This window comes from Panthera onca, chromosome C1, assembly GCF_046562875.1.
Source record: "Panthera onca isolate mPanOnc1 chromosome C1, mPanOnc1 haplotype 2, whole genome shotgun sequence".
Classification (NCBI taxonomy): domain Eukaryota; kingdom Metazoa; phylum Chordata; class Mammalia; order Carnivora; family Felidae; genus Panthera; species Panthera onca.
Genome location: NC_138346.1, coordinates 94,264,062 through 94,385,957, shown reverse-complemented (window position 1 = coordinate 94,385,957; position 121,896 = coordinate 94,264,062). Strand labels below are relative to the sequence as shown.

At 37.5% G+C, this 121,896-nt stretch overlaps 1 protein-coding gene and 1 long non-coding RNA gene across 4 annotated transcripts; one reads left to right on the top strand and one right to left on the bottom strand.

Moving 5' to 3' along the window:
- Nucleotides 1-917: 917 nt before the first annotated feature.
- DARS1 (aspartyl-tRNA synthetase 1) lies at nt 918-65,009 on the bottom strand. 3 transcript variants are annotated; one of them, XM_078451339.2, is made up of 16 exons: nt 64,704-65,009; nt 62,521-62,578; nt 59,149-59,241; nt 48,450-48,552; nt 22,468-22,570; nt 19,148-19,228; nt 18,104-18,163; nt 16,512-16,623; nt 15,521-15,655; nt 12,855-13,002; nt 9,348-9,494; nt 7,805-7,847; nt 6,150-6,230; nt 4,954-5,065; nt 4,681-4,752; nt 918-1,578 (listed from the first exon to the last, which is right to left on the bottom strand). In XM_078451339.2, the coding sequence occupies exons 1-16, from the start codon at nt 64,920-64,922 to the stop codon at nt 1,487-1,489; spliced, it is 1,659 nt and encodes a 552-aa protein (XP_078307465.1). In that variant the 5' UTR covers nt 64,923-65,009; the 3' UTR covers nt 918-1,486. The 3 variants fall into 3 exon arrangements, with proteins under 3 accessions (XP_078307465.1, XP_078307466.1, XP_078307467.1); XM_078451340.1 differs by having other exon boundaries at nt 64,775-64,949; XM_078451341.2 differs by lacking the exon at nt 64,704-65,009 and adding an exon at nt 64,341-64,645.
- Nucleotides 65,010-65,042: 33 nt separating this feature from the next.
- Nucleotides 65,043-103,598, top strand: LOC132673388 (uncharacterized). The gene is made up of 3 exons (XR_009608040.3): nt 65,043-65,446; nt 79,504-79,683; nt 103,420-103,598. It is a non-coding gene; the product is annotated as an uncharacterized LOC132673388 (long non-coding RNA).
- Nucleotides 103,599-121,896: the final 18,298 nt, after the last annotated feature.

Genomic DNA, 121,896 nt, shown 5'->3' with positions numbered 1-121,896 from the left:
ATTATTAGTTTAGGGCCTGGGAATTAATATAGAAAAAGATGGTTAGTAGTCCATTTGTTCTTGGTGTGGCTTAAATTTCTTGAATACTTTCGGAGTGCCAACTGTACTCAAGATAGTCTAGTAGAATATGAAGGAAAGACATAAAAATTGAGTCTGTACTTTCACAGAGGCTTATAATCTAGGTGGTAAAATAAATGAACTTTCAACAGTAACAGGCAGATGTTTATGTTCCAGGAGTAATGTCCTAACTTTCTGACCTCCCTCTTTTTCTGTATTGGTTTTTCTCTTCCTGTAGGAAAATATTTGTTTTGTTCCTGCCCATTAATGTGGTTCACTGTAGAATTAACATTAACAACATATTTAATAGAGAGAAAGTGTTCTAATTGTAATTCTTACACAAAAATTTATTTTTGGTAGGAAAAATGAGAGTGCATTAATTTAGTGACATCCACTAAATATTAGTACCAGTTAAAAATGAAATAGAGGGGTGTCTGGGTGGCTCAGTAGTTAAGCATCTGACTCTTGAAGTGGGCACCGAGCTGTGCGTCAGGCTCTGTGCTGATGGTGTGGAGACTGCTTGCGATTCTCTCTCTTCCTCTGCTCCTCCCCTGTTCATGCTCTCTCTCACAAATAAACTTAAAAAAAAAAAAAAAAAAAAAGGAAAATTTGGCAATACTTTTTAATCTATATGAAATAGGCTATTAAGCAACCCAAGCTTTCAGCTTTAAGAATGCTATCCTCCTATAATCCATCTGAACTTGTATCTTGATATGAATACATGTTGCGAATATATCAGCATTCATTTGTTTTTAGGTATTTACATAAATCAGTTGTGTACTTTTTCTTTTCCCAAATTACAAATGCCAAGAACCAGTTACAAAATCAGACTGCCATGAAATCACACAGACAAATGTAACGAGTTTTAAAATTTTATTGAAATTCAATTTAGAATTTAACAATTTAATACAGCATTATTTTGAATATTTTCTAACCAGTATTTTCACCTGCTTTACATGATTTCTGGGAACAACTTTAAAGAACTGACACTTTCTGCTTAATTTTCCATAATATGTCAATTATACATTCATTAAAATCTCAGTTCCCTGAAACTGTTATTTCAATGTCAGAATTTAAAAAAATAAGCCCAAATATTGAAAATTTAAGACATTAATATAGCCACTGTAAAATAGAAAAGAAAAAAAAAACCTTACACAATCTGAACTGTTTAAAATTGTTAACATTTATTGTAGTAATGCAATATGAATTTTTTAACATAACCATATGAATTTTTCATTAAAATGTTCAACCATTTCCTACTGAAGCATGTCCAAAGTTATAAAAATCTTCTCTTTTAAAGTAACCTATATTGAATTAATCCAAAGTAACTGTGGCACTTTAGATAAAACATATACTCCATTGTAGTAGCTTAAGGAATAGCCTGATCAATAGCAGGTTACTGGAAAGAATAAAAACAGCACAGCTTTCTTTAAGGAGTGAGTCGTTTGGGATCACGGGGGAACATTGAGGTCTGGCGAACATTGTGCAATCCCAAAAAAAGCATAGTGACTCGTTCCAATCCTAGGGAAAAAAGTAATCATTAATTCCTTTTCTGAAAACCTTTCAGGGTCTTACTTATTGAAACTACCAACATAGTATCGTCGATCAACAAAATACTTCTATTATTTTGAGTTTATTTAAAATGAACTGTTTTGGGTCTGATACAGAAATAGAAATGATGCTGTATGTGGGAAGGACTAAATGAGATATCCTTAAGTTGTATGGATTCTGTGAACTACAAAAATCTTGTAAATATACAAAACTTATGATTTAAGCAAACACAAAAAAGTCATTTTATAAGCCTGTATGTTTTCAAATGGGACCAGAATCTTAATTATGTAGTCTAGACCATCAGTATAAGACGAGAGCCATAAACTTCTTCAGGGAAGTTTATTAATGGAAGCACCAGAAATTTACTGTAATTCAATAGATGTGTAATGTAGTGGTTCCTAGTATAAGACTCTAGGATACATTATTGTAAATGTTCTGAGTGCAGAAGAGACTGATTTTGATATGTGACTTAAATACTGTATCACTGTCAGAATTAAGACCAAGTACCACCTAAGAAACCGAAAAGAACTAGCAAATGAAACTCTGTGTGTGTAATTTATTTCACCAAAGTTGTAGAAGACATTACAGAAAAAATGCAAAGAATATTTTTATACAGCAATAACTTTTAATTTTAAAGGGATGTATTTAACTTCTTTTTTTTCTTTAAGTTTTTATTTAAGTAATCTCCACACCCAATGTGGGGCTCAAACTCATGACCCCAAGGTCTAGAGTCGCAGGCTCTTCCAACTGAGCTACCCAGGTGCCCCAGGAATGTATTTAACTTCTAAAACAGAAATATAAATAAGAGAATTGACATTTTAAAAATGTTTACTTATTTTTGAAAGAGGAAGAGAGCACATGAGTGAGTGGGAGGAGGGCAAAGAGGAGAGAATCCCAAGGAGGCTCTATGCTGCCAGTGCAGAGCCTGATGAGATCATGACTTGAGCTGAAATCAGAGTCAGACACTTAACCAACTGAGCCACCAGGCGCCCCTGAGAATTAACATTTTTATTGCTATTCCTTACCAAAAAATCTGCAGCTGTAAATTCGAACTTTGTATTAATCTAATACCAATCTAAAAACCCGACTATATCACATCTTCCCTTTAATCATTAATTACCAAAAAATGAGTGGTATTTGATAACAATTCAAATGTCCACAAGTTTGATTAAAATTTACATTGTCAATCAGTCACAAAAATATGTGAATTAAACAAAATGCACATTACTGCATACTCTGAGAGAAAATAGTTGTGCATTTCCCATTTAAACTTAAATTCTAGGGGCGCCTGGGTGGCTCAGTTGGTTAAGCATCTGACTTGAGCTCAGGTCAAGATCTCATGGTTTTGTGAGTCTGAGCCCCATGTTGGGCTCTGTGCTGACAGCTCACAGACTGGAGCCTGCTTCAAATTCTGGGTCTCCCTCTTTCCCTGCCCCTACCCTGCTCACACTCTCTCTCTCAAAGATAAATAAACATTAAAACAAACGAACAAAAACAACTAAATTCTGTATCCAGTGGAGCACTGTTTGTAGTAACAAAAGGCTGGTATCAACCTACATGTCTATCAAATTTTGATGTACCCTTTCAATGGATTGATTCTATGTAGTGTTAAAAAAATACTGAAAATGTCTAAGTACTGATAAGGAACAAATGAGAAAATACAGTAAGTGACAAATGCAAGGTACTGGATGATTTATATTGTATGCTACAATTTGTGTAAAAATGTATTTTTAAAAGTGTCTACTTTTGCATATGCAAAGATTATCTTTGCAAAGGTAAAAATAAAACTAGCAACAATAGTTTCTTACAGGGAGATGAATACATACTCTTCTATACCCTTTTAATTTGAAAAATTTTACAGTACTATATTATTCATTCACCAACCCTCCCACCCAAACAAACATCAAACAAAAATTTCAAGGAAACTATACATTCAGAATTCTTTTAAGAGTCTCTGATAGGGACATCTAGGGGGTGCCTGGGTAGCTCAGTTGGTTGAGATCTGACTCTTGATTTCAGCTCATGATCTCACAATACATGAGCTAGAGCCCTGGGTCGGTCTCTGTGCTGACAGTGTGGATCCTGCTTGGGATTCTATCTCTCTCTCAAAATAAATAAATATTTTAAGAAAAGTTCTGATAGGGACACCTAAAAATTGAGCTAAATTTTTACTTACTCATTTACTTTTAAAAGGTTTATTTTTTATAAATTTATTTTTTTTAAGTTTATTTATTCATTTTGAGAGAGAGAGAGAGAGACAGAGAGCATGTGTTCTCATGGGAAGGAGGGGCAGAGAGAGAGGGAGACAGAATCCCAAGCAGGCTCTGGCACTGTCAGCACAAAGCCTGATGTGGGGCTGGAACTCAAGAACCGTGAGATCATGATCTGAGCCGAAGAGTCGGACATTTAACTGACTGAGCCACCCAAGTGCCCAGATTTCTTTATTTTTTATAAGTAATTTCTACACCCAACGTTGGGCTTGAATTCACAACCCTGAAATCAAGAGTTGCATGCTTCTGTGACTGAGCCAGCCAGGTGCCCCTTACCCTTTGTAAATCACAGAGTGGTCTCTTACATTTACTCTAGAAGTGGTCCTAAAAGCCAATGAACCATTACATTACAACAAAATATTTAGCAACAATCCAAGCTAACTCGAGGAAAATATTTAGCAACAATCCAAGCTAACTCGAGGGAGAGCTTCAATTTGGGCTACAGTGAATGAACTCATGGATGCATAGAGAAAACAGGATACTCAATTTAAAAGACATTTTGCTTCTCAACTCTTCAGAGAAAAAAATGGCTAGAAATTTATTACAATATTTTACACACAAATTAGCTATTCATTTTGTTCCTTGGAAGTCACATTTTCATTTAGTCATAACTCGCAAAATTTGTTATAATTCAAATTTGTACCATACTTAGCACTTATGGACCTATTTGTAAACAATAACAATATATAAAATTTACTTTTTGAAGTCTCATGTTGAAGAAATTTAGTTAGAAATGAATGAACACTTTGCCAAATGAAATCTGAATTGGAACTATATTGTCATAATATTAAAATAATATTACCAATGCCTCCACCAGCATGAGGAGGGGCTCCAAAGCGGAAGGAATCAATGTATGCCTTAATTTTCTCCAAATCTAGGAAAAAAAACAAACAAACTCAAAAGCCCAACATAATTTATCATTTTATTTAGTAACTCAAAAAAAAGTACTAAGCAATAATTATTGTTCAGTAAAGATTAAAACAAATAACTATGTTTCTGAGAAGTCTTTAAAAGGTTTAAAATGTGCTTTTTTCACAATATACATTACTTTCCCAAATATATTTAAGTTGTTTACCAATTCCATGATGTAAGGCTCTCTCTGTTAGCAGCTGAGGATCATGTATTCTCTGAGCTCCTGACAGTATTTCTTCTCCCCTCATGAACATATCGTAAGAGTTGGACTGCTTCTGCAGGGCAAAGCAAACACACAAGAAAACACCACTCTTCTAGTGGCTATCATTCTATTTCCATTACTCATATGAGAGAAAAAAAAATCTCTGTTGTTCAAAGAGCAAGGCCATTTCCCCCTAAAATTAATGATGCAATCTGCTTCAATGAACACAATTTGTTTCTCCAAAACAAGATTAAACTAGTGAGAGCAGAATAACTTCTTCCTTCCATCAGATTTTATAGCCCCCTCCTCTAACATGTTCCAATAACAAATCAGAGCACCATATCTAACTTGTAAGAAGTAGTGCCGATTCTCATTTCACTTTATCATCTGAAATGTTTTTAAGTATGATACAATTTTGAGACATTTTTGGAACTTCAAATTATCAACAGGTGTAGTCTTTTTAATTTAGATTTTTAAAAATTTTAACAAAAGTAAATTGAACATCAGTTTACCATAGCTTAACTTCTCTTATCATGTTTTAACTTACTTTCCCTGTCTTCCAGTAAACCAATGGTTCTCAAAGTATGATTCCTGGATCAGGAGCCTCAGTATTACCCAGAACTTGTTAGAAATACAAATTATTAAGCTCCTTCAAGACTAACTAATCAGAAAGTCTGGCGATGGGGCCCAGTCATCTGTGTTTTAAAAAGCCCCCCAAGTGATTCTGATGCACACTGAAGTTTGGGAAGCACTGTAATGGAAAAACAGTAAAAGGTCAAAAGACAATACCAATTAAATGAACTTCCAGGACAAAATGTTGTTTTTTTAGTTCAAAGTCAATGATAATAATATGCACTATAGTCTGCAAATCTAATGATCCTATTTATTATTTATATGGCATTTCTTCTTCATAAATCTTCAAAAAATGAACCATGAAAATGATTTTTAATGTAGGCTTTGGGACTAATTTTCTGGAATATTCAAATTTCATAATATCATTCTGACCTGAATTGGCAGAAACTAGTAGTAATTATATAGTGGCCCATCAAAATTGCAAATTACTGATGAAAACCATTATTCCCATTGTACAATTTAACAAAGTCACAATAAAGCTTCCCTCCCCCCCCCCCCCCATTATTTAAAATAAAATTACTTACGGGATTTCTTGGGTCAGGCATGGTATAGAAAGGTCTGACAGCCAATGGATATTTATCAAGAATATAAAAATCTGTATCATACTATAAAAAAATGATTAAAATAAATTAAAAAAATTTTTAACCAAAGTAAAAATAAGGCTAACATTTTGGTAATTGTCTTTTTAAAAATAAGTTTTGTCTTCAAAATTACTATAATTACACTGTATATACAATAAATATTCTGCTTCTTTCAAGGAACATCTGTATCCTATGGTATTTTGCCATCATGTTATAAATTCCTCTAATAATTAATTTTTGGGAGCTTTTATTATTCAATAATAGTTCAAATATTGTTTTCTTTCTTTTTTTTTTTTGGATATGTAATCTCTTTGTAATTTCTTCCCCATTAAAAATTATGCTGCAATAAAGTGATTTTCATTCCTTTCCTTTGTTAATCTAATTTCAGATACAATTTAACTTTTGTTAAATTATTCTGAATCTCTTTGGGTTTTACAAAAACTATATTAAATCTATAAATTATATTAGGAAAAACTGGCATCTTTTACAATATTCATCTTCAAAAAAACCTCGATTATTTTCCCAATAATTTAAAATTTTGTACAGACATCTAAAAGAAATCTGGTAGTTTTCTTCAAATGAAAACTATAATTGAAATAAATCAGTAACATTAACATGAAGTTATGACATTTTTGTTAGAAAGAATAATTATTATATGATCCAGATTTAATGAAAAACAATCACATTTCAACGGTTTTGATGCTAACCATTTTGCTACAACTCAAGCACAGAGGGAAAGTCAATAGAGCTGACAAACTGGAACCAGCTCTGCTGAAACAGCACTTTAAAGGTGTAAACTCAATACTGCAGTTTCAGAAAGAAGTGAGCTCCCCAGTCAGTCTTGAGTACAACCAGCAGGAGGAGCTCAAGGTCTGTCTTCATTCACACACAATTCTTTGTATTTCTTGGAAGATCACACTAAATTCAGCTTTTATCTTCTTTCAAGTTTTTTTTTTTTTTTTTTTTTTTTTAATTTTTTTTTTTTTCAACGTTTTGTATTTATTTTTGGGACAGAGAGAGACAGAGCATGAACGGGGGAGGGGCAGAGAGAGAGGGAGACACAGAATTGGAAACAGGCTCCAGGCTCCGAGCCATCAGCCCAGAGCCTGACGCGGGGCTCGAACTCACGGACCGCGAGATCGTGACCTGGCTGAAGTCGGACGCTTAACCGACTGCGCCACCCAGGCGCCCCTCTTCTTTCAAGTTTTAAAAAATGAGATAGGAAAGCAGCAGAGGCAGAAAAGAAAACTCATTCACCTTCAAGTCCCATTAATCAGTGAGGGTACTCAGAAAAGATTGTTTCTAAATAATTTCAAATCATCTTGAGGTCCTTTCTGACTAACCTGACAGTCTGATACAGATACTACTTTTAGGGATACCTCAGTACAACTTAGTACAAAAATCAAATAATGAGCTAATCAAACTTACTCAGCAAAGCTTGTCGGAATATTTTTTATTTCTCCAAGAATTAAAAAAAATCTATCAGCCTCCTTGGTTTTTTAATTTATTCTGGAATCTTAACATTCTGGAAGACTGTCCTCCCTGCAACTGTTCTTTAGTACCAGATTTAGAAAAAGAAATCCAGCATGTAGTCCTACCTTTTCCTTCACCAAACGACCCAACAGTTTTTCATTTGGTGTACTGAAGAAAAAAACAAAACCAAAAAAACTCCATGAAATTAGATATTTGAAGATCAAATAGCAACTTTAAATAGTTTTAAGTTAATAAGGCACCTCTTCTATTTGAGGTTCTCAAAGGATAAAAAATGTGGACAAAATACATAATTGTCTATCCCGCTCTTTTTTAAAAAGGCAATTACAGTGACTTAACATTTAGTAGGTGTTACTCAAAAATATTTAAATAAAATGATAAACAGATTTAGTAATTCACAGATTCAGAAATAACATGGATGAATAATTTCCCACAATTATACATAATAAAAGTTCACTATAGCAACATAGGCTACATTCTTGCCATTAAGTAGTTCTACTTTAAAATCATCTCTTTTTTGTTACTCTTTAAGTTTATTTGTTTTGAGAGAGAGAAGGGGCAGGGAGAGAGCAGGGAAGCAGGGAAGGGGCAGAGAGAGGAGAGCGAATCCCAAGCATGCTACATGCTCAGTGCAGAGTGACGTGGGGCTCGATCTCACAACCGTGAGATCATGACCTGAGCTGAAATCAAGGTCAGATGCTTAACTGAATGAGCTGCCCAGGTGCCTCTAAGTTACTCTTTATCAAAGGTTTATAAAACAAAAATCAGTATTTCCAAGTCTTTAAAATTTAATAGTGTTATATAAACCTATTAAATTTCTATACCTAAGAGGCTGTTACTTTAGCTTCTATCCTATGTAAGAACAATTGCCAAAATAATCAAGAAAATATTGCTCAGCTTAAAATAATTACAGAATTTATAGTTTGCTTTAAAATGCAATCTAGCAACAAAGGAGATGCTTAAAGCCATAAGTGCGTATTACTGTTAAAGAAACAAAAATAAAGAGTTTTGAGCAAAATACGCTTAAAAAAAGCCCTAAAAAAGACAACCACCACCCCTTGCACTCCTACATCCGTACAAATTATTGTGAGGGGTTAAATATTTTAACTTAAGAACTTTTGAACAAAATATAAGTACCATAGATAGTAACTGCTTTATTAAACCACATAATTTGCTTCAAAATTATAAGATATATGATGTGAATTTAGATAGCATAATACCATATACCAAATAAAGAACAGATATTTTTATAAGTTTGGAGATCGTAATTTTACGCCCTAATCCTGTGTGGTGATGGATTTAGACTGCTGTCTACCCTCTCTAACACAATGACTTAGAAAGAGAACTAACATATTAGATGACAAAATCATAGGCAGTAGTCACTATCTTTAAAGTGTTACAAATATGGGGTAGGTGGGGACAAAAAAATGGTCTTTATAAACAAAACTATCGAAGCTCAGGCAGACCACATCAAACAACATTTTATTTCAGATCACACATTAAACAAACCAGGATCATGCTCTATACCAAAGTTAATAAAACTGAGGTTTATTACCTGGGTGAAAAAAAGATCATCACTCATTAATATACTCATTCTTTCATACCTTAAATCTAATTTACTAAAAATTTTAAAAAATCACAAAGTCAAACCTCAGATCTTCTTCATCTCCCATTTCGATTCCAGCTTCCCTAAGCATAGCCAATGCTTCACAATACTCCAGTCTTAAAGTTGGCTCCAAAAATTTGAATGGCTCACAGGGGAATTGTTTATTCACTGTCCGAATTTCAGTTTGAAACCTATTTGTACAATGATGCAGTTAATAAAAAAATATATGAAGTGTTTTCTCCACAAGAGGTCACTGTGGCAACACATAAAAATTTTACTGATACTGATGAAATAAGGAGCATATAGTTCTATTCTTCTACACACTTGATATATATATTTTTTAAAACAAAGAAACATTTTTAACATTTCACAGGAGTCATTATATGTGCAACAATGAGGAAAGGGCAATCTGAGTAGGTTCAGTGGTGGTAGCAGTAGCAGCTCCATGGTCAGCCAAGTGCCTTCTTCAGGTGAACCACTCAGCCCCACAGACGCTTCTAGCTGTCTGGGGAGCCCATTCCCTAATGGCCGGCTGATGTAGACCCAAGAGTCTACTGCACGTACTCTTAGTTCTATGTGTTCTACTGATAACAAATTTTTAAATTCAGAGGTAACTCAAAAGAAAATGCTTTTAGAGTAATGTTGTTTTGTGTAACATCCGCCTCAATACAAAAATTGCCTTGGGGGCTTTTAGGTTCTTCTGTAGTAGTGGCAACAGCTAAGAAAAAAACACCTGGTAGGTGTTAAGTACCTATGTCATACAAAATCATTCTTTGAATCAGTGTATGCACCAGGAAACAGTGTTATCAACAAATTCTTTACGTTAAAGACAAAATTTAAATACTCAAAATATTTAACACCTTTCTCAGTCTCATCTTGTTTTGCCACCCCAGTGGTATTAAAGGATTAAAAACCATAACTTACACCAGTTAACACTGTTAGTAATATAAAATACCCATTTTATGAGGCATTAAAAGGAGCTTTTTAATCCTTTAACACTTGTTATCATCAAGGTAGACCAAATTAATGAATACTTATCTTCCCCCACCCCCATTATACTGTAAGTTTGTAAGTGCCAATTTCCCATTTTAATAACCACTACAGTATAGTGTCTAGCCTTTAAACAACAGGCACAAGACAAATATTTACTGCAATTAATTGTGGAAGATCCTATTTTAGTAAGATTTAAAAAGCATATCTTTGCTATTTATGGATGAAATGATAGCTGGGATTTGCTTCAAAATAATAGGGGGTGGGAGAAATGGGTAAACAAAATTGGCCATGGGTTAACAATAGTTGAAACTGGGTGATGAGTACATGGGGGTTCATTAGGCCAATCTTTCTATTTTGTATGTGTCTTGAAATTTTATGTAACTAATAGGATTGAAAAGTATGTTTATATTCCATGAAAGCAGTAGAAATTAAAACATTATCATCTCCTGATTAGTCTTAAAGACTTTCATGGGAGCAATAAAGCTTAGCCATTGATTTATTAAAATCTTTTTTTTTTTTAATGTTTTATTTATTTTTGAGAGAGAAAGAGAGTACAAGCTGGAGAGAGGCAGAGAGACAGGGAGACACAGAATCCAAGGCAGGCTCGGAGCTGTCAGCACAGAGCCCGATGTGGGGTTCGAACTTGTGAACTGCGATCATGACCTGAGCCAAAGTCGGACGCTTAACTGACTGAAGCCACCTGTGCACCCGATTTATTCAAATCGTGATGTAATAAGAAGGGTTAAGAAGATCCCAATAATTGATCTTTAATTTTTAAAAAAAATTTTTATTTTTGAGAGAGAGAGAGAGCACAAGTGGAGAAGGAGCAGAGAGAGATGGAAACACAGAATCTGAAGCAGGCTCCAAGCTCTGAGCTGTCAGGACAGAGCCTGATGTGGGGCTTGAACTCATGAACTGTGAGATCATGACCTGAGCCGAAGTCCGATGCTTAACCAACTGAGCTACCCAGGTGCCTCCCCAAAATTGATTTTTAAATTGCCTTTCTTTGCCTTGGATATTAATCCCCATTCGTTTCTATTAATGGTAATACAAAAATATAACTACCAATATTTTAAAATACATTTGTATATTATTCTATGAGAAATAAGTACTAAGGATAAACATGAGAGGGACATGACACAAGCTAGGTAATCCAACTTAAAACTGACACAGAAACTTAAAATTACTAAATGACTTAATATAAAAAGGCTTTTCTTTCTAGGTTGCCACCTTAAGTCTACTTGAAAAAGTCTAGTGATGATGGTGTCTGAGTCTCTAATTTGTAAACAAAGATTTGATTAAACCCAAGGGCCCAATTCATGCTTGATCTGTTATTACAAAAACCAAAGTGGAAATTTTATATTCTAGTATTAAAGAGAGAAGATATCAAAACCCAAAATAAACAGACGTCAGAAACTTTCTTGAGTTATAAATGTGAAAAGAAAATGAGAAAAGCTCTGTTCCTTCACTGTAGTTTCAAATGGTATTTTATTTTATAAGGAAACATTAGTTGTCCCATAGATTATCTGAATGAAAATTGCTTTAAATAAACTGTACTGAAATGTTTCAGACAACTAAGGTTAAAAAAAAAAGGCTGTCTACAATTACGTAGTCATCAAAGTAACAATGCAATGCAGAGAACACCTGGAAAATATTGGTGCTTATGCTACAAGATTTTTGTAAGATCAATGATTAATTTAGACTTGCAATGGAGTAAATAAGACTCACAGTATTTTCTGAATCCCTTTTAAGTATCAATGACGCATATCCAAATACATCAACAATTAACAGTTAAATCAGTACTCTTCAAATAAAAACTTCAAATATAGTCCTTTGTCAGTTATCAAAGCATTAGATAAGTCTACTCTAGCCTAATATTTAAGTACTGTTTCAAATATGGAGAAAGGAAAAAAAAGACTCTTGATCTTACTAAACTTATTTTCCATTTTCTTTTCCTATTTTCTCGGTGTTAAACATCATCACAAGTAAACATCTTTCAATGACCTTTAAGGGAGAAACTATTTGCCACTTTAGAGGGTATACCTAATGTGAACATTTTACATAATTCAATTTTTTGAACATCCTGAACATGTTTATTAACTTTCTATAAGATTCTTATCAGCACATTGTTATTATTACCACTACCAGTTTGTTAATAAACTGTTATAAAGGTAATATAGGCTGCATTTCTTTCAGACATTCAGGATGTAACATAAAGGGAAAAATATAGTTAGGTTGGTTCACAATCTGGTAAACTTCCCCACCAAAATGAGGTTAACTAGCTGAAGTCCAAGCTGACTTGGATCTAGAAGTACTAGTTTGAAGTATACATTTTTTCACTAATTAACTACTGATCATCTAAGTGGCAAGTGCTCTCCTCCGTGTATGTGTATATATATATATATGTGTATATATATATATATATATATACACACATATATATATATATATATTTATATATATAGCTTTACACGTTTCAATTCATGAATTGCTTTATTTTGAAGAACTCAAACTGATTAGACATTAAGTCCACATAGGGATATAAAATATGTTTTTACCTTTCTTGGAGTCCTTTGAATATTTGTACTAAGGTGTCAGCAATTTCTTCCACAACTTCATGGTAATGGTAATTAAAAGCCATTTCAATGTCCAAACCAACAAATTCAGTTAGATGTCTGTGGGTATTTGAGTCTTCAGCTCTGAATACTGTAACATTAATAAAAGAAACAAACAGTAAATGGAAATTTTGGGAATTTGGAAATTTTGGGACTTAAACATAAAATTTTATTTACTAGTACTCAAATGGTATGATTTTCATTATCATTATAGGGTTTTGGAAAGACTTGATAAGCCATCTGTTTCAGCATTCTCTTGGACAGCAAGTTCATTATCAACTCTTAAAATCATGTAGTAAAAGCTGTAACAAATGTAAATTAATAAATGAGGCTCAGGAGAATCCCGAGGGAGTGCAAGATCCTGAAGAGCCTTCTCAGTAATTAAAAATAGGTCCAACAGTGAGTTCTTCTCAATTTTATTAAAACTTGACTCAAGCTAAATGAAATTTGTAAAAATGAAATAACATTATATATATTCTAGCCATTACCTCAGTCCAGCTCTTATTGTCCACACTGTACTGTCCTCCTTTCCCAGTCTTCCTGACTCTAGCTCTGCTCCATCTTTTCTACAAATATTCCTATAACACATCCTTGCTCAGTAATTAACTAATTAACTACTGATCATCAATGGTTCCCAAATGGTGACTGAATGACAAAAAATCTAAAACCTTTATGTTTTTATAATTTAATCTTACCCTATATTTTCCATTTCTTCTTAACACTAACTAGTCTTATTTTTTATTTTCTCCCATGCTCTTTACTCATTCTGCTTCTGCTAACTAGAAAATGTAGTCTGTCCTTAAAGCCCACTTCAGTTTGCATTCTCTTTTCTGGTAACTCTAGCAAATTCCATCTTCTCCCTCTTTTTACACTATCTATACTACATAATTAACACCAATCTGCTGATTGTACACAGCACAATCTGATTATTCACTGTGAAAATCAGTTGATTATTCCCTGAGACTGCAATATGTATGCATGTCTTATTCTGTCTGGGGAGCAGGGACAATGTTTATTCCCTTGTCACTCAAAACATGGTCTGCAAATCAGCAGCATCAGCAGTACCTGGGAGCTTGTGAGAACTGCAGAATCTCAAGCCTCCCTCTAGACCTAACGGTCAGAATCTGTATTTTAACAAGATCTTCAAGTGATTCATGTGCACATTAACATTTGAGAAGTGCTGGTTGATTTTTCTTTTATGTACATGTTATCTAGCACAAGGCTATGTATGCAGCATACATTTAAAAAATTAGTTAATAAATCCAGAAAATTAACACAATTAATGCTCTTGCCAGTTTCTAACAGCAGGTATTTAATTTTTATTTAGCTACCAAAAAACTTATATATATAAAATAACTTGGTAAGTTTTACAGAATGAAGCAAAGCTGGTTTTTGCTTATAATCCACTTTATTAAATAATCTGCCACATGGTTATGTGTCCATGCTTAACTTTAAGCCAATATTTCTTAAAAACCATGTCAACATAACCAAGTAAATATCAGATATTTCTTGTTAATAAATTCTAATGGACTTTATAGCACTCAATACTAAGAACAGTACAAACAATAATACTAAAATAGAACAGCTCTGAAATAAAATTGGTAGCAGAGTATACAGAGGTACATTTGTAAGCTTACAACACTAGTAAGGGGTTATCAAGGACAACAAATTACATTTTTCAAAAGATCGCAACTACTTGTTCTTTAGTGTTCATGGAGAGTTGAGAGTCCAAACAGGAGCTAATTACACCTAAATAATAATAAATAACATACTCAGGTATATTTCAGAGGGCATATATTATCAAAGCATGCATTTTTAAAATGAGATCTTCCTAGGCAAACATTTTCTTCAGCAAACTTCTGTAGGGATATCAAATGGTTATGCATCTATTCACATAAGCGATGTTCAACTACTTAAAGAACTATTGAGCATACAATTTTGTGGGGGGGGGGAATTTCTACCTAAGCACATTGTCTTTTTTCCCTAAAAGTCTAGTGGCTCCCCCCTCCAAAAAAAATTGTTTTAAAGTTTATTTCTTTCGAGAGAGAACAAGATAGAGTGAGTGTGAGAGAGCTCACCAGCAAGCATGGGGGAGAGACATGAGACAAGAGACAGAAACAAAGAATCCCCAGCAAGTTCTGGCTGGCTGTGAAGCCCAACCTGGGGACTCAAACTCAGGAACTATGAGATCATGACCTGAGCCATAATCAAGAGTCAGATGCTTAACCCACTAAGTTACCCAGATGCCCCAAGTTTTTAAAGTCTAGTGTTTACATAGCCAACATATAAAAGGATTTAAGCTTTCAAAATGTCTGTACCTAGAGGCACCTGAGTGGCTTAGTCGGTTGAGTGTCCAACTTCGGCTCAGGTCATGAGCTGATGGTTTGTGGGTTTGAGCCCTGCATCGGGCTCACGGCCATCTGTGCAAAGCCTGCTTCAGATCTTCTTTCCCCCTCCCTCCCCATCCCCTGCTTGCATGCTCTCTCAAAAATAAAATAAATATTAAAAAACAACAATAATAAAATATCTGTATGTAAAATGTGTTCCTAAAACCATAACTACAGTACAATTAATAAATTTTGAGAAAACCATAACCACCAACACCTTACCCGGTCCAATACAGAAAACCTTCTCAAAATCAGCACAAATACACATTTGCTTGTACAGCTGTGGGGACTGGGCCAGGTATGCATTATTTTTAAAATAGGACACAGTAAATACATTGGCTCCTCCTTCACTGGCAGCTGAAATGTAAACATTTTTTGTTATTATAAATAACTGTGAGCTTATCAATGCAAAGTTCTAGTAAAAACAGTTTACATACTTTTGGTTTAAGTATTTCACTTAAAAAAAAAACAAACTGGAAAATCAAAAATTGCAGAGAAACCATAGTCTATGTAAGTCTTATACCTGGTTCTAAACAGTTCATATTTAGATCAGATTTACTTCTTTGGCTATCCCTTCATTTTACTTTTTTGGATATATACACTCCCTTTCTGCATCAATTTCAAATCTATTAAAGCTACTGTAGAAGGCCAAAATATTTTTTAAAAAAGGAGAAGGTATTCTTAATGATTCTATCTTAATGATTGTATTCTATCAAGAATACAATGTTCAATTCTTGATTTATAACTGCCATTTGTAATACACTTTTTAGTGTTATTTAAGCAACTTAAAAAGAGTTAAATGATTAAAATAAAGTTCTCATATAAGAATGAAAATTAATGAGATTTTCTAACTTGTAGTATTTAGTAGTATTACAATGCAGTTTATACAAAACAAAATTGCAATACCAATTTAGAAAGAAACCTACATAATGAAAGTAGTTTCTAGTGCAACGTATGTAACAACAATCTTGTTTCATGTGCTACTGCCTAATTTTATAATCACTACCACATAATGACTTCTGAAAGGAGATGTTGTATTATTGGTGTCAGTGATATGTGACTGCTGCTATATAGCAGTCTTCAAAATAAAAAGTCTCATAGCAATAAACCTTAAGGGATAGTCGGGATTCTCAAATTAAAAAAAATTAATATTAAGCACCTTGGGGAGAGCAAATTTATTTTTAAAAATTAAGAGAAATCTCTTAAAGCATACCTGAGATAATTTTAGGAGTCTGGATCTCCACAAAACCCTTGTTAATTAAAGTTTCTCGGAAAAGCTGGCAGATACCAGACTGGAGACGGAAGACTGCCTGACTAGTTGATGTCTAAAAGACAACAATAAAATCTAATGAAATCAATTCCACACATTAACTGAGATGGAGTTATTTTCTAATCAGGCCACCTGCCTGGAAAGTTCACAGAGGAAACACTTCATTGTATGAGAGAAAAGTTAGGTCAGATGACAATTAGTATAAGGATATATTTTTCATATTACAGGAGAATGGCAATTTTGCCTTTTAAAATCTCCAATGTCTCCAACTCGACTTTGCTGAGAGTCTATAAGAGATTAGAGAGTAGTTTAGACATAAACTAAGACGCTCAAAAGATTTCAAGTACACAATACTTTCCAAAATGTGAAGTCAAAGTAGGGGTTAAAAATGTGAATGCTTACAAGGGCCAGACAAATAACATAAATGGAATAAATGAATGACACTTCCTGAGTGGTACAGGGCATAGTAGAGGACATAATGCCCTGTCTGGAGTGCTAGGTAATGTTGCCATGCCACAGTATTGCCAGATTTACTTCCCACTTTTTAAGAAAAGCCATCTTCATTTAATGTGCAAATCCCTACTTTAAAACAGTAGCAGTGAATTTAAATGAAAAAAAAAAAAAAAAAGATACCCAAGAAAAATACTACTGGGGCCAAATTCTATAGGCACAACCAAAAACTTGTGGGAATACATAGCATGGACAAATAGAGTATGATGTCTAACTACTGTGGCCAAAATTATGAAAAACCTGAGGTTTCTAGGCAGTATCAAGGACTTTTGATTATTGTTACAGCCTCTTCTATAGAGACTACAGATGAAAATAAAAAAGGAAGTGGGACAAAAAAGCAAATACTCAGGGGAAATGTTAAGAGTGTACAATAAAGGTAGACCCATATGATTGCAGAAAAGTTGGAAAGAACTCTTAAGGTGACAAAGAATTTAAGCTTTAGGTAGAATATTTAAGGAGGAAGATGTGGTCAAAACATACAGAAAGATGACACTGTTTTTACTACAATAATGAAACCATTGAACTCTTTCACTTGCAACCAAACCAGAAAGGGAAACAGAAGACCTATGAGATTACTAAATAAACCACAAGGGCCAACTACTTCTTTTATTAATTCTGTGCTCAGATCAAATTCAAAGGATTGAGGCATTAATTACTAATCTCTACCTGGTCATTCTAAAATGTGCATACAATTTCTTGCACAATTTTGTAGTGATATTAATGGTTATGTTCTTACTTACTAACTTGTCAAAAACAGGTATCACTTGGGAGCAAACCCATTTATTGGCTTCATGTTCCTTTGTCATTTTAAAATAATGCAAGTCAATATCCCATGAATTACTGCTCCACGGTCCTTGTGCCTGCAATTCTTTTTAGGGGAAGGGTCAGTCAGTCAGTAAGGTACATTGCTTTCTGTATTGTCATATGTATAGGCAATGAGTTTTATAAACTTGAGACATGTATGGTATCCCTGCCCACCTTGATTTTGGCACAATCATGTCACTTAATAAATAAATGAGGCATACCCTGAGATCAATAACTCTGTTGTCTAATCTTGTATCCTGGTTAACAGTAGCTCTTCCTTCCTAAAAAAAGATGAAAAAACAGATTTTACTAATTTTTTTAATAACACAACAACACTTTAAGAAGCCATGCTTACTTTTAAGTGAGAATAGGTGTGCTTATGTGTGTTAATATTATACCCCCAAATCAGAATTCTGAGAAACAAGAAGCAGGGCCAGAGAGAAGCTACTGTTAAAAGAGACACGGAAAGAAGAGAAATGTGAATGAACAGAGGTCAATGCTTTCTTTACATCTCGCATTGCCTCAAAGCCTTGCCTCATTACTGGGACATGAGAAGAACTAACCACCTGTGCCTTTATTGATTCCTGGATATTACCTGCTAAAGACTGAAGGAACAGATAAAAGCTGATGGAGTAATGGGTCTCAAAGTACGTTCTGGGCACCACTAAATGTCCCAAAGACACTTTCAGGAGTCCATGAAATCAAACCTATTTTTCACAATGACACATTTTCACTCTGTACTGAGTTTTTCTAAAGTTTCATGATGTGTGCTTTCACAACAGAATAAATGCAGAGGCAGGTAAGAGAATTTAATTGTTGCCTATTAAGTCAGACATTATAAAGATGTGTAGACACGTAAGACAATGTCACTCTTGCCACAAAATTATTTTTTGTTTTTGAAAATATTTTTCAAAAAAGTTATTTTTGTCATTCATATAAGATTATTATACATAAATACATGATATTACTGTTATTTTTAAAGAATTAATACTGAAAAATTTCCTGTTTTAACTTCTAATACTGCAAAATATTGACAGATATACCTACAAATATAAAAGTTTGTGGGGGCAATTATTTTTAGGAGTGTAAAGGGATCTTGAGATTAAGAAGTTTGAGAATTGTTGATGTAAAAGTAAATTTAGATAAAAAATGAAGCTCAAATCAAATCACAGATATCTTCACACAAAAGTAGTACATCAAGTTTTCAATGTTTTGTAAACTAAACATACAGAGGAAGCACAGTATTTCAAAAATATAGTTTTAACCTCTTCTCCTTCCACCTCAGGCCGAACAGCATCATCCAGCTGCAAGGGCAGGCGGGGTTCAGCCAAACTGATCACATAAATCTGAAAGTGAGAGATTACCAAAAATATCATGAAGCACACAAAACCTGTTATCTTTGCTTTAAAAAAATCTGCAGTTGACTTAAATATGAAGGTATGTTTGCATACATCTTAACTGAAACTACTTGCTAAAAATCAAACAAAGATGTACATGTTTTTTCACCTATAAAATGGGCATATTTCTTGTTAACATCCCTATGTTGTTGGAACAATGAGATAACACATATATTAACACTTTGTAAACACTAATATGCCTACCAATATGACAAATAAGTACTAACTGGAGTCAAGGGGCCTCAACTTAAGGCTTTGCTTTGTCACATAAAAGCTGTTGTTAGGCAAATCATTTAACCTCAGAGCTTCAATATCCTACTCTGTAAAATAAGGTCTGCAATGAGAATCAAATGAAGTAATGAATATGAAAACATTCTGCTCTTTTGTGGGAGCCATTAAACAAATGTGTTATTATCACTGTTAATAGCATTTGGCATTTCTACCACTAGGACCAAAGTCAACCCAACCCTGCTGTACATCTCCTCCCTTTTCTCATTCTTTTCCCAAATATCCCTTCCTTACTTTATATCTCATTTCTTGCTGCTCTTCTGGGTTGGAAGCCACCACAGAAGGTATTCTTTTATGGTGTTAAAATTCCTTTTTATTTGTTAAATTCATTCACATTAATTGTACATTTTAGCACTAAAAAGCAGTTAGGTCATAAAGAATGAGCTAGGGTTTTTTTGGCTACTCTTAAAAACATGTTACCCTATTAGTTACTCCCAACTAAGCCTGGAAAACCTGTTAAAGCACAAAAGGGAAAGAGACCTTATTTAGTTAATTCAGGAAAGGAAATCATATTCTTCCAGTCAGTAGATTGCATTTAGCACTCAGCTCAGACTCTTCAAGAAAAAGTGTCAGAAGGATACTCCAGTCCTCCTTATAGTAAAATAGATTTGTCACCACCTCTATACTCAAGTTACAGTGTTTCCCTTTGATGAGTTAACAGAAACGTGATTTCCCAAGCAAAGCTGGAGAATGGAACAGCTACTCCTTCTACTTTTATAACTAGTAGAAATTCACTTCATCAGGTTGTGAGTACTATGATCCCCATAACTTCACAGTGCTGGAAGAAAGTATGTACTCACTAACTGCTGGCTGAATAAATAAATAAATTATAGGAAAGAATCAGTGCTTCTTATAAGATCCTTCTTAGGATATGATACTTTATACTTTGTGAGATACTTTATAATTATTTCCATTAAAACAAAATTTGTAAGCTTTTTAGGCTTTATATTTCTCATTAACATTTATTAAGTATTGAATGCTAAATATTAGAGTATTTTAGTGTTTTGAGTTTATATTTTGAGAGAGTGAGTGCATGCATACACACAAGTAGGAGAGGGAGAGAGAGAATCCCAAGCAGGCTGTGTGCTGTCAGCACAGAGCCTGATGCAGGGTTCAATCCCACAAATCCCATGATCCCTCAGATCATGACCTGAGCTGAAATCAAGAGTCAGAAGCTTAACCAGCTGAGCCACCCAGGAACCCCAGGTAACTAGAATATTTTGGAAGTACATTTACTTGCTGTATTCACTAAAAATTTTTAATTAAAGTATTGAAAAAGAAGTGTTACTTGGAAGATAGGAGGTTGTTTTACTTGGTCAGCATACCCTTAGGTTGGTTTGCTTTTACTAGGTTATCTACTTCTTGGTGGGCTTAGTATGAAATGAAGCTTACACAAAGAGAACATAGTAATCTGACAAGTCAGTAATAAATATAAGATTTTTTAAGTCTTGAAGTGTTCCCATGACGACTCCAGTTAAATACAACCTAGTACTCCCAAATTAGTGTGCATGTATGAGTCTTTCTGCATCTGTCAGTCTCCCTGACTGCTCTCTTACACATGCTCACACACATACAAACACACATACAGGGGTGAGAATGGGAAGGATCTACTCCTTAAGAAAAATTTAATGATGCATACATATTGTAGATACAAACTAGGCCTGGACCTGAGAACTGCAGGTTCAAAACTGCAAGGTTATTTCAAAAGTACTAAATATGTTTGAGTTCACTTACAGTATTTAAAAAAAAAACTTTTTTTTTTAACGTTTATTTATTTTTGAGACAGAGAGAGACAAAGCATGAACGGGGGAGGGGCAGAGAGAGAGAGACACAGAATCGAAGCAGGCTCCAGGCTCTGGGCCATCAGCCCAGAGCCCGATGCGGGGCTCGAACTCACGGACCGTGAGATAGTGACCTGAGCCGAAGTTGGACGCTCAATCGACTGAGCCACCCAGGCGTCCCTATTTTTTTTTTTTTTTTTTAATTTTTTTCACTTACAGTATTTTAGAAGTCAATGGTAATGAACACTTCTAGTTTTTTTGTCCAAGAACAAAATGAATGTGGGGTAAATCTTGTATGAAAGAAGTTATTGCTAGAATGTAAAACCAACACAGTTTTGCCTCTTTTGATTTCTCTATACTGTATATTATCAGAAATATGATGACAATAAGGAAATATAATCATTAAGAGTTAGTGTAATTAATCAACCATTAGAAGTTATTATCAGAAGAAAGTTCACAGTAAAGTAAATGCATAATAGCTTTTCAGACATGTTTTATATATTTTATATTTTTTAATATTTTTCCCCATGTGACTGTGGCAGATTGCAAAAATGGCTCCAATAATTCCTCAGGCTCCTGATTACATACCTTTTTTCAAAGATCCTGCCTTTCTTCCCATCAAGAGGTGGCATCTACTTCTCCATCCCTTAAATCTAAGTTTTTTCATGTGACTTGCTTTGACCAATGACATATTTAGCAAATGTGATACAAGGAGAGGCTTGAAAAGTGCTTACACACTAGGGCTTTCCTCTCTTGCTGCTGGGAACCCTTCTGGCACCATGCCAAGAAGACTGGGCTAGTCTGCTGGATGAAAAAAGGCCACAGGAAGAGATGTCCCAGAAATATCAGTAGGCCCCGTTGTCATGCAGAGCAGATGAGCCATCTCAGATCGATGACCCTAACTGCCAGACATACGGAATCATGAGCAAATAAATACTTTTAAGTCCCTAAATACTGGGATGTGGTTTGTCATAATAAAAGCTAACTGATTCAGTAATCAATTTATAAAACTCAGTATTTTACACATCAACTCTAATTAAGAACATATAGATTTGACATGATTGTAAGAACCATTTAAATCTATTTCTGTACACAATTTTATATTTTGAAAAAAGTTACCTTTTGAACATGTAACTCTACATCTTGCTGTGTACAGCTTCCAATTTTTTGATTCACTTTTCTCACAACACCTTCTATGTCTACGATACTCTCTTTGTTGATGCTGTCAAAAGAAAAAATTTTCAACTTTAATCATCTCATCAGAGGTGTCAGAATTCATTTGGTGTTTCAACAGTAAAGCCGAATATATTAAACTCTTCTTTAATACAGTAAGCCACTTGAGATAAAGTCAGTCTATTTAACCTACTTACAATAAGCTATTATGTGGCACACCTTGTGAGATTCCTTGAAGAGATGATTTTCTAGATGCCATAATTTAGTTACCATTCGTAAAATACTCTGAACATAAATGGCAACAGGACTAGCACTGAATTGTGAAAAGTAGAAAAAAGTCTTTCAATTATTCATTAAAGAACATTTTCCTTCCTATAGTTGAAATTTACAAACATCAGCATTTCCTATAAGGAGAGGCATGGGCTTCAATTAATGCAATTATTGGTATGTAATGGAATTAAATAATAAAAGAAGGTAAACTGAAAATATTTCAAGGTAATAAAAAGAAGTTAGGTTGCAGCAATTAAGCCCTCATTGCCTATAGTTTCTGCGTACACACTGTCATTGGAATTATGGCAGACAGCATATAGGATTGTGCAATCCCATTTAAGGATGTCTATATGAAGCTCAATATACATTAAATGGGTCTCCTATGCAGTTTAATTTTATAACAAACTTGAATTCTGAACATAAGACACTCAAATTCTGAAATATAAAATAGATGAGGTAGATTATTGAACTCACCAATTGATTATTTTTTGATCTCTAGTACATAACAAAGGGAGAAAGAGTATAATCCCAAATGGTGGTTCCTGTACAAAATGTACCAGTTTTACTTTTGTGTATATTATTGTGCTGACAGAATGTATCATAATATATTTGTGGAAAAGGATTAAGATTTAACTTTCAGTTCTTGGAGAGTGATGTGGAGAACATCATGGCGGCTCAACTGGCCAAAACTATCAATGTAAAACTACCAATTAAAACTCTTTGGGGGGGTAACTGGAGCTGCTGAAGTAAGGTGAAAAGAGAAGGAAGGAAGAAAAATGTTAGATAACTGGGAGAGAGTGGAGTTCCTGACACAGCTGGCATAATACAAAGGGCAAACATGTATCAGGAAAATCTGTTCTGGACTCAACTGTTTATCTGCTATGTTATAAGCCCCAGTTACCTTTTATATTAACCTTTCATGGCTCAAGTTCCAACCTAGAATCCTGCAGAACAAATGACAAGAATCTAAACAAAACAAAAGAAAAAAAAAAAAGAGAGAGAAAGAAAAAAAAAAAAAAGACAAGATTTAACTTTCACAAGAAAACTCTATTTATCCTGATAAGGAATTGGGTCCTTAGTAGTTGTAGTGCCATTTGACAAGATTTCAGAAATCCAACAATCCTTATTTTACCCACGAGAACACCACAATCCGTTTCAATGAACGTTTGCTCAGGGTTGGAAAGGATCAAAATGAGGATAATAGGAGCAAAGTGGTGAAGAAAGGAAGAAAAATTTTCCTTTTTTCACTTTACCGTACTGCTTAGAATCCTATTGTGTCTGATACCAACTTTAAAAAAACAAACCAACAGCATACATATTTATTACACTCTCTTAAGTCTCCTGCACTAGAACTAGTACCTAATACTAGCTAAAATCTTGTGCATTGAAGAAACTCAGAACTTATTGTGGCATACTGTTAAAGGGTTTTCTAACACTGGCAATCTAGGGTCACTGAATCTTCCCTTCAGTGTGATTTCCACCTACCAGTCACTTCTGTTTGCATGAGTAAACTTGATACAGGCTTCGTGAGAATTCTGTTGCTTATCTTACACGTCTCCATGAGGAAGGCTTTTCGTTACTGATCACATTGTGCTTCACTGAGTAATCTGTCCAGCCCCAACTAGAGCTCCACTCTGCCACATTCCTGTTATGATCCTGGCCCTTTTGGGTCATCCCCTTGACTCCTTAGTCAGAAAATCTTCTTCAAGCTTACTCAAGTTAAACTACTCTCAAGATTGAGCACTAAGCTAATATCCTTTCAGAAAAAAAGCTGGGGTGTGATCAGACACTCTGCCCTACCTAATGGTCCAATTAAAGAAAACAAAATTTTCTTTCTCTCTCAAAAGTACCAGATGGCTTCTTCTATCCAGGACCTGAGACTTGTAACTAAGTCTAAGTCTACCTTTAGTACTTTATTTAATTCAGCAATATTATATGATAAAATACTTGAAGAGCTAGAGAAAAAAATAACCACCATTTTAAGCATCATTTCTAGTACCAAACAACTCACAAAAAGGACTTCTGAAAACCTAACTTAATTCTTAAACTAGGGCCAAAGATAAACTTCTATCACAAATTAGTCTACTGAACCAATCAGAAAGAAGGTAGAATTAACCAGATACAGAGGATGCTTATAATTTTTTTTTTGCCTTTCCAATCTCAGTATTTTCTTATTATACCTAGCAGCTATACGCTGTTAACAGATACTCTTTAAATACTCTTTATTATTACTCTTTTGATACTAGTAACACCATTCCATGATTTTTTAAAACCTTGGATAATTTAGCCCTACTACAGCTACATCCATATCTATATCCATCTAACCTTATTTATTTGTAGACACGAATGAACTCAGTGTAAAATACATTAAGACAAAACAAAGAGTCAAATTTGTAGAGAACAATCAGACCAGAACTTTCTAGTCAGCATTAATAAAGGGTTATAGAGGGTTTTACGTGTATGTATGTATATAACTAGAGTCAATGGAAGAGGGATAGGAATCTTTGAATAAGCTACTGCTAGTAGAAGGAGTATATTCTACTTTTAGAAAAAGTCTAATTTATATGATTTTAACTGATATTGTATGTTAAGATGGCTTAATACTTTATAGTATATACAGTATAGTTTGCTGTCATATAGAGACCCTATTAAGGTTCCAGCTTTACATTTTGAAACTAATATACCACTGTATCTTATTTTGAAAGAGGAGTATGTCTAACAGACAACTAAAAGCCTTGGGTTTTTAGAGGATATGGCAGGAAAAAAATCCACGGTGGAAAGCAGAGGAACTCCTGGGAACTATTTGATTGTAGAAGAAATGGATGAAGTAAATTAAACACATCTTTCGAAGAGCTAAGTCAGCTATTTTTATTATTATCACCACCTCCCAACACACATTACTACTGTGCTGTGTTCTGCACCTCTTCCATTTTCCAACCACCCTTCTGACCCTGCTTATAGTCACTCTACAAATAAGTTAAATTAGTTATAGCCTTGATATTAAAAATACCCTAATAAGGCTATCCTGTTCATGTTATCCACTAGAAACTGCCAACAATCAATTTAATAGTTTACTTCTTTTTAAAAAAAAATTTTTTTTTTAATGTTTTATTTTTTATATTTGAGAGAGAGACAGAGAGTGAGTAGGGGAGGGGCAGAGAGACAGAGACAGAATCTGAAGCAGGCTCCAGGCTCCAAGCTGTCCGCACAGAGCCCAATGCGGGGCTCAAACTCACAAACCGTGAGATCATGACCTGAGCTGAAGTCGGATGCTCAACCGACTGAGCCACCCAGGCACCCCTAATAGTTTACTTCTAACTTAAATTGTTTTTAGAAAATAAAATTTTAAAGAGCATCATTCTTTATATCAAGTATTTTATAAAAATATTTTGATTGGCTATCAAGTTATTTTTTTATTTTATTTTATTTTTTTTTTAAACTTTTTTTTTTAACGTTTATTTATTTTTGAGACAGGGAGAGACAGAGCATGAATGGGAGAGGGTCAGAGAGAGAGGGAGACACAGAATCCGAAACAGGCTCCAGGCTCTGAGCTGTCAGCACAGAGCCCGACGCGGGGTTCGAACTCACGGACTGTGAGATCGTGACCTGAGCCAAAGTCGGACGCTTAACCGACTGAGCCACCCAGGCGCCCCTCAAGTTTTTTTTTTTAAACAAATGATACAATGTATGAATAACTCAATTATAAAACATGCAACTTCGGAGAAAAACAAACAGTACTCAGGTATCTGAAGGAATAAAATCCCATCTTTCTACCACGACTGCCATATAGTTTACTACTTAGGGCCTCACCAATAACCTCAGGGGCACTTTTATTATCTGTAGTTGTTATCTTGAGTATCAATTTTCATAACTATATTATCTAAAAAGCAACAAACTAAAATAGATGCTCATAGTAATGGCCCTGTCATTAAAAAAAACTCAAAACTGGGGGTGCCTGGGTAGCTCAGTCAGTTAAAGGTCCGACTCTTGATTTCAGCTCAGGTGATGATCTCACAGTTCATGAGATTGAGCCCCATGTCGGGCTCTGTACTGACAGATTCTCTCTCCCTGGGCTTCTCTCTCCCTCTCTCTCTGCCCCTCCCTCCCCCAAACCTTAAAAAGAAAGAATGTGTAAAAAAAGACTTCAAAGATTCTGTTAAAAAATTGTTAGAACAGTTTCAGTACTTGAAGGAGGTAAGCTTCATAGTCTAAAATAATGTACTAATGAGTAATGCCTTATTCTTCAATGTTGCCAAAACATTTTTAAAGTTCTTAGCTTATCTCTGTAGTGCACTGAATTCTTACTCTCAAGTCTTTGCTCCCCTATGGTAAGTATTCATCCACACCTTTGCCATGGCTTCAAAGTATACAGAAAGTACTTCTTTGTCTTGTGGCTTTGGGTTTGGCCATATGAGTTGGTTTATATGTCAGTAGATATGATGCCGGTAAAGGTTTGAAATGCACTTGTGCGGCTGAACTTGCCCTTTAGCATTCCTGCTTTTCTCCATAAGATCATCCCTAAAGATCATTCCTAAAAGGAAACTGAGAAACACAAGGAGCAGACCAGGACACAAACCACAGCTTCAAAACAAGCCTAGATGAGCTGAGCTTTAGCTCAAATATAAGAGCAAGAAATCAAGGTTTATTGTTGTATGCTGCCGAGTTTTTAAAAAAGTTTTTTTTTTAATGTTTATTTTGAGAGACAGGGAGAGAGTGAGAGCATGCAAGTGAGGGAGGGGCCGGAGGGGGTGCAGAGGATCCAAAGACGGCTCTGCACTGACAGCAGAGAGCCCCAAGCGGGGCTTGAACTTGTGAACCACGAGATCATGACCTGAGTCAGAGTTGGACACTCAACTGACTGAGCCACCCAGGTGCCCCTAAAAATTTTTTTACTGTTGGTAAAGTATACAGTACATAAAACTTACCATTGTAACCACTGTTAGGTGTTTAATTCAGTGGCACCACCACCACTATCCATTTCTAGAACTTTGTTATTATCATATAACTCTGTACTCATTTAAACAATTAACTCCCCATTTACTCCACCCCTCCCCCCAAGCATAGCTACTGGTAACCTCTATTCTACTTTCTGTCTGTATGAACTTAACTACTCTAGGTACCTCAGGTATGTGGAACCATGATATCTGTCCTTTTGCGTCTGACTTATTCCAGCCAGCACAGTGTTTTCAAGGTTCATCTATGTTATAGCTTGTATCAGAACTTCATTCTTTAAGGCTGAATAAAATTTCATTATATGTACATAAAACATTTTATTCATACATTCCTGTGCTGATGGACATTTAGGTTGTTTTCCATTTGGGTTATTGTGAATAATGCTGTTATGAATAATAGCATACAAGTATCTGTTTGAGGCCTTGCTTTCAATTCTTTTGGGTATCTGTCTAGAAGTGGAATTGCTGGATCATATGATAATTTTATGCTTAACTTTTTGAGGAACCACCATAGTTTCCACAGCAGCAGTGCCATTTTACACTTCCACCAGCAATGCATGAGGGTTCCAATTTCTCTACATCCTCACCAACACTCATTATTTTTCTTTTCTTTTCTTTTCTTTTTTTGATAACAGTCTTCTCAATGGGTATGAAGTGATATCATTGTGGTTTTGGTTTGCATTTCCCTGATGACTAGTGATACTGGGCATCTTTTCATGTGCTTATTGGCCATATGTATATCTTCTTTAGAGAAATGTCTATTCAAGTCCTTTGTCCATTTTGGAACTGAGCTGTTGTTATAAGTTATTGGAGTTTTTATATATTCTGGATATTAATTCTTTATTAGATATATGATTTACAAATATTTTTTCCCATTCTGTGGGTTATCTTTTCACTCTCTTGATAGTGCCCTTGGATGCACAAAATGTTTTAATTCTGATGATGTCCAATTAATCTAGCTTTTTTGTTACCTCTGCTTTTGGTGTTATACCTAAGAAATCACTGCTAAATCCAATGTCATACAGATTTTTGGCCTATGTTTTCTCCTAAGAGTTTTCTAGTTTCAGCTCTTGTATTTAGGCAGTTGATCCATTTTGAATTATTTTTATTTCTGGTGTACAGTGTATATCCAGTTTGGCATATGGATATCCAGTTTTCTCAGCACCATTTGTTGAAAAGATGGTCTCTTTCCCATTAAGAAGTCTTGGTATACTTGATGAAAATCAATGGGCCATATATACCACGGTTGATTTATGGGGTCTCTCTTCTATACCATTGGGTTATGTGTCTAGCCTTATGTTAGTACTACAAACTTTTGATTACTATAGTTTTGTAGTAAGTTTTAAAATCAGGAAATGTAAGTCCTCCAAATTTGTTCCTTTTCAAAACTGTTTTGGCTATTCAGGGCCCTCTGAGATTCCACATGAATTTTAAGATGAATTTTTCTATTTCTGCAAACAATGTCATTGAGATTTTGACAGGGATTGCACAGAATCTGTAGATGGTTTTAGGTAGTGATATCATGCTACAAAGTTTAAGGTGGTTTGTTACATAGGAGTTTTTTTTCCAACAGCTGACTAATAATACAATCTGAAGTTTAAAAACTTATAAAATTAAAAAATATGCTTGAGGGACGCTTGGGTGGCTCAGTCAGTTAAGCGTCCGACTTTGGCCCAGGTCACGATCTCACAGTTTGTGAGTTCAAGCCCCGTGTCAGGCTCTGTGCTGACAGGTTGGAGCCTGGAGCCTCATAGAATTCAGATTCTGTGTCTCCCTCTCTCTCTGCCTTCCCCAGCTCATGCTTACAGTCTGTCTCTGTCAAAAATAAATAAACCTAAAAAAAAAAATTAAAAAAAAAATGCTTGAGTTCAAAGCTCTCATCTGATCCTAAAAAAGGGCTCTGAAGTAAGTGAAAGTTTATTTGTATTTATCACATACACACTGCAAATCTCCACTGTGTAGTATGCATTGTAAAGGGATTTAAGGGGCACCTGGATAGTTTGGTTGATTGAGCGTCTGACTCTTGATTTTGGCTCAGGTCATGATCTCGTGGTTTGTTGAGATCAAGCCCTGTGCTGGGCTCCTCACTAGTGGCATGGAGCATGCTTGGGATTCTCTCTCTCCTCCTCTCTCTGCCCCTCCCCTACTTGTGCTCTCATTCTCTCAAAATAAATAAATAAACTTAAAAAAAAAAAAGAAATTTAAAGGAAGATATACAAAATTTGACTATGAAATATTAGGGTTGATTTAATATCAAACACAGCAGAATTTATCCATTCAAGTGAATATTAAAAAAATTTGTTTTTAAATGTTAATTTTTGAGAGAGAGACAGAGTGCAAGTGGGGGAGGGACAGACAGAGAGGGAGACACAGAATTTGAAGCAGGCTCCAGGCTCTGAGCTGTCAGCACAGAGCCGGACGCAGGGCTCAAATCCACAAACCGTGAGACCATGACCTGAGCCAAAGTCGGACGCTTAACTGACTGAGCCACCCAAGTGCTCCCATTCAAGTGAATATTGAATTCTTCTTCAAAGTGACTGTTCAGGGAAAGGTTGTAGGGACTATAAACACATCTCAAAAACAGCACTGCCTACAACAATCTTAAAACAACTTATCTGGAATTACTTCTTGGTTTTGTCACATAAGTTGTTTTTTTTTTTTTGGGGGGGGGGCAATCTCATTTATACCTATTGTTTACTACCTGTCAGAAATGCCAAAGATCGTGATAGAACTCTGGATGGGGGAAATAAGGAGACAAAATAATAATAATAATAAGTAAATAAAAGAGAGTGGCATTAGAGATGCAAGGAATAACATGTTTCAAAAAGGAGAGAGTAATGTATCAACTATGGGGTTAATACAGATAGAGATTAACCTTACATACAGGATTAATACAGACAGATACAATTAATATATCAACTATTGGTTAAGTGGCTGTCTCCAAACATTTTTGGTAATTTGATGTCCTCTATCAATAAAAAAAATCTAAGGGTACATACCCCATATGTATATATTTTATCTATCTTAAAATTATATACATGTAATCCTAAATGTAGGTTATTATACTTATACAAACATAAATTCAGGGTAAGCCTCATAATTAGCTACAGTGAATGCAGATCCATACTTTACACAGTCTTCCCAATAATTCCTAATTTTGGAGCACGGACATCTTGCCCAATATAATTAGATTATCATTAAAAAAAAAAAAAAACAAACTGCAGAATGCAGCTGATACAAGGATCTCACTCTAAGAGTACATGTGTTAGCGTTAACATTTTCTCATTTGTGCTTATGTTTAAATTTTATCCTCAATCTGTGGTCTCCTTGGTTGAATGTTTTTTAAGCCACCTGTCCTTTTTCTGGGAGTCAGTCTATCATTTTAATACATATAAATAAATAAACATAATGCCCCCAAACCAAAATGAAGCACAATAAACTGCAATTGGTTACAATACGCCAAAGTGAACCAGAGTTAGGGTACCAGTGTTAGCTCCTTTTTGTTATTGGAATCCTGCAGTCTTGCTTCAGGGACCTCACATACTATATGCGACATGTGACCTTCTGAGATGCTATCCAAGTGACAGGCCCAGGGTTTATCTATAAATGAACTATTAGAAAAACTCAAATTCTTTCTTACTTTTTAGATAATAGAAGGAAGGAAGGGAAATAAATAGCAGCTTAATTATTTTCTTTCTCTCAATGGATAATCTTGAGCAAATCATACTGTGAAGACCACTGAGATAAGAGAACAAGAATCATAAACATTGAGAAAGGCTGTTGGGTAGGTGATTTACTGTCCATCAGTGAAAGTTTCATTTCTGTACAGTCCACAGGTGAAAAAGTATTTAACAGCACATGACTTTAGTTATTAAACAGCTCACCATGGTGCATTTCAACCGTAGAGAAATAGATCTGGGAAAGAAGTACTTTGTGTACCTTTTGTTGCTGGGTCCCAGTGTGAGGTGCTGACTCCAGCAAGTTGTCTTGGAAGAACAAAGAAGAATCACCTCCAATTCACACTCACCAACTGCCCCTCACCAGTGAAGGATGGGAAATGGCAGGGTTTGCTTTATGTTTTAAAGTTATTTTTGAAACGCTTTTTTATACATTGCTTCAAAAACTTTTTTATTATAAAAGAATATACTTATTTATTGTTACAAATTCAAATGTTAAATAATCATTAAAATTAAGTTTAACTTTCCCATCATATACCCAACCTCTTCTTCTTATAATCATGGTTTACTACTTGGTCTATACACCTCCAAATTTTTTTTCCTTTGCAAAAAATATGCAATGCTTCATAAATTTTGTGTTGTCCTTCTATGGTAGTTTTGTTCACTTTCCTCTGTATTTTTTTTAGTGCTGAAGAAGTAAGAGTTTCATTTTTACAGCTCAAACAAAACTGATTTATATATATATAAACACCTAAAGTATTATTATTCCCACATCACTGACCAATTTCCTTTTATGTTCCAGTTCCTGTGTGAAGTGCTTTACACATATACCACTTCACTTAAACTTCCCAAAGGTCTACAAGATAGGCATTACCACCGTTTTATAGTTGAGAAAACTTATTAGACTCTGTGAGAGGCCAAGTAAGTAGCCTAAGATCACACAACAGTAAGATCATGTACTGATTACTGCACTAGAGTATTCTGTTCTGTTACAGACTCAACGAATTACACCAAATTCTAAATACTCCGAATACATCATCAGCTCACTCTGAAATAATACATTCTCATTTGTAGAAGCTCACGAGCTGCCAGATTCCTTTATAGTTTATGTGAAGTCAACTGGAAATAACAGGCCCTTCACAAATAGTTTTCATATTGCCCAAGAATTGTACTGTCTACTTGTAACACTGATGCATCTTAATGTCCTGCTATTATTGCCAGCCTCAATAGAGGTTCATCAGAATCTTTGTATAAAACAATATGATGTTATTACTTAAAATTATATTTAACTTAGAAATTAATCCTATAAACTGAGAATTTTTGATTTTAGACCTACTTTAATTTTAAAGCACTTCATTAAAGTTTTCAAAACAAACGTTGAACTGGACAAAAACAAATGTAAAAGTTCTGTTTCTCCTTCAATAGTTAAGTATCTCAATCCAACAAAGAAGTATAAACCATCTATATGTAGTTTTTCAAAGAGTTGCAATCAGGGGTGCGTGGGTGGCTCAGTTGGTTAAGCATCCAACTCTTGGTTTCGGCTCAGGTCATAATCTCATGGTTGTGAAACTGAGCCCCATGTTGGACTATGTTCTGGGTGTGGAGCCTGCTTAAGATTCTCTCTCTCTCCCTCTTCCTCTGACCCTACCCCACGTATGCTCTCTCTCTCTCTCTCTCCAAAAATAAACAAACATAGAGTTGCAATCTACAGCAGTGTAATGACCTAGCCTACCTCCACCAACTTATCTATATAATGCTCAAGGAGTACTCACATGCCCACCTCTCTCTGGGCCTCAACTATACATGATATATTCACAAACTTCCACCACAGCACCTATAGCATGTCTCTGTATGCAGTTGTTAATCTATTTTTGCCATCTCCCCAAATTAAGTTCCTTATGTGATAATGTGCCATTGTATACCCAAGCCCAGTAGGGTGCCTGGACCAGAGGAGGTACTAAATAAGTTTTCTAAACCAGTGAGATTTCCTCTGAACATTATTTGATATTTTACAGTTACAAAAGCTAATGTAACAAACTGAAATTTCAACTTACCAACTAAATAAAATACCTATTTTTAGATGAAAGATCTAGAAAGGAAAGAAAATGCACAAACTTGTATGCAGTGAGGTGACTCACAGAATGAAAAACACACTTGTGACTCACCAGCTACGAATAAATCACTTAACCACAATGACTAATATGAAGAAAAAGAAAATAAAACACCTATATGTACAACTAGCAGTCTGAAAAAGCCTTTTTTTCAGAATCCAAATATCTCTAGGCTGGGTGGGAAGAGGGGTTTTATATAAGCACAAATACCAAAATTCAATTTTTAACTTTAACCCTGCCATTCAAAATAACCATAGCTCTTTACAGGAGTTACTATACCTTCAGCTTGAAACTTTAAACACTGTTTTACATTCACTGTAGTACTTAATAGCAGTCAATACAAAAAGGCCTCTAGGGCAACCTTTACAAACATTTTGTCTTTATAAAACTCAACCATAACTAATACAAGACTACTCTGTTCATTACTTTAAGATGGTACTAAATAAAATATAATCTTTTAAGAAAAAAAGGGATGACTTCTTGCTTCAACTTAAACACCAGCTACTAATACTAAGGTTAGAAGAGTAATGTCAACCTAAGATGGAGATCCACAAACACAGGCCTTGGATAGGTATCCCATCTTCCTGCTCCAGACAAATTCATTTAAGGAACACAAACCATTTTGGATACACAATTAAGAACCTCTTCTTAAAGATCTCTAGGGAATAAGATGTGCCAACCTTCCTATGTAGCTCATTTAGTTGCTTCATTTTTATATGCATTCAACCATGAGAAAATTGATCCTTCCAACAAATTGATTAAAATAATGTGCTGAGGAGTCCTGTGGCACTTAAATCCAATTAGTGAGTCAACTTTTCAGATTAGTATATTGATGAATTGGATATTCCTAAGAAAAGATAAGTGGGGAAAGCAACTGACCTCATATTAAGTGCCAATGTTGCTCTTAAGGAATATATTCAAAAGCTAAAAACTGCTAGTGGGATAATCTAGTTAGTAAGGGAAAGATAAGCACTTCAGATTTAATATCTAAAGTAAATGCTAAGATAGTTACCTACTTAAGATATTAAAAGTGACCTCATATTTTGCCTTTTAAATGACTGGGAAACCCCAGCTGGAACTATCTGATTTGATATTTTTAATAGTGGACTCCTTGCTTTTTTCCACCTGGTATATGGCCAGAGGGAATAGAGTTAAATGTAGGGCCTCATGGAATTAACATATAAATACCATTATTTCTGCCACTTTGTTGTGTAGGAGTTCACATGTTTTAAATGTCCAGTCTCTCAGGGTAGCACACTATTCAAAATGGAAACACCTTGAGAATAAATAAACAGTCCTTGGGCACTCCTCTAGTACTAAAGATAATTGCGAGCATTTCACATATAAGATCTGATCTAAGACAGTATGAAAATTAACCAAGGATTAGAAATGGCTTTTATCTTATGGCCGTATTTCTAAGCATGCTATTTTCCAAACCAAAGATTTTAGCAGAATGGGTGGTTGGCTGACTCACTAACTAAGCTGCTACCTTTCTAAAGTGAATGCATTAGTAAAGTAAGGATTTTTGCTTTATTTATGTAAGAGTCCACCAGAATTTATTTGTTGCTGTCCATGTGCTGTTTTTAAGCATAATACAAGGCTGACAATATATTAAGCAATGGAACTCCTAGTGTTCTCCAAATTTTTCTTTTTTCATTATACTTAGAAACCAAGGGATAAAGAGGAATAAGATACTGAAGAGTTCAACAAAACAAGGAAAACAGGCAGCCTACAAGCTTCTATTTTCATTATAAAGTAGAATACATTCCACTAGGCCCAGCTGAGGAATAAAAATCAACTGTTGTGCCACAAATACACAATCTACTCTTTAACTTTTGTGTTAGATTATGGGATCAGCAATCTATGGGGGGCAGGTCAAAAGAAACAAAGAGAAGGGGGAACAGTGGATAAGGATGCAGTGAGGGCAGTTCTGGGAATGGAAATGGCTCGCATGAGATCAGAGGAGGACAGAAGAAGTAGGAGAAAACAGGGAGACTGGTAAAATGACCAGAAGTCTTGATGAGGTCCAACAGAAGATTAAGAGACATGGGACAGGTAAAAAGATGAAAATTATGGTTAGAGAGAATGGCCACTGGAGTTTAAAATTAAGTTCTAAGGGGCAAAATCCAAGCGGCAGCCACAGAAGTGAGCTTTTGAAATAAAGCAATGATAAACTAGTGGAAGAAAAGGAATTTTAAGGCCAACGTATTCCAAACGGACACCTAAAAACATTTAGAATGAGTTGACTTAAAATGGGAGGGACAGGATACCATCAGCCAGAAAAACAAAATGGCTTTGAGTAAAACAACTTTCAGTCTTTGGACTCTTCATGAACTCAAAAGGCTGGAACTTCTCTCCAATTTACTCAACAAAGACAAACTTAGGTGATACTGCCAGCTGCCTATCCAAACCCACTCTCCTTTTCTTCATGGCAAACAGAGCCCCACCCCCATTCAGTATCTACTCTATCTGGCAAAGTGCTCTCAGAGAAGGTGAGCGCATCACAGCTCCAGAGAGTGGGTCGTATTTAGTCCCAGCCCATCCTGGGAATTTAGTCCAGATTGATGGTGTCATTTCCACATAGTGTTTCAAACTGGAAACTCTGAAGTAATTTTCCACTTCTTTCTTTTCCTCACCCCACACATCAGCAGCCATTAAACAGATAAGACCCATGTTTTTATCCATTCACTGGGCAAACATAGTTATCTCAAACTTTAAAGAGTACCATCATGTTAGCTGTAATACTTGTTTTGAAATGTGAATTAATCCCAACACAACTGATATATTAGGTATTAATTTGAGCATAATGAGAAGTCTGTGCTTGCCTATGTCAGATTTCATGAGTGAAAACAAAGATCAGTATGGACAACTGTACTCAGGTGAACTCAAAACACATACACCTCAAACATCTATGTTATAAGCCACGTTTGGTGGTATAATGTGCCTTCAGGTTTCAGACAGCCTTCCTTCTACCACTTCAAAATGATTTATAAACTGCAACTCTCTGACACCCATTTCCACAAAGAACAGTATATTTTTTGTAAGACAAAGTGCTGATAACAAGTCAGAGAAATCAAATACTATATGACTTCTCTTCTACGCAAAATCTGAAAACCAAAACAAATGAACAAACAGTAAATCAGACCTATAAATACAGGGAACACACTGATGGCTGCCAGAGGGGAGAGGGTGGAGGGATGGGTAAAATAAGTGAAGGAGAATGGGAGGTACAGGCTTCCAGTTACAGAATTAATAAGTCACAAGGATGAAAGAGCACAGGGAATAAAGTCAATGGTATTGTGACAGCATTGCATGGTGACAGACAATAGCTACACTGTGGTGAGCATAGCATAGAGGTGTCCAATTTCTATGCTGCATACCTGAACCTAATGCAACATCTGTGTGTCCACTATACTTCAATTAAAAAATACAATGTGACACTTATTATAGTATTATTTATGTACTTCTCAACTATTTGACATGTATCAAGCTATTCTACCTACATTTAAAAAAAATTAGGTTCTTTTTTTTATGTCACTGATGAAGTTTTTGACCTTTGTGCTATTAACCCATTTTCCGCAAAACCTTGAGGTTTTTATTGCATAATTTTGCAAAGCATGGTGATTTTTAGGAAAGTATCTGTTATATTAGCAGAACAGCAGAACTGAATATTAGCACTATCTTTATAAAAAGTTAACCCTGAAGGACAACCACATGCAAATGTCCCAATATCTCCCACCCGCTGACAACAGAGCAATTTTACAAGAGGATTTTTGTTCGTACAACTGTGTAATAAAGAGCCCAGTGTCTCAAGGAACAGCATCAGTTATCCAGCCAAACTTTTCCATTTCCTTCCTGTGTTCAGAATCTCAGTAAAGGATAAATTCTTATTTTAAATTCAGAATTTATCAGGGCGCCTGGGTGGCTCAGTCGGTTGAGCGACCCACTTCGGCTCAGGTCATGATCTCACAGTTTGTGAGTTTGAGCCCCGCGTTGGGCTCTGTGCAGACAACACAGAGCCTGGAGCCTGCTTCTGGTTCTGTGTCTCCCTCTCTCTCTGCCCCTCCCCCACTCATGCTCTGTCTCTGTCTCAGAAATAAATAAACATAAAAAAAAATTAAAAAAAATAAATTCAGAATTTACGGTTTTATTTTCCACATCAGTTGCACTGACCACACAGTTGCTTTGTTGAGTGACTGTTTTACTTCTCACAGTGAGAGTAAGATGCTAAGAATGTGTAAGATGCACTGTGTGGCAGTGCTGATGATAAAAAAGACAAACGATTAAGCAAAAGTAGATGCAGTTATTAAATATGCCTAGTGGATTTTAGATTTCATGTTTATAATTATAGCTATCAAATATTTTCATATTGAAATTATTCAAGAAAAATAATTCTTTGCAAACATTAAACTCTTTAGTTTCTAACTACCACCCTCCCCTGCACTGTTTTTATAACATGCTTTTTAACAATGGGGTGACTCGTTAGGAAGGCAGCTACTGCTTTATGGCAGAAGAGACAAGTTCATTAGTATTAATGATGACTAGAAAAAAATTTAATTGCTCCTTTGGAACTTTTTTTAGCATTAACTTGTGACTCAACATAAAAATACTTTTTTATTACTCAGTTATACTTTTAAAACCAAAATTATTATTTTTCACCAGTTTTGGTTTTCAATAACTCAGGGGCAGTATCTAAAAGTCACTGTCACCCTCAAGAAACAAAATAGTTCTCTATTCTTTTATTTTTTATTAAAAAAATTTTTTTTAAGTTTACGTGAGAGAGCAAGAGAGGGTGGGGGAGGGGCAGACAAAGAGGGAGAAAGAATACCAAGCAGGCTCTGCACTGTCAGCGCAGATTCGGATGTGGGGCTTGAACTCCCCAATTGTGAAATCATGACCTGAGCCAAATGCTTAACCAAATGAGCCACCCAGGGACCCTAACAGGTATCCACTCCTTGAGAATATACCAGAATAAACTGCATACTCTAGAAAAGACTGTTAAGGGGCACCTGGGTGGCTCAGTCAGTTAAGCATCCGACTTCAGCTCAGGTCATGATCTCACAGTTTGTGAGTTCGAGCCCCACATCAGGCTCTGCACTGACAGCACAGAGTCGGCTTGGGATTCTTTCTCTCCCACTGTCTCTCTGCCCCTCTCCCACACACACTCTCTCTCTCAAAATAAATAAGCTTAAAAAAAAAATAGAGAAGATACTGTTGAGGGAAAAAGCAATGCTTTGAAACACAAAGCATTTCCCAGCCATCAACACATTTCAGTGACATTAAGGTTGTATTCTAAGTGTATTAAGGTTGTATTCTAAGTGAGCTATTCTAAGCTTTAGACTGGTATCATTAGGTTATCTCCGAGAAGCATGAAGACATAGGAGGAGCGTGAGCCCTAGAGTCAAGAGACCTTAGCCAAAACACCTGGTACTTTAAATTTCAATTTCCTCAACTGTAAAAATGAACAGACATAAAGAAAAAGTGTCTATACCTCATAGTGGTGCTGTGAGGATCAAGAGACAAAGTGCAAGTATGGCATTTTGCAGCTCAGAAGATAGTAATAGTTAACTATTACTGCTGCTATTGTTATATTATAAGGAATACTATTAATATTGCTGTTATTTCCCTGTACATCAGACTCTGATGTATTGCATCCCAATGAGAATAAAAATTCACAATTGCCACCGAAAAGCTTGGCAAGAAAGGACAGTCACTATACTGAATTTTAATTACAGATTGTTTCTTAAATATTAAAAATAATATTTCACGTGCAATGAAAGTCTAGGAGTGTGTATTAGGGCCGGGGGGTGGGGGGGGCGTGGCGACTTCCTTCCATGGCCTTTCATCTAAGAAATATATGCTACCAGTTAACAGAGGTAACTGAAGAGTATACTTCTCATCATTACTCATACAATCTATTCAATATATCCAAGATAATGATGGAATGTTAACAGCATAACCTTTGTATGAACAGTGGTTTTTACCTTTTATTTCACATTATTTTAGGGACCACATATTTAACACCCTCAAAGTACTTTTATTAGGGCGCCTGGTTGGCTTAGTAGGCTAAGCATCCAACTCTTGATTTTGGCTCAGGTCATGATCTCACGGTTCTTGAGTTCCAGCCCTTCATGGGGCTCTGCTGCTGACAGCAGGGAGGCTGCTTGGGGTTCTCTCTCTTTCTCCTTCTCTCTGCTCCTCCTCTGCTTGTGCTCTCTCTCAAAATAAATAAACTTGAAAAAAAAAGTGCTTTTACCAAACCAGCCTGTCATATTAAAGGCTTAAAATATGTTAAGAATTCCTGTATCTTAATATATGCTGATTGTTACTTAATAGTAATAGGGATAAACCTGGGAGTTGGTGAGCACTAGGTGATGATCACAATTATAATTTTAGGTAGTTATCAGCTCATTTTTCAAAACTATTCTCATCTTATTCCTATTACTCCCTTCTCCTTTCCCCCCAAAATCAATAATGGTGAAAAAACCCACTATTTTAAACTTTTCTTTTTGCATATTTACATATTCTAATATCAACAAACCTAAAAATCTGAATATGAAAGGTTTATAGCAAAACTGGCAACAAATCTGTTAGCTTTTTGGTTGTCAGAAATAGTTTGTTGAATCTTACTATTATATTACTCAATGAGAAGTGTGCCCCACAAGATCTACATAACTACCCATATTCAAATTAATAATTTTTAAATCTTGGGAAAGGTGTAATAAAAGATTAGTTAAAAAAAAAAAAGGACAGGGGCGCCTGGGTGGCTCAGTCGGTTAAGCATCCGACTTCGGCTCAGGTCACGATCTCACGGTCCGCGGGTTCGAGCCCCGCGTCAGGCTCTGGGCTGATGGCTCAGAGCCTGGAGCCTGCTTCCGATCCTGTGTTTCCCTCTCTCTCTGCCCCTCCCCCGTTCATGCTGTGTCTCTCTCTGTCTGAAAAATAAATAAACGTTAAAAAAAATTAAAAAAAAAAAAAGGACATATAAAGTAGCTACACACTAGTTCTTTAAGTAATGCACCAACATAAAGTGCATCAATGATGTAAATTAAATATACAATTCACTGAGGCAAAGAATTCAAAATTCCCAAACATGAGAAACCATATATTTACTAGTTAACTCAAAATAGCACCCCCAAAGCATAAATTATCTAGGTAGTTTTAAAAATAACGAACTACCTTTTGATAATAAAAATCTGTATTCCAATTCTGGGGTAGGTACAACTTGGTTTATATGTCGAGTAACTTCAATTTTAATGAATTAGTACTATCACTCAGTCTCAGACTTTTATATTTCCCAGGCAAGTGGAAATAAAGATGTTTATTAAAGAAGGGTCTGAGCTGTAAAGAATGGACTAAGACTAGCATACAGAAAACAATTTATGAAATCATGTGGCTAGTTAGTGGGGAGCCAAGTTTCTGCACTCTCTAGCTCTCTATTACAGCCCATAGGTGCTTTGTAAAAGTTAATGGTTTAAATTATTTACTTTGTGAACACATTTGTCTTCACCAAAACCCCAAGAATAAGTTCAAAATATACATGGTAAAAAATTAAGCCACAACTCAACATGGCACAGACCAATGGTTCTCAAACTACTACATGGGCTATCTTTCATGGTATAAACAATGTCAGGGACTCACTTTAATCGCTTTTATCATATTACTTAAGAAACTTCAAATATAAAAGTAGTATGAATGCTATATGCTTATAGCCCTTAACTATTTTAAGTTTAGTTTAAATTCCAGGTAGTTAACATACAGTGTAATATTAGTTTCAGGTGTACAATATAGTAATTCAACACTTCCCTACATCATTCAGTGCTCATCACAAGTACACTCCTTAATCCCCATCATCTACTTAACACATCCCCCACCCACATCCCCTTGGGTAACTATCAGTTTTCTATAGTTAAGAGTCTGTTTCTTGTGGGGCACCTGGCTGGCTTAGTCGGTACAGGAACTCTTGATCTCAGGGTTGTGAGTTCAAGCTCCCTGTTGGGCACTGGGCCTACTTTAAAAAAAAAAAAAAAAAAAAAGTCTGTTTCTTGGTTTGCTCCCCCTTCTCCTTTGCTTATTTATTTTGTTTCTTAAATTCCACATGAGTGAAATTGTATGGTATCTGTCTTTCTCTGACTTATTTCCCTCTAGTTCCATCCATGTCATTGCAAATGGTGAGATTTCATTCTTTTTTTAATGGCTGAGTAATATTCCATTGTCTGTATATTATGTGTATGTGTGTGTATACACACATATACAATACACACACACACATACCACATCTTCTCTATCCACTCATTAATTGATGGACAATTGGGCTGCTTCCATATCTTGGCTATTGTAGATAATGCTGCTATAAACATCGGAGTACATATATCCTTTGAATTAGTATTTTGTATTCTTTGGGTAAATACCTACTAATGTGATTGCCGAATTCTAGGGTAGTTCTATTTTTAACTTTCGGATGAACCTCCACACTGTTTTCCACTGTGTATAGACCTTAACTTTATTTTTATTTATTTGCGGGGGGGGGGGGGGTACCAAATTACAGTCTTTGAAAGAATGGTACAAATGAAAAATGTTAAGTAGATGTTAAGTAAGATATACAACTTATAGGTAATCGCAACATGGATGTACTGCCTCAGTGACCAGGGAAGTCACCTTTGCAGCTATGAGATACAGCCCTTAACTTTAAATCAAAATGAACTTTAAAACAAAATGAAAACAAATACTAAAAATAACAAAATTCAGATAATATTATTAAAGTCTGCTAAAACTAAATTACTGACATTTGTTTTACTGTGTAGAGCTATAGTCTCAGATCCAGTTCTATATTTAATCTATTTCTATACTTTTACTTTATTATCAGTAATGTCAAAATGTCTGCTCACCATTACATAAAATGGTAAGTTTGAGGTTGGTTCTGGACAATTAGACCCCATAATTAACCAAAAATCTGCAAACAGGAATCCAAGAATGACAATTTAAATAAAGTATCAGTTGATAATTTTATGAAACTATCTTATTCATGTGAAAGTTAATAATGCAGCATTGTTAATTGAAATCTGAATCAAACAGGTATCTAGTATGGTAATTACCAGAACTGGAAATAGAAACATTTTTCCTTGCAATGGGAACTATTATACTATTAGTGATCTGCTGCTCCTATATAGACAAAAATAGGATTCCATAAATCTGCTTGAATGGCATAGGCTTTTTTTTTAATTTTAAGAAAGTTTTTAAATTTATTTTTGAGAGACAGAGCATGAGCAGGGGGAGGGGCAGAGAGAGAGGGAGACATAAAATCCGAAGCAGACTCCAGGCTCTGAGCTGTCAGCACAGAGCCTGATGTGGGTCTCGAACTCACAAACCATGAGATCATGACCTGAGCGGAAGTCGGACGCTTAACCAACTGAGTCACCCAGGCACCCCAAGTCCACAACAGAAAAGTTCAGGATGCCTCTTAACTATCAAGTACCACCTAGTAATCCAACTTGTTCTCAGCATATGTAGCTATTCAAAACTACAGTGAAATCATCATTAGTAAAGAACACAGATATCATCTGGCTTCAGCTGGCATGAACACAACTGTAAATATGAAAGTAAATGCTACATGAAAAGTTCTGAATTCACACAGCAGTTCTGTTATAAGTTAGCCTTTAAAATGATATGGAAAAATACCCTTACATAACTTTAAGATAATCATCAAAATTAAAAAAACTGAAGTTAAAAAAAATAAAAAATCTTCCAGCCTTCTAAGAGCATATCTATGGACCTTAAAGAAAAGAAAAACCAATCAGTGAGGACCATGAAGGACATGGGCTTAAGCTAAGTGACAAAGACGGAGGATTTAATGAATAAAAGCGAAACTGTAAAATATGAGAAAGAGAGGCCATCGCAGATACAGAGAATCTGCCCAATATGAAAAGTGTATATGGGGAAGTAGTGGGAAGTAACATTGTAGTGAGGGAATCAACAGGCAGAATTAACATAGCATATGGTTGGAAACAGGAAGTCATTTAATATTTTAGACAAAAATACCAATGGAAAATAAACCTCTGGCAAGTATAGATTTCAGGAAAGAGCAAAAAGAATTTGTATGTCTCAGTAAAAACTAGTTTAGGGGCACCTGGATGGCTCAGTCCGTTAAGCGTCCGACTTCAGCTCAGGTCATGATCTCGTGGTTCACGAGTTCGAGCTCGCGTTGGGCTCTGTGCTGACAGCTCAGAGCTTGGAGGCTGCTTTGGATTCTCTGTCTCCCTCTCTCTCTGCCCCTCCCCAGCTCGTACTCTGTCTCTTCTCTCTCTTAAAAAAATGAAATATTAAAAAATTTTTTTTAATAAAAAAATGAATTTAATAAATTATTGGACTTCTGTTCCAACCCAACTAACATGCGGCAGAAATTACAAAGAACAACACTAAAAAGATGCCAAAAAAAAAAAAGGCCAAATGCCTTGGAAAATTCATTCAGAGAGACAAAAAGAAGACTTTCCTCTCAAAACAATTTTATTTTTTGAAGTTTAGTTATTTTGAGAGAGAGACAAAAACAGGGGAGGGGCAGAGAGAGAGAGAGAGAGAGAGAGAGGGAGAGAGAGAGAGAGAGAGAGAGAATCCCAAGGAAGCTCTGCACTGTCAGCACAGAGCCCAATGTGGGGCTCGAACTCACAAACTGTGAGATCGTGACCTGAGCTGAAACCAAGAATCAGACGCTTAACCAACTAAGTCACTCAGGTGCTCCACCCTCCCAAAAAAATTTTAGTAAAATTTTGGACAGAAAGTCCACGGGACCTTAAGGTTTTTGGAGTATGGTATAACAATAATATGTGAGTATAATTAGACCACAGCAAGTTATAAAAATTATCTTATGTTAATGTCAAATAGAGTAATTTCTTTTTATTGTTATTTAATAAAAACCACACTATAGATTCTTGTTTTACAGAAGTGCCAGCTCACCAAAGATCTCAAAGATAAGTGCATGAGAGCTACCTTAATCTTTGCTTTCACAATGGAGCCAATGAATACTTATTTCATTTATTTGTATTTTTAAAAAAAGTTTATTTACTTATTTTTTTTAAAGTCTATTGCCAATTCTTTTTTTTTATTATTTTTTTTAACATTTATTTATTTTTGAGACAGAGAGAGACAGAGCATGAACAGGAGAGGGTCAGAGAGAGGGAGACACAGAATCTGAAACAGGCTCCAGGCTCTGAGCTGTCAGCACAGAGTCTGACGCGGGGCTCGAACCCACGGACCCCGAGATCATGACCTGAGCTGAAGTCGGACGCTTAACCGACCGAGCCACCCAGGCGCCCCTATTTACTTATTTTGAGAGAGACAGAGAGAGCACGAATGGGGGACGGGCAGAAAGAGAGAGAGAAAGAGAGAATCCCAAGCAGGCTCCACATTGTCAGTGCAGAGCCCAACAAGGAGCTCAAACTCATGAGCTGTGAGATCATGACCTGAGACAAAGTTGGACACTTAACCAACTGAGCCACCCAGGTGCCCCTACATACTCATTTTATTTTTTTTGAATAATCATTTCAAATGAAATAGTTTGTATAAGCCTAACAAGTACACATAATTTTTAGGAAAAGGATTTTGAAGGATGAAGAACAAAACCAACACATCTTTTTCCTAAAAAAGTTCTGAAAGTTCTTTAGAATTCATATTACAACTTCACTTGATTTATTATTCATGTAAAGAGCAGGTAATTTTCAAAGTAAAATTTTTCTATTTGTGATTTTCTTCTTTAAAAATTAGCACTTTTGATTGTAAGATCATACTGGCTCTCTGTCAGAAATGACACGTGACTTAGGGGTGCCCAGGGTGGCTCAAGTCGGTTGAACATCCGACTTCGAATCAGGTCATGATCTCATGGTCAGTGGGTTTGAGCCCAGCGTCGGGTTCTGTGCTGACAGCTTGAAGCCTGAAGCTTGCTTCGGATTCTGGGTCTCCCTCTCTCTCTGCCCCTCCCTGACTCACGTTCTGTCTCTCTTGCTCTCAAAAATAAACATTAAAAAAAATTAGAAATGACATGCTGTCTTCGACTTCTATTACTAAGAAAGATCAGAATTTCTGTACTGAGAAGCACAATCTATAGTCACATAAAAAAAGCTGACTGACCTATCAGGGACATGAAATCATGTTCCTAAAAAAAATGATCAACCACACAAATTAAAAACTTATCATTTTTACATGGATGGACCTAGAGGAGTATTATGCTAAGTGAAAAAAGTCAGGTAAAGACAAATACCATGATTGTACTTCTATGTGGAATCTAAAAAAAAAACCCAAATGAACAAATAAATGAAAAAAAGAAGCAGAAAAAGACCCATAGACACAGAGAACAAACTGGTAGCTGTCAGAGTGGGTGGAGGGATGGGAGGATGGGTAAAAAATGGTGAAGGGCAGAAGGAGATACAGGCTTCCAGTTATGGAATGAGTAAGGGATGGAGATGAAAGCCACAGTGTAAGGAATATAGTCAATGATACTGTCAGCATAGCGTTCTGTATAGAGATGTTGAGTCACCATGTTGTACACCTGAAACTAATGTAACATTGTGTGTCAACTATACTTCAATAAAAAAAAAAAAAAACAAAACTCATCATTTTTTACCACACAGAGTCTTAGTCATGAGAATTTTCCTCCTTCACGAGGTAGCAAAAGTTATTAACACATTTACTCTTAATTACTCAGGCTAGACACCTTAACATAAGAGTAGTGCCAAAAGCTAAATAATTATAACCAAAGTACCACATGTTAAGCCTATTGTATAAAATTGGCTCCATTTACTTGCCTATAACCACCCAAAGGCTTTATAATTTGCAATAGCTCTATTATGAAATCATTTTTTCCCACACATTACTAATTATATAAAGTCTATTTTTTAGGGGGCAGGAAAGTAAAAACAGATACCGTGCTTTGCTTAAAAAAAAAAAAAATCCAAGTCACAACTGAACTGTTAAGCTGAATTACATCTAGATCTTGACTGAGTTCCACTTTAGGATTATGAAATCCAGACTATGTTATCTAAATTCTTGCCTTGTCTAAAAAAAAGATCATCCTTACACTATATCATTTAAATGAAAGTCTTTCTTTAATTTATATGAGGACATAGTAGCTCTGCTAGCTATTAGGCTTTGGTTGACCTCTGATATGGTTAACTGCTGTTCGTCAAGTCCCAGAAGTTTGAAAAGATCCAAAATAATAAGAAATAACTATTCATGGACTATTTGAACATGTTTACTTCTAAAGACATCAAATGAATCCATTGTCCTTTTGTCATTATAACGTCTCTTAGTGAATACTAAGGGTAAATGGGATTTTCAAAAGATTTTCAGACTAGAATATTTTCTTCAGGAATGTAACACTAAGGTTATTAATGCAATTTAGTGGAAACACATATTCTATATAAAACTGTCAGCTCCATTTATTAGTTTTCAGAAACCAATTTAATATGTAAAAGACAAAAGCCATAAAGGTTATCTGTTGATTTTAAGTTGACTTTTTCCCAGTATTTTCCAGTGTATTAAATATAATTTAGCATATATGTCTACGGTTTGCAGGGTCTCTATTCAGAGAAGATTCTCTGTGTAAAATTCATTTCTAGGGACTAAGCTTACTTATGTCCCACTTCATAGGATACAGTCTGACCTTAAAAAGCTAGCTGAATATGTACCCCACAAGCATACACCCTTATAGTCTATGAGATGAAATCAGCAAACCTAATCACCAAAAGATACAGATAGAAGAGATGGAAGTCTCTAGGGAGCAGGACTGGGAGACAGGGTGAGGTGGGGCTACTGTACCCATACTATAAATACTACTGAGTTCCTCAGTGAATTGATGTAATTAACAGCACTGGAGTTTCTAAAGCAGACTGCTGATATTGCTGATATAATAAAATTAAATTTGATAAATAAATCGCTAAACCGACACCAGTTACTGAACATCCAGTACATGTAAAACACTATGCCAGAGGAGTCAGGGAGGGCCCAAGCATAAATTAGGATGTTAAATTAGATTGTTTTTTAGTTTCTTTCTAGTTCTCAAATTATGGATAATTCTATCTATATTCACTCATCTTTGAAAGTTTACATCTAAAGAACAGAGATAAAAAATCAATAGAAAAATATAACATTTGTGCCTATACTCTGTCACTGAAAATACTGCCCATTTTCCAAGTCTTCTTTAATCATTATCATGCAAATAAAATTCTGATTGATCAAAACATACAAACAAAACGAGCCACATTACCAGCTATTATTACTTTAGAACTATAGCATGTACAAGCCCTACACTATCTCTATATCCTGCCTCTTGCAAACTGAACAAAACAATGCATTTCTACAGGAACTGTGAGCCAGACAGCAAGAGCTGGGGGGTTGGGAGTTGGCGGGGTGTGGGTTGATTTTACTTTTTTTTTTTTAACCGTTTTGGTGTCAAAATTAAAAGTTGTAACATGTTATGACATTTGAATTACTTCCTTTGGGGGAATCATTTGCAAAACTACATTCTTTTATTTTATATGCTTTTATTTTTCAGTTAGGAAACTTGTTGCTTAATATGCAAATCTCAAACTGGGGGAGGGAGGGAGGAAAAGAAGCTCAACAAACACAACAAAATAAAGTTGCTTTGCTATGTTGAGGCTGCCAGGCTTTTTGTTACTCCACTTGAAAGTAAATGTGACTTGTCTGTAGAGAGTGCTGCTTCAGCAGTTCCAAATGAATTTCAAGCCTGTGCTCCATATTTTCTCTTTTGTAAGTTTAATGTATTCAGCAATACTGAACTGACAATTTAAATAACTACATTTTTAAACAAACGAAGCATTGATGTTAATGTATGAAAATGGTCCAAACCCCTGGGAGTCTTGGTTCCCACCATTGTTTATTCTGACAACAGGATATAATTGCTTACTTACTTGGCAGCAAATTTAACCATCTGCTTGCTTGCATGGTCTCCCACCGCCACGAGCGCCTGGACGTTAAACTGCTGCTGACGTAGGACTAAGAAACATTGCTTCCCTGAATAAGACAGAAAGAACACAAGTGTATTAAGGACATGCTACTTCAGGTTTTACAAAGAAGAAACATGTTTTACTTTAAAATTGAGCCAAAATTTACCACACACATTAGACACAAACACACATATCCGGCTTCCACAGCCAAAATACTCATACTGTTGACAAGCTTTAAAGAAACCCAAGTTCCCACTAGAGTAACAAAAATGCTTTAACATGTTTGTTATAAGAACGTAGGCAAATCACCATTTTCAAAAAAATTGTATAATTTGAAAATTACTTTATCATGGCACTGATTAAACAAATTTGAAGTAACTTCAGATCACTCAACATTCATTCAATGAGTGTATTCTACAGGCAAAGGCACTCTGCTAACCTCTATAGGATCTTCAACGATGCAGCCACAGAAGTGCTAATCAAGTGCTTAGTAAAGAGAACACAAGCACTCTGTGGGGGTGGTCCATTTTACTTCCTACCAAGCATTTAGGATGACAGGCTAGTTTCTTCCATGTTCTATTTTCCTTTATCATCTTCCTTATCCTTCATCCTTTATAAATATTTCCACATTTTCTCCACAGCAAGTAACTTACTTTGTCTATAAAAGATCATTCTCTTTATGCTCTATAACCAGTTTTATTTTCACCTATTCTGGGCTTGTGATCCCCCCTCCTTTCATAAGAAACAGCCTTTCCTTATTCTTAACTTTTTGAAAAACATTACTCATAATAGATTCAACGACTGTTTATCCTGGTGACATCTCTTTCCTCCAAAGCAGATTCTTTGATCAAGTTTTGGGAAATTACTTCCTCATAAAACAAGTCTTTTCAAGATCACTTTTCTCATCAGGTTGTTTTATAAAAACATCAGAAGAATTCAGTTTTTAAACTAAGAATGATCCTTGCAAAAAAAAAAAAAAGAAAGAAAAGCAGGCTTATAGTTATTACTTTCAACATTCAACATACTGCATTTTGAAATGCATATCAGATAGCAATCATGAGTCTAAAACAAAACAAAACAGAACTAGACAGGTTGCAAACAAAGTGCAAACATAGACATAATCTATGGGCTTCCGAGTAATATATGACTGACATGTTTTACCACTAAATAGACCCTCATTCTCCCTTTCTTTTGGAGTATGATCCAGTCATAAAGTAAAACCTTAAGAAGAAAGTTACACATACTAAACACATTCAAGAGGATTTTAAGATGCTGAATGGATAAAGATTGTTACCATAGAGAAATCTGCAGGTGGACCAAAATGACATTATCCCAGGAACTATTGGAACAGAATGTCTGTGAAATTCTGAACAGAGTATAGTGTGAAATGGAAGAGAATGTGATTTAATAAGTTTTTTAGCTGCTCTCATGGTGCAGACAGGCAGCACAGTCCTAGCTGCACTACAAAGCCAAGCTGCGATGAACTCCAATGCTACACAAAGGACCTTGAGAGAGAATAGAGCTCTACAGGACTTACAAAGAGTTAGCACATGAAAATGTCTCAGGGTAAGCACTAGGGGGTAACACTTAGTGTAAGGGCTGGTAAAGTGTAAAAGCTTGGAAATCAAAAGACCTAGGATGGTATCCTATCACTTCCTGTGAAGGGGCCTGTGGGAAAATTATTAAACTACTTTATGCCTGTTTTTCATCTGCAAAATGGAGAAAATAATATATTACTCACGGAGTTTTCTCAAGTATTCTCCTGTAATATTGAGGATTACATAAGTAATATGTTTAGAGTTGTGACACAACCAATTAATGTTAAGTATGAATAAATGTAATTAATGTTAATTATTATTACAGCACCACTGCCACTGGCTCCTTATTTGAGGATTGATTACCATTTCCTATTTTGAATCTGGATTATAATGTGTAACAACCATGCCAGGTACTGGGAACACAAAATAATTACTTGACAGACAATCATGATAGACTATCATGTAAAGAAAGTTATAAAACCATATAAAGTATAATCCCAATTTTGTTTGTCTAAGAAGTATATTAAAATCGACTGTGTAGGGAAGAAAACACCAAAATATGAAATTGATTGAATACAGAAAAAACACCAGAATGGGGCTACTAATAGATGTGAAATTGTAAGAAATTATGCTGTTCTTCATATTTTTTTTTCTGAACTTTCTACAATAAGCATGTACTACTTTTCCAATGAGAAAAAATACTTTTTAAGAGAATAATACAATCAGAGAGGTAGGTAAAAAGAAAGGTAAAGGATGAAAGGAAATCTTTAATACAAATACTTCGTAGAACCTGGGAGTTTTAGCAGGCTAAGTATAGAAGCAAATGCACTCCCTGAGATTTGACATGATTGCTAGGGAAAACAAATCAAGAAATGAATGATTATGAGTGGAGTGAAGATTGTTCACTGTCTTCTTTTAATGTTTAATGTGTTTATTGTATGTATTTCTAAAAATTAAACTTCTTATTTAAAAAGGAAACAGATGGAAAGGGGACGTGAAGTAGTAAGACCCGCACCATGAACATATTATACAAACCTACAAGTAAAAATGTACCAACACAAAAACAGCCAGATCAATGAAGCAGAACAAACCCAAAATACACCGTATTAGAGAAATTTTAATTCCAGATGGAATTGAGGAAATAAAAATAAATGAATAAACACGGAGTAAAAAATGAAATTGAATATCAAACTGTACAAAGGGGGAGGGGAAACTTTTCTAAGTTTAAAAATTACAGAATATCTATACACAAAAATTGAAACACTGGGAAAAATTATTTGCTGACTTATAGCCTAAATGAATTAACATCATTACTAAAGATCATAAAGATTTATGAGTAAAGGACATTGAAATTCCAACAAGAAAATGGGCAATAAACTAGAACAAATCATTTGAAAGAAAAAGAGAAAAACCTTAGTAAACGTGAGGAAAAAATGAAATGAAGGTAATGCAAGTGGAAGCAAACAATGACAACACATAATTTACCTCTCAAAGTAGGAGAGATTTAAAAATATGTAATATCTAATGCTTCGGAGAATTAAACGAAAACCTTTCCTTCATAATTTGCTCATGGCAAGGTAAACTTGCACATGCTTTTGGAGAACCATCTGGCAGTGGGCATTAAAAGGCTTAAAAACATCTCTTTGCTTCAAGAAATGTATTTCTTAGAATATATGATAAGAAAATTGGGTATGTAAAGGCTTGTAGTGACAAAGATGTTCATAGCAGTATTATTTCTATAAAAGCACTGAAACTCTATTATCACTCACTTCATATTTATGCAGTCTTTACTAGTGGAATGATCTACATGCAACTCTACAACCAACTATCTATGGTTTCCAGGTTTTCAGTTTTCTAAGCACCTTCAAATACTAGAACCTTGATTATCCACTCAAAAAAATTATTAAGACTCAAAAAATACTGGCTTTCTGGTAAGTAGACCTGTCTGCTCAGACTACTTCCACCAAGTACTTTTGAGAACAAGTTCTCGCCAGTGAGTAAACAAAATTGTTCCTTCTTTAGCTCTGATTGGTGACATACTACATGGCACGCTTTGCTCCACGTTTTGCAAGGCACTATCTTATAGACACTGGTGAGTGACAACAGGAGCAGCATGTGAATTGACATCCCTTTTATGTAAAGAATACACCTATGCTTATAAATGCATTTTTTCCCTGGAAGGATATACAAGAAATAACAGTGGACATTTCTGGGGGAAGAGATTGTAATGAGATGGAGAAGCTAGAATTGTGAATTCTAATTTTTTTTTTTACATCTTTCTGTACTTTTGGAATTTTAATTTTTACTATACCCATATATTACTTTTTATTCTAAGAAGCAAGTATGTGACTTCTCACTTCAGCAAAAAGTTCTAAGTTAGCATTGGAACTTTATAGGACAGGTTAATCAACTGCTAAATATTATTCACCTTTCTTCTTGGAACCCTTCAACCAAGAAACAGTTTATAGAAAGGAAAATAAAGACTATGTTCAAAATAGCTGAATGAATGCACTACTTATAGATACCTTAAATTTAGCTCCGTAACAGTTAAGAATTTGTGTTGCAATTTGATTAAGTTTTTAGAAGAGGCAGTTTATTTCTTAAGTTTACACAAATGTAAAGTTTGATATCCTTTATAGCACCAGTTGCATTTTTTAGTTCTAAGCTGAACAATAAACATGGTCACAGTCAGGACAAAAAGGCTTACTCTCATCTCCATTACAGTGATGGCTCAGTAATAGAGTGTGCTTTTTTTTATTAAGTTAAAAAATTTTTTTAATGTTTTATTTTTGAGAAAGACAGAGACCCACAGAGGGTGAGTGGGGGGAGGGACACAGAGACAGAGTTCGAAGCAGGCTCTAAGCTCCATGCTATCAGCACACAGGCCGACTCAGGACTTGAACTCACTAACTGTGAGACCATGACGTGCGCTGAAGTCAGATGTTTAGCCGACTGAGCCACCCAATAAAATGTGCTACTGTGGAAGAACTAGGTGTAAAGCAATCTTTTGTTTTCATCTCTTCCTACTGTCTTTTAGCTTGCCAAGCTCCTGAACTCATTATTTAGATAATTAACTAATACCCAACAGTAATTATTTTCCTTCATCATTTATGTCGATCTGTTACTGAATAAAACAGCAAAGACCTAAATGTTTTAAAGTACTTTCCATTTGCTATATCCTCTGAAATATTCTTGTATGAAGAGAAGCTGAGGTTCTAAACTACATAATTACCAAAATAAACTAGCTATTTTGGAAGTATAAGCAAGTTTTTAGGAAGAAAAGTATTGAAAGAGAATTATTTTGTGCTAAATGACTTAAATGTAGTATATTTAAAATTTGAAAGGAGCCACAGATACTTCAGTTACTCTTTCAAGATGCAGGCTTAAGCTCATAAGCTTTCACAATCAAAAGAAACAAATTTTTATCATATCATTAAGAGTTAAAAATTTCTCCTTGCTCCTATATAAACCACTTGATTTTAGGGATGTGATACATAAACCTACTATAAGAAATCTGATTTAACTTTTTAAAATGTATGAAACACTATCCTTAAATTTAAGGATATTTGTTGTTAACCGTTTTTGTTTTGTTGTTTTTTTGCATAACAGGATTCTAGTTGTCATACTTCTGACATTATGATTTTGACACTTCCATTTCCTTATTTGTGGTTTTACAGAGCTTTGCTCTACTTGAAACTGCCAGCATGCGTTGTTTCTCCAAGTCCAGTTTTAATGTGTTACTACTCCTGGAGTTACAGCACTTGAATGCTTCCAAGTAAAAATCATATTTACTGACAATTTTTCCTATAAAAGGAAGAAGGGAGTAGAGGCAATCAGGTTTTGCAAATTCAAAACATAAGATTTTGTTTCTTTAGATAATCTACTTTGGCAGAAATAAAAAACATTGACAATCACTACTGGCAACAATATAGAGAAAGTGGTATTGTCACACACTCGTGGGGAGTATAAGAACAGCTTTTTTGGGTGTAATCTGGTATAAGAAAATTTAAGTATGCATAAATATACCCTTCAACCCAGCAATTTCACTTCTAGATACCTATAATGGATAAATACTGCCTTATGTAGATCTATAACTAGTATCAAGGGAAGATCTTCAAGAAACACTGTTAACTGAAAACAAAAATGTTGCAAAATAACATGTAAAATACGTCTTCTGTGTAAAATAAGACAAGTTAAAAGTCACACATAAAAAAACAAATAAAAACCTGTATATATGTATGTGTACATATGTGCATTAAAAAAGATTTTTAGAAAGACGAACAATAAGAATTAATAGAAAAGGCTGGGGCAGAGGATAGCATATAGAGAAGACAAAAGGGAATATTATTGCTGTATTCTCTGAAAAATTCATGTGAAAATATGTATGTATTATTTAGGTAATTTGTAATTTAAACACAGACACACACACACACCCATATATATATACATATACTTAAAAACAAAATAATAGGGTTTTCTAATAACAAATTATGAAAACTAGATTAATGTAAAATTCCAAGGAAAAAAAACCCCACGAAAATTAACCTAGTACTATACTGAAAGAATACTACCCACACCTTTGCCAAATTCCATTTATTCCAAGAATCCAAAGATGGTTCAACATTAAGAAATCCACTACTGTAAATCATTACAATTACAAAGAACTGATTCTTGTTAATTGCGGCAGTTATGTTCTATAAAGTCACCAGGAACAATGAATTTGCAAATATTGAACCACCACTGCTCCTAGGGGAAATATAAGGTTAGGTTCCCGTGAGACTCTGGTCACAATATTTTCATCAGTCCATCAATACATAACCTTGTGTGTGTTTCTGTTTAAAGACACACTACTTAATATACACTGTTGATTCATTAATATTGAACTCACGGCCAACAGCACTATAACTCATGCTTGAATGAAGCTTCTCTAACACTTATATTTTCTCAGTAAGGCACAAGCCTTCTTGCACTTAGGAACACTGGAAAACACTTTAGCACTATGCTTGGTGGCCACTGTAAATAGCCTTATCACCAACAAAAAGCACAAAACTGTGAAGAACATGGCCTTAAATAGATTGTGAAGAGAGCTGATACAAGAAGGCAGAGCTTCACTGTTTGATCTCAGCTGGGAACATGTGCGTTGAGTGACTCAAGTTTTTTGCCTCTCTGCACATGAGTATGTCTGACATGTCTGTGAATGACAGTGAAAGTGCTCCAGGTATTGATTTTGGGGGTTACAAATACATTTTAGCAAGCAGAATTTGCAAATACACAATCCATGAATAAAGAGGATCAGCTGCATTTTAACTTTTTATTATATGGAAAATTCAAACAAATACAAAAGCAGAGAGAATATTATATGAACCTCTACATAAATACACTCAACACAATTATATTTTGAGGGAAAAAAAGATCAAAAAAGGCCTAATAAAATTTAATATGTATTCCTGGTAACAGAAAATTTGGACTAGAAGAAAATTTCTTTTAATCTAGTCTTTAAACTTTGGCATTGTTTTCTAATGACATTTTATGTAGAACACCCAAAGGCATGAAATAACTCATCAGGAGTTAAATCTCTGCTGTCTGAAAAATTCTTCATTGAGGGAATCCCCGTAGTACTGAAGAATCTACTCATCATTACAAAGAGAAACAAGAAATGAGATAAACATTTGAAAGAGAAGGACAAAAGATCATAATTTGTAAATGATACCAATGTCTACCTACAATCTCCATGTACTTCAATAATTAACAACTCAGGGCCATTCTTGTTTTAGCTTTATTCCAATCCACATATCCCTTGACTCTTGTACAGTATACTGTGAAGCAAACTATTTTGCTGTTATTTCACCTGTACAAAGTTCTTAAGTACATTATTCCTAAGAGATAAGATCTTTTTAAAAATAATATTACCATAGTACTATTATTCCAACTAAAAAAAGTTATTTAACGTCAAACATCCAGCCAATGTTCAAATTTCCAAGTCTCAAGTATCCTCCATTTTCATTTACTCATTCATTCATTCACCTTTGGATCCAAATAAGTGACTCGTTGAGAGACAAAAAACATTTTTTTAAACATTTATTTATTTTTTAGAGACGGAAAGAGACAGAGCATGAGCGGGGAGAGTAGAGAGAGAGAGGGAGACACAGAATCCGAAGCAGGGTCTAGGCTCTGAGCTATCAACAGAGATCCCACGAACTGTGAGATCATGACCTGAGCCAAAGTCGGATGCCTACTCAACTGAGCCACTCAGGTGCTCCAAGAGATAAAATTCTTAAGTCTATTTTAATCATATGTTTCTCCTTGGCGCGCCTGGGTGGCTCAGTCGGTTGGGCATACAACTTCGGCCCAGATCATGATCTCACGGTTTGTGGGTTCCAGCCCTGTGTCGGGCTCTGTGCTGACAGTGTGGAGCCTGGAGCCTGCTTAGGATTCTGTGTCTCCCTCTCTCTCTGCCCCTCCCCCAGCTCATGCTCACACTCTGTCTCTGTCAAAAATAAATAAACTTAAAAAAAAAATCGTATGTTTCTCCCTCCCTTTTCTATTTATTTGTTGAAGAGATCACATCATTTTTGCCTAGTAGTTTCCTATAATCTAGATTTTGCTGACTGCATCCTCATTGTCACTTAACATAGTCATTTGTCCTATGTTTTTCCTATAAATTGGTAGTTAGCTCTAAAGGTTACATTGAGATTCAGGTACAATTTTTTGGGCAAGACAGTAGCATTGGGTGGTGTTGGGTTCTTTCATGAAGAGACATAAAATATTTCTGATTGTCTCTCTATTGTATCATTAGCAATCACTGGTGATGAATGCCTGGATAATCTACTAGGAACAAAATGATGAAGCTCTAACACGCTTTTTTTTTCATTTTATTTACTCCAATACTTCTCCAGCAACTTTCTTCTATCTACCATTTGGTTAGCCAGGGATATAGAATTCATACAGAAACGATACTTTAATCAGTTTTCAAAATAATGAGTTTGTTTCACCAGTGACCAACTAGGTTTTGTTTGCCTGCCTTAGCGTTATTATAAATTTATGGATTTAAAAATATCTGCTGTGTTTCAATTCATTACATTTATCCTTATTGATACACATATTGTTCCATTTGGGGGATGGGTGAGAAGGGAAGTATTCTTGGTTCAGACCTACATGTAGTATGCATTCTTTTAATCTGCTAAATAACTATGTTTAAGAGACACAGTGGGGGGTGCCTGGGTGGCTCAGTCGGTTGAGCGGCCAACTTCGGCTCAGGTCATGATCTCGCGGTCTGTGAGTTCGAGTCCCGCGTCGGGCTCTGTGCTGGCAGCTCAGAGCCTGGAGCCTGTTTCGGATTCTGTGTCTCCCTCTCTCTGTCCCTCCCCCATTCATGCTCTGTCTCTCTCTGTCTCAAAAATAAATAAACGTTAAAAAAAAAAATTAAAAAAAAAAAAAAAAGAGACACAGTGGCCAGTTGGACAGAACAAAGGCTCCCAGTCTAATGTGAAAAAGACAACTAAATGAAGGAATACAAAACAATGTGATTATCTCTTGGTAGAATAAATGGCCGGAACTTTCAGAAAGGCAAATCAACATTTAAAAAAAAACTAAAACTCCACCAATATTCCTCTCAAAGTCTAATGGTATTCAGCTGTTTGGGGGGAGTATACTGGAAGAACAGACAAACTTTTAGTAGTAGTGATACTGAGAGTGAGATATAAATCTAAAATGTCAGAATTTTAAAAATAATGGGCCCACATTAATTCTATAATAAACACTGAAAAGCACTGTAAGAAATGACGTAACACAGCATGTATTAAATATTATAGAAGTAATCAGCTCCGCCAGGAGACTAAGTGTCTTAGAAAACTACCACATTCTGTTCATATTCTACCAATTACTATGAGAACTTGGGTGAGTAGCTTTCTCCTTTGAAGCCTCAGTGTTCTCATTTATAAAGCAGAATACCAAAGCCTGTTCTGCCTACTTCAAAAATTTGTAGGGATGATCAAATGTGAAAAAGTGTATGAAAAGTATAAAATTATAAACTAATGTTAAGTGTCATTAATACTTTTATACGATTCTGAACACTAGGCTAGGACAATTTTCTATAAGGAACAGGCCTGTCTAAACTACCTTAATCTTTCTTTGTTATTATTGCTAAATTCTTAGTACCATCCAATAGAACTTCCTACAATGATAAAAATATTCTGTATTTGTGCTGTATTTTGGGAGCCGCTAGCCATTGTGGCTATTAAGCACTCATAATACAGCTAGTGACTTGAACTACTAAATTTTAATTTGGTTACATGTAGCCAGTGGCCACTGTACTGGATAACCTGATCTTAGCCTTATTTCTCTATCACCTATCTTGCTATCTAAATATTAAAATATAAGAATATTAACAAATGAAAAGCTTCTCAACCACACTCTTCACTTAAAACTAAACTTTTAGGGTGCCTGGGTGGCTCAGTAGGTTAAGCATCCGACTTCAGCTCAGGTCATGATCTTGGGGTTCATGAGCTTGAGTCCTGCATTAGGCTCTGTGCTGACAGCTCAGAGCCCAGAGCCTGCTTTGGATTCTGTGTCTCCCTGTCTCTCTGCTCCCTGCCTGCTCACACTCTCTCTCTCTTTCTCAAAAATAAATAAAAATTAAAAAAAAAAATCAAACTTTTGAGAGATGCTAGAAAAGTACCTTAAAGTCTTAGATTTAATCTGAATTTTTAAGGTCAAAAATTTTTTAATTTTTTTTTTTTAACGTTTATTTATTTTTGAGACAGGGAGAGACAGCATGAACGGGGGAGGGTCAGAGAGAGAGGGAGACACAGAATCTCAAACAGGCTCCAGGCTCTAAGCTGTCAGCATAGAGCCTGACGCGGGGCTCGAACTCACGGACTGCGAGATCATGACCTGAGCCGAAGTCGGATGCTTAACCGACTGAGCCGCCCAGGCGCCCCAGGTCAAATTTTTTTTAAGGATGTCTTATAAGAACCTAAAACTAATTAACCATGGATTAATATTTCACAGTGATTTAAGAAAGAAAATAGATGTTTTGAAAGATTTACTTTGGTCTGTGAGGAATTTGCAAAACAAAAAACTTAGAATCCTTACCAAAAGGACCATAATCATTAAATCAATCTTACCTTTAGCTCTACTTGTATGAACCCTTGCACGCACCCAAACAACTTCATCAGCTCTGTGTACTGTCAAGTCACTAACCCGAACCAAAACTCGATCTGCAGCAGATAAGTGAAACAATTTTGTAATTCAGAATTTACAAAGTCATAATTATTTTGGTTTGGCAGGTAGCATAAGTACTTGGTATTATCTTAAATAATTTCCAATCTCTGATAACATCTTCTTTTCTATCACTGTCCATATGCAATCTGCTTCAAGTTTTATGAACTGTACTAAGTACATCTCTAAAATCTATCCAATTCTCATTCATCTTCATTGCCACCATCTCAAACCAAAGCACCATTTCTTTTGTCTAAACTATAGCAACAGCCTTAAACTGGTATTCCCCTGATCCCCTAACTCAGTCTACACTGGAGTCAAAGAGATAGTTTCAAAACGCAAATCTCTTGAATACTTCAATGGTTAAAAAAATACAGCTTGTCTTTACCTGCCTTTGCCTAGGTGGACATGATATTTTCCTTTGCCTGCCATGGTATACAAGTCAACTATGCACAGGGGAGGACTTTCTGCCAGGCCTGGATAGTCATAGTAACAGGACACGGAGAATGATCCAGGGAGGGCATGTAACTCAAAATAAATAAAGTCCTTCTGTGGGACTTACTATAGACAACATGGGAATGAAGGTCTCTTTCCCGAGGTTGCTGAGCTGAGATAGTGTAGGCCTGGGCTGCAGCCACCACCTTTCCCAGTACCTGAGATGTATGGACAAGAGAATGCGGCCAGTAACCTAAAGGAAGCAGAGCCAAAAAAGTGTAGACAGAAAGCCCTGCAGATGTTGCTTGAGCCTCTAGATCCAATCATGCTGTATACTATCTCATACTTTGTTTCCTATAGTTATGTGAGCCAATAAATTCCCTTTTAGGCTGTGAGTCCTCCAATGCTAATAACAAAACACTACACCCATCCAGAGTCTCCCAAACAGGAAAAATGTGACAAAACAACTATTATGTCAAGATAGTGATATAAGGCAATCATGATCCAGAAATCATTTTATTCTAAATATGCAGTAATTTGAATATTAAAGAAAAATTTAAGTATTAATTAAAAACACAGTAATAGACATGACATCATAACAACAGAGTAATGTAAGATCTGTATTCCCAAGAGTTTTATTGCCTAAGTGTAACCAAATTTGTCAATATCACATGCAGCAAAACCTAGTTACTACATTACTAAAAATACCTTTGGGAGGATATTATAATGAAATCAAATTATAAATCTATTTTACCTACTTTGCTAAATGTATTTATAACTTGCCTCTTGAAGCAAAGATGCAGCTTAGAGATAATTCAATTGACAGGAGTATACCATGGTTCTCATTGCCAGAAACAACGAGAAAGAATGACGAATTTTTAAGCCATGAGGTAGCACAAGAAATTTCTGCAAAACATTGCTGACAGACCTTATGAATTAAGCCAACTTCCAAAACTGCTGTGTAAACTCAGGCAAAATAAAGTGTGAAAGAGAAAAGACAAAGCAGCATAAAATTTTAAAAGACAATTCTGAAAATGCCAAGATTGATAAAACAAAATGACTTACTAACTAGGCAGTCAAAACTCAAAACCAAATGAAACAGAGTAACATAAATCTAAAAGAATAAAGTTCTAAATAAACAGCATGATTAGGGTAATTCTAATAGTACTTTTGAAAACAAAGAGCAACATCCCTTGTTTCATGTGGCATTCCAACTAAGTAGCATAGGGCTTCCCAACCTTCAACATATCCACACATCCTTGAAGGACATGCCACGCTCTCACTGGTTGAGACTGGTAAGACTGGTTGAGACAATGATCAGGGGCAGGAGGGTTTCAGTTTGAAAATCTACTGCCTCTTCCACACTTCTAAGTCACTAGCATTAGAATGAAGGAATTTGGAGAAATGGAAACAGATCAGAAGGAAACTTGTTGTTGAACTAGGTATTAGGATTTTAGCAGAGATAAAACCAAAGGCAGTATTCTCCTGTTATAGTAATGTAACCAGGTGACATATAGTTTATTTTTCCCTCCTGTGAGAAGAAATTTTAAGTGGAAGACAGCAGTCCGAATTTGCCAGCCAAATGGGAACAGTAATTATGGCAACAGGTGACTGGGGCTCATGTAAGAGATTGAAACACCAGTGAGATTCGTTGTTACAGCTCAATCAAGTCCAGTTTAGGAAGACACCTGAGCTGAAAAAAAGTCTCAAATCACCTCTCCTGCTTGTCCGGGCAAGAGAATGTCATCTCCTATACTATATTGCTTACATCTCATTTTATACTAAATTCTTTTATTCTATTGTTTCTTTTTTTTTTTTTTTTTTTTTCTTTCGGAAATGGTTTATTTTCAGCAAACTATTTAGGTCTTTTAATGCATACTTTGTCAACAAAGTTGGGAAAGTAAAGTGATTTTATGATGGTACAATTAATCAAATCCAAAATAACATTAAAACTGATCTGGAGATTTATTATTTCCAAAAATTAAATTTAAAGGCAGGCTTCTAAATCAGAAGTACTTAAAAAATAATTTGAGGGTAAAAAAAAAAATAATAATAATAATTTGAGGGTGTCTACCAAAAGAAAAGATTGTTAAATAGTTAAGAGTAAGATAAATCTGCTGAAATTACATGCATACAAATATACAAAAATGCAAACAAAGGAAGGCAAATGCTTATAAATAGAAAACAGAATGTGACAAGTCAATTTCAAAGAAATATAATAATGCAAGGGGGAAAAGGAGGTGGTTTCATAAACATGTAAAAAAGTTGTATTTAATGAAGGCAGTTAATATTACCCATTCTTGTTTTATCTCATAAGCCAGAACTTAATCTCAGTTAAATCTTTTACCTTATCGTTTTAACATAATTTACCATTTAAAGTATACTCATTTAACATATTTTCTTCCCTTCCTAGATTAGTAGCCTCAAACTGACAATGTTTCTGCAGGGTTATGGTGTCTGGTCGGGTTATTTATTCACTTAATCTTTTCAGAGTTATGCCTTCAGAGTTATTATGCCAAACTTTACTTAAAACTTTATGAAGTGCGGGGCGCCTGGGTGGCGCAGTTGGTTAAGCGTCCGACTTCAGCCAGGTCACGATCTCACCGTCCGTGAGTTCGAGCCCCGCGTCGGGCTCTGGGCTGATGGCTCGGAGCCTGGAGCCTGTTTCCGATTCTGTGTCTCCCTCTCTCTCTGTCCCTCCCCCGTTCATGCTCTGTCTCTCTCTGTCCCACAAATAAAAAAAATAAAAAAACGTTGAAAAAAAAAAAAAAAACTTTATGAAGTGCTTTCCTGGAATTAGAAAAAAAAAAAAAAAAAGGCTTTATTATCATATAGCTACTAACCTGGTTTTTCTTGTGACTGTATCATTGAAGATACTCCATATCTTTCTTTAGCATAATCCTACAAAGAAATGTTTTTGGATTATGACTTTTTATTTAAACGTTAATAGCATAGTATACACATAAATACAAATAACAGAATATAAAAATGAATTCATTTTAACTTTCAGAACCATTTTATTAATTAGAGAGTCAGTAGTTTTAAAGTGTGGAAATCTATCATTTACCTATATATAGAAAGTTTCTGGTTAATTTTTGAAGATCACCACTCCTGGATGGATATACCATATGCAACAGCTTTCTCAGCTAAAATTTACATACATGTATAACACATCTTAACTACCTTCTTCAAAAAGAAGATTAAATGACTTCAAAGCAGGGATATAAATTTCCTCTGTGAAGGGAGTAGGATGAAGTACAGTTTTATTAACTTCCTGTTACAGGAAGAGATGTTCAAAGAGAACCAACATTTTGGAGTAACCTTTCTGAGCACCAGATGTCCTCAGTTTTTAAAAATGGGAAATGTTGGACATAAGCTACTACAACTTTGTAAAACAGCAAAAAAATTCACCAGCTTCCTGTTTCTACAAACTACCCTCAGGGGCGCCTGGGTGGCTCAGTTGGTTAAGCGTCCAACTTCGGCTCAGGTCATGATCTCACGGTCCGGGAGTTCGAGCCCCGCGTCGGGCTCTGTGCTGACAGCTCAGAGCCTGGAGCCTGTTTCAGATTCTGTGTCTCCCTGTCTCTCTGCCCCTCCCCTGTTCATGCTCTGTCTCTCTCTGTCTAAAAAATAAAAAAAAGTTTAAAAAAAAATTTAAAAACTACCCTCAGTACACAGGGTTGTAAGCAGTTGGAAATGGCCAATATCTAATTTCTAGTTACATTTTAAAGTTAGCAACAGGAAACAGGTGATATAGGGTACAGACTATTAACAACAAACTATACTTACAGAATAGACAAGTGGTCTTTTATTTTAATCTCCCTTTACTTCTAAAATGGTACCTTAAGATCCTTCTAGCTATAAAATGACATAATAGCACCACAATGCCTACCTTATATCTAGACCTATGCAATCTGCAAGGGAGCACAGTTTATATAATTAATCAGATCAAAAATAAGCAAAAATAATTTCCCTAGGTTTTACAAGGTAATTTAAAACATATATGAAACAATTAGTTTGTCAGTCTATAGCTACTTGGTGGAATCCTCTCCTGTAGATCTGATGGATATTGCAGTTTGTGTTTATACCAAAATAAACCAGACATGTTAAGGTGCATACTGAACAAGTTTTTTTTTTTTTTTTTAAATAAAAAAAAAAATACACCTAAAGACAAAGATAACCCAGCCCTAATAGAGAAATACAGTCACACAAGATAGCATGAGGCCAGCATTTGTAGATTACATGGTGTGAGTAAAGGGTCATTTATCAGTACTGTTCATATTTAGGCAACTTTTATTCCATCTAATGTTGTTAAGATGACCTATTCCTTACGTAGCTTATCACAAATTCATAATTACTCAAGAGAAAAATTAGGAGCTGGGTAGGGATTAAGGCCCAGTTATCCTACAATGCATATAAGTTGTAGGATGTCTTCAAAATTTCATTTTTGAAAAGCATTGAAGGACCACTAGGTATTAGGAACTACCCACATGATTTTGAATCACTTCATCTCAAACGCTTGCTCTGCAAACTTCCCTACCTACCTCACTGGGTCACTAGAAGGGAGAAAATAAATAAAAATGGCAAGCGTTCTTTAAAGCTGTCACACGGTAAATGGTCATTAAACACATCGACAGATCGCTTTACTAAGTACTGTCATTACCTGTAAAAACATTAGGAACATGAGAGCTGAGAAGAGAAATCGACTATAAGTGGACATTACAATTTTACAAGACGAGGTGTAGGGGCAGATTACGTGAAGGACGTGCCTAACCCAGGCACGTGTGACCCCAGCCGCTCCTACTTCCGGGACAGTTGTTGCTCCACGTCCACCCCACCCCGGGACACGCTTCTGTTACAATAGGCCTCCAAGCGCCCCTGTGAGAAATGAGATCCGAAGTAGGTCTAGCCACGATGCTCGCGCAAGGGCCCTGGAAGCACAGAGAGCGCTCTGGGCGCCCGGACACCAGGCCTGCGGCCCGCAAGCAAAGTGCGGACAGGGAGCTGGAAGCAGGGCCCCGCTCACCCTACTCCCTCCCTCAGCGCGATGTGGCCCAGGGGTCTGTCGTCCCAGTCCCGGGGAAGGAGAACACCCACTTCCGCCGCGTCCATGATCTCCCGCGGCTTCTCCTGACTCCTGCGGCTTGCGCTGGCGCTGGGCATCGGGACAATTGGACGGGGCAGCGGTCACCACCCTCCCTCGCAGGCTTCCGTAGGGCAGGCCAAAAGGGCTTCTCCCTCCCATACAGTCTCCGCCCTCGCGACACTCAAGCCACAGCAACGCACTCGGACTCCCCTTGGTGGGTCGGCTCCGGAAAGATCGCGAGAACTGAGATTCCTGAGCGCTGTAAGGCGAGCGACCCGCGCCGCCGCCTCCTCTTGCCCCACCCCTACGGGTGTTTACCTGGAGTTTGAGGGAGTCCCTGGGAATTCGTTGTAGTCTCGCGTGACTGGCTCTGTTCAGCTACGAGTGCCGGGGCTCCGGAAGGTGTGCTGCGGAGCTCGGTCTTTGTTCACTCTTGTCCAAACTGCAGCTTGTGCTAGGTTCTCTTTTTCAGCCTTATTTACCCCTCCCGGCTTTAGCTGCAGACTATTCACTAAAAAACCCACCCAAGCACAAGCCTCGGCTTTTCCTCCCCCGGACTGTCCCGCCTTCACACTCCTCAGAGGCTTTGTGGCCGCCTGGGGTTACGGGAGACCTCTTCACAAACTCCTCTCTATGTACTGGGGACACAGGAGTGCTGGGTTAAAAGCAGTTGGCTTGCTAAGGTAGGATTGGGTACCAGTACCCGAGTGATAAGTCAAGTGTAAACACAATGGTAGAAATCCCACACAATTGCATCGGTTACCCGGACCCATAGCGTTATTACAGGATGTGCATAGTGTTGGTTGTTCAAGGGACAAATCACCTTGTTAGGCTTTAAAAAAAAAAGTGATCAATGAGCCTTTTATCGCAATTCAAAGTAATTTGGGGGGATAGATTAAATATTGTCTCCCCTGCTAGACAGCTTTGCACTCTGTCAAATTTTAACTATTTTAGTAGTGCCTTAGCCTGGCACCAAGGGCACAGTTAATACTCGTTAAAGAATGCAGTAGATCCCAATGCAAATGCAAATGCCCTGCAGGCTACCTCATTCAGGTCCTGGACTATAGTAGTGAGAACACAGACATGATCCCTGCCCTTGTGAAGCTTACCTTCTAATTGTAGGTGTGAAGTAGAGAGGTGCTATGGAAGTTTCTTTGAGGGCATTCATCTCAGGGTTCCCTGAGGAAGTGATGCTTAACTAAAATCTAAAGTAAGTGTAGGGGTCAGCCAGGTGAAGAGGGGCTTGAAAAAATGGAATATTCAAAGACAAGTGGGTAGGGAGAGAAAGATCATGGCTCAAGTTTGGAGACAGTGCATATGAGATGCTTTTGAGACATCCGAGGGGAGATGTCCAGGTAACCACTGGCCTGTGGGGCCTGGGGCATAGAAGAGAGGTTTAGGCTACAGATAAAGGTGGGTAAGACCCTGGTGGGTAGGTGGTAATTGAAGTCTTGGACTAGGAAAGAGAATGTGATAAGAAGAGAGTGTTAACATTGATTGTCAGCTGCTGCATAGACCTCAAGTAAGATGATGACTAAAACATATGTTGGATTTAGCAACACAGAGGCCATTGGTATTCTTAGTAAACATTGTTTATGGTAAAGTGATGGGATCAGAATGAGTGAGTGACAGTGAAGAAATGAAAGTACTGTAAAAGTGATTATAACAAATCTTTATATGGTGCTTACTGTGTGCCAAGCACTGTTGTCAGTGTTTTACATATACTTACTTAATTCTTAATTTTTTAAAATTTGAGGTATAGATGAAACAATATTATATTAATTTGAAGTGTACAATATAGTGATTCAATCTATATACATTTTGAAATGCTCACCACATTAACTGTACTTACCATATAATTTTATTACTCTCTCTCTCTATATATATATAGATATATACATTTACGTTTATTTATTTATTTTGAGAGAGAGAGAGACCACAAGAGTGCGGGCAGAGAGGCAGAGGGAGAGAGAGAATTCTAAGCAGGCTCTGCAGCGTAGAGCCTGATGCAGAGCTCTTTCCCATGAACTGTGAGATCATTACCTTAAGGGAAATCAAGAGTCCCACGCTCAACCAACTGAGCCTCCCAGGTGCCCCACAATATTATTGATTATATTCGTTATGCTGTACTTTATCTCCCCATGACTTAGTTTATAACTGAAATTTGTATCTTTTAATCCTCTTTACCTATTTCACTCATTCCCTCATCCCCTTCCCTCTGGCAACCACTACTTTGTTTTCTGTATTTATGACTCCGTTGTTTTGTTGCTTTCTTTTTTTAGATTTCATATGTAAGTAAAATCATATTTTGTATTTGTCTTCCTCTATCTTTACTTATTCCACTTAGTATAATGCCTTCTAGGTCCATGTATGTCCTAGATGGCAAAATTTTATTCTTTTTTATGGCTGAGTAATATTCTATCGCATGTATACCACATCTTTATCCACTCATCTATCAGTGGATACTTAGGTTGCTTCCATGTCTTGGCTGTGGTAAATAATGCTGCAATGAACATAGAGGTACATATATATTTTTAAATTAGGGTTTTCATTTTCTTTGTGTCAATATCTAAAAGTGGATTTATTGGATCATAGAGTAGTTCTATTTTTTATTTTTTGAGGAACCTCCATACTGTCTTCCATAGTGCTTGCACCAACTTACATTCCCTTTTTTCCAGTGCATGGGGGTTCCCTTTTTTCTACATCCTTGATAACACTTGTTATTTCTTGTCTTTTCAGTACTAGCCATTATGACAGGTGTTAAGATGATGCCTCTCTGTAGTTTTGATTTGCATTTCCCTGATGATTAGTGATGTTGAACATCTTTTCGTATGTCTCTTGGTCACTTGTATGTCTTTGGGAAAATGTCTGTTCAGGTCCTCTGCTGTTTTAATCAGATTTTTGGGGGGTGTTGGGTTATATAAATTTTTTATTTTGGACATTAACCCATTATCAAATATGTCATTTGCAAATATCTTCTCCTATTCAGTAGGCTGCCTTTTTATTTTGTTGATGCTTTCCTTTGCTGTTTTAAAGCTTTTTATTTTGGTGTAGTCCCAATAGTTTATTTTTGCTTTTGTTTCCCTTGTCTGAGGAGAAATATCTAGAAAATGTTAAGGCTGATATCAAAGAGATTACTGCCTATGTTTTCTTTCTTTTTAAAAAAATGTTTATTTTTGAGGTGGGGGAGGGACAGAGATAAAGGGAGACAGAATCCCAGGCAGTCTCTATGCTGTCAGTGCAGATCCTGATGTGGGGCTCAAACTCATGAACTGTGAGATCATGACCTGAACTGAAATCAAGAGTTGGACACTTAACCAATTGAGCCACCCAGGCACCCCGCCTATGGTTTTTTTTTTTAGGATTTCTGTGGTTTCAGGTCCCACATGTAGGTCTTTGATCCATTTTGAGTTTATTTTTGCGTATGGTATAAGACAGCAGTCTAGTTCCATTCTTTTTCCTGTAGCTTTCCAGTTTTCCCAGCACCATTTATTAAAGAGATTGTCTTTTCCCCCATTGAATATTGTTGCCTCCTTTGTTGTAGATTAATTGACCATATAAGTGTGGGTTTATTTCTGGGATCTCTGTTCTGTTCCCTTGATATATGTGTCTGGTTTTGTGTCAGTGCCATACTCTTTGATTACTATAGCTTTGTATTATAGTTTGAAATCTAGGAATGTGAAACCTCTAGCTTTGTTTTTCTAAGATTGCTTCAGCTATTTGGCATCTTTTGTGGTACTATACAAATTTCAGGATTATTCATTCTAGTTCTGTGAAAAGTGCTATTGGTATATTGATAGGGATTGCACTGAATCTGTAGGTTGCTTTGGATAGTATGGATATTTTAACAGTATCACTTATTCCAGTCTGTGAGCAGCTTTCCATTTATTTGTGTTATCTCCAATTTGTTTTATCTTATAGTTTTCAAAGTAAAGGTCTTTCACCTACTTGGTTAAATTTATTCCTAGGTATTTTATTTTTTTGATATAATTATAAATGGGATTTTTTCTTAATTTCTCTTTCTGCTAGTTTGTTATTGCTGTATAGAAGCACAATATGTTTCTGTATGTTAATTTTGTATCCTGCAACTTTACTGAGTCCATTTATCAGTTCTAATAGTTCTTTGGTGGAATCTTTAGGGTTTTCTATATATAGTATGGCATCTTCAGAATGAAAGTTTTACTTCTTTCTTACCAAATTGGATGCCTTCTATTTCTTTTTGTTGTGGGATTGCTGTGGCTGATTGCTTTTTGTTGTGTGATTGAATAAAAGTGGTGACCGTGGACATCCTTTTCTTGTGTCTTTTTTTTTTTTTAAATGTTTATTTTGAGAGAGAGCGAGAGTGTGTGTGTGTGAGTGGGAGAGGGGCAGAGAGAGAGAGAGAGAGGGAGTGAGAGAATCCCAAGCAGGATCCACACTGTCAGCACAGAGCCCGCCACAGGGCTCGATCTCACAAACCATGAGATCATGACCTGAGTCGAAATCAAGAATCGGACACTTAACTGACTGAGCCACTCAGGTGCCCAATCTTGTTTCCGATCTTGGAAGAAAGTGTTTAGTTTTTCACCATTGAGTATGATGTTAGCTGTGAGTTTGTCATGAACGACCTTTATTATGTTGAGGTATATTCCCTCTATGCTCAATTTGTTAAAAGTTTTATCACGAATAGATGTTCAATTTTTGTCAAGTGCTTTTTCCGTAACTACTGAGATGATCATATGATTTTTATCCTTAATTTTTTTTGATGTGGTGTATCACATTGATTGGTGGATATTGAACCATCCTTGTGTCCTTAGAGAAAATCCTACTTGATTATAGTATATAGTCTTTTAATTAAAGACTATATTGTATTATTGAATTAGGTTTGCCAATATTTGTTGAAGAGTTTTGCATCTATGTTCATCAGGGATTTGGCCTGTAAATTTTCTTGTTTCGTGGTGTCTATGTTTGGTTTTGGTGTCAAGTAATGCTGACCTCATAGAATGAATTTGGAAGTATTCTTTCCTCTTCTGTTTTTTGGAATAGTTTGAGAATAGGTATTAACTTTTAAAATATTTGGTAGAATTCACTTGTTAAGCCATCTAGTTCCGGACTTCTCTTTGTTGGGAGTTTTTGTATTGATTCAATTTCATTACTAGTAATCAGTCTGTTCAGATTTATTTCTTTATAATTCAGTCTTGGAAGATTGTGTGTTCCTAGGAATTTATTTCTTTTCAGTTGTCCAATTTGTTGGCATAATTTTCTAGTAGTCTCTTACAATTGTATTTCTGTGGTGTTGTAACTTATTTTTCATCTGATGTCTTTGATTTCTTTGAATTCTCCCTTTTATTTCTTGAGAGTCTGGCTAAAGGTTTATCAATTTTGTTTATCTTTTCAAAGAACAGCTCTTCGTTTCATTCATCTTTTCTATTGTTTTGTTTGTTTTATTTGTTTGCACTCTCATCTTTATTATTTCCTTTCTTTTACTAACTTTGGGCTTGGCTTATTCTTACCTTTCTAGTTCCTTTAGTTGTAAGGTTAGATTGTTTATTTGAGATTTTTCTTGGTTCTTGAGGTGGGCCTGAATTGATATAAACTTCCTTCTTCGAATTGCTTTTGCTGTATCCCAGAGATTTTGGACTATGTTGTTTCTATTTCATTTGTCTCAAAGTATTTTTTAATTTTCTCTTTAATTTCTTTATCAACCCATGGTGGTTTAGTAGTATGATGTTTATTCTCCGTGTTTGTGTATTCTCCATGTTTGTGGGGTTTTTTTTTTTCTAGCTTTTTTCTTGTAACTTATTTCTATCTAATTTCATACGTTTCATACCTTTCCATGGTTGGAAAGGATGTTTGATATGATTTCAGTCTTCTTAAATTGACTGAGACTTATTTAGTGGCCTAACATGTGACCTATCCTGGAGATTGTTACATGTGCATTTGAAAAGAATGTGGGGGCACCTGCGTGGCTCAGTCAGTTAAGTGTCTGACTTTAGTTCAGGTCATGATCTTGCGGTCCATAACTTTGAGCCCCGCGTGGGGCTCTGTGCTGACAGCTCAGAGCCTGGAGCCTGCTTCAGATTCTGTGTCTCCCTCTCTCTCTGCATCTCTCTCCCTCTTAAATATAAATAAACATTAAAAAAAATGTTCAAGAAAAGAATGTGTCTTGGGGCACCTGGGTGGCTCAGTCAGTTATGTGTCTGACTTTGGGTCAGGTCATGATCTTATGGTCCGTGGGTTCAAGCCCCATGTCAGACTCTGTGCTGACAGCTCAGAGCCTGGAGGCTGCTTTGGATTCTGTGTCTCACTCTTTCTGCCGCTACCCTCCTCGTGCTCTGTCTTTCTCTGTCTCAAATAATGAATAAACACTAAAAAAAAAAAATTTTTTTTTTTAAAGAAAAGAATGTGTCTTTTGCTGCTTTGGGATGAAATGTTCCGTATATATCTGTTAAATCCATCTGGATTTTCTGTTTGGACGATGTATCCATTAATATAAGTGGGGTATTAAAACTTCCTACTATTATACACAAAAATAAATTCAAAATGTATGAAAGACCTCAGTGTGAGACAGAAAACCATCAGAATCATAGAGGAGAACAGCAACCTCTTTGACCTTGGCCATAGCAACTTCTTACTAGACGTGTCTTGGGGCAAGGGAAACAAAAGCAAAAATGAACTATTGGGACTTCATCAAGGTAAAAAGCTCCTGCATAGGGAAGGAAACAATCAACAAAACTAAAAGGCAACCAATGGAATCAGAGAAGATATTTGCAAATGCCATATCAGATAAAGGGATAGTATCCAAAATTAATGAAGAACTTATCAAACTCAACACCCAAAAGCAAATAATGCATTTAAGAAATGGGCAGAAGACATGAATAGACATTTTTCCAAAGAAAACATCAGATAGCTAACAGACACATGAAAAGATGCTCAACATCACTCATCATCAAGGAAATACAAATCAAAACCACGATGAGATACCACCTCACACCTGTTAGAATGGCTAAAATTAATAACACAGGAAACAACAGCTGTTGGCAAGGATGCGGAGAAAGGGGAGCCCTTTGGCACTGTTGGTGGGAATGCAAACTGGTGCAGCTACTCTGGAAAATAGTATGGAGGTTCCTCAAAAAGTTAAAAATCAAACTACCCTACAATTCAGCATCACATTACGAGGTATTTACCCAAAGGATAAAAAAATACAGAATCAAAGGGGTATGTGCACGCTGATGTTTATAGCAGAATTATCAACAATAGCCAAACTATGGAACTATGGAAAGAGCCCAAATGTCCATTGACTGATGAATGGATAAGGCAGATGTGGCATGCATATATATACATATATACATATAATATTCTATTGTATATTCCAATATGCATTTTATTTTATTTTATTATTTTTTTAGTATTTATTTTTGAGAGAGCATGAGTGGGGGAGGGACAGAGAGGAGACACAGAATCCCAAGCAGGCTCCAGGCTCTGAGCTGTGGGGCTTGAACCCATGAACCTTGAGATCATGACCTGAGCCAAAGTTGGATGCTTAACTGACTGAGCCACACAAGTGCCCCCCAATATACATTTTATATACATATATGTACATATATTTTATGTACATTTTAATGTAATACATTATGCTAAGTGAAAAAAGTCAGAGAAAGACAAATGCCATGTGGTTTCACTTATATGTGGAATTTAAGAAAACAGATGAACATATGGGAACAGGGAAAAAGAGATAGGGAAACAAGACATAAGAGACTCTTTACAATAGAGAACAAACGGAGGATTGATGGAGGGAAGTGGGTGGGGAATGGGCTAAAAGGGTGTTGGGTATTAAGGAGGGCACATGTGATGAGCACTGGGTGTTATATGTAAGTGATTAATCTCTTAATCCTGAAAATAACACCATATGTTAACTAACTAGAATTTAAATAAAAATTTGAATAAAAAATACATTAGAATAGAAAAGAAAAACAAAAGTCTCCTACTATTACTGTATTGCTGTCAATTTCTTCCTTTAAGTCTGTCAATATTACTTTATATTTAGATGCCTTTTGTTGGGTGCATAAATATTCACAAATGTTGGATTGATCCCTTTATTATGTGATACACTTGTTTCTTGTTATAGTCTTGTTTTAAAGTCTATTTTGTCTGGGGATGCCTGGGTGGCTCAGTTGGTTGACTGCCTGACTATTGATTTTGGCTCAGGTCATGATCCCAGGGTCATGGGATCAAGCCCAGCATCAGGCTCCACACTATGCATAGAGCCTGCTTAAGATTCTCTCTTTCTTTCTCTCCCTCCCTCTGCTCTTCTCTCTCACTCACATGTGTGCTCTCTCTCTCTTAAAAGAAAAAAAGTTTAAGGTATATTTTATGTGATTTAAGTATTGCTATCCCAGTTTTTTCTTCACTAATGTTTATATGGAATATCTATTTCCATTTCTTCACTTTTGGTCTGTGACTTGAGGTCTAAAGTAGATCTCTTATAGGCAGCATATAGATGGGTCTTGTTCTTTATTTAGTCACCCTTGTCTTTTGATTGGACTATTTAGTCCCTTTTAGTCCAATTAAAGTTATTGTTAGGTGTATACTTAAAGCCATTTTGTCAAATGTCTAGTTGTTTTTGTAGTTCTTCTCTGTTCCTTTCTTCTTCTCTTGCTCTCTTCCCTGGTCATTTAATGAATTTCTTTAGTGTTGTGCTTGGAGTACTTTTTCTTTATTTTTTGTGTATCTGTTATAGATTTTTGATTTGTGGTTACCATGTGGTTCACATATATCACCCTACGTATATTGGAGTCTATTTTAAGTTGATTGTTGCTTAAGTTCAAATACATTCTTTTTTTAATTTTTTTTTTAACGTTTATTTATTTTTGAGACAGAGACAGAGCATGAATGGGGGAGGGGCAGAGAGAGAGAGGGAGACACAGAATCGGAAGCAGGCTCCAGGCTCTGAGCCATCAGCCCAGAGCCCGATGTGGGGCTCGAACTCACGGACCGCGAGATCGTGACCTGAGCTGAAGTCAGACACTTAACTGACTGAGCCACCCAGGTGCCCCAAGTTCAAACACATTCTAAAAGCACTACAATTTTACTCCCTCCTTCCGTGTTTATGTTTTTGATGTCATATTTTACATCGTTTCATTTTGTGTATCCTTTAGCTAATTATTTTAGATGTAGTTGATTTTTACTACTTTTGTCCTTTAAACTTCATAATAGCTGTATGAATGATTGCTCTATTATCTTTACTATATGTTTGTAAATTTACCAATGAAATTTTTCTTTCATAATTTTTTTACTTCTAGTTTATGATTTTTTTCTTTTCCACTTAAATAAGTCCCTTTAACATTTCTTATAAGGCCAGTCTAGTGGTGATGAACTCTTTTGGAAATTCTTTGTCTCTCCTTCAATTCTGAATAATAACTTTGTCAGGTAGAGTATTCTTGGTTGTTGGTTTTTTTTCCTTTCAGCATTTAGAATATATCATGCCACTCCCTTCTGGCCTGCAAAGTTTCTGCTGAAAAATTAGCTGATAGCTTTATGGATTTTTTCCTATATGTAACTAGTTGCTTCTCTCTTGCTGCTTTTAAAATTCTATCTTTATCTTTAATTTAAAACAATTTATTTATTTTGGGAGAGCACACATGGGACAGAGAAGTCTCTGCACTGTCAGGGGGAGCCTCCCCTGGGGCTCGAGCTCATGAACCATGGGATGATCTGAGCCTAAATCAAGAGTTGGATACTTAACCAACTGAGCCACCCAGGTACCCCTCTAATTTTTAACATTTTAGTTATTATGTGCCTTGATGTGGCCTCTTTGAGTTCATCTTGTCTGGGAATTTGCGTGCTTCCTGGATCTTGTTGTTTTCTTCCTCAGTTTAAGCAAGTTTTCAGCTTTTATTTCTTCAAGTAAGTTTTCTTTCTCTTTCTCTCTCTTCTCTTTATGGGACCCCTATAATATGAATGTTAGTATGCTTGATATTTTCCCCAGAGTTCCCTTAACTGACCCTCATTTTTAAAATTCTTTTTTTCTGTTCAGCATGAGTGATTTTCACTACCTCATCTTCTAGATTGCTGATCAGTTCTTCTCCATCTTCTCATCTGCTGTTGATTCCCTCTAATGTATTTTTCATTTCAGTTGTTGTAGTTTTTAGATCTGATTGGTTCTTTTTTATATTTTGTATATCTTTGTTGAAGTTCTTGTTGAATTCATCTACTCTTCTCCCAACTTTGTTGAGCATCCTTATGATCATTACTTTGACCTTTATATCAGGTAGATTGCTTATTTCTGTTTCATTTCGTTCTTTTTTTTGAAGTGTTTTTTTTTCTGAGTAATTTTTATTCTGAATAATTTCTATATCCCATGTGGGGTCCAAATTCATAACCTCAGGATCAAGAGTTATGTGCTCTTCCGACTAAGCCAGCCAGGTACCCCTCATTTAGTTCTTTTTCTGAGGTTTTGTCTTGTTCTTTCATTTAGCACTGTCTCCTCATTTTGTCTGACTCTGTTTGTTTCTATGTGATAGGATGGTCAGTTATGTCCTTGTCTTGTAGGTAATAGCCTTATATAGATGGTGTCTTACAGGGCTCAGAAGCACAATTTTCCCTGGTCACCAGAACCTTGCACTCCACAGGTGTTCCCTGTGTGGGCTGTGTGTACTGTGACTGGGCTATGACTGTTGTAGATGTGCTGGTGGGTGGGGGTGGCCTTCCTCCTTTCCCCTGGGCGGAAGTCATTTTGGAGGAGCACTGGTCCTGGCCAAGGCTGCCTGTTGGGTGTGGCAGGGTGGTAGCCACTTTGGGGAGGTGGTGCCTGCTGGAGCACGTGGGTTGGGTGGGGCAGGTCTGCAGGGCAACATTGGTAAGTTGAGTGGTGCGGAAAGTAGATGGAGAGTGTCAGAATTGATTGGCACCTGCCACTGTTGGGCCAGCTAAGGTAAAGGAGGGGAAGAGAAATGGTGCCCACCAGCACTTCTCTTCCTGGACAAAGTTCTTACAGATCCCTGCCTCTCTATACATGCCAGAAAAGTAATCAATAAATCACACATAGCCCAGGTGCTTTACAAACTGCTGCATCTGTTCTGGATCTCAGAGCAAATGAGATTGTGTGTGGGACCTTCATGTCTTGGTTTTTTCTTGCCCTCCAGTTTTTCCAAAGTTAAGCCCCACTGATTTTCAAAGCCAGATGTTGTGGAGGCTCATCTTCCTAGTCCAGATCCCTGTGGCAGGGGTTGCCCAGTGTGGGGCTTGAACCCCTTGCTCCTCAGAGAGGACCTCTGTGCCTGTGATACTGCTTTTGCTGTGGGTCACACCAGGGTTTGGTGCCTGACAAGACTGCATCTCTCTCTCTCTCTCTTGCCCTTCTGGATGTGGCTTACTCTTTATATTTTTAGATGTGGAAGAGCTGTTATTCTAGTCTTCAGGTCATTTTCAGAAAGTTGCTGTATATTTAGTTGCATCCTTAGTGTGTCCATGGAAGGTGGTAAGCTCAGTATTTCCTACTCTGCCATTTTCCCCTTGCCTCTGTAACCCACTAAATTGTTACACCAATATTTTTAGAGAGACAGTATTACAACCTTTTTACATATGGGGATATTGAGGCAAAGAGATGTGAAGTGACTTGACCATGATTGTAGAGCCGTTAGTTAAATGATGTATTTCAATTCAGGTAGTGTGGTGCCAGACTCCATGTTCTTTTTTTTTTTTTTTTTTAATTTTTAAGTTTTTATTTATTTATTTTCAGAGAGAGAGACAGAGTGCACAGAGGAGGGGCAGAGAGTGAGGGAGAGAGAGAGAGAATTCAAAGCAGGGTCCTCCCTGTGCTGAGCACGGAGCCTGCTTGGGATTCTCTCTCTCCCTCTGTGCATCTCCACTGCCCATGCACTCTTGCTCTCTTTCTCTCTCTCTCTCTCTCTCTCAAAAAAAAAAAAAAGGCCCTTTAGATTACTTTGATGCACACTCAAGTTTAAGAAAAGCTGGTGTGGTTATTAGGGATGTAGGAACTTGACTAGCTTGGGTTCATATCCTAACTGTACCACTTACCAGCTGTGTGATTTGGGGTTCTTTTAAAAGCCTTTTGGTGTTCCAATCTCCTCTTCTGTAAAATGAGGATAATCCTAGTCCTTATCTGTAGTTTTCTCTGGTGATAAATGAGTCCATCCGTATGGAATTTAGAACAGTGCTTGGTGCATAGTTAACACTCAACAAAAGTGAACTATGACTGTTATAGATAACATGTAAATGTTGAATCTGAATCTCATTTTAAATGATTGGGTTTAGAAAAAGAGATAGTAGCCAAGTATATTAGAATTATTTGTAGAGTGAAGACCTGGGGACTCTCTTGAATAAGGTTGAATACTCCAGTCCCTATTTTGGCTGCTTAAAACCCTTTTCCCCCCTTGCTTCCTGGTTTATGATTGTGATGTGGAAAATGTAGAAGGTGCCAAGTTCTTTGGAGTTTATGCAAATAATACATAGTGTACATTGTTATGTGGCTCTTCATTTTCTATGAAGGCTCCACTGTCACCAATTTTATATCCTGTTCCCATGAGAACTTCACCTTTTTCTTCCCTGCATCCCTTTCTTGATTGATTGTCTAGTTTCTCATTTAGACAACTTACCCTCTTTCTCCACTGGCCCATTCAGAACCACCTTCTATTAAAAAAAAAAAAAAAAGAAAGTTTTCTATTGAGGCATCTGTATACTCATTTCCCTTGTTTTTCACGTGCCTTCTATCTGAGGCGATTCCAATTGTTTTACAGTGTGCAGCTGCTACTAGATACTAATGACATTTTCACTGGGTGAGTTGCATTTCCCAGCCTTGTTTCTGTATATTTGATTGTCTTCAGTATTTTATGTGAGTTGTAAACACACTGGGTAGAAACAACTCAATAAATGACAAACAGTAAAATGAATAATAAAAAGTTATAGTCTCATAAAAGGAGAATGAGTGGGGCCCCTCTCCCAAATAGAAGTAAGCCAGGGATATCAGTATGTTCAGAAAACTACCGGCTAGTTGCTACTTTGCTTTAAAAATATTCTTTTAGTCACAAACTTGTTTTCCCCTGCAGTGCACAGTTAATTTCCCCTCCTGCTTAGCTTCTTAATCACTCCAGGAAACACAGCCATTTATTTATCATCCACATCCCAAATCTTGGTGTCATTTCTTATTACTTATTTCTCTTCTCTCCAACATTGAAAAATCTACCAAAGTTTTTCTGCTATTGCCTTTTTAACATTATCCATCTCTAACTTATCTCAAAGACCAGACTTTATACAATTGTGGGGAACTGGAGAGTCAGGGTAAATAATAATTCATTTAGTTAGATTATCTCTAGTCTTACTTTGTAATTCCATACATGACTATAGCCATATCCAGAAATTCTATGAAGACTTGTAGATCTACATCCCCCAATAAATTGAAATGGAAAACACAAAGTGTAAAGTATATCACACTTTTAAAAGAACTGTATATGAGCCAGGAGATGTATATGAGCCACAAGACTCTGTGGGCCTCTTCTTTGACTTTTCCTATTTATTGTTCAGATGCTCTTCGTTATCTTCTGCTTTGCTCACTTTCACATAATACCTTTCAGTTTTTCATGATAAGTTCACCATTGTCACTATTTGGGAAGTATGTGGTTTTACCGTCTACCATTTCTTTAAGAAAAAGCTTTTACTTTTAGAAATGCTCTTTACTGAAAATTATTTTCTCCAACATGTCCTTTATCTATTCTCATTTATGCTTCTGAATATGACTTTGAGCCAAAGGAACTGTTTTCCGTATTGTGAAGAATAACCCTATATAAATCATATATAAACAAGTTATGCTGAATCAAAACATTTAATTCCATTTATTTCTTCATTTTAGTAACTTTAGTGATCCAAACTCAGATTGGTCTTTCTCATTGAGTCACTCAATACAAACACTGATAAGAAAATCTAATTTCTTACCATTCTCTGAGCTGTGGTAGATCATGTTTCTAAAGATGGCTACAACAATATCTCCCATCCCATATGTTCTTTTGCAATGTGCTCCCTCATCAAGAATAGAGTTTATTGTCATTCCCTTTGAATCTAGACTGGTCAATGACCTCTTTCGATCAATAGGATGGATCAGAAATGATGCTGTCTAAAATCCAAGGCTGGACCTTAAGAAATCTGTACCTTCTGCCTTAATGTCTTGGAATGTTCTTTCTTAGAACCAGCTGCCATAGTGGGAGGGAGTCCTAGAAGCCATGTGAACAGATCTCATCAAGGAAAATCAAAGACCTTGGCTAACAACTCCAGCTGAACTTCCAGCTGGGATGTGAATCAGGCCATTTTGGTTGTTCCAGCCAACTCAGGACCCTAGCCAACGCTCTATAAACTAGAACTGCCTGATCAACCCATAGAAACACGGAATATAATAAATTGCTTCTGTTTTAAGCCACAACATTTTGAGGTGGTATGTAATGCAACAGTACCTTACTGGACCACTGGGACTCCACTGATCTTGTTTTTGAGGCCTTGTGCCAAGTTTACCAGCTTACGTCACAACCCTCAGACTTCTGCAAGGAAATATAACTTATTTTCTGGGTCTTCACCATCTTCTTTTAGCTTTGTGGACAAAATAGCCCATGCTTCAGTGAAATGGCCAAATGATAATACTAATGAACACTTTTTGAATGCTTATGATGTGCCAGGCACTGTTTTAGCTATAATATCTTTATTAATATATCTAATCTTTGGAACAATTTTTTGAGCTCTTATCTCCATTTTACAGATAAGAAAACCAAGGCACAGGGAGGTGAAGTAACTTATCCTGTACAAAGTCTAACAGCAAGTGGAGTCACCATCAGAACTCAAGTATCAGGTTCCAGAGCCACATGCTTAGCCACTGTGATGTACTGCCTCCCATAAAAAAATGTCTCATGTTCATCAGGTTAATCCTAAAGTGCCTGAGGTAAGTGGAGTTTCTTTGACTTATGTTACCTGATCCTCTTACGTTGGTTAAGAAAGTCCTTTACTCTCCCTTTCTCTCTGCTCTCCCCCACTCATGCTCTCTCTCTCTCTCTCTCTCTCTCAAAAAAATAAATAAATAAATAAAAAATAAAATAAAAATAAATAAACAAACAAACAAACAAACATTAAAAAAAAAAGTCCTTTAAGGTTTTGATTGCTTCATTCATGTATACTAGATTCTAGGCTGTGTCCTGTGCTGCCACTTATATTTAGAAAAGCTTAACGTTAGAAAAGTGTGAACCCTTGACTGTTTTTATGTTCACAGTTAAGGGCAGGATAGAGTGCCTGCATGGTTTCCCCAAGTTCCTCATCCCCACTGGGCCTCCTCCACAGAGGGCAGCAGAGTGACAAGCAGGCAGCATCCTGGAGGAGAGAGCAGAGAAGCAGTGCTGCTCTGGGCCAGAGCTCTTTACTCATTCTCCAGACCACAAGAGCCAGGCTGAGCGCTGCACAGAGCCTCTCGGCACCTGTCAGACTGAAGGAAGGAATGACTGCCGCTTCTAATAACAGGGGCCAGAGACAGCCAAAGCTATGCTAGTTAGACTTAACAGTGGAGGGAGGCCTCTGTGCTTGTTTGGCAGTTGCAGCCCTAAGACAGGCTCCCAGGGCCACTTTCCAACTGGACTGCTGCCTTCCAGTCTCTCCTAGGCAGCCGTTTCAATGCAAAGGTGTGTGATTTTGCTTCAAGTAGTCTTGAAGCCCTTTTGCCTCCTATTCTTCCTGGTAACTGCCTCAGGAACTCTGAGGGAAGTAAAAAAAGCTAATTCCAGTATTCAATTGGTCTGCATTGTCATGCTGTATTCAGAGCAGGGGCTTTGGAGACAGACAGTTTTGGGGTCAGAGCCCCATCTTTGCTGCTGAATCACTATGTGATTTTGGGAAAATTGCTTTCTTCTTTCAGCCTCAATGACCTTAGCTGTAGAACAGGTTAGTGATATTTACCTTGTGTGGCTGTTGTGAGGAATAAGTCCTATGGGCAGAGCTCTTGGCCCCATACAAACCAAGCAACCATCAGGGTACCTATGAGTACATATGCAGTATATATTGTACATGTGTATAACCACGGGATACCCTTTAGCCTTAGAGTGTAAGCTGGTGTTTCAGACTCTGCTATCTAATGGTTGCTCAGGAAAAAGGCAACTGCCACAATCTATTTTAGAAAAGTACTATCTTTTAGGCCCTTCCCTTTTACTTTCATCCCCTAGATGCTTTGGAAATGTGTAATATAAAACTGACTTCTCTAATTTTAAAAGGTATCTAAGTCTTGATCCCATGTTAAAACAATTTTTTTTAACATTTATTTATTTTTGAAAGAGGCAGAGCACGTGTACGGGAGGGGTAGAGAGAGGGAGATACAGAATCCGAAGCAGGTTCCAGGCTGTGAGCTGTCAGCATAGAGCCTGACGTGGGGCTCAAACCACAAACCACGAGATGGTGATCTGAGCAGAAGTTGCATGCTTAACCGACTGAGCCCCCAGGTGCCCCTTGATTGCATGTTCTTAATCTGAGGTTTACTGGTCTCCAGGAGTCCATGACCTCCTTGAAATGGTATGCAATATTTTGTGTGTCTACATGTATGTGCATTTTGGGGCGGGGGGGAAGAGATGATTTATAATTACCAACAGGCTCTCAAAATGGTCCATGTTTGGACAAAAGACTGAAAACTCTAATATAGAAAGAGCCTTTTAAATCTTCTACTGAAAGTAACTTGGAGGCCTTCCCTGACTTAAGACAAAGCAGGCATAACTTTGGAAAACACTGGAAATGGATCCTGTCTTTCAGCCAAGGCCCAGTCTCTTTTCCCCAGTGTGTCTTTAACAGAGTAGGAGGCTGGCTGTTCCCACTGGCACAGGTAATGCCATAAAGACAGGACTCTGTGGATGAAGAGGTGTTGCCTTCTCTAATTACACCTCACAAAGACCAGAGCCTAACTTCAGCTGTACCTTCTGTCTCTGGGAAGTCATTTATGGAGCAAACCTATAATTAGGATTTGCTGCTTGAAATATAATTCTCAGGATGACGAATATCTAAATTATGTCCCCAGACACATACCTGAGGCAGAGCCCTAAGGGCTGATGGCCATAAGGGGTGCATGTGGTATTCATTCAGTGGAGATTAATAAATGAGGATGATATCACTCAGAATCTCTGAAGGGGCAGGTGTCCAAGAGGCCCTTTTGGCTTCTGCAGTGGGGCCTAACAGCCTGTGCACTGGGCTCCATAATTTATGCCTCTGGCACAGAATTTGCACAAAGCAGGAATAGCCACATCAGCATTTTGGGATTTAAGGCCAGCTTCTCTCTTCCACAGATCCTTTCTCCCAAATTGTAAGGATGATTCAGCTAATTAATTCTACTTTATTACTAAAGAAAATGATTGTTGGTATACCAAATAAATGAAAATACGGTTTTGGGGGAGGGGTTTTAAAATAATTTAAAAGTTCAATGGATGATGACTAATTTTGCAGTTGTTATTCTTATATCTCTTTAATGGACAGATAATCTGTGAATTATGGAGTATACAATATAAGGTGTATGGACTATATTAGGGAAATATTTTTGACCCATATAAATACATTGAGATAAATGGTGGGTGCACCTGTTCCTAGCCTGTCTCAGGAATATACGAAACTCTGGCACAGGATGAACGTCTGTTGGTGTCATTGTGACAATAAGAAAACAAAGCTGGCACTGGGGTCAGGAAGTCTTTGGTGGGCGGGGAGCCACCGTCTGCAGCCAGAGCCCAGCCGGCTGTGTGTTCTGATGTCCATCAACCAGGAAAGGGAATCTAAGGTTTCCAAATGATTTTACCCCTTCACAAAGCTGCTGTAAAATAAAATACAAATCCTTCCTGAATGTTCCTAGCTTTCCTTCCTTTAGGAAGTTTTCGGTCAATGGGAAACAAAGTCTTATTCAAAGGATTAAAGCCATAGTCATTCTATTGTTTACAGCTTCAATAATGTGGCTTTCCTTCCACAGACAAAATTTCCAATTCACAGATCATCTAAAAAACAGGAAATTTGGGGGAAACACGTGCTTATGATAACAAACAAGGGATCTAGCATGAGGTATAGAAGTTTATGCAAGGTTTTTTAAGGTTTTCAGGGTTTGTTTTTTTTTTTTTTTTACTACAGTGTTTCTGGATGCATTCTAGGAAGATTTTTCCTTAAAGGAGAAAGCCATATGGTCTATAACATAAAACTACTCCATTCCCGCTTCCACCCCCAGAGAGAGGAGGGGCAGGGAAGAGGGGAGGCAGATTCTGGCTGTATTTCCTTTCTTTCTTTCTCTTTCTTTCTTTCTTTCTTTCTTTCTTTCTTTCTTTCTTTCTTTCTTAAAGTTTATTTATTTTGAGAGAGAAAGAGTGCTTGAGGGGGAGGGGCAGAGAGAGGGGGAGGGCCAGAGAGAGGAATTCAGAGAGAGAGAGAAAGAGAGAGGGAGAGAGAGCGAGCGACAGAGAGGGAAAGAATCCCAAGCAGGCTCCACACTGTCAGCGAGGGTTGGGGGGATTCCAACTTACTAACCGCGAGATCATGACCTGAGCCAAAGTCAAGAGTCAGACACTTAACTGACTGAACCACCCAGGTGCCCTGGCTGTATTTTCAAGTTTGTGCTCCAGGCAGTGCTGCAGAGCCAAAGACTTCTCCCTGGTCTGCCTGCCGGTTGTTAGTCCTCCTTTTCTCTTCTTTTTCCAGCCAAGCCCCAGGCCTTTACCTGGGGAATGGAGGAAGAAGGGCCAACAACTTTTGTTAGTGGAGCTGGAGTGAATATGTAAGAGAGGGAGGGGCAGGCAGCTTTGAGCTCTGGCCGTGGGCACTAGCCACAGGGAGCCATAGGAGATTAAAGAGGTTGTGGAAACAGTCACTATTTTTTTTTTTTTTTAAGTTTATTTATTTTGAGAGTGAAAGAGAGAGAGAGCAGGACAGGGGCAGAAGGAGAGAGAGAATCTTAAATCTTAATCTCTCAGTGCAGAGCCCAATGCGGGGCTGGAACCCATGAACTTTGAGATAGGCTGCTTAACCGACTGAGCCATCCAGGCGCTCCAACAGTCACTACTTTTGCTAGCAGAGGGAAAACAGAGCTGGTGGGACCAGGAGGAAGCAGCAGCACTAAACCGTGAGCAGACAGGCTCACTCTGGAAATCTATTCCAGCTGCTTCTAAATAAACTACCAAGAGAATTCTTTTTTTTAATTCAGATTCTTTATTTTGGTGACAATGTTTTAGTCTCGGTATCTGTATCCTAGAAGGAGGACCATAGCTCCTCCTGAATAATAATTTTTAGTGTCTGGAATTCCCCAACATCATGATTTTTCCCTAGTTCCCCATCTTCCACCATTCTCTTTAACTTTTATCCACCCTTCAGGGAAGATGGCACTTTTCCCTGATTGAGGGATGACAGAACCTATTTTCTTCTATGCTTTTGCTACTCAAGGTGTGCTCTGGTTCCCAGCAGCATCTAGCTTAGTAGAAATTCAGACTGCCTGTCCCTGCCCTATGACCACTGAGTCAGAGTCTGCATTTAAGGGGATTCCTGGTGATTTGCATACACATTAAAATTAGGGAAGGGCTGGTCTATACCCTACTACAGACCTGACTCATAATTTACAACCACCAACGCCTACAGGATCCTATATTCACTGACCCTGACCACTAGTCCAGTCTGATCTCACACCACTCTATGCTCATTTGCTAATCCCAGCCTCCAAGCTTTTTCATTCCCTGTTCCCTCTGCCTGGAGTGCTCTTATCCCCTCAGTACAGCTAACTCCTTTATTTCATTACTTCATATAGAGACCACTCTGTATGAAGAACCACCCACAACCCAGCCACTGTCTATCCCATTGCTCTGTTTCATACTTTTTAATGGCACTTGTTATCTGGAATCATTTTATTAATTCCTTTTTGGGTATGTTTTGTGGAGAGTTTTATTTTCAGTGCCCAAAGCACATTGAGGTGCTTAGAAAATATTTATTAGATCAGGAATGAGATTTTGGGGATCATGAACAGTGAAGAGCTGTGCCCAGAGAATTATATGGTAAGATCAGGAATCCTCTGAACCAACTCAACAGCTATCAGTCAATTGGCCTAAGATCAATACTTTTGAGTCCCAGAAAGAAAGTTCACAAAGCCTAGTCTTCACACCAGTAGCATTCCCACAGGGAAATTCCTACAGGGAACTTGGTAGAAAGGCAAATTCTTGGGCCCCACCCCAGACATACTCACAAACTGATTCAGAAACTTAAAGATTACCTTAAATTGTTAAGTCCAGCAACCTGTGTCTTAACAAGGCCTTTAGATGTTTCTGATGCATTGCCCTAGACAATATCAACATCTTACCTGTGTGGAGAACCCATAGTGTTCAGAGCCCTTTCACATACATCACTATGCTTCTGGACTTTAAAAAAAAGCCCTGGGAAGTAGGCAAGGCAGGTGTCATTCCCATTTCACAGATGAGGAAACTGAGCCCTAAGAAATGATTCCATTTGCTTATGGTCATATAGTTTTATCAGAGTCACCTGGGATACCTAGGCCTATTTCAGACCTACGGGAATGAGAATCAGTGAAGGTAGGTCTCTGAAATACGGATTTAAAAAAGAAATAAGCTTTCTAGGAGATTATGAAACTCCTAAAAGTTTGAGAACTAATTATGTTAGAGAATAGACAAATGAGAATTAGAACTCATAGCCCCTTGTTGCTGATATACTTCTCTTACAGGGTCTTGAGAAGAATAAGCACAAATGATACTGAACTTTACTGAAAAGAGTTAAACCAAAGTCCCAATAATTCCATAACTTTTATTAGACTCTGACTCTGTTTATTACTCTTATGGATTATGAGATAAAGCCCATGCTGTCAGCTCAGAGCTTGCTTGGGATTCTCTCCCTCTCTCTCTCTGCTCTTCCACTGCTATCTCTCTCTCCCTCCCTCTCTCTCTCTCTCTCTCTCTCTCTCTCTCTCTCTCTCCCCTCTGCCACCCCCCCCCCCATGAAATAAATAAACAAGCATTTTTTAAAAAAGATACTTTACCTGTTTGGTGTACTCCTGTAGTCCTTTACCAACTGTTGTACTTAATTTCGTTTGCTTACATCTTCTAGTTAAGAAGAAAATTTTAGAAAAATAAAGTCTTTAAAGCTAAAAGCTACAGTTGTTAAAGCAATCATTACAACCTCAGACATTATTTATTTACCTGGCTAGCCTGGAAAAGATTAACTTGTAAAAGGACTTCTCTAAACTGTCAGGTAACTCCCAAGTCTCTCCTGCTCAACCAACTCCCACAAACTCGAGACTCATAAATTCAACTGTATGTGGAACAGTTCTCTTCTGAATGTCCTGCAGATATCTTAAGTATATCCAAAACCAAATTCATTACTAAGCCACCCATTCTTCCTCCTGGATACACTCTATAAGCTAATAATTATACCATTCACTGCATCATACTGGCTAGAAATCTAGGCATTGTCTCTGGATTCCTTCCTTCCTCACTCTGCATAGCCAATCACTCCTTTCATTTTACTCCTTAGATTTCTCTCTAGTCCCTGTCTTCATCTCTATCGCAGCTCTACCTCAGACCTTCATCATCTCTTGCTTAGGCCCCTTTGATTAAGCTTCTACCTGACTTCATTTCCCACCATTCCTTTCTTCAGTGCTGCTGAACTGCTTTCACTACTCAGTGAGGTTTTGTGCTTAGGTGCCTTTGCAAGTGCTACTGCTGCTCCACTGATTTTTCTTTCCCCATTTCTTGTGTATGGCAAGCATGTTTTTCATGGTACTTCTCAATGTTCTCTTCTATATGAAGTCTTCCCTGTGAACTCTTGTAGAGTGGACCATTCCCTACTTTGTGCTCCCAATCTAACATCTAGTCTGCCTTCATTATAGTACCTCACTCACTAGGTTGCATGACTGCTTATACTTTTTTCTCCCTCAACAGAGCATTAGCTCCTTGAAGGAAGGGAACATGTCTTATTAATGTTTGAATCCCCATCTCCTAGCACAGAACAGGGTCCATCAGATATACTCAAAAATGCGTTCAGTGAAGACCTGGCTAGATTTCTGAATTCTAGAGATGGTTGAGGATAAGAGGAACTGAAATGTATTGACAACTATTATGTGTGAAGAGCTTAACACTCATTATGTATCTAATTTTTACCAATACTAGTTTGAAGTAAATATTATCTTAATAATATATGTGTTGAAACTTACACTCAAAGTAATTAAATCACTTGCTTGAAGTCTCAGTTCGTAAGCGATAGTGCTTGGAGTTGAATTCAGGCTTTTCTAGTTCCAAACTCCATGCCCCTCCAGCCATCTCATGTGGCCTCTAGTCGTGCCTTAGCATAAGCCATAGGTTTTTAAATGACTTCATGCACTGTTTGCAAAATGTTAAAACATATCTCAAAGAATAGTGGTGGGGCACCTGGGTGGCTCAGTTGGTTAAGTGTCCAACTCTTGATTTCAGCTCAAGTCATGATCTCATGGTTTGTGAGATTGAGCCCTGCGGTAGGCTCCATGCTCAAAGCATGGAGCCTGCTTGGGGTTCTCGCTCCCCTTCTTTGCCCTTCCCCAGAGATGCATTTTCTCTCTCTCTCTCTGTCTCTCTCTCTGTGTGTGTGTCTGTCTCTCTCAAATAAAGTTAAAAAAAAAAAGAGAGTAGTGGTGGGGCACCTGGGTGGCTCAGCTGATTGAGTGTCCAACTTCAGCTCAGGTCATGATCTCATGGTTTGTGGGTTCAAGCCCCACATTGGGCTCACTGCTGTTCATGTGGAGCCGGCTTTGGATCCTCTGTCCCCTCCCCTCTCTGCCCCACCCCTGCTCTCTCTCTCTCTCAAAAAAAAAAAAAAAAAAAAAAGAGTGGTGGTGATATTATGTGTAATAGGTAGTCTCCAAAGATGATCCCTAATGAGCCCTGCCCCCTGATATTCATGCCCTTTTATAGTTCTCCTCTCATGTATCTAGGCTGATTCTGTGTAGGCAGTAGAATCAAACAGAAGTTGGGGCATAAGAATCCTTGCAATGTGCACTGAAATGCTTGTTTCAGGGAAAGGCAGCTGCCATGTAAGAGATCTGACTCCCTGGAACCACCATGTTGAAAGAGGTCCATCTTGTCTACATAGAAAGAGACCTTTGACCAGCCCCCAACTTTGCCAGCCCAGCTCAGGTACCAGACATGTGAATAAAGAGGCTCTCTTAGAGGTTCAGCCCCAGCCACCATCTGATTACACCTGCATGAGGAGCCAAATATTATTCTCTCTCACAGAATCATGACAAATAATAATACATTGTTCTCTGAAGCCACTCAGTCTTGTGGCGGTTTGTTAGGCAGCAATAGGAAACTAAAACATCATGGCTTTTTTTTTTTTTTTTTTTTTTTTAAGAAAATGAACCTAATATTTATAAGCACAGCTTATTAAGCTTCTTTTTGTTTCCTTTTATATAAGTACAGTCTGCAATATAAGTAGATTTCTAGCTCAGTCCTTAACAAGTTTATGACCTTGAGCAAGTCTCTTTATAAAACTGTCACTGAGCCTCTCTTGCCTCAGTTCTAAAATGAAGGGCTTTACTAGTTAATCACTAAAGTCCATTCTAGTTCCACAGTTGTATCGTTCTCTTCAAACTATCAGAGAAAAACTGAATCCTTGTCTGACAAGTTTTAACTTGCAGTAAAATTTTACAGGCACAAGAGTTTTCAGCAAAGCAACCAATGCCAGAGAAGTGCTGACTCAGCACAATGCTGTCTGTTAGCAGGAGAAAAACCCACTCAGGAGCAACTGTAAATCTGATCCTTTCAGCTCCTTCTCCCTGAAGCAAAATTCAAAGAGATGATTATCTGTAACAAAACACTTGAAAGAGGATTCTCAACTTCTTCTTAAAAATCTGTCACTGAAGTCTGTGGGTGACTTCAGATCTTTTGGTGGACTCTTCAACACTGCATGGTTGAATCAGTCTCCGGAAGATCCCTACACACAAATGCTAAGTTTAGGGCAAGTGGACTGAGTGATTCCTAGAGGAAATAAACTCTCGCCTGAGAACAACAGCTGAAGTAAAATCCCATAAGCCAGGAAAACAGTCACACAATCACAGTAACAGGTGGTCAGTTTCAAAACAAATTTCAAGGTCTGACTTGTGTGGCACCTGCTCTAGAACCACAGACAGCAGTGTAACTCTGTCTGGGTTTGAGTTAGGTCATCCCTGCCACACTAAAGGAAGATTAACTACGTTTATTAGCTGAGCTAAGGCATGGTAGGTTAGGTGACCGCCTCTGTAGTAACCCTTGGGTTCCCTGTCAGAAAGGACGAGGGAATGAGAGAATTTGGGAATCAGAAGGGAATGTGGCAATTGGCTAGTTTGATGCCCTTGATAGCTGAGCGAAGTGAAGCCCAGACAGGTACAGATTTGCTCAAGGTCACATGACCTATGGAAGCAGACCCCTCCACCCCCAATTTTATTAGGAAAAATTTCAAATACACAGCAAAGAATATTCGCAGGGAACACCATTACCTAGATTCTACTGTTACCATTAAACTTGTTTATCACATATCTATCTGTCTAACCATCCTTTGATCCTTCTACCTTATTTTTTGGATGCATTTCAAAGTGAACTGCAGACATCTATACTCTTTCCCTTAAAGCAGCATTATGTTTTATCATTATTTGTCTAATTGTTTGATACTTCAATTTTCTTTATGTTATGAAACCAGCCAAAATTAGAAAAAAAAAATCACTGGACACAATGTAAGTTAGCATTAGCTAGCTTGAAACGCAACCCAACATCCTAACTCCAGGGCCCTTCAGGATTCTTCCTAAGAGCAAATTCTAGAGGAGGCAGAAATACTGATCAGTATACAACACTGCATATGCTGCTGCTCCTACCTGGAATCCTGCTTTTGCCTGTTCCCCCAGGAATGACCTCACATGTCTGCAAGTAACAGAGGCTACTGTTATAAATGTAGTCCTGTTTTAGGAGGAAACAGTTATTTAAAAAAATCTGAAATGCCACCTGATTCCCAATGCCTTTCCTGAACCCTGAGTTTTGAGCTTTCTCATTTGAACCCTCACACACCTCCCTTGCCACTTTTCCTGCTTCATTCAACCCTTTTACAATTTAGTATGTCTTTGTTTATCTATCACTGGTACTGGTACTGCTACTGCTGCTATTACTATGGTTAATTCCTCTATGTGAGGGACCATACCTTAAGACATATTTCTGTATCTCCTGAAGCTCCTTACATAGAGTCAATGTTGAACATTAACTGGCTTCAAACTTCAAATCAGGGGCGCCTAAGTGGCTTAGTCAGCTAAGCACCTGACTCTTGATTTTGGCTCAGGTCATGATCTCAAGGTTTATGAGATCAAGCCCTGGTGGGGCTCTGCACTAATGGCACAGAGCCTGCTTGGGATTCTCTCTCTCCCTCTCTCTCTCTGCCCATCCTGTGCTCATTCTCTCCCTCTCAAAATAAAATTCAAATCAATGTTTGGGCAGTTTTGTGAAAATTAGATCTTAAGGACCTGAGGGATTTGTTTAAGTGCAGATTTTTGGACCTCCTACTCTCAGAAATGCTGACTCAGTAGGTTTGAGGTGGGGTCCAGGAAGCTGCATGCAGCTTGAGCAAGTACCCCTGGTGATTTCAATGCAGGTAGCACAGAGATTATTCTTAGAGAAATCTGCTCACAGGTACAAATTACCACTGGCTTTATCCATTTTTAAACCAACAGGCCCAATCTATCCGTTCCTTTGCTGGATCCGGGGATAAAGGTGTGGCTGTCACCGTGGGATGTGACAGTCACGGCATCATCCCTCACCACATCATGTGCTGTCAGTCACCACTTCTGCTGTTGCCACCAGCCCCCGAGTTTCCCTTTGTCACTTCCCCCTTGCCACCACCAACTGCCACTACCTCTCTTGCCCCTCACCCTCCAAGGCTGAGTCAGATCCACTGCAGAGCACTTGAGGAAACACATTTTGGAAGACAGGATGAGGGTGTTCACATTCTACATTCACAGCCTCATGTCAGGGAGAAAAGGAACACCTATTTCTGACCACGGCTTCTTCAGAAGTTCTGCAAACCTGGTTAGAAAGTTGGGCCCGTGGTTTGGAGTTCCTGCTGCCTTTGATTTTACAATGAGTGGAAACCGAAATTGAGTAACAGACCTCTTGCCCAAGCATTAAGGGCCACCACAAAGCATAGAGCAATCAATGGGACAGGAGCTCATAAGATGCAGTCACTCCCTCCTCCAGGCCCAGTGTTTCTGTGCAGGGAATGCCAATTGCACTTATCTCCAGTGTCTGGTATTAACAGTACTTTTTATATATGCTGAAATTTACTTTTTAGGTGCCCAAAGGATAGTAGTAAGAAAAACTATGGACCAGAGAGTTGTTTCATGAAGCATAAACTGAAATATGTTTTGAGTTGAATATACTTGAAATCATTTTCTTTAAGACATTCACAGCATTGTCTTTTTTAGTTCAATGTATTTCTTTATTGTGGTATTTCCCAAACTTCAACAGGCATCAGATTCATCTGAAGGGCTGGATCTCACTCACAGACCTTCTGATTCTCTAGGTTTGGGAGGGGCCAAGAATTTGCATTTCTAACAACTTGCTAGATGATGCCAATTCTGCTGATCTGGAGATCATGCTTTGGGAAGCACTGCTCTAATAGAAAGTAAAATGGTGCTACTTAGGCTATTTGCTGATCTGCCTGCCTTGTCTTCTTATATCACAATGGCTCATAGCAGTGATTCTTAGCCCTAGCTGCCCATTAGAATTACCTGTGAAGCCTTTTAAACATAAAGTCTGGGTAGCATGCTCAGACCCTACCTTAGACCCAAATAAATCTGTAGCTCTGGGATTGGGCCTGACAATTTTTGAAAAAGATCCCCGGATAATTCAAATGGGCATCCATGATTGAGAACCACAGGCGTATAGCAAATTCTGACCTTGTTCTGTGTTAACATATGATTCTCATTTGACAAATATTTATTGACCACTCAATACATGTGGTAAAAAATGACAAAGTATCTAAGAAATGGTCCCTGACCTCAAGCAGAGATAGATCGCATACCCAAACATTTAAACAAAAAGCTGGTGTGTGGTGAGTGCCAATTAGAAGAATAAACCATTACTGAAAACCGAAGGCTAGATGATCCAAGGTAAATCAATGCTGTACTAGAGCCTCACATTGTTTGCGATAAGTTATGTATGCCTTTGCCACACAGGAAACATATTCCTTTGGTGGGGGAAATTGCTCATTTATTGGTTCATTGAGGATGCTCCAACTGATTCACCATGGTAGGTGTGATTGAACCATGGAAATGATAGAACATTAAATCAATAGCTAGTCAGCTGGCAACTATTCCTCTGCTAAGTATGCTATTAAGGTTCCATTTCACAAACCCTGTGCTCAACAGAAGTGAAGATTTTTAGTGGAGAAATAAAACAAGAATTATGTTTAGAAACCACCTCAATCTGGAATTTTAAGTAAACATTTCTTAAATGTATAGAAAAAATACTTGAATTTATTTGTGAATTAAAAGCTAAGGATCTTAAAAAATGTGCACTTATTTATATCCACTGGAATACAAAATAATTTAATGATTCAGTGATAGCTGGCCCATGAAGGGGAGAGTTTATAGAAATGAGAAAATATCCTCTTTGGATATTACTTATGTATTAATGGCATTATTTAATTCATTGTGCTCTTTAATTCAGTTACTTTTTTTGAAATCTTCTTTTCATGTGGGGGACTTTTCCCAAGAATAAGAGATCCCAAGGACAACAAAAAGATAATTGTTTTCAAGAAAAGGAAATAAATACTTTTTAAACTGTTACATTTATTTCCATTAAAAAACACTGGGGGCAGCATTTTAGGCATTGTGGGAGATAACATGAATATGACAAAATAACTGGCTCTCAAGGAAACTTATAACCTAGTAGAAGGGAAAGATAAGTACCTATTTGAAGCAAAACATGATACATGCCTTCAGAGAAGAATAAATTTTAATGAGGCTTCAAAGAGCTGGAAGAAAAGGAGGTCAGGGTTCAAAGAGCCTAAGATAAGGCGTAGAACTGGGCTGCTGGTGCAATGCATTACTGCACGGCCAATTTTCAAAGGCCAGCTGTTCCCAGTCAAACGAAGACAGAAGATGAGGGTGGATGCAATCAATGGGAAAATCAGGCCACCCTCCCTTATTTTCCTGGCAATGTAGTTTCAAGATCAATAGTTTTACAATCTCATTTCAGGAAGCAGATGAAAATGAGTCTGATGCATTTTCTTTAGTTCACTTCTTACTAACAAAATCCAATTTAAAGGATTTTATATGTTGGCTATATGGCCACTAATATTTAATAAAAATGTCTAACCTCATTAGTATAATCAAAGAAATGAAAATTAGAATAACAATACAATGGCTGTTTTTGGCTGATCAAATTGACAAAGATTTTATTTATTTTTTATTTTTTTTAACACTTGTTTATTTATTTTGAAAGGGAGAGAGAGTGCTTGTGTGCAGGAGGGGCAGAGAGAGAGGGAGAGACAATCCCAAAGGGCTCTGCACTGACAGAAGAGAGCCTGATGTGGGGATCAAACTCACGAACCACGAGATCATGACCTGAGTCGAAATCAAGAGTCAGATGCTTAACCAATTGAGCCACCAGGTGCCCCTCAAATTGACATAGATTTTAGATGACTACCAAATGTTGGGACCTCCTCCTCCTGCCTGTAGAGTGCTCTTGGGTCTGCCTTGTTTGCCATAGCTGGAGGACAACCCATATTCTACAGTTATCAATTCTAGGAATATATTCTAAGGAAATAGTATATATATGTGCAAATACTCATGTATGAAAATATTCCTCAGTGCTTTGTTGATTATTGGGAAAAATCAGTAAAGCAATAGGCCCAACAATAGGTTAATAAATATAAAATGTATTAGGCTAGGAAAGGAACAGTAGTGGTGCACTCACCTGGAAACCTAGAAACCGTGGTCTTTAAAAAAAATCTTCCTGAGTGTTTTAGGTAAGTCAGTCCCTTCTACCCAAGATCAATCCCCTTCCCTTCATTATCCCCTCTTCAGATATTCTGTATTCCTCCAAATAAGACCAGGTGCTTTATGTGCCCTGAATTGGTCCTCTACATTTTTTCTGCCTCCTTGCCATTGCTCATGCCTTTCTCTGTGTCTGAATGCCTTTCTTTAATCTCTGAGGTCTCACATCTTCAAGACCCAGTTTTGTAAGCCCTACCTACGTGATGCGATAATGATATTCCCCTACATCAGCTAGACAGAAGAGTTTATTCTCTTCTTGTACCCTCAGAGCAATTTGGTTATCTTCTATGGCCCTTCTCACCCTCTGTACTATATTAGAATGATCTGAATATATATATATATATATATATATATATATATATATATATATATATATATATACTTTATTTTCTCTATTAGATTTTGAACTAACTGAAGATAAGGGCCAATCTTGCTCAGATTTATATCCCCTCATAGTTATAAAGCATGTTGGGTATGGTTGTTGAATGAGGGAATGAGTGAGTAAATGCTACAAAAATGCACTTGAAGCCAAATTCTAATGTTCTCCATAGACATAGGATGAACTTGACTAGTGCTGAAGATGCTCTTTGGTGCCTCCATTTTGTATGGTACGGGGCCTGAAACCTTCCATCTGAGCCATGGTGATGAGAACAGTGAAGACCAGGACTGAGGAGGAGTGGTCTGAGGGTGGAGGCCAGGATGATGAACCAAAACTACAATTGTCCCCCATCCTTACCTCCTCTCCTACCCAATTATTGGAAGAGCAATAGGTTAGAATTGTAACAAGGAGGGAAAACTGATGAAGACTTTTGCAAAGGAAAGTAAGCACTTCTGATCAGTTATCAGTTCTTTGACCATCCCAATAACATATGTTTTAATCAGTAGGTCTTAAAAACAGAACATTTGTCAACAAAATGAAGAGAAGAGATTAGCAGATAATTGAGGGGCAAAATACAAATGAAATATTTTCAATGGGGAAGAACGGACTTTGAAAGAGTTTTAGTGATGCACATTGATTTATACATTCCCAGATTCAATAGGCAGCATAAATGCCATTCATGTTGATGGTGCAAATGCCTTGATGCTATCAGTAAGGAAGTTAATAAGCTGAGCAGCTGAACTACTATTCAAAATAGTGAAGCTTAAGTCTTGCTAAGGCATTTTCTATCCCCACCTGGTATAACCTACATGTCCTATTATACTTAGCAATACACCTGCTGGCTTTTGTGGGCCTTCAGGAAATGCCTTTACTTCCTGAAGAATGCAACAAACTACAACACAAACACCACCATGGCCAGCTGACACTAGACTGTAAACTGTAGTTACCTCTCTAAAAGGGTTAGGTGCTTGGGTGATTAGTATTTGTAGGTTGTGCAATGGCCAAGTTCACGAAGGAAGTTCTTACATTAAAAAAATAATAATAATAAAAATAAAAAAAAATAAAAAAAAAATATATATATGCTAATCCACATAGTATGGATTCTATATATGTCTTATGAATCCATGTATATGTGTATGTATGCATTTATAATTTTGGTGAGGGGCGTTACTTGTTTTCTCATAAAGCTCCCTAGCGTGACAAAATTAAACCTCACTGGAATGGATTATTTTTATCAGTAAACAAAAACAAAAACTGCTTTTCACCAGACAAAGCCTCGGTCCCTCTGTCAAGCAACAGTGATTTACCGAGCTAACATGTGAGCAAATGGGAAATACTATATTTCCAGACTTGGGTAATGAATAACCTCTGAGGGCTTGAACTTTTCTCCGTTCCCACAGACTGCATCCACAGAGCGGTGCTCTTGCCCTGAAAGGAAGGATTTACTCCGGTTTGGAAGGAAGTGGAATAAATAGAACTGGAAGTGGCAAGGTCACCTTTAATATCATATGAACTGCCTCTTAACAAGCTTCACAATTGCTTTGTTTCTTCCTCCCTGGGTTCTATAAACAGGCAAAGTCAAAGCAAACTCCTAGAGCACACAGTGCGTGGAGGAAGCTCCCAGAGTGGTGAGGAAGGGGAGGCTGCAGGCTCCATGGGGCCCATCCCGCACGCCAGGGTTACAATTGTGTTATGGTGTGGTGGCCAGAAGGGAAAACTGCTTGTTTTTAAAGGAAGGAGTTATATTGTCCTAAATTCCTGTGTATAAAATATAGGACAAACAAGTTAGAGTGGGCATATTGGAGTATGTGGAATATATGGCATATTTGCCTTTCACTGGTCTTTTCCCTATTAACTTTAATTATCACATGGTGAGTGCATAAATACAAAAATGTTATTTTAAAAACGCTCTTCTCTAGGACCCTGTTCAGTTGGTATTCCAAACACCATGCAAGCTCTTTACTGGCATTCTGCTTCATAGAGAGAGTTTTCTTCTTTTCCAAGGTCCTTCAGCCACATGCAGTTGGGCTTCCCTTTATCTCTCTGTAGTTTTTCATTTCTTTTTAATGTCTCCTTACCGAGGAGAGGAAAGAATATCTAGTATGGAAAAGGCACTAACCATGTTGGGATGCCAGAGGGTTGGGCAACAGACAGGACTGGAATTTTGGTGTCCCGACTCTTAGTCATTCTTAGGTAGTCCAATGTATCAGTCATCTTGGAAGACAATATGAATGAGTAGTTCTGTCATTATCAAAGCAAAACAATAATTCAGATTGGGCTTTGAGTCTAAGGTAACTTGGCATGGCTTAAATACAAATTGTCAACGAAAGCATGAACCAAACAAAACTGAGTTGGTACTTTGTAAATTGTTACTTACTCCCTGTATGGACTCCCCACATTTGGCGAAGGTGTGTAGGAAAATCTCCCTTATATTTCGAAAGTGCAGTAAAGCTATGGAGTGTTGTAACTTCAAAAAAGTGTGATTAAAAGAATATAAGAAAGATACAATAAGAGTCTCTAAGGGGTAGAAAGAGGGCAGTCTCTGTCTAATCTGAATTTTGGCCATTTCTTTACACTTTCAAGATAATATGAGTTCTTGGCATTACAGATAACGGGTCAGAGCTGAGCTGTTGTGGAAACTGCTAGATGGAGCTAGAGCTGTTATGTGGCCAAATATTTTGATCTGTGGATAACATGCAATATTGAGAGATTCTGATCTCTGTTAAGTGTCCTAAATTGTCTACAGAGCAGAGCAAACATTGAGGCATCAGCCTAGACATTCTAACAAATGTGCTCTACTAAAATGCTATGCTCGAATGGACTTGACCAGGCTAATCAACCTCTAAAGTTCCTCCTGCATTATAATAGCTATAAGACAATCCCTGCTCCCAGCGCCACCCCCCCCACCGCCCCCACCCCCCACCGCGGGCTTGTAAGAGGGGTGGGGTGGGGAAAGGGCGAGCTCTTCCTTTGTCCTCTGACCACCTAGAACAGCATGGCTAATTGCTTTGTCTATCATTAAGAATCTTCAGTATATAGTGAGGTTGGAAGTGTGCACATGCATACATGCATGCTCACACTTACCTCATATCTTCACGTTTTTCACCTTTTCTAAAATATAACAGCAATGAATCCAGACTGAAACTTGCCACACCTTTCAATCCAACAACTCTTTTCCCTGAGGACAGTAGGGCATCATCCAAATGTAGTAGCTGGGGAGTTGTGCTGTTATTTCTTTTCAGATGACAAAATAGCAACACGCTTTAATGATGATGAAACCCAGTTCTATTTTTTCTTTTCCCTTGTAGTTCTTTTCGTAGCAGGAATCTGACACCGTTTACTCTTTGGGCAGTTAAGTCCCGCAAGTCTGAACTATGTGATTGCATGAGCCCTGTACCTTATTCATTAAGACTGCCCCCTTTGAAACGGAATTGATGAGTTTTCAGTGACCATTCGTAGCATTTGAGATCCATAGGCATCAGGGCTTGATGCATGGCCCTCATCTCCGTGAGCTTCTGTGCAATGATTCTCATCTGTCTTGGTTAGAAAGTGAATTAATCTTGACCTTGGCCTCTGGGGTGTGGTTCTCTGTCCTCTCACACATCTTCAACTCACTTTTTTATCAGAAGCACTTCTTGTTTCAGGCCCAGGCTCCCCCAATTTCAATTTCAGCCTTTTGTCTTTAAACTACATTGCTTTGATTTTAACCAAAATCTCTATTTCTGGTATTGTATATTATATTTCTAGAAAGTTCTCATTCTTTATAACTTAATTATATGGATCTTTAAGCTTTGAAGGATACTAAAGGGCAGAAAGAGATTGACAAAATACAAGTTATTATTAGGAATTACAAATCACTTAGCATTTCAACATCACTCATCGGATGTGGGCATTTTGTTGAAAGAGACCTTGTTTTGAACAATGACAGTGCAGAAGACCTTTGGAAGAAACAGACTTCCAACCAGATTTCTATTGTTACAGCATGCATAGGAAATTATCAATTATATTTTGTATCAATAAGATAATAGATTTAGAAATACTACCAGCAGAAAACTTGAGGTATTAGTGCTGTACCACCTCAGTCCAACGACTCAACTGTACTTATTTCCATCCATACTTTCTGTGGATGTAAATGATATTTGTATTTCACAATGGAAGTAAAATTGCTAGATATTCTTGTTTATGCCTTCAGTGGGCTGAAGAGTTGAAACATGGTGAAGCTCTGTTGGTTAGGAAGGTAATGAAAACTTAAGGTAGTTTTTGGATTCTTCTTCTTTTTTTAATTTAATAGATTTTATTTACTTATTTTTATTATTTTTTATTTTTATTGAAGTATAGTTGATACAGGATTATTATTATTAGCAAGCATTAGTTAAAAGTTAAATATAGGAAGACATCACACAAGTATTAAAAGTATTTAAACCATACCATCTGCATAAGGTTAATAATGAAACAATGTATGGCTACATTTATATTTTTACCAAATTTCATGGAGTTTTCATATTCAATTTTTGTGCCTCAGGCAGTGGCACATTGAAAGTAATGCTTGTCTGAAATGAGGAGCAGAACAATAATATTTCAGGTACACAGACAGTAGACATGGTTGGAAAATCACAGTTAAGTTGTTAGTTATTCATGTCAAGTTTAAAGCTCTCAGGTTCTGCTGATAGGCCATGCAGAGAAAATGAAAGGGACAGAATGGTCTCTAATAAGAACATTTACTACCATTGTGTCTCCAGCCCATTCCCACTCAGTGTGCTCTAACTTAATTGGCTCCTTTCATCCAGGCCACTTCAGGGAGGATGCTAAGTAGTAAGTGCACCCACCAGTATCTGGCCTTCACTCTGGCCATCAGTTCCATTTCATACTGCTACAAATGGAAATGCGACACATTTATTTATTTATTTATTTATTTATTTATTTATTTATTTAAAATGTTTATTTTTTTGAGGGAGAGACAGAGCGTGAGCGGGGAGGAGCAGAGAGACAGGGAGACACAGAATCCGAAGCAGGCTCCAGGTTCTAAACTGTCAGCACAGAGCCGGATGTGGGGCTCGAACTTGTGAACCCCGAGATCACGATCTGAGCGGAAGTCGGACGGTTAACCGACTAAGCCGCCCAGGTGCCCGTATTTATTTATTTTTTAAAATATTAAAAAAAAAATTTTTTTTTGACGTTTTTATTTATTTTTGAGACAGAGAGAGACAGAGCATGAACAGGGGAGGAGCAGAGAGAGAGGGAGACACAGAATTTGAAACAGGCTCCAGGCTCTGAGCTGTCAGCACAGAGCCCGACGCGGGGCTTGAACTCAGGGACCGTGAGATCATGACCTGAGCCGAAGTCGGACGCTTAACCGACCAAGCCACCCAGGCGCCCCTAAAATATTTTTTAATGTTTATTATTGAGAGACAGAGAGAGCATGAGCGGGGGAGGGACAGGGAGAGAGGGAGACACAAAATCTGAAGTAGTCCAGGCTCCGAGCTGTCAGCCCTGAGCTGATGCAGGGCTGGACCTCATGAACCTCCAGATCATGACCTGAGCCGAATTCGAATGGTTAACCGATGGAGCCACCCAAGAGCCCCTAGATATGCTCAATTTTGAAAACAATGGGATCATGGAGATTGTTAATATTGAGTTGGAAGTCAATGGTTGTGTTCTCCAAGGAGAATGACCGAATTCTATGACAACACATCCATAGAGAGGAATGAATGGAGATAGATATAATGGCACATAGAAAAATACTCTCACCACATACCATTGGTTTTGTACTATTCAGGTAAACAGGAGGGGGAGTAACAAGACACATTTTGGTGGTGGGAAAAGAATACAAATAGGGAGAAATAGAGAAAGGAAAGAATTTTGGAGGGACTGGTATGAAAGAAGGGAAGAGGGAATGGAACCAAACCCCATGGAGTAAGTGGAATTGCTATTAGAAAAGATTTTCTTTTGAATAAAAAAAACCTCAGGTACCTTCTAAGTATAAAAGTAATAAGAAAAGACAAACAAAAGAAAACATGGGAAGGTATAGTTATCCATAAGCGGAAGGAAGAAGTAGAAAAAGGCAAACTGTACCAAGACTATACCAGGTAACTTTTAATGTAGTAGAAGTTTTCTTAATTTTACTTTTTATGACTTATCCCTTAGAGAAAGGTCCCTGCTTTATTGAGTCAGTGACAAAGGAGCTGATTATAGATAGCTGCCTCACAGGAGACTTGAATCAAATGGCATTTTCCCTTTTAGAACTTAACTGATCTAATCAACTTATTTAAAAATTGCGCCAAAGCGCAAAATTTCCCCTAAGTCTCAAATTCTGTTAAACTACTTCGAGGAACTGAGAGTTATATTTTTATGTAATCTGTACATCAGAGTAATTTGTGAAGCCCTGGGAGGGAAATGTGAGTTGTGATGGTATCTCAGCTTGAAACACATGAAGAGGAACCTGAGGTCACACTCAAAACCTATCGGGAATTAAAGGAAGTGATTCCACTTGAAAGACCCTAATGCATGTCAAGACTGGAGAAAATAGGTCCCTCCCCAGAATGCAGAGAAAGGGAGAATTAAGACAGAGAGGTGATCAAGAGGGAAAACAGTTACATGTATTGTCCCTGAGTGAGTGAATGACTATCCTGTTTTGCTTCAAGTTCTGAATTTGGATGTCATTGATCTCCCATTCAAACTTCCTTTAAATTCATTACACCACTGAAGCCATGGCTTGGTTCCTTCATCAAGTTCACAGTGTAGGTTAATATGTGTTTTTATTGGACTGGGATTTCTACCAAGGTAGAAAGGAGCAAGCTGAGGGAAGATGAGCCTGACTTGACTGAGTCCAACCCCTCAGGAACACTAGGTTGCACCCTGCACTCGCCACACAGACCTTCCCAGGGAATCCTTCACCAGGCAGCAAAGGAAACCAGAAAAGCACAAAAGAGCTTGTCTGAAGAGCATAGGCTGGGTTTGGAACTAACTGGCCTTCCTCTGCTTCCTTAAATTCTGTATATTACTCTCTGATCACTTCTCATGGCTTAATAAAAGACAGGTTTCCAAATGGCTTATTAAGAATGTGGCCATAGTGTGCCTGGGTGACTCAGTTGGTTGAGCATCCAACTCCTGATTTCAGCTCAGGTCATGATCTCATGGTTTGTGAGATCAAGCCTCACGTCAGGCTCTGTGCTGACAGTGCAGAGCCTGCTTGGGATCCTCTCTCTCTCTCTTCCCCTTCCTCTGCTTGCACTTCTTCTCTCTCTCTCTCTCTAAACAAACAAACATTAAAAAAAAAAAAAAGGAATCTGGCTAAGGGGTACCTGGGTGGCTCAGTCGGTTGAGTGTCCGATTCTTGGTTTCAGCTCAGGTCATGATCTCATGGTTGCTGGGTTCAAGCCCCACTTGGGATTCCCAGTCTTTGCCCTCTCCCCTAGCTCTCTCTCTCTCTCAAAAATAAATAAATATATTTTTTTAAAGGATGTGACTAGGGGCACCTGGGTGGCTCAGTTGGTTGAGTGTCTGACTTCAGCTCAGGTCATGATCTCATGGTTTGTGAGTTTGAGCCCTGTGTCAGGCTCTTTGCTGATGGCTCGGCTCGGAGCCTGGAGCCTGCTTCGGATTCTGTGTCTCCCTGTCTCTCTGCCCCTCCTCTGCTTTCTCTCTCTCTCTCAAAAATAAACAAACATTTAAAAAATAAAATAAAATAAAATAAAATAAAATAAAATAAAATAAAAGAACGTGACTAAGAGCGAGACTGCCTGTGTTCACTTACAGGTGCACCTTGAATTGGATGTATGAATTTGGGCAAGTTACTTAACCTCTCTGAGCCTCAGTTTCCACATCTGCAGAATGGAGATAATCGTAACATCTACCTCCTAGATGGATTTTGTTGATTGATTCCTAGATTGATTTGTTGGGATCAATGTGTTAATATGTGTAACATGCTTGGAACACTGAAAGAAATATTAGCCATTAATGTTATTATAAATCTGTCTTTTCCACTGGAATATCAGGTTCTAGCAGTCAGGGAAATTTTGAAGTTTATTTATTTATTTTTGAGAGAGACAGACAGACAGACAAACAGATAGACAGACTCAGGCTCTCTAACAGCATGGAGCCTGACAAGGGGCTAGATCTCATGAACCCTGAGGTCATGACCTGAGCTGAAATCAGGAGTCAGGTGTTTAACCAACTGAGCCACTCAAGCACTCCCATTCAGGGAAAATATGTATGTCTAACCCTTAGCATAATAGAATATTCAGTATGTATTGAATGTTACAAGGTAGTATAAGTAGGTTTGGTTTTAGAGAGATGATCCACATTCCCTCTTCATTTACTTAGTCACTCAACAAATGTTTCTTGAACCTCCTAGTAAGCGCCAGGGATTCTGCTAAATATTGGGTGAACCAAAGGAAGAAGATCTCTGCCCTTGGAATTTAGTGGTAGAAATTATAAAGGTATAAACATAAAAATAAATTTATAATTATAATTTGTCTTAAGTGCTTTGAAGGGAAAGACTAGAGACCTATGAAAGAGAAGAACCTTTGTTGTCCTCAAATCTGTGATCAGCAATACCATGGGGAAAAGATACTAGAAGATGGAAGAGAATTTGTATATGTGCTCCCCATATTATGTTAAGAAATATGGGTAATCAAGGTAGAAACATCTCAATAACTGATGTTTTGCTGGTTTTTCTTATGCTTTGACTTAATCAACATATAATGCTCTCTGATGTCCATGGCTGGTTAGCTCATTTGATTAGCTAATGAGGTCAAGGTCAGAGGCCAGCATGGGTCAGTGAGCTTTTCTCCTTTCTGCGGCCAGATTGCACTCTTAACCTCAGTCATCTTTCAAAAGTGTGCGTTTGGTCACAGGAAGGCTGTGTCAAGAGAATGTGGATGGGGAGCCCCCAAATTACCCTCACTGATAGTTGCTCTCCACTGGCATTTTCTAATACTTATGATAGTATGCTATAATTTATTATTCTCTGTCACTAGTTAGGGTCTAGTTCTATTTTTTTTTTTTTGACAGAGTTAGCCAATAATTTCTACAGCCAATAATTCCCCCCCCCCCCCCCCCCGCCACCCCAGGAAAGAAAACTGCCTTTCAAAATATTCAAACCATTTTTAAACATTATGTCTACTGGATGGAAGTTATAGACTAGAGCAGTGCTTCTCCAATAGTAATGTGCATAAAAACACCCGAGGTATTGTTAAAATGTAGATTCTGGCTCAGTAGGTCTGAGTGGGATTCACGATTCTGCACTTCTTCCTTACTCCCAGGTCATGCTGTTGCCGCTGATCCATGGAACATACTCTAAAGAACATGGGACTAAGCATAATTAGCTGAATCAAAGCTAAGTCTAGATTTTAGAAATACAGCGAATACAAAGCATGGTGAGTTTGACCACTGGTGCAACTTGCTGAAACTGTTTACTGTGTAAGGCACTTCACTGTTTATAGACAAGCTCTCTCCAAATGTTTTCTTTTAACTTTTTTTTAAAGTGTTCTATTTTTCTCGGGAGGGTAAGTCTAAGAAAGAGTTCAATATCCTTTAATTTTAGACAATGTATTTATTATATACAGTATACATGAAGCTCAAAGGGCTGGAGCTAGAGCTAATTCCATGTTATGCAACATAAAATGCCTTTGAAACACACAAAGCCTTTTGTTTTATGGTGGAGATTTTAGTTTCATCTTCAACTTACTTCACTGTATGTGACAAGTATAGTAAAAATCTTTTGTGTCTTCTGTATTTATTTTTGGTAATAAAAGGAGACAGCTCCTTTTTCCCACTGCCCAGAAGAGGCCTATTCCCCTGCTGACATGTCTGTGTAGCTCCTATTGATACTAAGATGATCGTGAGCATGAAGTTGCCAAAGAAACTGCTTCTCTGAGGAAATTTCCATGAGTGTGAAATCATGGGAATCAAAACTGATGGGAAAGTCCCTTTGAACTTGTGAAAATTGCCAGCATTCTTATAGGAAAAGAGTCTAGAAATGCCATGATTATCTCCTTTACTATTTTAGTGAGATGCGTTTCTATTGTCTTTGGAGAAAATGGTCAAGTTCTGCTCAGTACAAAATGCTTTATTTATTTTGCCTCAAATTCTTTAGGTGGATATATATTTGTGAAATTTGGATTTTTGTACTTTAGATTATTTGGTCTAAGTATTGGTCTATCTCAGCATTTTCCAGGCAAAGACACCTAAATGCAGAGGATCTGAATGATCTTTAAGGTGTCACATCCAAGCTAGAGGCAGAACCCAAGTCTCCTGGTCCTTGCTATTGCACCTCTATGCTATGGGTGCCTCCAGACAGAAGTGCAGAAATTTCAAAACACATTGATTTGAGGAAAAGTTTAAGAGTTACACATATCTTGGTTCTCAATTTATTTAAGCAGTCAGTCTATCAATGAATATTCAATTAGCCTCTGTGATGTGCCCAGCACTGTTTTACATAATGTAAAATAATTTAATATTTATTTATTGGTTCAGATTTTCTGGCAGTAAACTACTTTGGGGTGAGTTAGGCACTTTGGGTTGCTGAGTTAACTCCTGGAGCCCACTTGAGAGCTATTTATTGTAACCAACTTCTGCAAATTTGAAACCTCCATCACTTTTTACTCCTTTGTCTCATATCCCCCCCGTAAATCAGTGGCTGAGGTTCTTTCCCAAGTGTGTCTTACATCACTTTTTCCTTTCTTCATCTGCTTGTCTTGAAGGCCCTGTTACACAACTGCCATCTCTAGCCTGTGGTTGAAGCTTGGGGCCCCTTCTTCCAGAGATCCCCCATACTCCTGACATCCCTATTCTCTTTTCCTTCATAATATATGTATCCTGTATTTACATCCCTGAATTTGCCAGTTAACTGAAGCTGGCTTACTACCATCACCTCAATTTCCTTTCTACAGTCTTTGGTGTAGACCCTTCCAAACTTTCTCCTAGTCAATGTCCTTGATTGCAGCATTTTCTTCCTCCTGTTTGTCCTGCTCATACAGCTAGTAAATCCATGTTTCTAAAGTGTAGTCATCAAGATAGTATGCATGACCTATCTTGCCTGTAACCATCCCTGAAACACTGCAGGCAATTAATAAGTGTCTTCTTCTTTTTCTGCCTGTCTTATATATACAAAAGCTGGAAGAAGTCCCTAATGATTCTTTGTTTCCACATATGTAAAGTGGGGATAATAATAGTACCAATATTTTCATATAGTTGTTGTGAAAGTTTAGCTATTACTATTACTGAGAAAAATTCCAAGCTATGAATAATTTTATCTTATTCTCGTCTGTCATTTGGTATCATTTGATGTATGCTAGCTTCACTCTATTAAAAACCAAGTGATAAATACCTTGAGGAAAAGACAGTGCTTTGCGTTTTGGAAGTCTCTAAGCTCTCCACTCTGCTGCCTAGCACAGAGCTGTGAGCCCAGTGGGTGTCAGCAGTAGTGCTCAGCTGGTTCACACCCATGCAGGGTACCCATGCAGGGTCCATGCTCATTGCTAGGCGGTCTGTTCTGATGGCTCAGTGCTTGTGCCACATCAGTTGACAAATATTTGCACATCATCCCCTGCTTGATTGATTTGAGGTAATTGGAGTTTGACATTAGCCAACTGAAAAAGTTAAAATAGATTCAAGGCATACAGGCTTTTGCTCTCTCCCTTCCACCCCTGTAATATGAGTTCTGTAATAAACATAAGTTATTACTGTATATTTGGATCCCCCTCATGGCCTCCTGTTATGGGGAGAGAGAGCCGGAATAATGTGAGAAACACAAAGAGTGGCAGGAGGCTGCATGTGCAAGTTACACCCGCATTCAGACCTGGGCATAACCAGTGTGCTGACATGTGGGACAAGTGCCTGTGCCTCTGCCCCTGGCCTGCTGATGGCGCTGTGGGTGGAGCCCATACTTGGGACCCTGCTGAACAACAGGCATTTCACACTGATAACAATATAAAAAAAAGCCAGGTAGCTTACTGTTACCTTAACGCACTTCTCCCTGAGCAGGTAAGAATTTTTATAAAAGAGCTGATGTAGCTAGCGCTCTTTGTCCAGGTTACACTGTAGCAGGAAAAACACTCATATCTTGGTTTGTTTTTCCTTTGGAGAGAGACCCCTTCCAGCTTTCACATGCAATTGCTCTTAAGTGTGACTTAACATTTCTCTTCCCAATTCACCACCGAATTTCCCGAATCCGAACGCACTGCTGAACAGTGAGTCAGGGTATAAAGGGTGGTGAATTGAATGTAACTCTCTTCAGACTGGAGGAAGGGGGAGCGCTGGGAAATCCCAAGGACTCTGCGCTGACTTCAGTCTCTGAAGTTTGGGGAGTTTGGCAGACACCATAGAAAAGCTCCCTTCATCGCTTAAATTGTTTGAGTTCCATGGCAACAGCAGCCTTAGAAACTTGAGAGAGAGAGGGATGGGGGAGCGGGGGATGATTGAGAAAGAGATAAGAAAAGATGACCGAATAGGCCTGGGATTTTATATTCGGCGCTTAACTTGAGAGAGAAGGAAGCGAGTGGGGAGGAATGCCCAAGACCGCCGCCTGAGTGATCTCATACCAGCCAAAAGGCAAACTACGGCCTGGCCGGCAGCTGAAAGGAACAAAGGCGGTAGGTGGGTGGATGAGGCAGGGGGATGGGGGGGGGGCCACAACTCGCCCACGCTTGCGAAGCGCTTCAGCTAGCGTGTGACAGGCCCGGAGTTCTGGCACCGGGAGGGGAGCAACCCAGCCCACAAAGGCTCTGGCCCAGAGAATGGCCTGGCGCGTAATTCAATGCAGGACCCGTGACCACACTGGAGTTGTAGCCTTTTGTGTGAGCTACAACAATGGAGGGGAAGAAATCAGGCCACAGGCTCGCGGCGCAGACGGGCTGGTGCGGATGTGTCTCGGCTCTGGCGGCAACGTGTGCTGCCTTTCAGGCCGTTGCCCGGCAACCGGACGCCGCCCGCCTATGCCTGCGGAGCCCATTGAAAGGCACTGCAGCCTGGTGAAAGGGAGAGCCGCGCGATTCACAGGCCAGGCTAGGAGAGGAGGAAACAAAGGACAGGGAGCTGGGGCAGGGATCGCATGGGACCGGGGGAAGGCCTCCCTCCGTACAAGGGGGAGCACTGGAAGTCCCTTCTTCTGAAGGCCTGAATTGGTGCTCTGCTTTGGCCTAGCGTGTGGACTGCTTGAACAAATATAGCTCTTCCTCCATCTTCAAGTTCACAGCTTTCCTGGCCCCGATGTATTAAATTGTTTGGCTATTGTGTAAAACACGTAGACAACAAAAACAAACCCTGTTCAAGTGGCCAGCAGAAAGTCATTTGTTAGGCAAGAATATTTTCTAAAGTAGAACCATGCACCTGGTGGGTGAATTGATGTTCACCATATGAAAGTGCTTGCTAAATGCAATTTGGTATTCCGGATTGCATCGTGAAACATTAGTGGAAAAACTAGTAATATAAAGTGTGTAGTTAATAGTAATATTACAATGCTAATTTCTTGGCTTAGACAAGTAGTCTGCAAACTTTTTCTGTAAAAGACCAGAAAGTAAAGACTTCAAGCTTTGTGGCTCTATGGTCTTTGCTGCAGCTACTCAACTGTGCCGTAATACTGGCCAAGCCCCGACAGACAATATGTAAAGGAATGGGCTGTGTTCCAATAAAATTTTATTTATGGACGCTGAATGTTTAATTTCATATTCTTTACACATGTCATGAAATATTCTTCTTTAGATTTTTTCAACTATTTAAAAATGTAAAAACTCAGGAGCCTGGGGGGTTCAGTCAGTTGAGCATCACACTTTGGCTCAGATCATGATCTCCCAGTTAGTGAGTTCCAACCCCACAACCGGCTTGCTGCTGTCAGTGCAGAGCCCACTTCAGATCTTCTCTGTCCCTCTCTCTGTGCCCCTCCCCTGCTTGCGCTGTCTCAAAAATAAATAAAAAAATTTTTAAAAAATCACACGAAAACTCTTATTTGCTTGCAGGCCCTACAAAAACGGGCAACAGGCAGGATTTGGCCAGTAAGCTGCTGCCATTTGTCATCCTCTGGTTTAGACAAATGGAACAAGGCTATGTAAGATGTTAACATTAGGAGAAATTGATGAAGGGTGTATGAGAACTCTCTGTGCTTTCTTTGCAATTTATCTGTAAATCTAAGATTATTCCAAAATAAAATGTCTATTAAAAATATTTCAATGGAAAGCTTTTTGGATAGAATGTTTGGAAAGGGGTTTGTGGTGAGGAGAGGGGTAAATTAGAGTTTGTAGTGTGTGTGTGTGTGTGTGTGTGTGTGTGTGTGTGCGCGTGCACATGCATGCGCTAGAGACATAAAGGAATGATTTTCCTTAGTATTTATTGACATATGTTACTGAGACCTCCCAAAATGTAACTCCTTGTTACATCACTATATGGGTAATCAAGCCATTAACATGAAACAGCCTGAAAACAAAATAACATTCCAATAATACAGAACTCTTTAACCCTGAGGGTTGGATGAAGAATATTTTCAGCTCCCACTGAACCAGGATGATGGACACCAGAACAAGGAATAAAATCCATTTTGCTCTAATAGGAAACTAGAAAATTCTCAGCAAGCTCATTTTTAACCACACACCCACATATGTGCACACACACTCCTTTTTTTTTTCCTAATCTGGTTAACATCTATACCAAATAAAGCACATACAAGACTTTTCCTTACAAACCAGGATCTGTATCCCTTTCCTGATATTATTAGTTGTACAAATACAGACTCTTCTCCATATTTGCCTGAAAATGGTATGATATTATGAGACCCTCTTTTTGCCTTCTTTCAGATTGAATTCTGTAACATCCTATCTCAGGCTGAACCCTACTGATTAAGAATGGTGAGGAAGTACAGGAGGGCATTTAACAGAAAGCACACCTTCTTTCTGACTGCAATTCTAGAAGGGTGTGGGATGTAGTATAAAGACGATATAAAAGTCCACAAGTAGTAAACTATTGTAACGCCAGGCATGGTGGGCAGAGGGAAGCTTGGTAATGAGAGTTGATACTGGGCCTGGTGGGCAGAGGGAAGCTCAGTAATGAGAGTTGATACTGGGAGTGAGGGAGAGACTTGCATAATGTTTCTTGGCAAAATGTGAAGCGCCTGGAAATTTGGTGTCAGGGATTTTCTATCGCTCCTGTCCTCTGGTCTCACACTCTCAATTGCTCCACACTAAGACTTTATTTGATGTTTGTTTTTTCAACCAGAGATACTTCAGGACAACTTTTTTCAAATGTGAACTTTCCCTATGCTATGGATTGGTCCTGGATTGGGGTGGGACGTATAAAGATGAATTAGAGATGGCTTCTAGCCTTGAGTGTCAAGGGGTTCTGGGTGCAGATAAGGCCGAGTTTTCCAGTGTTGTTGGTGGACACCAGCATCAGAATCCCTAGGGAGGGTTTTACTTACAAATGCAATCTCCTGAGCCTGTTCCACACTCTGACTTTAATTCTCTGTACAAAGCAATGGGAATCTATATTTTTAGCAAATTCTTCAAGTGAATATTTGACATCCCTAAACATTTGACATCCACTGAAAATGTGAATAGATGTGAAAATGCCTTAAGTATGCTGCTGCTGCTATGAACTGGCTATTACAGAAGCATAGAAAAGGGGTGAGGGTGAAGTCAAAAGGGAAGTTCCCTAAAAATGGCATCTGAGCCTAATCTTAAAGAGAAGACAAGAGCAGGGATGAGGGTGACCGATAGCATGATAAAGGGAATGAATTCAGGAAGTGAAATCCTGAAGTGGGAGAAAACCACACCTTCTTATGTAGCTGGAGTATAAGCAGCAAAGAGGAATGAATGTCTAATGGTGGACTTTCGATAGACAGTGGAAAATTCATTTTGAGCAAGGGATCCTCCTTTATGTCACTCTGCCTAATTATAAGTTCAAGTCCACTCCCCAAATATGAGTATATAGTTTTTGGTAAAGGCTTGGATTTTTTCCTCATAGTATATTCTCTGTAATACAGGTACCTAGAGTGCTCATGTGCTCAGTGTCAAAGGGTGATAGCAGATAAGGGCGTATTAGGTCATTTAAGCTACTCTGCTTCCAGACTTGAACATTCCTGGAAATAGAGCTATCTTCCTTTTGATTAGAGTTGGGCTGTCAGCTCTGTGATGTGTAACTGAGGGAGGATGTGTGTTATCCTTTGGTGCTGTTAAAAGAAGTCAGGCAATGCTTCTGTTTGGGGGGGATGATTATGAGGGAGTTATGGGAAAAGAATGTGGTCTCCCCTGGCTCCCCAACCTTCATTTCTAGTTTGGTCTGTCATTGCATCCTCATCAGTATTTCTATCCTCTTCCATTGTTTCTTTTCCTGGACTTTAGCAGGTGGCCTTGGCATTGCAAGACTTTGATTCCTCTGAAAATGAGATGATTGGGTAGTCAGCCTTATCTTCTTTCCCACGGTTTTATGTTTCCTTCCAGGTTGATCTGGTTTCTTTGACTGTCCTATTTTAAGAATGAGGCATTTTGCTTGGTCAAGTGCGTGAATTAATGTAGCCAGGGCAGCTAATCTAGACAGAAAAATACACAACACACAAACCTCCCAACAGCTGCAGAGACCATTATCTATGCTGTTTTTCTTCACCAGCTAGAGAACCTCAATTCATCAAAATAGTTGAAGGCACTCGAAAAGTTAGCACTGACCATTTGGCTCCTGGAAGAGAGAAACATTTGTTTTGTGCTAAAAGTAACCCTTTGTGTCTTGTGGTAAGAGGCCATAGATTTAGGTGAAAGCGAACGGTGACCAGTTATACTAAGTTAAAGAAGAGGATATTGAGGTGGGGGGGATGGTGGAAATTAAGGAGCAAAAAAAATACATTTCTATCTCATCCTTACACAGCCACATCTGCACCCAGTTGCACAGAGCACTTGTGAAAAAACAAACAAAACTCTAGTTCAGAGAATCTGAACCTAGGTACTATTGACATTTTGGGCGAGACAATGTTTTGCTCTAGAGGGCTTTTCTAGGCCTTGTAGGATGTTTAGCAGCATCTTTGGCCTCTATGCACCGGATGCCAGTAGCAACACCCCCCTTCATCCCGCACAGCGGTGACCATCACAAATGTTTCCAGACATTGCTGAATATCCCCTGGGGAGTAAAACCAGCCCCTGTTGAGAATCACTGCTCTGGTAGAATCACTTACCATTTTAATAAATCAAGCAGTATCCAAAGTGTTTATGGTTGTGATGGAAAGGCAGGATGCTCCAGTGGCTGCATATTTGTGGTTGGCAGCTTTCATGGGCAGATCAGGCTTAAGTGGACATGGAGCATAGCTTCACCTCAAGAATGTGACAGTCACAGCTGTGAGTTGCAGGACGGTTGAAAGAAGTAAATCCTTTTGGATAGGGTATCCTGTGAGCATAATATGTGATATTCATCGGTTTTCAAAAGTAGCTTTAAAGTTTTTTTTCTTCTGAGGCTTTATGCCATTGCTTGTGTCTTCAAGCATATAATTTCAATTCTTCACAGTTCATGGGAGTTGCAGGAGAAACATTTTTTTTTTCTCCCTTCATGTAGCCTGTGGGTCTCCTTGACAATATACTAGTATCCATAAAAAAGAGAAATTCACCTGAATTTCTAACTTGTGGTATTTGATTTCACCCAGAGTCGGAGAATGTTCCATACCCCAGATCCCATTAATCTTATGGTAAAAATTAAGCTATAGACTGGTACATCCTTCAGTAGGAAATTCCCATGGTTCCAGGCCCCTAGGGTGGGTCCCTGAGCTGATTCTGGAGGAAGTCCATGCTGCCTTCTCCAAACTGTGTTAAGCCTTTCCTTTGCTCTTATCAGGCTTGCCCTGCCTTTTAATACAATAAGACCTAAACAATGAAAAAGTAGTGCTGAGATTTAGACCAAAAAAATCACAAAGGAAGGAAATTTTGAATTACTGCTTTCACTCAGGCTCTCATTCAACAAGTTCCAGTGTTATCAAAAGATCAGGGAATCATATTATACATCCCACAGCATATAATTATCTGCAAATATACTATTATAGGATTAGAATCTTAAAATATCTCAATCCTTGAACTGTTAGGTAAAAATTCCAGAGTACTAGCCAGGATGTCTTGGAGAACCTGGATATAAATTATGGGTACCATCGTAATTCAACTTAACAGAATGTGGTTAAGATTAGTAGTTACTGTATCTTTGGTCTTTAATCAAATTTAATTTGGTCTAGATCTTAATGCCATGCCTAGATATCCTGACCTCCCATATTTATATTGTCATCACAGTAGGATATGCACTGACATATTGACATTAATATGCAGGGATCAAATTGCTTTCATCTTTCCAATACTGACATTAGTTATGTCTCTTTTAAAGTAGCAGTTTAAGTCTGTGGGTTTTTTGTTGTAAGTCGGCCGAAAGTGAGTGATTGTAGTTTCACTTTATTCTCGTGGGTGTAACTGAGCGCTGTTGGGTTTACCTTGGCATGTGAGATAGTCATAATAACATTAAACTTTAAAATCTCTAGGACAAAATCTAGGATTTGAGTTTCCCTAACTCTTTGCAGAGCTGTTACTTAGCTGGAAAATTACATTTCAATTGAACATTCTATAATTCTCTGAGGTATTGCAGTAAATGAGTGTGAAAATGCCGAGCACATCCCATCCTGGCACTTCTTAGTAAGCATATAACATTCTTGAGTGAAAATAACATCACAGAGTAATTTGGTTATTAAGGCAATAACAGCATATCTTGTCCTGGTGATAAAGTTACCTTTTCTTAACAGTTTCTTCCTCATTTTATTTTATTTTTTTTATTTTTTTATTTTTTTAATTTTTTTTTTAACGTTTATTTATTTTTGAGACAGAGAGAGACAGAGCATGAACAGGGGAGGGTCAGAGAGAGAGGGAGACACAGAATCTGAAATGGGCTCCGGGGTCTGAGCTGTCAGCACAGAGCCCAATGCGGGGCTCGAACTCACAGACCGTGAGATCATGACCTGAGCCGAAGTCGGCCGCTTAACCGACTGAGCCACCCAGGCGCCCCTCTTCCTCATTTTAATAGCTGCATTAAGAAAGATGCATACTTTTCTTTCACCACTATGTCTAAGGCTGGATGACAAAGATAACTATCCATAGGACTAGTAAATCTAAAGATTTCACATAAATGATTAATAAATTAAAGACTTTATAAGTCAGACCTAGAAGGATATATTAGTGTTTTTTTTTTTAACATTTTATTTTTAAGTAATCTCTACACCCAACGTGGGGCTTGAACTTATAACCCCAAGATCAAGAGTCGCATGCTCTACTGACTGAGCCAGCCAGGTGCCCCTAAAGGAATATATTACAGGTGGGTTGGTAGATGGTAGGGTTACAGGTGATTTGTTAAAGAATTTTTTTACTTGTCTTGTCTGTGTTATCAAAATTTCTGCAATTCACATGTATTATTGTGTATTTCAAAAGCTTTATTTTGAGAGGGTTAATGGATCTTTCTAGCTATTTTACCACAGAAATTCACATTATATTAAACCACAGAAATTCAGTAAATTTTTTTTCATCCCATGAAGATATTTTGATTGCTTAAAATGCGTAAAGGCAATATTTTCACTCCTACAGCTTGCTTAACAAAGAAAGAAGTAAGTCATTCTTAGCTTTTGGTTTAGGATATTCCTAGGGAGATGTGAGTATATTATGTATTCATTTAAGCATCTCAGGTGGATCAAACTGAAACAAATGAAAGAGTTCATTATGAATTCAATTGACTTGCTTTTTAAGGATAAGTGGTGTTTGGAATGTATTCAGATACATTCTTGGTAAATGTTTTTAATTTGGTTAAATATGATTTGAGGAGATCATAGCTACACAAGAGCAGCCTTGTAATATAAAGGTATGAGGAAATAAGCACAGCTACCTGCCACTCAATTTGCTCCAAACTTTCATGTTCTTTCTATGCATCTATTATTATGCAGTGGAAAAAAGAAAGAGAAAAAAAACATTAAGTAGGAAGCAAAAATGCATATCAATAGCCAATTAGTCAAGAATGTATGTTGAGTATATATTCCATGCAAGTCATTTGACTGGGTGCTGTGGGGAACTCAAAGCCTTAGCAATTTTCTACCATTATAGAACTTGACACATATTAGGTGCTTAAATAATATTTGTTTTGAGTGAACACATGAAGTCATGAAAGATGAGTTGTGATAATGAATAAATAAATGTAGAAATTCAGAGAAAGGAACCTTGACTATGGTCTGGGTAGTTTTTACCAAGAAGATGGAACTTGAGTTTGGCCTTGAAATATGGGTACTTCTTTTTTTATTTTTAATGTTTATTTATTTTTGAGACAGAGAGAGACAGAGCATGAACAGGGGAGGGGAAGAGAGAGAGGGAGACACAGAATCTGAAACAGGCTCCAGGCTCTGAGCGGTCAGCACAGAGCCCGACGCGGGGCTCGAACTCACGGACCATGAGATCATGACCTGAGCCGAAGTCGGATGCTTAACCGACCGAGCCACCGACCGTGCCCCGAAATATGGGTACTTCTTAATGGAGAAGGCAGGGATAGATGGATTCACAAAGATCAGATCTTTCCTGAGTAGGAGGGAAGGTTGTACTTAGGAAGAGAAAGAGAAAGTGGTCAGGCAGAAGAAGAACTGTTCAGATATAGAGATAAACCCAGACCTGCTCATTCCACCTGTGTGTGGAATTGTCTTGAGGGGACTCTTGGGTCCATTTTCATGGAGTTCATTGAGATCTCTGGCATTCTGTTTAGTTTCCAGTTCTTGTCTAACTTCTCACCTTCTCACTAATATTACTCACTTATGCCCCAGCAAGGCTGACAGTTTAGGATAGATACCTGACGCCTACTTTGCTCTTCTTACGGGTATGAGTTTAGACCATTGCTGCTCAGAGCTTAAGGAGAACTGACTGGAGAAACTAATCTAAAGGGAAGGTTGTTTGAAGAAGTCCTGTAGCTAGTGGTTTTCATGGGAAAAATACCTAGTGATGATAAGATATATATTTATATATGTCATGAGGTCATATATATATCATACTGTGCTTTATATATATGTGCACACACAAAAAACATGTTTTATTTATTATGTTAAATTATATGTATTTCATATAATAATAATATATGTGTATTCACAATTAAAGAATACTCTAGGGGTGCCTGGGTGGCTCAGTCGGTTAAGCATCAGACTCTTGATTTCAGCTCAGGTCATGGTCTCTTGGTTGGTGGGTTTGAGCCCCATGTTGGGCCTCGTGCTGGCAGCGTGGAGCCTGCTTGGGATTCTCTCTCTGCTGCTCCCCAACTTGTGCATGTGGACTCTCTCTCTCAAAAATAAATGAATAAACATTAGAAAAAATAAAAAAATAAATAAAGAATAATTCTGTATCTTGCAGCTTGGATGATATATATTCTAGTCTGTTCTAGATATATTCTATTTTATTCTATTCTGTTTTGTATTTCATTTCTTAAAATGCTCATCATGCCTCACTGAATTCATTTCACACCCCGTAATGAGTCTACCTATAGACTGAAAAACTTGACTCTAGTCAAAGTTTCTCAAACATCAGTGTGCATCAGAATTACTTGGGAAACTTTTAAAGAAGAAACCTAAGTTTCTGAAGCCCTTTACTTAAAGATTTGGATTCATTACATTTTAGGGGAGTTCTAGGAATCTACATTTAAAAATCAAGTATCCCAGTTTGTATTGATGATTTATAGATCACATCTTGAGGAACATGACATCTAGATATTTAAAAAAAAAAAAAAATCCATTCCAAATTAAGCCAGGCCAGCTAAAACTAGATCCTGTTGCTCTGGAGCCCCTCATTTCTATTATGCTCACTGATTTTCACTCCCCCTCACCCTTGGTATTATACCACTGCCTACATTACAGGATGTATTTATTCTAAGAATATTATTGAGGACAGTTATTGTTCACCAAAGAGCACAATATTCTGTGTGCAGACCTTAGAAATTTCTGTCTGTTCTTGGTATCAGAAACTATTGGGCTTATCCTGAGAAGTTAGTTTGTGTTTATCTTATTTACACAATGATTCAAGTGTCAGATTGTGTACTTCTCACAACATGCATTTTGTATAACAACCTTACTCTTGGTTTTATCTTATTTTCTAACCATAATTATTCCTTTGTTCTAATTTAGTGACCAACTTATTTTAAATTTTATGTTATCTTGTGAGAAGTTTTGTAAACTCCCTGAAATTTTATTTTGGAAGAAGGGAGATATATAAGTAAAGGATAAAAATGATAGGGAAAAATATTTAGGACTCATCTAATAGATGTGGCCATTATCAAGCCTTCCACTCATTGTTGTCTGTCTTTTCCCCTGAGCTACATAGCCATTCCTTTCTGCCTTAAGTCCACAGCTGAACAACTTTAATCCTTAACTATTCTATTTAGTCTTTTTGTCTCTAGTTTGCCCTGAATTTATCCATCCTGTATAATTCCATCAGACCAATCCTCTTAAAACTGTCTTTCATTGTGTCCTCCTCCTACTTAAAGACCTTTAATGGTTCTCTTGGTCTTGCAGAGGGGGTTCTCTTCAATCTGATCTCTTTTGACTTCTGTGCCTACTTGACATACCCTTGTACTTCCTGCAGGTCTAGCATAGTACTAAGCTTAAAGGGTAGTGTTTCCTACAGGTTGATGGAAGGTGATGTAATCTGCTCAAATCCTACTGCACTTTTTATATTTAGCTTCTGAAGAAGAAAAAGTAACAGTATTAAAAGTTAGATATTTAAAAAATGTTTATTTGTTATGAGAGTGAGACAGTGTGAGCAGAGGAAGGACATACACAGAATCTGAAACAGGCTCCAGGCTCAGAGCCTGACGCTGGGCTCAAACCCATGAGCTATGAGATAATGACCTGAGCTGAAACCAAGAGTCAGATGCTCAACTGACTGAGCCACCTAGGTGCCCCCAAAGTTAGATATGTTTAATATCAAGACTCAAAGAGGCAGATACAGTCTCTGTCTTCAGTTAACTCACAAATTTTGTTGGGGAAAAAGAATCTATACACTGAAAATAAAAAATAATGATGCTGAGTGCACTCTGCTAAGGTCCATATGAAAGGGTCTGACAATATATTAAATCCATATTCAGAGTGAAAAGTATTTAAAGTCCTAAGCAGAGTCTACAATGCTCTAATTGTACCTCTCAATGGACACTTATATCAAAGGTGCCAAGAAAGAAAAGCCAACTTATGGAAGAGAGAAATGAAGAAGCTTGTTCATTGGAGAAAAGCTATTTGTCTTATCTGTAAAACTAGAAATGTTTAGAAGCATTACTTTACTTAATATCTTCACCTAACCTACTATTCATAAAATTATAAATTATATTGATCTTCCTCTCTTCCTTCTCAGTACAGTAGAATAGGCTTGTATGTATGTAATGCAATCAATGTAAGGTATGATTGCCTTGATGATATCTAGGAAGTTAAATACTGCATAAACCGCCCGTTGGTTGAGAATCACATAACTAAAGAGGTCATCAACAAGTCTCTAGGGAAAGTCTGCAAGGGCACTTAAATCTGTCATGAAAACAAATAAAGGTCCATATGCCTAGAATCTAAAATATAGTAACACAAAGTGAACCTCATAATATTCAGATTGTGTCTAAGAGAATGAGTAATATTTGCTCATTTGCTTTTTTTAGAGTCCTAGAAGGCCACAGTTGTTTTAAGCAACTGCAAAATAACCAAACAGAAATTTGGAACAAAATTAAGATTTGGTTGGAGCATTCTAAATTTTCATTAAATAGTATGCTTAAGTCCCAGATGCTCTATGAAGCACTCATAAATAATGTGATTTCTGTCTTTAAGAGTGGACATTTGCAAGGAGCTTCTCAGTTAAACTGTAGATATAAAATACTTTCTTGTAGAAATATAGTGTGATGTCTTTTGTATAAGAAGATAATGTTTCTGACCTACTGTCATTTATTTTGAGGTTTTTTTTCTCTCCATATTCTCTTACTTTGCTACCTTCACAACCAAGCACATATTTACTGAAAGAACAATTCATGGAATAAAACAAAATGGTATGAGCTGCATAAAGTTAGTTTATCACTCCTGCTTTTAGAATTTCAGTGGTCTGTGATAGCTAACTGAACTAACCAGCAAAAGACACTTAGATTGGAAAGGGCCTTAATCTGGTTCAGGGCAAAAGAAATATTCATTATATAAATCAATTTTTTTCTGAATTTTTGCATTATACACATTAAATTTTTTTAAAATGTTTTTACGTTATTTTTGAGAGAGAGGGGGACAGAGCGTGAGTGGGGTAGGGGCAGAGAGAGAGAGGGGGAGACACAGAATGTGAAGCAGGCTCCAGGCTCTGAGCTGTCAGCACAGAGCAGGGCTCGAACCCACGAACTGTGAGATCATGACCTGAGCCAAAGTCAGATGCTTAACTGATTGAGCCACGCAGGTGCCTCACATTATATACATTTTAAAAATAGCTTTCTTTTTTTTTTATAATTTTTTAAATGTTTATTTATTTTTGAGAGAGAGAGACAGAGTGCGAATGGGGGAGGGGCAGAGAGAGAGAGGGAGACACAGAATGTGAAGCAGGCTCCAGGCTCTGAGCTGTCAGCACAGGGCCCGACGCAGGGCTCAAACTCACAAACTGTGAGATCATGACCTGAACCGAAGTCAGACACTCAACTGACTGAGCCACCCAGGTGCCCCTAAAAATAGCTTTCTTGAGGTGTAATTGGTATACAGTAAATTGCCCATATATAAGTATACAATTTAATAAATTTTGACATGTGTACACCCATGTAACCACTGCCACAAATCAAGATAACGAACATATTCTGTATTCATTACTCCCCAAAGTTTCCTGATGTGATTGCCTCTCCCCAACCTATTCCTTCCAATACCCCCAGGCAACTACTCTTTTGCTTTTTGTCACTATAGATTAATTTGCATTTTCTGGAATGTTATATAAAGTAGCCATACAATATGTGGTCTTGTCTGGCTTCTTTTACCCAGAGGTTATTTTGAGATTCACTCAGATTGTAGCATTCATCAACAGTTCATTCCTCTTTATTGCTGAGGAATATTCCATTGCATGAATATACTGCAATTGTTGATGCATACACCTGTTGAAGGATATTTGACTCATTTCCAGCTTTGGATAATTACAACTAAAGCTGCTATGAATATTCATGTATCAGTCTTTATATAAATATATTCTTTCATTTCTCTTGGGTAAATATGTAGGAGTAGAATGGCTGGATTATGGGGTAAGTCTATGTCTAATTTTTTAAGAAACAAACTATTTTCAAAGATAGTTGTATTATTTTACATTCCTATCAGCATTGTATGTTCCAGTTCTACACATCACAAACATGTGGCATGATTAGTCTTTTCAGAAATTTCTTGTTTAGTCTGCAAATATTTAGGATTTTTCAGGATTTTAGGATTTCTTGTTTAATTTCATTGTGGTCTGAGAACATACTTTATATGTTTTCTATTTAAAAATTTTTGTTAAGGTATGTTTTATGGCCCATAATATGGTCTATCTTGGTGAATATTACATGTAAATTGAGAAGAATGTATATTCTGCTATTGTTGGTTGTAATATTCTGTAAATGTTTATTAGATCCAGTCAATGATGGTATTGTTTAATCCAACTGTATTCTTACAGATTTTTCTGCTTGTTGGATCTATCAGTTACTAAAAGATGGATGCTGAAGTCTATAGCTATAATATTTGTCTATTTCTTCTTGCAGTTCTACCAGTTTTTGCCTTATGTATAAGATGCTTTGTTGTTAGGTGTATCCATGTTAAGGATTATTATATCTTTTTGGAGAATCGACCCATTTATCATTATTCCTGAAAATTCCTGAAAATCTTCCTTGCTCTGAAGTCAACTTTGTCTGAAATTAACATAGCTACTCCATGTTTCTTGTGGATATACCATTAGCATGGCATATACATATATATACGTATGTATATATATATATTTATTTATTTATTTTTAGCATGGTATCTTTTTCCATCCCATCCCATCCCATGATATATCCTTTTCTATCCATGCACTATACATTTAAAACTAATCTAAGTTTACTTTCAGATAACACTATAACACTTCATGGGTAATTGGTAACGAATTTTTTTCAGTGTTTTTATGTTTGGAAAAAAATTTATTTTGCCTTTGTCTAGAATGATATTTTATTTGGGTATAGAATGCTAGGTTGACAGTTTTTCTTTCAGTGCATTAAAGATGTTGCTCCACTGTCTTCTCACTTACACTGTTTCTTAATGAAAAATTGGCTGTCATCATTATCTTTGTTCCTCTGTCTGTAATGTGCCTTCTTTGGTCTGATTTTTTTTTTTTTAAGGATTTGTCTCTTCCTCACTGGATTCGAGCAATTTGATTATCATGTGTTTTGGTATAGTTCTCTTCTTTCTTGTGCTTGAAGTTTGTTGTGTCTTGGATCTGTGGTTTTATAGTTTTTCATCAAATTCGGGAAAATGTTGTCTATAAGTTCTTCAAATATTTTGTCTATCCCTGTAAACCATTTCAGGGACTCCAATTACTTTTATATTATGCTCCTTGAAGTTGTCCCAGAGCTCACTGGTTTTCTTTCCCTTTTTTTTTTTTCTTTTAAGATTCTTTACCACTTTGCATTTTATTTTGTATACTTTCTATTGCTGTCTTTAAGTTGACTATTTTTTTTTTTTTGAAAAAGAGAGAGAGAGAGAGAGAGAGAGCAAGAATTGGGGGAGAAGGGCGGAGGGAGAGAGAGAGAATCCTAAGCAGCCTCCATGCTTAGCACAGAGCCAGACATGGGGCTTAATCCCACAACTCTGAGATCATGACCTGAGCCAAAATCAAGAGTTGGTCACTCAACTGACTGAGTCCTCCAGGCACCCCAAGTTGACTAATCTTTTCTTCTTTAAATTTTTTTTAATGTTTATTTATTTTTGAGAGAAAGAGCATGAGTGGGGAGGGGCAGAGAGAGAGGGAGACATAGAATCCCAAGCAGGCTCCAGGCTCTGAGCTGTCAGCACAGAGCCCGACGTGGGCCTCAAACTCACTGACAGCGCGATCATGACCCAAGCTGAAGTTGGCCGCTTAACCAACTGAGCCACCCAGGCGCCCCAGCTAATCTTTTCTTCTGCTATGTCTCCTCAGCTGTTAATACCATCCATTATATTTTCATTTTAAAACATTGTAGTTTTCATCTCCAGAAGTTTTATTTTTTTAACGTATATCTCATGACTCTACTTAACTTTTTGCAATATCGAATATTTGTTTTAATATCATTGTCTGCTAATTCTAACATCTGTTTTTCAATTGACGGATTTTTTTTCCCCTTCTCATTATGGGTTGTATTTTCCTGCTTCTTTATATGTGTGGTAATTTTTGACTGGATGCCAGACATTGTGAATTTTACCTTGTTGGGTAGGAATAATGTGAATCATGAGGTTTTCCAATCTGGTTGGTGGTAACAGACCCTCTTCTCTACCCTATGTTAATACTAGACATTGTTCCCTCTTATCCTTTCAGGTAGCTCTTTCCCCTGGCTGGAGCTTTGGGGAGCTTCCCACATGTGTATTGTTATTAGTACTCAGCTGAATTCTCAATGGGGACCTGCTGCACATCTCTCGAATTCTCTCTCTGTGCAATTCTTTCCTTTTCTGTATTCTGTATTATGCAATCTAGCTATCTTTATCTCCCTAGAGTTTCGGCTCCATCTCCTTAACTCAGTAGGGATTGGAGAGTCACTAGACTCAGCCTGGG

Excerpts from the sequence above, each read along its gene's own strand:
- DARS1 (XM_078451339.2), bottom strand. The coding sequence starts at position 64,922 with ATGGGAGGGAGAAGCCCTTTTGGCCTGCCCTACGGAAGCCTGCGAGGG. Across the intron at positions 48,553-59,148 it reads TCATACAAGTAGAGCTAAAG|GGAAGCAATGTTTCTTAGTC; the intron begins GTAAGATTGATT and ends TGTCTTATTCAG. Across the intron at positions 13,003-15,520 it reads GGTTTTCTGTATTGGACCGG|TATTCAGAGCTGAAGACTCA; the intron begins GTAAGGTGTTGG and ends TTAATGTTACAG.